The 135,521-nt window shown below is 43.8% G+C and overlaps 6 protein-coding genes across 12 annotated transcripts; 4 read left to right on the forward strand and 2 right to left on the reverse strand.

The window, feature by feature from the left end:
• Nucleotides 1–4,433: 4,433 nt before the first annotated feature.
• Nucleotides 4,434–41,385, forward strand: LMNB2 (lamin B2). The gene is made up of 12 exons (XM_053999648.1): nt 4,434–5,190; nt 13,632–13,768; nt 24,056–24,212; nt 24,904–25,029; nt 27,405–27,575; nt 30,674–30,799; nt 30,997–31,217; nt 31,787–32,078; nt 32,572–32,679; nt 33,484–33,603; nt 34,999–35,100; nt 36,214–41,385. The coding sequence occupies exons 1-12, from the start codon at nt 4,954–4,956 to the stop codon at nt 36,253–36,255; spliced, it is 1,839 nt and encodes a 612-aa protein (XP_053855623.1). The 5' UTR covers nt 4,434–4,953; the 3' UTR covers nt 36,256–41,385.
• Nucleotides 41,386–42,680: 1,295 nt separating this feature from the next.
• TIMM13 (translocase of inner mitochondrial membrane 13) lies at nt 42,681–43,484 on the forward strand. The gene is made up of 3 exons (XM_053999670.1): nt 42,681–42,955; nt 43,107–43,175; nt 43,251–43,484. The coding sequence occupies exons 1-3, from the start codon at nt 42,830–42,832 to the stop codon at nt 43,347–43,349; spliced, it is 294 nt and encodes a 97-aa protein (XP_053855645.1). The 5' UTR covers nt 42,681–42,829; the 3' UTR covers nt 43,350–43,484.
• A 1,950-nt stretch (nt 43,485–45,434) lies between these two features.
• On the reverse strand, nt 45,435–68,196 carry TMPRSS9 (transmembrane serine protease 9). Of its 3 annotated transcripts, none has more exons than XM_053999646.1 (19): nt 68,077–68,196; nt 60,222–60,373; nt 58,709–58,836; nt 58,236–58,303; nt 57,627–57,802; nt 56,452–56,493; nt 55,295–55,466; nt 54,804–55,078; nt 54,491–54,627; nt 52,969–53,284; nt 51,982–52,153; nt 50,299–50,570; nt 49,467–49,603; nt 48,617–48,974; nt 48,412–48,528; nt 47,598–47,769; nt 47,021–47,169; nt 46,346–46,482; nt 45,435–45,861 (listed from the first exon to the last, which is right to left on the reverse strand). In XM_053999646.1, the coding sequence occupies exons 2-19, from the start codon at nt 60,343–60,345 to the stop codon at nt 45,700–45,702; spliced, it is 3,114 nt and encodes a 1,037-aa protein (XP_053855621.1). In that variant the 5' UTR covers nt 60,346–60,373; nt 68,077–68,196; the 3' UTR covers nt 45,435–45,699. The 3 variants fall into 3 exon arrangements, with proteins under 3 accessions (XP_053855621.1, XP_053855620.1, XP_053855622.1); XM_053999645.1 differs by having other exon boundaries at nt 47,021–47,286; XM_053999647.1 differs by lacking the exon at nt 47,021–47,169 and having other exon boundaries at nt 45,773–45,861.
• A 5,112-nt stretch (nt 68,197–73,308) lies between these two features.
• On the reverse strand, nt 73,309–105,550 carry SPPL2B (signal peptide peptidase like 2B). Of its 5 annotated transcripts, none has more exons than XM_053999650.1 (15): nt 105,421–105,550; nt 96,446–96,565; nt 94,214–94,396; nt 93,426–93,515; nt 92,931–93,070; nt 91,983–92,125; nt 91,060–91,156; nt 90,787–90,903; nt 89,222–89,303; nt 88,323–88,397; nt 88,126–88,188; nt 86,664–86,763; nt 85,634–85,711; nt 83,249–83,409; nt 73,309–82,261 (listed from the first exon to the last, which is right to left on the reverse strand). In XM_053999650.1, the coding sequence occupies exons 1-15, from the start codon at nt 105,475–105,477 to the stop codon at nt 81,974–81,976; spliced, it is 1,794 nt and encodes a 597-aa protein (XP_053855625.1). In that variant the 5' UTR covers nt 105,478–105,550; the 3' UTR covers nt 73,309–81,973. The 5 variants fall into 5 exon arrangements, with proteins under 5 accessions (XP_053855625.1, XP_053855624.1, XP_053855626.1 ...); XM_053999649.1 differs by having other exon boundaries at nt 86,664–86,784; XM_053999653.1 differs by having other exon boundaries at nt 82,173–82,261; nt 83,181–83,409.
• Nucleotides 105,551–105,564: 14 nt separating this feature from the next.
• Nucleotides 105,565–111,336, forward strand: LSM7 (LSM7 homolog, U6 small nuclear RNA and mRNA degradation associated). The gene is made up of 4 exons (XM_053999668.1): nt 105,565–105,680; nt 105,846–105,936; nt 107,206–107,277; nt 110,277–111,336. Exons 1-4 carry the CDS (start codon nt 105,639–105,641, stop codon nt 110,417–110,419), a joined length of 348 nt encoding a protein of 115 aa, XP_053855643.1. The 5' UTR covers nt 105,565–105,638; the 3' UTR covers nt 110,420–111,336.
• A 1,845-nt stretch (nt 111,337–113,181) lies between these two features.
• Nucleotides 113,182–119,317, forward strand: LOC128819472 (kelch-like protein 24). Its single transcript, XM_053999655.1, has 3 exons — nt 113,182–114,103; nt 114,844–115,255; nt 115,478–119,317. Exons 1-3 carry the CDS (start codon nt 113,182–113,184, stop codon nt 115,788–115,790), a joined length of 1,647 nt encoding a protein of 548 aa, XP_053855630.1. The 3' UTR covers nt 115,791–119,317.
• The last annotated feature ends 16,204 nt before the right edge of the window (nt 119,318–135,521 follow it).

Genomic DNA, 135,521 nt, shown 5'->3' on the forward strand with positions numbered 1-135,521 from the left:
GCTGAGCAGTGGCCGCTCAGCTCCCGAACACTGCTGGGAGAGGCTCCCTGGGAGGGGGAGGGGGCTTGGGGATCCTGGGGTTTCCCCTGAGGCACCCGAGTTGATGGTGAGGGTCCTTTCTGGTGAGGGAGGGTGTTAATAAGGTCCCAGTTCAATGCTGTCACAAGCAAAAGCCTCACCCCATGGCAGAAGAAGCAGGACCGAGATGGGCTCCTGCAGTGGCAGCGAATTTCCTCCCCCAAGCAGCAGCTCCAGCCCTCTTCCTCCGTAGCCAAGAGAGTAAGCGAGCTTGCAGCTGCCCCAGCCCTTTCTTTCACCAGCCCAATTCCCGCAGTATCTGCCCCTCTGAGAGAAACCCTCTGATTTCAGAAACCCTCAGAGAAGTGCAGCCAGATGCCCTCTGTCTCCACTGAGCTTGGCAATTTATTTTGCCCCTCTTAAGTACCCAATCGTTATTGTTTCTTACCAAAAGAAAGGGGGTGGGAGGCAATTCCCTAAGAGATAAGAAAAACAAAAGGAAAAACCCTAACCTCCAACATGCTATTATAAACAAATCACTCTGTAGAAAAATGACAATGTGGGATTGTGGAAAGTCGGGAGGCCCTGAGCACTGACCCCTCAGCATCTTTTTTAGCCCTTTTCTGTTGAAATGCTGGGAAATATGTAGTGTTTTTAAATTAAATTATAATTTCTTTCTGATCACATGAGACCAAGGTCTGGTTCCAGTATAAGAGTCTAAAGGGCCATGCTTAGAAGTTACTCGCCTTCCTGCGAGAGAGGGAACAATTCCAAGCACAGACCAGAATTCTCTCTGTTCAGACTTGGTTGACACTTCCTCCAGTGTGATATGGTTTGAATTTTGCCTCAGTAAGGAGGTAAATGCTGTAGCAAAAGAATATTATTTTTCAAAACTCCTGTCAAACAGTAGATGCTGGATTCAGAAAAAAACACACCCTTTACACATTACAGCGTGATGTCTTGTCTTGAAAAAAACCCTTGTCCTACAGGCAGTCTGCTATGGGCTTTAAGCCCACAATTGTGTGTCATGTTCCTCTTTGCTCTTTTTTACATCTCAGCAAACTTTCTCGTAGTGCATGAAGAAGCTTTCATCCATGACTCATGGTATACCATTAATTTTCTCTACTTGCTTTAGTGCTTTCTGTCCTGACACTGCTGGAAACAGTGTTATTCAATGAAAGATGAAATTCAGGAGCAGAACTCTGTGGTGAGGTATGAGTACTTCTTCCAGACTTGGACTCATTGCTAGCAATTTTTTGAGCACTAATGCTGAGGCCAGATTGAATTTGGACTGATAGGAAAATGTTATGTCATATATGTTCAATCGTTTCTCCTTCCTGAAATTAATGGCAATATCTGAGACAATCAATGAAACATTGTCTGGCTGTTTGAGCAAGGTGAAGAACATGAGGCAGAGGGGGAGTTAGGTGACTACAGGAAAGCTAGAAATAATCCTATTCAAGACATACAAATACAAGAGTATAAAATGAGAAACAGGAGACCATGGCAGCAACTGCTGAGAAACCAAAGTACTTTAGAAATAGCATTGGAAATCCTGTATCTCCAGATTTATGAAAATGTCAGTCATTATGAAATCCCAGATAGCATCAGAAAATTTGTTACACCCAAATGTACAGGAAACTGGTCAAAGAATGAGAAGATGCTCTGCATCAAAGGGTACACAAGGTTTTCCTTTGTCTTTATTACCTACTGGAAGCAATTCCATTATTTATCTAGTGGAAGAAACACTCCAGACCTAAACAGATCCAATCTCTACTGTCTGTGTCTGACATCCCAAAATTTATTCTTATCCTATGCACACAGTCAGATATGTTGCAAGTGTCTTTGAGCTAGAGCTTCAATACTGAGCCCAGGGCTCTTCCAAGCTCCTGACTTTATATCACGGTGGGACGTGTACCTGCAGCAGCTTCCTCCTCTGCTCCACTTTCCACAAAGGGAAAGCCTGGGAGAGTGGGCAAAGCAGGAGCTGCACTGTACTCAGAACAGGTTTCCAATCTGAATGCCCAGGAATGCAGCCCTGGGGATTGCCATGATCTTCTGTTTTCCCAGCTAGGTGATGCTGACACAGCCCTATACCATCCCTTGGTCAAACACTAAATTATTTTGTCTTGGGGTAACAAATCCATTCTACCTGCTCAAACCAGAAGGAGTTTATTGTAAAATTGTTTTGGGTAGCAGAGACCTGTCAAGGTCTCTAATGAAAAACTAATTGCTAAATATTAAGAGATGAGTCACCATATTGACTATGGTTCAATACTAAATCCCTGTCATAGGAGGGATCCAAGAGGACCAGTAATTAAACAGATGCCAAAACCACAACTGAAACATATGTTGCACTGAAACACAGCTGGTGAGTGGCCACTCAGCTTTTCCACTTCCCTTTCTTCCTTGATGCTTCCTCTCCCCATCTCACCCCCAAACCATTCTCTTCATTTTAGAAGAGATAGGAAAAGTGAACATACATATTCTGTTAACAAGTGGAGATTGGTGTCAAGGATGAAATTGTGCAAGTGTCCAGGTTACTGCTAAAGAAAGGGACTTTCTAAAAAAATGTAGAAAATATCAGGTGTAATTATCAATGCATATTTCAGGAAGTATATTTTGAAAAAAATCCTTATTGCAATACTGTTGATAGCAACACTATGAAAATACCCAGTAATACTAGAAGGAAAAAAAAAAAAAACCAAACAAACAGAAAAAACCAAAACAAACAAAAAACACACACAAAAACCCCCAGCCCAAAACCAAACAAACCACAAAAAAACAACCAAACAACAACAACAACAAAAACCCAAACCAAACAAACAAAAAAAAAACAAAACCAAACAAAAAACCCCAACAAATTCCAAAGCGCACAAACTCTTGTAACAAAGTTTCTAAGCCATTTTCTCAACTTCATGAACAAAGGCGATTTACATCTGGTTTACATTATCAATCAAAATTAGGCAAAAAGCTTAAAATAATTTCTAAAATATGAAAGATGCACAGATGATCACATCAAATAAGAAGAGAAATTAACTAACCCAAAAATGCTTATACAGAGGTTTTCAGCATTCTTAAAATATTTTTTCCTGTCTTAACACAAACAGAGTTTATAGCTGGTATTCCACAAATTTGGTAGTGTTGGAAACTGAATGTTAAAGAGAGAAAAAGGTCACTCTAAGTGCAGGGCTCGATGCTCAGGGGTCTGTTTTAGGTTTGCTCGGGGGAAGACAGTGGGGTTAGAGATGACCGTGAGGCAGGAGGAGGGGCCGGGGCTGGGGCTGGGGCTGGAGTCGGTCCAGCAGCAGTTCGGTCACAGTTTGCAGACAGGCGCCAAAATTCAAAACACGCACGGTACTGTACTGCAACTCCCAAGTGAGGCCGGAACAAGGCGCAGGAGGCGGATGGGGCAGGATCCGACCTCCCTGCGAGTAGCAACCACAGCATCCTGGGATTTGTAGTCTCTGCTCTCTGCTTCCTTTCCCGATTCAGGCAGAAAGCTGAATTTCACGCTAACTCGCTCATCATATCATCAGATCTCACTGGCAGCGCCCTGCCGGCAGTGACCTTCATGTAGAGAGGTTGTGCCTTTCAGAAAGTACATGGGGAATGGTCTTGCTTCCATTTTAGCTGTCACTCATAAACACCCTCCGGGGAACCCACTGATACCCACAACTCCACAGACTGGTGTGGAAATTCCCACCCTTGGCTCTCGGTAGGAGACAGAGGTGAGCTCAGCGCTGTCCCAGGAGAGGTGATGCCTGAGCTGGTGGGACAGGCACTCTGCTGTCTCACACAGCCAAGACAGCCAGTTTTTTATCACATGCACATTTTGAGGCAAATGCATTCAGGCGAAAAACTGTGATTTATGTAGTGATTGCTAGAGAGACTTACAGCTATTTGCCCACATGGATATTAAGCGTCCAGAATTCCTGTTTTTATTCCAAAGTTTTCCAGTTTGAGGTGTACTTGATACCAGGATTTCACATGAGGATAGTTTTAGTTCTATTTTGAGACCAAATAACTATTACCTACTTTTTCACCCTGGGTCCCTAAGTTTTCACATTGTATGTTGTATTTTCTTGCTGTCTTTTCTGTTTCTTTATCCAGACCTATACTCCCATCTTTGTATAATGCTCTTGCTACTTTTTCTCTTTGCTCTTCATACAGATGACAGTCTATCTTTTCAATCTGTTTTTTCAACTTCTTTTTCTCAGCCCTCCCTTTTAGCTGAAAGACACAAGACCAGGAACAGCTTTTGGGAATGGTAATCCAGTTTATACTAGTTAATGCACAAGAACTGACAGAATTTGGGGTTTTGGGGAAGAATACAACTCCAAATATTCAAGAACAGAAAACTTCTCAGTGAATTTTAGTTTGTACAAAGTTTGACTACGTAGCCAAAAACCATCACTCTTTAGGCACTCCTAAAAACATCAACCTTGGGGACGTCCAATCCATGTTTTCTCCATTTCAGCAAAGAGCTGGACCCTCTCCTGTGCAGAGCCGACAGCAGAGAAGAGCAAAATCACACAGCGCACAGGCGGCTGTGGACGATATTTTAGGGAACTACAGTGAAAACACACAAATACACCGTTTCAGGGAACCCGTCAGCCCACGGGCCTGAGCCCCGTGAGGGATCCAGGCTGCTGCTCCACCAGGAGCGGGTGAGGGTCAGTCCTGTTGGTCGCTCCGGCCCCTTCCGCAGTTGCCACCAAAACCTCTTCGCTTCAGAGCCGACCCCACGCTCGGTTTTGTCCTTGACGCGCAGTCCAAACGGCAACCGCGAGCCTTCATCGGGCGCAGAACGGTAGGCAGCGCTGCACTCGCGGCCATCTTGGCGCCGGGACTGCATGTCCCAGGCGGCACCGCGGCGCGAGGGGCCGCCCGCCCGCCATCTTAGCGCTCCCTCCCCCGGTTCGGCGGGATTGAATGAGTTGCTGCCCGCCCGCCTGCCAGCCCAGCGCCATGTCAGGCACTCCGAGCCGCGGCACCCCCGGCGGGACCCCGCTGTCGCCGACCCGCATCTCCCGGCTGCAGGAGAAGGAGGAACTGCGGCAGCTCAATGACCGCCTGGCCGTTTACATTGACCGTGTGCGGGCGCTGGAGCTGGAGAACGACCGTCTGCTGCTGAAGATATCGGAGAAGGAGGAGGTCACCACCCGGGAGGTACGGCCGCAGTTGGGGGCCAGCAGCGACTGCTCGTGGGGCGCTTCCCGCCTCCGTCCCGGGGCAGGTCCGCGGCCCAGGTCTCGCCCGGCCAGTTCCCGCCCGTTCTCTGCGCGGCGCGGGGTGCGCTGTGGCGGCTCCGTGTGGCCGCCGCGCCATGCCCGTCCGCCGCGCGGGGAGCGGGGGCTATGGAGACCCAGCCCCTACCCGCGCGGCCCCTCGGGCCGGCCAGGGGCTCTCTGGCTGCGGTGTCGCGCTGAGGGGCCACTGGCGACACATTCAAGGTAGCTCAGGCCGGGATTCGGCACGGGGAGGAGCCCGTGCAGGTGGCGGGAGTGGAGCGGGGCGGACGCGGCGCTGCGGGCGGTATTGGCGGCTCCCGCGCCGGCCGGGCTGCAGCGCGGAGCCGCTGCGGGTCCCTTGGCCACGGGCGGGGCTCGGCCGGGGTCGCGGGCCGTCCGAGCCCTCCAATGTCCTGCGCCCACAGCACACGCGTACTCTGGTACTGGTGTGTCGGGTGTCCCCTACGGCCCCTGTCTTGATGGCTGATGCAATGGGATGGGAGATTTGAAAGGGTTTAAACTGGCTTCGCCTCTGACAGTAGGAAATCTTTTACAGACTCCCTAAATACTCGGAATCAGGTCCGTGTAAGCGACTCTGATTTTTCCTCGAATTTTGGAAGCAAAACTGCGTGATTTTTTTTTCTCTAAACCTTGCCTTTTCCTATTCTGTGGTGTCTGTTTTCCGCGGTACTCTCGTTCCCTTATGGCGGAAGGATGTAGTCGGTGACACATTGGGGACAGTCCCGTCCTGTGCAAGCCCAAAGCGTCTCAGCAAGGTGCGGCTTCCCACCACTGAGATCATGTTAAGATGCTGTGGAAAGCCTATCAATAAACAGCCTGGACTGTAACTTCTGGGATGTGATGGATCGCTGTGCCACTGTGTAGCTTTTAATTTTTTTTTTCCTTTTTTCACCCCTTGAGATGCTGATTTAATGGTGCTCGGGGTGTTGGGAGGAGGGTTTGATTTAATTTAGTTTAAGCAGAGCAGGTACTATAGTGTCTTACTTGGAGATGGTTTGGAGTACCTCCAATCAGCACATATATGCCCAAAACCGAAGTACCTTTAAAGTCCTTTTGTATCACTTAATGATATATTGCAACTTCCATGCTTTCAAAATCGCTAAGCATGAAACTTCACTTGCCGTGTGAAATCATACTATAAACAAAATAAACGTATCTAATTTAGGGAACTTCTAAGCTGTACATCGCTGGAGGCTAGAAGGTGTATCCCTTTGAAATGCGAGAGGCAGACTGTAATTCTACTGACAGCACACATGTAGCAAGAGTAAGAGGACAAGCAGACAATGTAGATATAATTTCATTTGACTTTTAACATGAGTGTAACCCAGCTTGTAACAGAGTTCTGTGTGAGCAATTCTGAAAAGTATTCTGATGCGGTAATCAGAAAGTAAACTGGAGAATATTTGGTTAGTTTTTAACCTTTTGGTTACTTTGAGCTTTCTGTCTCCGATTTTTTCATCCAGACTTCAAAAAGGTCTTAATCCTTAGACATAATAAACTTCTTCAGGAATCATCAGGCTCTTCTTTTGCACTAATGCTTTGGCTTTTTTCTGGACCACCTTTGTTAAATACTTTCCTCATCCCTTTAGGAAGTTCTATTTATTCTTTGTATATGTGCACAAAAGGAAACTTTATAGTTTTATTGTTTTAGTACTGGGTAGTGGACATTGGTTTAGGACTGTGGAAGCAGTAAGCCTTCACATAGTTGTCAGATTTTCAATTTATTGGATTGGAAGAATCCTGTCCTTTCACTTTTGGGACTAACCTAGTAAATTGGATTTTCTGCTGACAATTCAGCAAATTCTAACAATTATTAACTGTTGGAATTTGCATTCATAAAATGATTAGGCTTAGTGTGTGAAATAAGATATTAATAAAAATAAACCCTCCAAATCCCACACCCCCCCCAAACAAACCCCAAAGCAGCTCTTAACTTCTGTGTAGAAGCACAGTGAAACGTAGTCCAGTGAAATTTGCATACTGTTCTCTCTGCATTATTAAATCTTTATATATGTAAGCATCTACACTCTGCATGCTTATAGGAGACTATTTTCTTTTTCCACGGTGTTCAAAATGAAAGTTCGTGTTTGTTGTCCTCAACTGTGTGTAAATTTGAGTCTGATCTTATTTATTTTTTACAAAACCTAATTGAATATTCTATTATTTTTGGCTTTTCTTTGGTAATGGCAGAAATCACCTGCCACTGTCGTAGGTGGTATCCTGCACATTGTGGGAGGCAGACAGGTAGAACTGGTCACCAGTGGGCTATTGGTTACTACCTGAGACTTTTGCCTAGAGAGCAGATGATGGGGTCCATGATCAAAGGTGGATTTCTCAAGGTTAAGGATAGCTATGGCAAGCAGTATACAGAACCATGGTTATCATGAGAGAGATGTTTGTTCTTTGCTTGTCACTCCAGTGTCCCACAGGGACCATACCTGAGCTGGGTGAGACTTATTTACTGACATGACATGTCCTTGGTAATGGGTGACCGTTCCTGACACCCCCTGCCCCCACCCTGCATGTGTGGGAATAGTTTTTGATCTGTGCTCAAAGTTCTGGTTTAGGGTAGTGTCTTCTGGATGAGAGAAGTTCTACTAACGCTGATCAGGCAAGGACTGTAGTCATTCTTCTGCCAGAGATTCTTTAATCATCAGCTGATCAGGATGTTCTTCTTCCTCATTGTTTCAATCACCAATTTGAACAAGATTGCAGAAAGCAGCTGTTTGTGTGGCAGTCTCAGCATGGTCGTAGAAAAATTTCATTCCTGTTCTTTTTGATGAACACAGGGCTGCCATCTTTTAACAGCAGAGAAAAGGAGCTTTGCAGTTGATTCATCTTTAGTTCTTTATTAATTATAGCCTTTTTCCTAACCTTGTCCAATGCTGCTTTACTTGTATGCAGTAGGCATCTAGACAGATAAAAAGTATATGCTGTAAGCCCTCAGACAAATGTAGATGTTGTGGCTGAGGGAACCTCTGTCCTCATTCCTTCTCTGCTTTCCTCCATCACTGTCCTTGTGTAAGTTAGCCTGTGACAGAAGAGAAATTGAGCTTATCCCCTTGTTTTTCTACATCCTTAGTACATGACTGATGCTGTTGTCACTGTGTTGGGGTCACTGTTGCAATAACATAAGTTGTGAGGCTGGGAGGGGACATACTGGAAGAAGTAAGAGAACAGTCCTGGAGCTCTCCTCAATTCCCTTTTACTAACTCCGTGCCCTCTCCTGCAGTGCTTATGGTTGTAGCCTTCTTGAACAGATGTTTTGATGGGGACAGGAGGGATTACTGCACTGTTCTGAGGACACACCACTGTGCTCACCCCCTTAAAGGAGAATTAGAAAAATAAGATCCTTGGGAACCTCAGCTGCTGATGGTGATTGCCCTTGTAACAAAAGCAGGATCTATGGGGTTCCCTCTTCATCCATGTCTTTCCATCTCTGTGGGTGTGAGTGCAGATGGTTGCAATCTCACATGGTTTCCTCTTACCTGCCAGTGTTGGAGCTACCATGCCCTCTGTGTGCATCATGTGTGGTGACCAGAGCTACTGTCATGACCAGGATATGAGGTCCTGGTGTTGCCTAGTCGTCACCTGCAAAATACATGCTTAGATGCTGCTGTGGACATTGGGTCGCTCAAGTTGCATCCTCTGAAATATTGAGTTAAATGGTTTTCTGGCACTGTAGATGTCATCTGTGAGGTGACGTAATGCACATCTTCATTGTTCTTGAGAACTTGACTGATGTTCTTGGTGGCCTGAGCCATAGCTGACTGGCAGTCCTTTGTCAATCTATAACTGGCTAAATAAGAACAAACTAAGCTACACCTGGTGGGAATACACTTGTGTTTTGCACATTAATGTATTCTTATGAGATTAATGTTTCATCACCAAATTTGTCTGGAGTCACTTGTGGTTGGCTGGAAAATATTTCTTGCCTAGCATGTTGGTTCAGTGCCTTCTTGACGCGTTTCAAGTCTTCACTGAGTGACATCTTGCAGCTTGTTTCGAGTGGGGTTGCTTTGAGAGGGTCTGTGTTGGTGTGTCTGCCCTTGACCCACTGCCTGCTGAGCTTTGAATGCTCCCAGCAGAGGTAGGTGAGAGCATCCAGCAGTTGTATCTTTCAGAGACTGCTATGGAAGCATCTCTGTTTTCTTTTTCTATTTCCTTGTTCCTGTGTTGCCCAATTACAAACTCACAGGGTCTTTTGCCGGCAAAAGAAGGGGTAAAAAAATGAAAGCACATTTGTAGTGCAATAAGGGTGTCTAGGTTTGCCTCTATGCAGGAAGATTTACGCTTGGGCGCACATGGACATGAAGTGGATTGGGCTGCAGGATGTCCTTTTGTTTTCTGCTGAACATTTTGGGTTTTTTTCCATTGCCTTCAGATGGGGTTTCCATTTTCTCAGTTGAGGGACCCATTTGCTGGCCTAACCTGTCATCTGGGAATGTTCATTGCTGCTTCCCAGGGTTTGTATTCTGGGCATTGTAGAGTCTGCTGAAGCTCACGTGGCCATGAGTTTATCCCTTCTGCTCTTCAACAAAGGGACCAGTGCTAGTGACAAGAGGGACCTGAAGAGTATCAGACACAATTGCATGGCTCCGGATGATTGTTGGAGGTTAGGGGTGGGTTTTGTTTGGGTTTTTTTTGGTTTTTTTTTTTTGTTTTTTTTTTTTTTTTGTTTTTTTTTTTTTTTTTTTTTGTTTTTGTTTTTTTTTTTTTGTTTGTTTGTTTGTTTTTGGTTTTTTTTTTATTTTGCTGTTGTTGGTTTTTTTTGCTTGTTTGGTTTTTTTGGAGGTTTTTTTTTTTGTTTGGTTTGGTTTTGGATTTTGTTGTTGTTGGGTTTTTTCCCTTTTCTTTCTCTTATGGAATTTTTCTCCCATTTGTTACCTAAGAGACTGGAACTATAGATACTTGAGAAAGACAAGGGTCAAGATGTGCAGAAGAGCTGCAGCTCGCTGCAGTACCTAAGGTGGAGGGCTTTCTCTTGAGAAGTGCAGAGACATTATGAGATTTTGGCTGGAGGTTCAGGGGCTGGGCTCAGCTCCTCACTCGCTCTCGGGGTCAGAAGGCAGGCAGTTGGGCTGCTGCTACTGCATGGGGAATTTGCTGCCACCGTGGAGTTCTGTCCTGTACTGCTTCTGCTGCCATGTATAAGCCTTTGCTTATAAGAGCAGCCATTGAACTGTGACCTTTTTCAACACTAACCTCACTGGGAAGGACCCTCATCTACTCGGGTGCCCCAGGGGAAAACCTGGAACCCTGAGCTCCTGGGAAGGAGCGTCTCCCAGCTGCCACTGCCCAGCCTCGCTGTTTTCGGGGTCTGCTTCAGGCTTTTTGCTACACTCCCTGGGTCTCCCTGACCCCGGCCTCTCCTGGCACAGCTCCTGAGTTTTTGCTACACTGTGTTTGCCACCCTGGGTGGCAACTGCTGTTCCAGCCTGCCACTGTTGTTCCAGCTTGCTGCCCTGAGGTCCCTGCTGCAGGCCATTCAGCTTCCCAAGTGGCGCTGAGACCGGCTGCCCACTGAGGGCTTGCAAACGAAGCCCCTTCTCCCTCTCTCGCCAGCCATTGCCGTGTGGAGAGGCGGCTGAGCCCGCGCCACAGCGCCCCCTGCGGCCGCGGGGGAATCATCGCACCTGCCCCGCCCGACCGGGAGCCACCGGCGCCCCTGCCGGCTGTGCCCGGAACTGCACCAAAGGAGAAAGTGCCTGTGGCCGGGAGAGGCCGGCACTGGGTCTGTGCTTCGGGCCGGGACTGGGTCTGTGCTTCAGGCTGGGATTGGGTCTGTGCTTCGGGCCGGCACTGGGTCTGTGCTTCAGGCTGGGACTGGGTCTGTGCTTCGGGCCGGGACTGGGTCTGTGCTTCAGGCTGGCACTGGGTCTGTTTGTTGTTGCTGCTGCTGCTGTTGTTTGTTTGCCTTGTTATAGATACACATACTAGTAAAGAGCTGTTATTCATTTTCCCATCTTTGCCTGAAAGTCCCATAATTTCAAAGTTATAATAATTTGGGGAGAATGGGGTCACATTTTCCATCCCTAGGGAGGTTTCTGCCTTCCTTGGCAGACACCTGTCTTTCAGATCAAGACAGTGATTGTCAGTGGCATCAGAGCCAAGGTGGTGTGGGGAGAGTGAAGGGCTTGAGGATAGCCAAGCAGATCCTGCAGAGCAACTCTGGATTACACAACTGCTGTTGGCAGCAGAGTTTTGGATTCTACAAAAACCCCAAGTGCAAATTTAGGCTGGGTGGAGAATGGATTGAGAGTCAAATCTGGGAAGGACTTGGGGGTGTTGGTGGGTGAGAGGCTCAACCTGCCCTGACCATGGGCACTAGCCCCTACAAACCCCCTCTGTGATGGGCTGAGCCCCTAGTGTGGGCAGCAGGGGAGGGGGATTCTGCACCTCTCCTCTGTTCAGAGAAGCTGTGCCTGCCCCATCCCTGGAAGTGTGCAGGCCAGATTGAGGCTTGGAACAACTGGGGATAGTGACCCTGCACATCACAGGGGATGGAGTGAAATGGTTTTTAAGGTCTTTTCCAACCCAACTCGTTCTTTGATTCTTTGACTGTGGAACTGTCTTTCAGGATTCACAACTGCTTCAGAGAGACAGGATCCACCTGACTAAATGTTCAGCGTACAGCTGGATAACCCTGTCACATGCTGGGTGAGGACCTGGCTCGTGAGTTGGGCACAATGGGTTATAGTGATGGAGGGACATCAGGCTGACATTGATCACAAGTGGAGTTCCATGCGTCTCCAACCTTAGCCCATCTACATCTTCATCAGTGATCCTTGGATGCAGGACTCAGAGGGATTCTATGAAAGTTTGGCAGTGACACTAAATTGGGAGGAGCTGTCAACACCTGCAAGGGCAGAGAGGCCCTCCAGAGAAATGCTGACCAGTCAGAGAGATGGGAAATCACCAACCATGGGAAGTTTACAAGGGCAAGTGCTAGATGCTGCCCCTAGGATGGGGCAGCCATGGTTGTGTGGATGGACTGGGGAACAAGAAGCCAAAGAGGGGCTACAGAAAGGGGCCTCACGGTTCTGGTTGATGGCAACTTGGATCTGAGTCAGCAGTGCCCTGGAGCCAGGAGGGCCAACCATGTCCTTAGGGGCATCAGGCCAACTGGGTGAGGGAGGGGATTTTGTCTCTCTGCTCTGCATAGGAGCAGCCTCACCTTGAGTTCTGGGGGCAGTTTTGGGTACCACAGTATAAAAAAGACATTAAGCTAATAGAGAAGTGTCCAAAGAAGGGCCACAAGGATGGGGAAGGGTCTAGAGGGGAAGTTGTATGAGGAGCTGCTGAGGGCACTTGGTTTGTTCAGTCTGGAGGAGACTGAGGGGAGATCTCAATGCAGTCTTCAGCCTGCTCATGAGAGGCAGGTACCAGTCTGTACACTTTCATGACCAATGAGAGAGCTTGAGGAAACAGCATGGAGCTGAGTCAGGGGAGGTTTAGCTTGGATATCAGAAGGTTTTTTCCCAGGAGGTGGTTGGGCACTGGACAGGCTCCCTGGGAAAGTGCTCAGAGCACCAAGGCTGCCAGAGCTCAAGGAGCATTTGGGCAACACTCTCAGTCACAGTGTAGGATTGTTGGGGTACCCTATGCAGTGCCAGGAGTAGGACTCGATGCTCCTGACAGGTCTAACTCAGCATATTTTATGATTCTATGAAAGTTGTTCTGGTATCCTTTCACAGAAGCAAAAGTAGCAATCTTACATGGTCTGTACATTTTAACTGTCTGGTATAACTTTGAAATAATCATGCCTTATAAAAAATATAAAGGTATAGAAGATTTCGTGGTGCCTCATGCAGTCTGTATTGCTGATTATATGATAGATTATTTTGGGACAGGGAGAAGTCTGTAGTTCTTTACCCTCTGAGATAGAGAACAAGAGTGGAAGCTCATTTCCGAACAGTTCACATTTCTGTAGTTCATCTGGTTTCAGACCTTTTATAGCTTTGTAGTGGAAGAACAGCAGAGTAAAAATGGGACCTTGGGCTTTTATTCCACAAAATGTCTTCACGTGTTTAAAAAAAAATCTCCCAAAGCAGCAGTATTGGGAATAAGGGCAAGTAATTGAAGTTAAGATTGTAAGGTGCACTGATCTAGTTCAGTTTATCTCTTGGGAAGGTTTGCACATTTCAAACATAGTATGCTTTGTTGCAGTGGTAATAAAAACTAAATCTTTGGGTTGCTCGTTAATGGAAAATGTTCAATATAGAATGTTCTTAAATGGCAGAAATCATATCATGCACCCTTTTTCAAAGAAACTTGTGTGTAACCTGGTCCTATGTTTCAGTTCTTTGGTAGTTGTTGTGATGTTCTCATACCCAAATACTTTTTTTTTCGCCTTAGGTGAGTGGAATCAAGAGTCTCTATGAGTCTGAACTGGCTGATGCTCGAAGAGTTCTGGATGAAACTGCCAAAGAGAGGGCTAGATTACAAATTGAAATAGGAAAACTGAGAGCAGAACTTGAGGAGTTCAATAAAAGGTAAGGAGAGTATTCAATTTCTTTTCTTTCAATTAGAGTGGGCAATATTTGCTGTGGAAATTATATTAATGATGCTTCTTAAAACACCTTTTGGAAGCAGATCCATGAGAAGATACAGGTTTGTCAGAGGGAAAATCTTTCAGCTTGTTGGTACAACTGGTCAGAACACGTAATTCCAGCAGTATATACACAAGTGTATTTGTAAATGTATGATGAATGTCATGTGATATGAGACTCGAGCAAATGGCTGTGCCTGCTTTGTCCTGTCCTCCCCTTATGTGAACGTGCATGTGTGCAGCTGCTTGGTAAACTGGATTGAGAAAGAGGTCTAGATTAAAATTGCTCCATCCAAGGAGGGTTAATGATTTTTATTGTCTGGTTCACTGTATGACTGATGGGAGAAGTGGAAGAAAAGGGAAAAGGTTGGCCCTGAGCAGTTTGGGAATATGGAAGCAGGGTTGCCTTGAAAAGACATGAAGCTACAATGTAAATGTGCTGGGAGAAGACCTTGTACTGACTAAATTTTTTTAAACTGCTGTTCAGTTTGCATCACAGAGTATTGGCATAATAAACTAGTTCCTGAAGCCAAGTAGAATCCATTATTTCAATTCCCATGGGAATTATTTGTAATCAAATATTGTTTAGCAGTAGAAACTTCATTTAAAAGTTAATATATGTAGTGGAAAAATCAATTTTTGCTTCTAATTAAATTTTGCTACCTATTTTAATATATAAGATTTGTGAATTACAAATTTTTTCCTGAGCAGGTCATTATGTACATCACCTGTTTATCAATGTTGTCAGCCATAAAATAGGTTTTAATCTGGCAGTGCCATTAAGGCCTACTTTAAGTTTCTCGTCTCTCTTCATTTGCAGCTAAGTGGTTATAAAAGGACTTAAGTGTTTCCCTCTCCTGTCTTTTATTTTTTTTTCTGACTAGCTAGTTGATTTATGATAAAGTATTTCATGTTTTCTCTGTAAATTTTGCTGTATCACTGGATACTCATTTTCTCTGCTGGGCCCTCTTTTTAAAGTCAGCCATTGGAGATATTTTTGGAATTTGTCCTAAAACAACTGTCCAAACATGAAATAGCAATAGTGTAAGCATCTGCAGTTGAGTGAGTCGGTGTAAAGTCTGTTGAAGCATGGCTAATATCATAGGCCTGCACGTGGTCAGGCAAGCTGTGTGCTGGTATTTGTGGACTTGGTTAACTGGCTTTTGTTAACCATGAAAAGCCCCTTCGGTAACTAGGTCAGCTGTAAAACACCTGAAGTGCAGTGAGGTGAATCCCATCTGGCCATACTGGGATGTTCCTGTTGGGACTGTTTTTCCTCTTCAAAGCCTCAGGCCAGCAGTCTTGGCATTTATTTTGGCTAGTATATTTTGCATGGCAGTTGGCATCACATGGACTTTAAGGTTGTCTCTCTTGTCTTCTGACAGCAGGTACTCTTCTTGCTTGGCTTTTAAAGCAAACTCTATAAGAGAGCAACAGTAGTAACTGGGAATTTGGTTTACCTCTCGTGTTCTGCAAGATGGTATTTCTCTGTTTTGATTAAGGTATCCTTAGAAGTATCTTCACTTGGCAGGTAGTGAGAATCCAGTTGATTCCTGTTCTTTAGACTTTTGATAACCCTAAGAGATTTTACAAATACCTTGTTGTGGAAAATTGTGCATGTAAAGTGATGGAGATGGTGTTTTCCCTTGGATCACTCCCTCATCCATTGTCTGGACAACTGAGTTGCCCCTTACCAGTCACTTCACTGATCAATTCTACCAAACTAATTTAATCTTTTTGTTTGCTTGTCTTCTGCGATAGATGAGGGAAAAAATACCTGGTTTTCTGGGTTTCTCTCTGTGTTTATAGTTCATAGCAGTAGAATTGAATTCCTCAGCTTCAGAGTTTCTTCTACTTAATTCCTTCTAGTCCATTGAGATGCTTGTAATGTTCTTGGAGTGTTCGTGGAGTGTCTAGCTTGTGATGTGGCCAGATTTTAAATATGATTCTTGTAAGTGCAACTTTCAATTTTTACTCTGGTTTGCAGTGTTCACTTGACATCTAGCTCATTACTGAAGCTTCCCTGTCTATGCTGACAGTCAGATGATGCTTCTCTCAGACCAAACTTGCTTTGAGAACTGTGTAACGGAAGAGTACCTTACTGCATAAGTTTATATTCACTACTATTGCCTCTATCTTTCAAGCTCAGAGGAGAGATTTAAGGATGCCAGAAAAGTCTGGCCAGGAGTGATCCCAAACGCTGCCATTCTGTTGTTTGCTTGGAATAGGTTGGGTTGCTGGGACAGGAGATAATAGACTTCCCTCGCAACATAGGATCACAGTCAACCTCCTGGTTTATTAGCAGATTCCCCATTTTTTTTTTTCTCCCAAAGCCTGGGTTTGTGAGCCTGGAAAGCCCTGAAGGCATTGAAGATACTCCAGGGAAGCCACAGGGTATGGTTGGAGGTGGTAACATCAGGCCTAGTTTGTGCCCAAAGGAGCCTGAGGCTTACCCTGCTTTTTAGTTCCTTCCTGGGCTGTCTACTTGCACAATTTCAACTTGCGAAGCAGCTGACCAACCTGCATCAAGAACCTTGGAATAGGCCACAAGGATTTGGGACAGGGCCTGTGGTCTAGGAAAGAACAAGGTTTTTCTGTAGATAGAATGGACTTCAGAGGAAGAACTTCTGCATGTCTTTCTGTGTCTTGTTCAGATACTGACTGGTAACACTACCCCAGGGTTCCGCATGAGTACAACTTCAACTCACAGGATTTGGATTCTGGGGCACATATTTGTTTAGTTTAGATTTTTTTCCTCTTACCGTGTTACCAATGTTGTAACATTTTCTGGGGGATTTTTAGTGTTTGAGATAATTGGATGTAATTTTCCCTACTAAGTCAACAAGAAGCATCTGAAGGCTTTTTCTAGAGTAGTTTGTATTGAATTGACCAAAGGTCTACTTAGCCCATTAATTGATCTCTGTTAAAAGCTATTTGTCTAGAGAAGAGAGGAATGTAATATGCAAAGCAGCAGTTCTCTGGAATACTCTTCCAGTCTTCAACAATTCCCTTCAGCTAAGAGACTTCTGATGTCCGGCTGAATTCTGTGTAATAGCCATCATGAGTTTGCATTTCATAGTGTGACCAGTATTCTGAGACCAGCTGTTTGTGGAGTTCTTAGACATAGCAAGGGGATTCTGAGTTTACCTACGTATTGTATAAACATGTTATTCAATCTGCATGCCCAGTTTCATTTGTTCATTTATCCCTTTATTTTTGTGTTCTCCTTCATATCTCCTAAGATTCTCTCTTTAATGATCTCTTTTTTTCAAGTGGAAACATCTTACTCCTTAGTTGCTTCTACTTCTGAAGCTGCTTTGTGCTTTCAATCAACATTTTATCCTCTCTGTCATTTTTACTGTTTTACTGTATCCTCTTGGGAAGGAAAGCTGCAGGCTTGGAACTTCAGCCAGTATTCGAGATGCTGTTGTACCATAACAATGTTCTATGTCTTGTACTGTATTTTATTTATGAGTAGTTTCTCAAACACAGTTGCATTTTGAGTGCTTCTGAGCTGCTGATGTACGAAGAAGGGTAAGCTCCAGGTAGTATTTTACATCAGACTCAGAGATGTCTCCCAAGACCCCAGTGAGTGGCAGGAATGCTACAGAACTCAGAAGTGTTTTGGGGTAACCAGATTTGCTATGGCCTCTTTAGGCAGAGGTGAAGTAAGGCCCTCTCAGAGACCTTCTGTGCAGGGTTTCTACCCCTGCTTATGCTCCTTGCCTTCCTTTACCAAAGCCAAATTAGCTCTGAATTTTCAAATTCTTTTATGTTTATACATGTACCCACTACTGTTCTTCATTGATGCCTTTTTCTAATTTTAGCTGTGCAATTATCAGAGGATTTTGTGGGGGGACTTTATCAAAGGCCTTACAGAAGTTCAGACAGACAATATTCATAGCCCTTCCATGATGACGTGACTCCGTCAGTGGGCAAGGGAAGGCCACTAGGCTGGTCAACAAGAACTCGGAGAAGCTGTACTGGATGTCTTGAATTACTTCCCTGTGCTCTGTATGCCTTTGCAGAGCTTCTGGGAGGATCTGTTCCATGATGTTCCCAGGTATGGAGGTGTGGCTGGCAGGTCAGTAACTCCTGAAGTCCTCCTCCCCATCCTTTTGAAAAATGTGTGCAATGTTTCCCTTTTACCTGGGCTTTCATCTCACTGCTGTGAGTTTTCAAATGTCATGGAGGGTGGCTTGGCAGCTACATTAGCCAATTCCTCAGGACTCTGGGGTGCATCTTGTCAGGTCCCATAGACTGGGACTCAGGTTTCTCAGGTGGTCACAGACCTAACCTTCTCTTATAGTTTGAGCTATTTTGCCTTCCCAGTTCCTGTTTTGTGGTCCATCTAGTGGAGAGGTTGCCATTGAAGACTGAGGCAAAACAGTTGTTGAGTACATCAGCCTTCTTCTCGTCTGTTATTACCACTTTGCCAGTCTTGTTCATCAAAGAAGTAACTTGCTTTGACCTTCCTTTTCTGACTAACATACCTGTAGAAGATCTTCTTGTTATTCTTGGTGTCCCTTGCCAAGTTCAGCTGCATCTTGGCCTTACCAACCCTATCCCTACACAACTAGGCAATGTCTCCATACTCTTGCCAGGATACCAGCCCGTACTAATACTGCCTCTTCATTATCTTCTTGCCTTTTAGTTTCACCTGCTGGTCTCAACTCATCCATGCTGTTCTCTTACCTTCCAGTCCTGAGGATCAAGAGCTCTTGTGATCTAGAAAATTTCCTAAAAGATCTTCTCCCTTGTCCCTGAGGGCAGTTTCCCAGGGGGTGCTATTGACCAACTCCTTCAACAGTAGGCAGTTTGCTTTCCTCAAATTAATTCTTCATTACTCTTTACTTGACCCATGTCTCTGAGGACTGCAGACTCCTGGACTGCATGATCACTGCAACCCAGGCTGCCTCCTGTCTTGACATAACTGATTGGCTCATTTGTGTTGGTGACCATCAGGTCCAGTATCTCATCCCATCTGGTAGAGCTGTTTATTACCTGGCTTGACAAGCTATCCTCAGTGCTCTCCAGCAGCCTCCTCGATTGCCTACAGCTTGCCCTGCTACTTTTCCAGCAGATGCTGGGATGATTGAGGTCCCACAGTAGGATGAGTCTATGAGTGCAATGCCTCCTGTAGCTGGAGCAAAAAGGCTCCAGTTGATCAGTCAGCCAGGAGTAGATGCCAACCACAAGGGTTCCCATTGTTGCCCCAGTCTCTGATTCTTACCCATAGGCTTTCAAATGCTTATGGCTGTTCTTTAGAGATAGCCCTTCACATTCAGTCCACTTCCTGGGGAGTGTAACCCCTCCACCCCTCCTTCCTCACCTGTCCCTTCTTGATAGCCTGTAGCTGTTGATAGTTGAAGTCCAGTCATGTGATTCATCCCACCAAGTTTCGCCAGCAACTAGTTTGCAGCTTTCCAGCAGCACAGTGGCTTCCAGCTCCTCTTAATTTATTGTCCACCCTGCATACATTGGTATAGAGAAACAGCTGGACTGTTGGCTGTATCGTCTTCTTAGATGAATGCCCCTTAATTTCTTGGCGGTATTTCACATGTGTTTCCCTGTTGGCTCCTATTATCTCAGGAGCCACCAGCTTATCATCTCTAAGACTTCCAGAGTACCCTGAAACTGAATGTGAAACTAGGGCATGAGGGGGGAAAGAGGCCGGAAGCACTTCCTTCTAACGAGAAAGAGCAGCCAACTAAAACATGTGTGGTGCAGTTGATGCACTGAAGGGAAGGGATGCCATCTAAAGAGATGAGAACAGGCTGGAGAAGTGGGCCTGTGTGAACATTATGAATTTCACCAAGGCCAAGTGTAAGGTCTTGCATATGTGTTTGGTCATTCCCATCACAGACACAGGCTGGGTGGAGAATGGATCAAGAGCAGCCCTGAGGAGATAACAAGTATCAATGGATGAAAGACTGAATTTGAGCTAACAATGTGCACTTGCAGCCCTGAAAGCTGATCAAACCCTGTACTGCATCAAAAGAAGTGTGGTCAGCAGGTCAAGGGAGGTGATTTGCCCCTTCAAGCCCACCTGGAGTACTGCATTCTGTTCTGGGGACCCAACATCAGAACAATGTGAAGCTACTGGAGTGAGTCCAGAGGAGGCTACATGTTCTGCTGTTTTAAGGGCTGAAGCCCCACTGCACTGGAGCCAGGCTGGGAGAGCTGGGGGTGTTCACCTGGAGAAGAGAAGGCTCCAGAGAAACCTCAGAGTCCCTTCCAATGCCTAAAGGGGCTCCAAGAGAGGGAGAGGGACTTAGGACAAGGCAGTAGTGATAGGACAAGGGTGAATGGCTTAATACTGACACAGAGTAGCATTAGAGGGGATGCTGGAAAGAAATTCTTCCATGTGGGGGTGGTGAGGCACTCAGTCATAGGATCATGGAATATCCTGAGCTGGAATAGACCCACAAAAAAAAAAAACATCAAATGAACTCCTGGCTGTGCACAGACCCCCAAAAACCCTACCCTGTGCCTGAGAGTCTTGTCCAAACTCTCCTTGAGCTCTGGAAGCCTTGGGGTGTGATCATTCCCTGGGGAGCCTGTTCAATGCCCCAGCACCCTCTGGGGGAAGAACATAATATCCAACCTGCTATGGCTGCCCTATCTGTGTGGAAGTTTTCAAGGCCAGGCTGCATGGGGCTGTGAGCCAGCCCGGTCAATGGAAGGTGTCCCTGCCCATGGGAGGGGTGAAACTAGATGAGATTTAAGGTCCTTTCCATCCATTCTGTGATTCTGTGTATTTTACAACATCTACCATACATATATGAATGTACTATTTGTACTTGAATTCAACTCATGAATGTAATTTTTTTTCTTTTGAACCAAGTTCATAAAGCAGTTGGCTAGTTTCACTTTATAGAAAGTTAAATATCTTTAGGATATTCAAACACCATTTATATGATGTAAGGAACAGCTTAACTTTTAGTTTAAAGATGTTTGTATCAGGAGTAGGGACATATTTTTAAATCTAGAATTAAAATATTGTTGTAAAAATAGCCAGTCTCATATCATTCTGTAGTGTGTATGGTTCTATCCTATATGCTGTGTAATGGCTTCCAGTGTTTTTGTTTTCATCTTCAGCTGTTTGACAAAACTTTTGACTACTGGAGGGAGGGGATAAGTGGCGGAGGTATGGATGGGAATAATTAATTTACTGCTGAGGTGCACAAGACTTCTGCTTGGGTAGAACACCAGCCTCCCACAAGACTGTTGAACCAGACCTGGTGAAGTGAATAAGGTCCATTCATTGATAGCAGAGGTAACTCTGATGGCATGGTTAAAGAAAGTCTCCTGTCCTGTTGTTCATGAAGTGTTGGGTCATATCTTTACCGGCGTCACTTTTGCCCAGGTCAAGCCAGATCTGAAGCTCAGTATCTGTCAGGTTCCATCATTCTGCTTGTTTTAGCAGTCCTGCTGGAGCTGCATGCTCCTGGCTTTGAGAGGGGTGAATGTCATGCTGTGGCTTCCTCTGCCTGCTACTTACCCCACAAGTAGGGACAGAACAACTGGGCGTGGCTTCAGACTGAAACACACTAGGTTTAGATTTGCTATTAGGAACAAATTCTTCCCTGTGAGGGGGATGAAGGCCTGGAATGGGTTGCCCAGAGCAGTTGTGGCTGCCCCATCCTGGAAGTGTTCAAGGCCAAGTTGGACAGGGCTTGGAGCATGACAGGATTGGAATGAGATGGGCTTTAAGGTCCCTTCCAACCCAAACAATGCTGTGATTCTGTGGTCACTGAAACATTTCCCTGGAGCAAACTTGGCTCTTTCTGGGAAAAAAGAGCTCTCAAAAGTTACCCTAACTTGGTGTTCCTTGAAGCATTGACACATCTCACCAGGTGGATTGACTACTTGGGGGAACTTTTTAAAATCTCAGAGACCCCCCCAAAAGCAGTTGTACCTTTGTAAAACCTCTGTTGCGTTTTTGCATGAAGGCAATAAACCAGACTGAAATTATAAGTGAAAATAAAAGTTAAAATGGCTTGCTGTGTTGTCAGTGTCCTTGAGGGGGCCAAAGTTACTTACCACTGTCAAGAATTCTCTATGGTTCAAGCTGTACATTAAACACTTCTATTCATTCCCATCCCTGGAAGCACTCGCTTGCTGCCTGGCTTCTGCAGGTGGGAGGAAGCAGGAGGCTGTGTGAGCACATACTGCTGTTCATGATCAGAGTGAAGTGACATTTGCTCTGTGAGTCCTGCACAGGCAGAAGGCTCCCAGGTCTGATTGGTTGTGACACAGGCACAGTGGCTTGTTTTACAACACATGTGTAACATAGTGCTTGTAACTTTCTGACTACTGCTAAATAACAGTCTTTTAAATAGAAGCCATGTTTTGTCTGTGCCTCCAGCAAGCTGCTGAGTGTGAAGACACTGCACATATGTTGCAGAACAGAATTCACAGTGACAGATTGGACTGATGATAAGAAAAATTGGTTACAGTTAAATAAAAACAAATTCCAAGATCTATACCATGAAATGTAGAGAGAAAACACAAGCTGAATGCATCACAAAATAAAGATGTCAGCTTAGAAAAAGCTGCACATCATGCTGAACCATGTAAACCATTGGTAAACCACTGTATGAGCCAAAGGTAAAGCATTGTGTGTAGGGCACATCAATACCCAATAATGGAGGATTTTTGTAAAGTAGTTCTGGCCAGTTCAGGCGAATCAGAAATTCAAGAAGACAGTACAAGTGATGAGGATTTTAGGAACCAAGCTTCAGGATCTGGGCTGGGCAGCAAGGTTTGTATTAATCTAGAACAGTGGTTTTCAGCTTTTTTTTTTTTTTTTTTTTTCCTCTTTGCAAACATAAAACATAATAGTTTTTTTCCATGTTTGGAGTTGCAGATTGAATACAGAGCTTTTAAAAGCCTGTATGTAGTAGGAATTCTCTTCAAAGTTATTTCTGTGGTCCCTTAAAGCAGCTTATGGACCACAGGTGCAAACTACAGATCTATAGATTAGAAGTGTGAAGAAAGGAAAGGAGAAAAAGTGTCTACGATGACTAAAGAGAAAAAAATAAATTGTTCCCTCCATCCCATGTGGTGTGAGACTAGAACAGCGAGCTTAAGCAGCAACAAGGAAGGATTATAGCACATAACAGATCCATTTTTTAATAACATTAATGATACATGCTGAGAAAAGCTGCAGAAAGCACTATGTTAGATGAAAAGAGTGAAAATTACTTGGTGGGCAGAAGGAAGATTATCTTGAGCATATCTGCAAGTTGGATATAGCTCAAATAATGATATTTAAAGCAGTTGGACATGCTTTGCCTGTAATGAATACTGCTGAAGAAATACTGGTTTGTTCCTGAAAGGTGACCACATTTCCATAGTGGATTATTGTATTTTACTACTTCTTGTGGGAATACATCATAAGGAATACGCTTGACCACATGAGATGCAAACCCTTGGGGATGTTCAGGCCTCTTTGGCCATTGCGTGTTGCGGTGCATTTGTGGTCCCCGGGGGACCCCCCCCAAGCTGTGAGTTCACTGGTAGCAGCAGGCAGGCAAGGAGACTCCACACGGCTTCTGAGGGTGCTCATTAGATGAGGGTTTACTGGGGGTCCTGCCCCCGGGAGGCAGCATGGTTTCTGAGGGAGGGAGGGGGAGAGAGGGAGAAGCTAGGGAGCAAAGGGCCAAAGAGAGAGCCTGGTCTCCCCGGCACACTTAACAGGGAGATTCAAAGTGGGCACAGAATAAGATTTGGGCCAATGAGAATACAGGTACAGGATGCTTTAGGGGAGCATTACAGGCTTGGAATAAACCGTACATTTTCGAGGGCTGAGACAGAGCATACCATTTAACTAAAATGTAACACCACAATTGCATGCTCTTTGCTTTGTGGGCTGTCCTCCAAAGTAAAAGATATCAGCTGTGTAGCTGCCAGATGAAAAAGTACTGTTTACACTTTGTGTGTGTTGCCATCTCTTAGCTGCCAGAGTTGCCTTCTCGTTTTTCTGTCTGTCCATGACGTGTTTTTTACTGTGCCATGCATTTACAGAACATGGTACCACCTCCACGTTTTGCGGGTGTTTCAGGTCAATGACCAGCAGCATTTGCATGTTACTGCAGGAGCCATATAGTGGTGAGCTGGGCTTGATAAAAGGTGTCTGATAACAAGATACCTGTGGCTGTAACCAGGACATGCTCAGGGTGGGTGTGCACCTATATATAAGTATAATGTACTTTTGCTTTTCCAGCTACAAGAAGAAAGATGCAGATTTGTCTGTGGCTCAGGGTCGTATCAAGGATCTGGAAGTTCTCTTCCATAGAAGTGAAGCAGAACTCAATACTGTCCTGAATGAGAAACGCAGTCTGGAAGCAGAGGTGGCTGACCTGCGTGCCCAGCTTGCTAAGGTATGGTAGGGAATGCTCTCTTGCTTCAGCACAGGACAGGCTGTGTAAGATAAATTCCCTTTTTTCTTTGTAGTTAGTTTATAGTCTGAACATCAGTAATGCACCTTGCTTACTGGTGAATCTTTGGCTGCCCCTCTTGGATAAAAAACTAAATTCTAAAAAAATCTATGTAAAACAACCAAAGCAAGACAGTGTTTTAGACATTTTGGTTGTCAGAAGCTTTTGCTTTAAAATTCCTAATGTTTCTATACCTTGAGTCATTAAATGTTGTCCTTTGTAAGGTCCTGCATAATTTTACACTTGTGCTGGAGTACCCAGTGGGACCATGCTAGCAAGAAAAAGAAAGTGCAGTGTATTGTGCTTGAGGAATTAATAATCGTCGGCCCCTGTATCAGAATGTATTGAACTAATCCTACATTTTAAATAGTTGGTATGCAAACATATAAGCTTGGTTTAAATACCAATTAACACACATGAACACGCTTGTTCTTTTTTTTTTTTTCTGGGGCTTTTATTTATTTATTGTGTTTATTTCTGGCAGTGGTGTGGATTGGTTTTCTTTAAATCAGTGGCTTGACATTAGTTTTGTTGTTGTGAGTAACTCCTCCAAAAACATCAGATGAAGACCATAAAAGGTTTATGGATGGAAGATAGGAATCTAGACAAAATTATCTTTAAAATTCTTTACAAGGCTGAAGATGGTCATGCTGTGGCAAAGAAGCAGTTGGAGAAGGAGACACTCATGCGTGTGGACCTGGAAAATCGGTGCCAGAGTTTGCAAGAGGATCTGGATTTCAGGAAGAACGTATTTGAGGAGGTATTATCAATCTAGTAATCTTGCCACTGTCCAAATGTAGCTTTTAATCAAATTGACTATGAGCAACTACTAACTAGTCCAGGTAGAGAAAATCAGTATTATCCTTCCTATAAATGGGTTGAGTAATAAAATAGGTGAAGGTTTTATATCTTTTTACATGGTAAATCAGTGGTGGAATCAGTATGAGAACCAGGTGACAAGAGCATGAGCAGGTGAACTGGAGCCAGCTAACTGCTGTGGGAAAGGGAAAATCTTTTTCCCTCTCTCTGGACCTGGTTGCATGACCCTGCTCTTTACTTACACCAGCTTTGGTTACTGGACCTGATTATAACCTGTTTTTATTGACTAGAATAGTATGCAACTGCCTTGCTTATTGCAGAGGTAGTTTTCCACCTGTTAAGTGAATGGTTCTAGTAAAGACCAAAATTTTTGTAATAGTGGGAGTTGGGAGAGGAAAGCATGACTTTCTCTCTGTACCCAATGCAAACCCTTATGTCTGTTTATTCCATCTCTGGTGGTTCTGCTAGCTCATTCAATGACTGGCTGCTGAGCAGTCGTCACCTGCTTCCACTGTTCATTTCACCTGCTCTAGGTGTGATGCTTGGCTCACCGTTCACCTAACCATTTCAACCAGATTAACTAGAAACATACTAAAGTTTTCTTGGTTGAGTTTAATTTTTGACTGCTTACTGGCTGAGTTGATTTACCACAGAATCCAAATGAGTGCTCTGACTGGTTTAAGGGATGGGACAGAACTGTGTGGCTAAGGACAGGAGACAGGGGCTGGAGCAGGGCAAACAAACCAACCAGGGAGATCAGCCTGAGATGTACTGACCATTGTCTCACTTCCTTGCCCTGGAGTGGTTGGATTGGTACACTGACTGCAGTGACAGATCCTTATTTGGTTGTAGGACCTTAAAATAACTTTTCTTCTTGGGAAGAATGTGTTGCTATTGACTGAAGGTGAAACTAAATGAGACAGCAAAAGCTAATCCTAAAGCTTGCTGTGCTCAAGGGTATGTTCTTTAGCCATCCCTGAAGCTCTTTGATTCTTGTATGCACCAATTCAACACATGAAGCAATAAATTGATTTCCTTTACGTTAGTGAATTTATTTGGTTTACTGAAGGGTCCAAATCTCCATTAGAATTGAGTCATCGTGACTGGGAGTGTGGCAAGTGAGGCCTGATTATTCTAGTGGTGTTGAACTGCTGGATCAGCTCAGCCCTTCACCTGATCCTTTGTAGTCCCCCACGACATTCCTTTAGCTTCTGAGCTGTCATTGCCTACAGTTACTGAGAGACTGCTGCTTGCTAGTTTTCTTGGTGTAAAAATTTACCACAGAAAGTAAAGTTTATTCCAAATCACCTCAGAGCACATTGCTGCTAGTAAAAAGACACGTTTCTGGGGATCTATTTTAGATGTAGAGCATTTCTGCAAAACAACTAGTAAAGTTGTTTTGAGTATGTGTTAGCCTGCTATGACTCCAGTCTAGCAGAATTAAGCCTTGCTTCACTTGCTATTGTTCCTCATGGCCCTGCTGCTAACTTCAGGCCTCCTCCCAGTACCCAGAACCACTCCTTGGTTGTTTGTCATGCCCTGAAGGAAGAAATTATTTTTCTCATACCACACATTCAGACTTGGCCAGGTCTCTGCATGAATAAGTGCATGAGTAAGTCTTACCTTACTAGCTTGCAACCAGTGTTCTTAAGCACAGAAAACTCATACAATTCTAAAAATGAGAATTTCTTAGTGCAAACTCTGATCATAAAAAATTATGTCTTCAGGATTGCTTAGATTGCTGCTTTATTAACACTGTAATCAAAATCTAGTAAGAAAGTGTCATCAAGTATATAGAACATGGATGAGACCCACATATGCTCAAGAGTGAAATTTGAAGATGCCGTTCTTCCTCTATAATTTTTTTAATATATGTGATGTTCACAAATGGTGTTCATTTTCATTTGATTCCTTGTAGACTGCTGTTGTAATGTCAGGATGCTTATTGAGAAGCACAGGGTTTGTAGTGAAGCATATGGAATCTCTTTGCTATGTAAAAATTGATGGTGTTTTCACCTCCCTTCCCCCCATGTTGACTTTTGCAGCATAAACCAGCCCCTTACTTAGACAGTATATGGTTGTTTTTGAAGCTGGTGTTAAGTTGGATCACTTTGAAGAATTACATCCTGACAAATGAGAACAGTAACTTGAATCTGTTAGTGCAAGCAGCAATTCCCAGGCTTAAATGCCTGTAATACTGTAGCTCCATTCTGCTAAATAGTTAGTACTGCAGTAGTTAATTGTTGTCTGAATGTAACTGCTTGTACTGTTTACCTTAGTGTGGGAATTTGTCCCTCTTCTTTTGTGTGTATGTAGGAAATAAGGGAAACAAGAAAACGACATGAACATCGTTTGATTGAGGTGGACACAAGCCGCCAACAGGAGTATGAATCCAAAATGACTCAGGCTCTGGAGGATCTGCGAAATCAACATGATGAACAAGTCAAACTGTATAAGATGGAGCTGGAGCAGACATATCAGGCTAAGGTAACAACTGCTGTCCACAGCACTGTCAGACTGGAAGCCCAGTTTTTGAGATAGAAACCATTTTTACCAGCTCTACTGGTCTTAAGGAGACAAGTAACTATAATTTGAGGAAGTTTGTCTCAGTGTTCAAATGCTTTTCGTGGGACTTGTGTGAAGGTGCATTTCCAGGGAGGTTATAACCAGCAAGCAATAGCTTTAGCCAAGAGAGGTCAGTTAGTGAGAAAACATGTGGAGCTGTTGTTGGTCTCTGCAGAAGACACAGTGGGAATAGTGGATGTCACACAGTAGCTGATTAGACAATGTCTTCTGCTATAAGGGTTCTTTTCTTACATCAGTAGATCCAGTTTTTCTTCACAAATGGAGGGGGTTGGGAAAACTTGCAATATGTGCAATATGTTGTGCATAAGAAGCTGGAGGGGGGGATTGGAGAGCTTGGAAGTGGATGTGTCTCAGTATGGGCTTTTGCTTGGATGCAGTGAGCTGCAAACTAATACAGACACACTGGAAAGGGGCTTCTTATCTAAGGGTGCATTGTCACTTTGCTCTTACTGTGGCTGTTGCAGTGTTCTTAATCATGCCAATACACTTTTAAAAATGTCTAAGCCTTGCAACATTTCAATGGTCTAAGATAGTTCTGAACTGGAAAATTACTAGATGCAGCTGTGAATTCTTTGGTGACAGGGAAACTTCAGGCAAGATATCAGATCTTTCTTGACCAGCTTTGATGAAAACCATGGTATGTAATTTGGAAATCACAGAATTGTAGAGTGGTTTGAGCTAGAAGGGACCTTTAAAAGCCATCTAGTCCAGCCCCTTGCCTTGAACAGGAATGTCTTTAAACTAGACCAGGTTGCTCAGAGCCCCATCCTGGCAATTCTTGTTGTTGAAAGTACTTGTCAATAGTTACAGTCACTTCTTGTTCTCTTTTGCTGGAAGAATGATGGTACTGCTTACATTGTTCTCTCCCAGCCTTCCCTGAGACTCCCTTTGAATTCTTTGGGTTGATGATTTGGTTTGAGAAATACTGATCTACAAATATTTAACTATTACTTACAGCAGCAACCCTATAGATAATAGATACTAAAACCCCAAAATTAAAATTAAAACACCCAACACAGTTGACAGGGTTGGAATTATTCACAGAACTCTGGAACATGTAATACTTAATACAAGGAGCTATTTGGATTGACTTGTCACAGTCTGAAGGAGGTCCAGGATAGAAGATGCTTAGTAGAAAAAAAAAAAAAAATAAAAGGATGCAATATACAGACTTATAGAATGAAAAAGTGCTAAGCTTTGAACAGGGGAATGAACAAATTAAGCTGCTTTTTCCCTGCATAGAGGTGGTTGTTATCAGTGAAGTTGGAGTATGGAGGGTAAGGGGTTTAGCTGTGAACTTAATTCTGTGATTTCTGAACAAAGACGTGTCCATGTTAGAGAGCCAGAGCTGGGGAGGATTATTATGTCAAAGCAAATCATTAGGTTTAGCTACTGAGCAACTAGAGGATGAGATGGTCTTGGGTAAAAGCTCACTTCTTGCACAGGGCGGTTTTGGAGTGGCTGGAGAAAGTCCAAACGAGATCACAAAAGTCATCCTGAGTACTGGAGCACCTCTTATGGAGAAAGCTGGGGTGTTCAGCTTGAACAAGAGAATTCTCCAGGGAGACCTTATTGTGACTTTTCAATACTTAAAAACGGCTTCTAAGAAAGATCATTATGGTCTGTGATATTAAGCAATAGAAATCCTAAGTATGCGTATTTGGCAGTATGCCAGCATGACTGTAAGGTAGTGAATGGTTGTCAGACTTCAAATATTTTTTTAGTTTTAAACTTTACAAGAAGTAATGGAGTGTGTAGTTGAAGTTCCTTCAAAATCTGTAGCCTAAAGAAGGCTCTGTGTGTGCTGCTCAGAACCTAGTGAACAGCAGAGCTAGTGAAGATTGATTTTGTAAACCTTTGTGCTGTGTGGCTAAAGAACATCTTCTGCCTGTAACTGTTCTTAGAATTAGATCCGTTTAGTTTTTGAATGGATTCCATGGTGTGGCAAAATTGTTGAAATCCAGCTCTGAGGCATGCAAAGGATGGCTTTTCTAGCTCTCTGCTTTCATGAAACTTACCATGTAAGAGTTCTGGTTTTGCTCTGCTTTGGTTAAAATTAACCACTAGAAATTAAGCTTGTTCACTAGGTGAATTTAACAAAAAATTAAAACCAAATAGTTTATTGGCAACTATTACGAAAAGAGAATAAAACCAAACCCATTGTTTTGCCTCTGGGACAGGATGTCACCTGGAGTGCCATGAGTAGTTTTATTTGCAAAGGTACTACAGAGTTGACAGAGACAATTTAGAGTGGGAAACAAGTCATGCATGAGAAAATTTTAAGTAAAACTTCACCTAGAAAAGAGATACATTGAGAGAAGTGAAAGATACAGTGGATGTCTGTAAAGGGATAAATAGCATGGGGGAAGGTGAATGAGGAGTGGTTGTTATTTTTCCAGTGGGAGCAGGGGCAGTGAATGTCCAGTGAGAATGTCCAGATAGAGAAGAAACAGAAAGTATTGTTCTTTAATATAGACCTAAACTCATTGCCCCAAAAATTCAAAAAGCAGAGACAAATTCCTGCCTGAGAAATCCACTGAGAGATAGTAAGCAGTAAAATATTGTCCCTGACTCAGAAAGTCCCTGAGTTGCACATAGCCAGCAGAGACATAATACCCGTGAAATATTTTATTGAGTTTGTCTCTGGGCCTCCAGGGAACTGTTGGACCAGGACATGAATTAGGTAGGCAGCCTTTGCTGTCACCCAGTGTGATTTGCCTTAGGACAAACAAGCAGAGCACATGGTCAGTTTTTTTGGAAAGTAAGGTTGCTTGTATAATGGGAGGGCTAATAGAGTATTTTTTTAATAGCATAAGTGAATCCTGAAATACATTTTCCTTCAGTCCTTAGGGCATTCCTTAATGTTATGCAGTTCTTATCCTAAACTTACCAGACCATTTAAAATTTTCTAAAATTAAATAGATGCTATTTTTTTACCAAAAGGATATTTCAGGATTTCTAACTCAGTACATGTGAGCTATATAAAACTTTCATTCCAGCTGGAGAATGCCAAATTGTCCTCTGACCAAAATGACAAAGCTGCTGGTGCAGCTCGAGAGGAGCTGAAGGAGGCTCGCATGAGGATAGAAGCTCTCAGCTACCAGCTTTCCGGTCTTCAGAAACAGGTAAAGGGACTAAACTGGCTTTCATCTCAAACACACAGCTGTTTTGTGTGAATATATTAACATTTCTGACCCTTCATATTTTCTGAATTTTGCACAGAGAAATCTTTGTTAAGTTCATTTGGGAGGGAGAAGGGTTTTAACTTTTTGAGTGGACCTGCATGGATGCCAGGTGGCCTTTTCTTGTGCTGTGTGCCCAGGCCAGTGCAGCAGAAGATCGCATTCGGGAACTGGAGGAAATGATGGCTGGCGAGCGGGAGAAGTTTAGGAAGATGCTGGATGCAAAGGAGAGGGAAATGACAGACATGAGGGACCAGATGCAGCTTCAGCTTACGGAGTACCAAGAGCTGCTTGATGTTAAATTAGCCCTGGACATGGAGATCAGTGCTTACCGAAAACTCCTGGAAGGAGAAGAGGAAAGGTGTGTAAAGATTCCACTTTCTTTTCTAAGGACTCTTAAGTGTTACTTTCATTTCTTGCCCTTATTTTTTTACCACTTGAACAGGAATGCCCAGATTATGTTTCACTGAAATTATATTGGTTTCACACCACAATGCTGTTGCATGGAACACTTGTTCTCAACTGAACACTGTCGTTATTTTGGGTTTTTTGTAAAGGTCTTGGAGTACAGTGAAATATATCATTCTGTGCTTGATCTTCATATCATCTTTTTACTTAAATGCTTGTACTTCTATGGTTTTAAATTATGAGGCTCAAGAATAGTGTCTTCAGTAGTAGCTGTACCGGAGGGAAGGGTTAAGGGTTCTGTGTTGCTCTCAGTAGCACTGCTTTCCATGTCACATGGACATACTGCCAGAACATTCCTCAGGATTGTTTTAGCCCCCTCCTCCTCATGTATGCAGTCCTCTTGACATACAGAGTGAGAATGCTGTCAGCCTTGGAGTGCATTACAGTCTGGTTACTTGAGGATATTGTAGGTTTTTGGTTCTCTGGGTGAGTTAATTCAAATGCTTTCTTGGTTGTGTTAAGGTTGAAGCTCTCTCCAAGTCCCTCCTCCCGTGTCACAGTCTCTCGGGCTACCTCCAGCAGCAGCAGCAGCAGCACTTCACTTGTTCGCTCTTCCCGAGGCAAGAGAAAACGCATAGAAGCAGAGGAGCTTTCCGGCAGTGGAACTAGTGGGATCGGCACTGGAAGTATCAGTGGCAGCAGCAGTAGCAGTAGCTTTCAAATGTCCCAGCAAGCTTCAGCTACAGGAAGTATCAGCATAGAAGAGATAGACCTGGAGGGCAAGTATGTTCAGCTTAAGAACAACTCAGAGAAGGTGAGCATCAGCAGAACTCATAGAAAACAAGCAGGAACTAAATTGAGATGATACACAGCCCTTTGCAGCATGAGTCGGTTTGGCCACATGGAGAGCAGGAGCAGCATCTCAAGGTGCAGCATCCTGCAGGAATTAATGTGGGCTTTGAAAAGTTGAACATAATGGTGGGCTAACATGCTGCAGGAAGATAATACAATTTGTATCCCAGATGTGTAAATGTGTGCTGGGACATTTCTCACAGAAACAGCCTGTTGTCTAGCAGAACTTTGTTGTGTGAAATGGCTGTCTTTTAAAATCTTGCTGAGTGATCGTACGGATTTACACTTTAGACTCTGACTGGATATAGGCAAATACTTTCAAGGTAGACTGCAAATGTCTAACAACCATATAGATAAATTTATATTCCCATTATTTTAATAACAAAGACCTAGATTCTGATGCCTATTTGTTCTGTTTTCTTCACTCTGAATAACTTTCTGACTCTCTCCATTAGGATCAGTCTTTGGGTAACTGGAGACTGAAAAGACAAATTGGAGATGGAGACGAAATTGCTTACAAATTTACTCCTAAGTATGTCCTCAGAGCTGGGCAGACTGTTACAGTAAGTTGCATTTACAGTATGTCAACAACATATTCTTCTGTTGATGATGTGGCAGTTGGAAATCTTGAACTCTGGTACAGCTTGATTTGATTTCATGGGTCTCACTCTAGAGGAGCAGGATTTCAGTTATAAAAACACAAAACAAAAAAATGAATTTCTATATTAGTACTTCAGTATTTAAGACTATTTTTTGGGCACATAGAAAGTAGAAGAAAAAGGTATTTTGGGGGATTAGTCAAGAACTATTTGTTGCTAAACACCTTTGCCCAGGTTTAGAACCCTAATCCTGCTCAACCTCTTAAAGAATTGAGAACAGTTCAGAGCGTTCATCCAAACTGCAGGTAAGACTGGACATTCTTAGCATTAACTGTAGTTAATGCTGTAGAACAGCTGCTTTTCAATAATTTTGCATTTTATTTTCAGTCTGCAACAGAAGTTCATTAGGAAGAAACAAATGTATCTTTTAATCACTTGCAGCTATTTCTACTTAAGTATCAATTGTTCAGATAGGGATAAAAGATTAAGTTGATGCACTACATGCTGCTTTTGGCCTTGCCTCCATACAGTGTGGTTATTGAGACAGTGGTAGGAGAAGTTTGTTCAGAAAAGAATTCATGACTGCAATATTAGATTTTTTTAATACCTTACTACAAGTAATAGTGTAGTTAAAATTAGGGTAAAACTGCCATTGGAATTCAGAAAAGAAACCTAGTATGTAGAGAGAAGTAGGAGAATTAGGGGGATATATATATTTAAAAGAAAAAATTGGATAAACAGCTAATTGCAGATTGTCATCCTCTCTAGATCTGGGGTGCAGATGCAGGTGTATCTCATAGTCCCCCTTCTGTTCTCGTGTGGAAGAATCAAGGCAGCTGGGGCACTGGTGGAAATATACGCACTTACCTCGTCAACTCTGAAGGAGAGGTAGGCTGTGTCCATGGGTTGGGTTATCTCCCAAACTCTTAATTTGAGGGTGGGGTGACATGACACAATGACAAAATCCCAATTGTAAGATCTCTGCTGTTGTCTTCTAATATGACAGTTTATAACACTGAAATAATTACATATTATTTATGTACATATCTCTGGCATTTTTGGGATATTTTTGAAAACTGTGATCATCATGATTATGCCCATAGACACTTATTTCCTGTTTTAGAAGAATACCCTGCTAGTATAGAATTTGTTTGGAATTTGAGTAGAAGAATAATCTTTCAGAAGAATAAAAGAAAAGAACCATTTCTGACAATTCACAGTTCCATTATATAGTCCCTATGATGTTCTGAGGTGCAATGTAAATATTAATGTAAGAAGATAATTGTCCTATCCATGTTAGAAATATATCATAAGTTCTCATTTGGCAGAGGTTCCTGAGCATTCTGCATTGTCCTACATCTGCCCACAGTTAATTTTTTTAAAACCATCTCTGCAGATGACTTTTGCAAGGGAGAATCATGCCTTGACTGTTACTCATAACCATACCATTATCCCAACAATCTGATAACAGTAGGAAAAGGAAACAGACCACAGTTGTATCAGTTTTTGTGTTGCCTTTCTCGCAGTTTTCAGGAAGAACTTTGTGAGCAGGATGAGGTAGAAGGGGGGTAATTTGTACAAATAGAAAGCTAATGCTTTCCATGTTCAAACTGTGTGGTCAAACCAGTATCTGAAAAAGTTTCAAATCCATGTCTGTTTTCACTCCGTGCTTAGGAGTGTATGTTGAGGGCAACTTTTTCCACAATTAGAGATTTTCACCTGTGATTTCTATGGTGCAAGTAGGCAGAAGAATTTTTTACTATTTAGAAGTGTTAAAAATAATTTAGTAATAAAGGAAGCTTCCTGGAGTTTCTTTAGTGCCTGACTTGTAAAACCATGCTGATAACCAATGTATGCAATTAACACTGGATATTTATTAGAAACTGGGAATATTCTTTTATGTTGTGTAATCATACTGAGAAAGTTTCGTTTCTCACATTACACTGTATCTCAGACAGCTCCTACCTGTGTCTGCTGTGACCTTGTGTAAAATTGACTACAATCACCTGAAACATGTCTGCTTCCTCTTAAATCCCAGGGTAATGAAAAAAAATCAAGCGACTGAATTACATTACCATGCCTTTTAGTGCACAGAAATAGGAATGATGTTGTTGTGGTTTGCAGGATATTGCTGGTATTTGCTTGCATAGCTAGTGGTTAAATCTAGGCCGAGTTGCTTTAAACTCTTCAAAATTTAATAAGGATATTATATTGATGATATAGCAAAAACTTAACAGATAGATAAAGACTCCTGGCCATCTCCTCATCTGTCATTTTGTGTAGGAAGTTGCAGTGAGAAGCGTTACTAAATCAGTAGTCGTGCGAGAGAATGAAGAGGAAGAAGACGAAGCAGAATATGGAGAGGAAGACCTTTTCAACCAACAGGTAATAAGATACAAACCAGATGTTTAACTTGTGCCTCATTAGTTGGATCAATCAGGCATAAGATTTAGTGGGGGGATCCCCCTTCAACTTTTGTCAACTCTGAGCTTCCTAGTCCTTTCTTCCTTTCTTCCAGTGGTTGCTTGCAACATTGCAGTGCACCAAGAGAGGACAATGTGAGCTGTGCTGCCAGGAATTACTGCTGGGATCCATCCTGGTACAGCTCAGGCAGTGGCTGATGCCAGCTCAGGGTATCTGTGCTTCAGATCACACAGTTTCAGCATTAGCAGGCAGTGTTCCTCCCAGTATCTGCTGCCTTGTGCAACAGAGCTGGGGCACTCTTACTGGAAGCAGGATATTACCAGATAACCACTGAAAACCCGGGATGGGGGTGCTTCTCTTGCTGCAAGCTTCAGTTTATTGGTTTATTTTCTGACGCTATATAGCTTCTACATCTGAAAAAAACTTGTTTTTTCTTAATAATATCACATTTATATTTTGATAACCTTTGGTTTAATAATGTTAAATAAGCGACCAGCAGTTGACAGAGCAAAAAAAGGAGAAAGATATATAGGTGATACCAGAAAATATTTTAAATTTGAAACTTAAGGGATTTGTTCTTCTGATCAATGGCCATTAGTAGGTCTTCTCACAAATAACCCATTCTGTGCAGGTTTGCAGGTGAGTTCTCAAAGTTTTTTTGGTCCCGAAGATTAAGCAGCATATTTGTAGTATAAAACAACTGATTTTTCTTACCCCAAAAAAACCAGCTATACAGCAGAGATCGCTCTCAAACAAAATCAGCATTTGAAATACAGAAACTTGCTGGTCTCTAGCTAATGACATCACAATTTTCATTTGTCATCTGTATCATTGTTGGAAATATGGAGACTAACCAGTCAACCCGTTGCAGGAAACCACAACCAGACGAGCAATGTGTCAGTCCTGGCAGCAGACTGGGGCATGTACTCTACTTCCTCTTATGGAGTGATGTTCCCTTAATGTAACTAAACTACTAAAAAAGTGCTTTTGGCAACTGAGATGATAACCAGAGTTTAGGCTTGCAATCTGAATAGCTGGTAAGAACTGAATTCAACTCTGTCTATCTTATTTTAGGGTGATCCCAGAACAACCTCTAGAGGATGCTCAGTGATGTGAAGAAAGAAGAAAGAAACTATTATTTACGCTTTTCCCCCTTCATTTATTTCCTTTTATTTTTGCTATTTTTTCCTTCCAGAGCCACTGAAAACTATTTTTATATGCATCACCTGATTTCTTTGACGTTTACTCCTTGGTACATTTTTATAAAAAAATTCAAAAAAACTTTACTGAACAAAACTGCCAGGATTTTTAATAGATTTCTTTATTTTTCCCTCTTTGTTGAAACACTGTATTGGAATACAATTTTTTTTCCCCATACAGAATTTAAAGTCTTACATAGAAACCTAAAGCAGAAAAGAGATTTTTAGCTAAAATGAGATGAGACTCCTTGAGTGCACGGTAAATCTAGAATTACATATATAACCAGTATAATACCCCCAGAAAAAAAGTTTAATGAAGTGTGTTCATTTACAGGGCCCTGGGAAAGATTCACAGAGTGTTTCCTCAGCAGTTGTAGAAAAGCTAGTATTTTGCCTGGTATCCTCAGCAATTCCCAGCTTAGGAAAATTAGACCACAGATTCATTCAAAGTGCTGCTCCACAACTGCAATGGCACAGGGAAGCTTCATTTTAGGCATTTTTGACTCAGGACCATGCCATTGTGTCTTTCTCGAACATTTGACAGCCTAATGGTAAAACATCTGGGTCTGTCACACCTGAGCTCCATGTCATCATTTCAGAAGTTGAATGGTGGGTTCTGCTTCCTGAATATACACACCATCGTAAGTTGGAAGTGTCAAACCCAGAGGTTGAACTGTTTGATTTTTAGGGGATTTTGCCATTGTCACAAGTTAAATCATGGACACAGATTGTGGTATTCAGTATTTATAATTTAATCCTTTTGACATATTCAACTTTTTAAATGTTTGATTAAGATTTTAGAAGTAAAACATATTTATACTTTTGGCAGTGATAAAGGTTAACCAATGTAAATGTTGACCTTTTTAATCAGAGCTAGATATAGCTTGTTCATACTTCTCTTAGTTTCAAAGGGGCATTATCAGGTATCCCAAGGAGCAATATTTGCAAAATAGAGCAGAAATAGTTGAATGATTTTTAAACAGTTCAAAGGAACTGCCTCTGTAAAGGATGTAAGCAACGCAGCGTTCAAGTGCTCAAAGCAAAGTCTAACAAGGAGTGAAGGGAGAATGATGTTTTTTATAAAAAATGCATTGTATGGGTAGCAGGTGATTTTTATTTTAATAGGATGCATTTTTTATCTGATAGTGTCCATTTAGCTTAAGGTTTCTGCCACTGCATTTCTCTGGAGATAACTCTGAATCCCATAAGGGCTAGTGTTCATCTCTAAGCACGAGGAAAAATACTTGACTGTTCCAAAGAATGCAAATGTTTTTTCAACTACTAGCTGAAAAACAAACTTAGTAGTTTGGATACAAAATTTGGACACCATTTGATTCCAGCGTAGAATCCTGTTTTTACCTGCACTCTTGAATTCTGATCGTGTCATTCAAAATGTTAAAACTCATCAGACAAGTGACAAGGTGTGGATGTTTTTGGTGGCTTTTGGACATTATGTTCTCTGAACAGTATCGTGACTGACAGATATAACCTAGAAAGTTGGTTTAGTGGCTCGGATTGATGGCTTTGTTATGCAAGCAGAGTGGGAACAAAAGGGGCTTTAACCTTCAGGATTTATTTTGTCATTTAAAAATAAAGATGCTACTTTTCTCTCCTTGAGTGAGATAACTGAGTTGCTGAAGTTAAGCTAATAGACATTTAGAATTACATTTTAATCCATTATCAGAAGACCCATTACAAAAAAACGGGATAAGTATTGGGCTGTTTGGGCTGATGGGATAACTGCATTAATGTACTTGGCCATCTTTCTAATGTAATTTTCCCACTCTGCTTGTGTAGAAGGTTAAATATGTAGTAAATCATGTCTCTCTCTCTCTCTCTCTCTCTGTAAGATGTATCTAGTGAAATTATGTTTCTCAGACATACTGTTACAATTACCTTTTCTAAATTCATTGTTATGCAAATGAATGCAATCAATGTAAAGTTATTTTTGCAACACACCTTCCAACCACTGGACACCATCTCCCTTTTTTGACCCACAGCTTCTATAAGATACTGACATAGTGTTTGAGGGCTTTTTTGTTTTTCCCTAAATATATTTCCTATATATATTTTTTTTTACATGGGCTAGTTTTCAGACTGCTTATTCCTTTAAGATTGTCCTGTAAATTTAAGATTATTTTGTAATCTTAAATACTAAAGTAATGAATATGTAGTTAATTTACTTTTTTTTTCTGTGGTTTTTGGTTTGTTTGTTTCCCGTAAAGAATGGCCTCAGAAAGGCAGCTCAAATGAAGAAAAACCTCTTGCTACCTGAGCCATAGTTTTCCTAACAGCTACTGTATGAGGAATGTGTCTTCTTGTAGTCTTAAGAACTGGTGCTTGCAGATCTCTTGTAATGAGCACTGTGCCCTTGAGTAACAGTCTGCAGAATTTGTCCTTAGAATTGGAACTGTGTCCTTTAACTTTGGAAACAGCTTATTTGATTCTTTGGGACCATGCTTAGGTGTATACAGGTCAAATAAACCTGTGTTGACGCTGTGGGAAAAGCCAAGTCTGAATGTGGATGATTCTGTTACCACAGTGCTTTTTAATAGGCTACTACAAATATGATAAATAACTCCTGGCTGTAAATTACAAGACACAGAAGAACTACTGTATTCTATGTACTTTGTTTTTTGTGTTGCCTTCTCCAGACACCATCCCGGCTTCTTGCTTTTGATGCTGAGCTTCAGTCTAACAGTGCCGTTCCAGCCAGACTGGAAGGCAGTTTTGTGGGTTTACCGCTCCAAAAAGCATAGGGGGTTTTGTTTGTTTGTTTGTTTGTTTTTTCTGTCTTTCCAAGATTTCTTTCCATTTTCAGGATATTTAAAGGTTTTGGGTTTTTTTTTTTCAAATAAAATCCAGTGTCTCCGTGCCCCCTTTTTCTCTTTGATCCTGTATATGAACCAGTCTTGACGAAATTAGAACGTGGACAGCAGTTCTACTTCAGTGCTGGTACCTGGCATAAAGCTTGAAGGAGAAATAGATTTTACTTGTCTGGAGAAAAATGATTAAACAAAGCTTTTGTCAGAGTAGTTACTTGAGCATAACTATCCATATGGATGTTCTTATTCCAGAAATATAACCTTACTCTGAATGAAATAGTAAATAGTTTTTCCTATGTGTAGCTCATAACAGAATATCATATAAAATGCAATAAGCACATCCTGCCACATGAAAATGATTGTCTCAGAACAAGTCCATCCATCTGCAGGCCTGTCAGGAATGTGGTGCCTTCTGGAGTGAGGTGTGGTCTCAGAGTCCCTGGCATTTCATGCCATTTTCTTTCCCTTGCTTCTCATTTGTTGCTTTAACTGTTGCATTGCAGTGATGTACTCCAAGGAGTGGAGTGGCTGGGATTCCCTTTTTCCTGAACATCTGGATTTCCTGTGATTCCTTTGCTGCCACAGGTGTATTTCCTGTTGCCTTTATTGCTTCACAGCTCTGTTTCCAAGCAGGTCTCTTTATGCCTACACGGGGCTTCAGCTTGGCTCTGACAGAACCCATCATTTGCACTGACATGTTGCTCACTTATCTTCAGCTCTGTGTTACCCTTAGAAGAGCAGTTGGCTGCATAGTCTGTGTTTGTAGCAGGAATCAAAAGTCTCAGGAAGAATATAAATATCTGCTTCCTGTGATGTAAAAGCCAGCTGAGTATGTGTGCAAGCTGACAGCAGTGTGGGAATTGTACTGCAGTGTGAAAGGAGATCACTGTGTGGTGTCCTTGAGCAATGGGACACTTCATGTTCAGTTCAGGGATCTTACTGGGTTTTATACATCCTTTTTCTTTTTTATGCTCATTCTGTATAAAGGCCCTTTAACTGCAATCTTAACATAGGTTGCAGGTTAGAAGAGACCTGTAAAAATCCTCTCTACACCCCAGGACCTTGGAGAATCTGTTACCTTTATGCACATCAGAAAGGTTTTGATGCTGCAGGAAAATATGTGTGCTGTATGTTCTAGATCTCTTGTAGCCACTTCTCTCATGTCTTCACTGTTAAAACCATTTTATCTCTTCTTTCTGTATCTTCTTTTGAAAGTTTTATCTCTAAACAAAGGCATATCCATATTTTATCCTGCATTTTACTGACACTGTTGGGTCTAAACTCTGTGTGAGCAAAACCTTGTGAACCAGTGAGCGGAAGGTGAGATAGTGATTGCATTTTTCAAAGCACTGTTTTAGCTGAGTGTCGGGACAAATTATATTGGAGAGATTGTTTTCTCATTATATTGGCCTGGGAAACAGAATTTTTATTTTCCCTTCAATATGCTTAGCTTTAAACCAGTTTAAAATTATTTAAAGGTGTTTGTTGTTTTTTTTATACAACACCATATTTACATGCAATTATTATTTGTAAACAAATGCTTTTCTTGAAATGCTAAGGTCTAGAGTGAAAAAGATGCAAAAGCCTCCATTCAGAATAGCACAAGTAGTGAATTGACTTGGAGTTCCAGAAAAGATGTTGTTTATTGAACTTCCAGATTTTCTAGTTAGCTATTACTGAAGTGCCAAGTCCATCTTGGTAAGGCAGATGTTACTATATATTCAGCTACCCAGATCATTACACTAAAATTACAAGCAATAATCTATTTTGAGCAAGTTTAAGCCGAAATGCTTTCCATTTGGGCACAAAATACAGTTGATCTCTTTATTTTCATAGAGTGATGCCTTGTGACTTGAATTGTGATTTTTATTTTTAAATTTTTTTTAACAAAATTTTGATTTAGACAGATCTGGCTTGAGAGCACTGCAGTAACCGCCTCCAGTCAGCTCCTGCAGACAGGTTTTTGGAAGGTTCAAGTTTTTTAAATAGGGAATTATGAAAAAGGCTGTTAACAGAAACACAAAGACAAAACAATGAAAGTGTTCACTTGAAACTTAGAAAAACTACATCATGACCTAGACTTTATCATTTCAAAGTGGTTTGTTTTTTTTCTTTTTAGAATATGCATGCCAAATGTCTTGTCTTTTTCAATGATTTGTAATATACATTTTATGACTGGAAACTTTTTGTACAACACACTCGAATAAATGTTTTGCATTTTATTGGTTTCCTTCTGTCTATTACCCAACACACAGGTAGCATGGGCTATTTTAGATGATTCATCCAAGGAGGCCTTTAAGTGTGGAGAGAGGACACAAAGAGCTGCTGTCTGTGCTCCTAACAGTGATCAGCTGAATTGTGGCCCAGCAGGGATCTCAGGATGCGCTCCAGAAGCAAACGAACGTTTTCCTTAAACATGACGGAGTGCTGGTGGAACCTGCTGTCCCCTCTGATCAGTACCAACAAAAGCAGGGGGAAGAATATCTGGGGCTGGAGCAGATAAACCTTCCCTTGCTTTCTCATCACCACTGCACTGAAGGGGTTTTTCGATTTAACCTACTTGACGCTAAAAAAGAATGAGAGTAGAAACCAGTCCCTGGCAGGGATGGATTCTTAGGGATGGACAGAAGCATTGCCACGGGCTGATGCATTTGTCAGCCTGGCTCAGCTTCCAGCCCACTTTTGAGGATGGACTCAAAGGTTGGCTGGAAGCTGAACCAGACTGGCAAATTCATTTTAAAATTGCATTTTAAATTAATTTTAAACTTGTAACTTAAACTAATTTCATTTTAAACTTGTACGTTAAACTCATTTCATTTTAAACTTGTACCTTAGGCGGCTGCCCCATTGTTAGCACTAGCTGCTGATGCTTCTTGCAGAGTGGTAGGATTGCCTTCTGTTTGAAGTGGGTAGATCCAAAGACAGGATGATACGGTTTGCAATACTCTTGAGTGTGGGCCCGGGCTACTGACGATGAGCACAGTTTTGGCTTCAGCTTTGCTGTGGTACTCAGTGCCCTCCTCTCATGCCATCTCCTACCTGCACATCACATCTCACCCATGAGAAAGAGCTCCGTAGCGTGGTCCTCTCCCATTCGCTTCTACTTCGACCCACAGCATTCTTATTTAATGGAAGGAAGTGTAATGAAGCTGACTTTAAGGGCATGGGCCTCTCGCCCGAGTCACCTAAAGCAGAGGAAAGCCTCGAAGAACAGAAGGATGAATTCCAGAGAGAACCCATAGGGGAGTTTCTCTCTGCAGGGATCTCAGCAGAGCTGGTGTTTCACCACGGGGTGCAGCTGGGCAGAGTTTGTGTCTCTGGTGATACCGGTTTAAATCCCCTTCCTGTTGCCCTCAGTTCGTGGGGCTGCGCTGACCCCTGGTACTCGAACCCTGCTGTCTGACCCGGGCCCAGCTCGGTCCCGGGGAGTCCCCTGGGAGCTCGCTCGGGGCCGCCTCCTCCGCGGCCGGCGGTGACAGCAGCGCTCGGGGACACGGGCCACGAGCGGCGGCGGGACAGGCGGCCCCGGGCCGCAGAGGCAGCCGGAGCGCTCAGTCCCGCCCGGCGGGAGGCGGAGGAAGCGCGGGGCCCGCCGGGAACCGCAGTCCGGGCGCCGCCATTTCTCCCGCCGGCAGCGCAGGGGCCTCGGCCGCGGTGACTCTGGGCATGGAGAGCGGCTTCGGCTCCAACTTCGGCTCCGGAGGAGGCGGCGGGGGCAAGCTAGACCCGGGACTCATCATGGAGCAGGTGAAGGTGCAGATCGCCGTGGCCAACGCACAGGAGCTCTTGCAGGTCAGAAGGGGCGGCGGGGCCGGGCGGGGGCTGGCTCGGTCCCGGTGCAGGTCGCGGGGGACGGCCAGGCCGCCCGCTCCCCTCGCAGCAGGGGCGGCGGCTGCAGCCGGAGCCCCTGGACCGCGCTGCCACTCACGGGCTCTCTCCGCAGCGGATGACGGACAAGTGCTTTCGGAAGTGCATCGGGAAGCCCGGCGGCGCCTTGGACAACTCCGAGCAGGTGAGGACGGGCGGGAGAACTGGGCACCCGCGGCCCCTTAGCTCGGGGCTGCTGCTGAGGCTCTGTGTCCCGCAGAAGTGCATCGCAATGTGCATGGACCGGTACATGGACTCCTGGAACACAGTTTCGCGAGCCTACAATTCTCGGCTGCAGCGGGAGAGAGCCAACATGTGACGCCTGCCGGCCTGCGGGCCGAGAGGGACCATGTGGGGAAGGGACAGCGGCCAGTCCAGGTGGTTAGGGGTGAATCCTGCTGCCTTCCCAGCCCCTGCCATGGCAGAGCAATAAAACCTCGCTGAACCTTTTGCATCCATTGGCTTTTATTAGTACCAGCTGCAGGAGAGAGTGATTTTTTTTTTTTTTCTCCATGAGCTGCTTGGTTTACTTCTTGACCTTTCTAAGTGTCCAGACTGGCCCAAGGCATTGTATCAATTGATAAATCCCTGCTGAAAGGGCTGTGACAGGCAAGGAGCCTTCTGTGGAAAACAGGGGCCAGGCCAAGCCAGCAACACAGTACCCTTGCTTGGGATTCCAGCATGGACCCATCCATAAGGTTGTTACTCTGTCCCTTTTCATAAGTGGAAAAACTGACAGAAGATGGTCCACATGCCACCTTGGCTCTTTCATCGCTTAGATGTGTATAGCGCTTTGTGGGGCTGTCTTTGGGCTCATAGGCTTTGACTCAGCTCAAGCACAAGTGTTGGGGAGCAGGACAGCCTCACAAATAGTTGTATGAGCACAGCTAGGGATGCAGGGTTGGGAAGTACTTAGATTCTTTTCTTTATAGAATAAAGTGTGTTGTGTGGCTGTGATACTCTGTGGTTTCTGGTTTGGCTCTGGCACAGATATTCCATCTTGGAGCCTATATCCTAAGCATAATTTTTTTGATGGAGGAGCATGTCTGCAACAGAGAATGTCGGTCTGCTTTGGAGCACAAATCTATTTTTGTGCTTCCACAGTGCTCCTGAAAAGGTGGGTTCTTGCTGTCTGGTCAGCAGTGCTTACAACAGCTGGAAGAGGAGAGTGTTGGAGATCAACAGCGCCCATGAAGTGAGGTTTTTTTGTTTTTTTTTTTAATCCTTTCTTTTGAAGCTCTTTTGTATTTTATAAAAGATTTCATGGTTTGCTGGACACAGAGACAGACTGGAAGAATGACATCTCTGTACCTGCTAGGACATTCACAGGGATATCATAGAACCTAAAGTGTTCTCACACCAGGTATAATATGAGGATATATTTGAGTATTTGGACTTACTGAAACTGGAGTTTCCTTTCTACACTTAAGAATGACTACTTGAAAAAAAAAGTGCTTTCAGATATGTTTGCTTAGGGAGCTTTTTACTTTTCTTTAAGGCTGTATGAATTCTGTGGTACTGGCTGTGCAGCAGTCCCATTTCATTCATGGGAGCATCCCACAGGTGTTCTAGCCATGAATCTGAACCCATCTGGAGCTGAGCCATGCCTGGAAGCCAGGTCTCCCACCTAGCTGCTGCTCTGTCTCAGAAATTTGCAGATCTTGCTGTCAGTGGGCTTGGGATGGAGGAAACCTCTTGTTATGCCCAGATGCAGAACTTGGCGCGCCAAAAATGAGGAAGGGGTTTGGGGTACAAGCAGCTGTTCAGTTTTGGTGGCTGAATCGATGGGGATGTGTCTAAGTCTGCTTTGCCCAAGACTCGGCACATGAACTCTGCTGCAGTTCTTTGCTTGTGAACAAATTTGTCTATGTGTCTTATCCTGGCTGGTAGGACCTGACAAGTGTACTTTGCATTGCTATCTCAGCAATTTAAATTTTTCCCACCTAGCTTAGACAGACAGTGGTCTGTGTGGCCATTCCTTAATCTTTGCCAGTTTAATCACCTGTTACCTAATGCAGAAGGAGGTGCGGGGGGGTGTGTGAAAAGCCCCTCCTCATACTCTAGTGCAGGTCAGCGTTTGTGCAGTCTGAACTCCCAAGTGTTCTAGTCCTGCATTCTCTTAGGATCAAATGGTGAGCCAGGAGGTCATCACTGAGCTCTCCAGTACCACACACTAATTGGAAACAGCATCACACCCTTGCCAAAAGCCACTGCACAGCACAACAGCTCCATCAAATCAGTGAGGTCTGAAGCTTCTGCAAGGGCATAACTTTGGGCTGGGGCAAAGGTCACAAGTCTGTTGCTGGGATGACAGCTCATAGGCAGAGGTCAGCCAAACTCCATGAATCTTTGGCAGATGTTTCCAGCACCCATCCAACTAGGAAGGTCACGTTTAAATGCGCAGTGTGTTTGGCCAGGTCTTAAGATGGGACAGGCTTCATTTATTTATAGAAAAGGTTTAGAATTTGTACCCTTCTATGCAAAGCAGTTATCAAATGCCTTGGTGTAACAACCAGCAGGTCACACAACACTGGCATTTGCTCAATACCTGCAAGGCAGTCTTCACCCCTTTGCAACATCAGAAATATGTACAGTAGCTGCGGGGTTAGTGCATCCTCTGGCAGTTATTCCTCAGCTTCATCGCCTTCCCTGAGTGGTGAAATGCAGTTTCAGAGCTTGAGGTTCTGCACAATCCAGCCTTGGACAGCTGTGACTTTGGTGTAGACACCAGGGAAGTATGGTCTGGCACAGCCATAGCCCCAGCTTGTGATTCCTGCTAGAAACCACTTCCCTGAAGGTTCTTTACATGCCAGGGGCCCACCTGCATCACCCTGCAGAGAGAGGAAAAGGATCCAGTATCAAACCACAAGCAGTGCAGCTCCCCCAGCTGTGAAAGAAGTCTTCTTTCTCTCTGGGGTATGGGCATTTGCTCTCCTATTCCCCACTTCCCCAGGAGCCCCATTCCAAGCTGGAGGACTGCTCAGTGATGTACCTGCATGAACAATCTGAACCTGGGGTTCTGGAACATAGAAGAATGTGTTCAGAGGTACAGTAGGGTCATGGAACAGGCTCCATGTGGTCTCTTGCTTAGCATTACCTCTCTGTGTATTTCCCTGACCTGTCACAGGTTGGTGGGGCATGCACAGCACGAGGTGTATGCAGGATGGACGTGGATAAAAGCAGCAGCCAGTTGATGAATGGACAGACATCTGAGCTAGGGGAGGCAGGGCAAGGCCCTCCTGAGAGAATATAGTCTACAGATTTGTCATGAGTTTGCTCTGTCCCAGCCACAGCATTTGCTGCTCTTGCACTCACTGAGCAGCTGTCGACGGTGCCCTGTGGGAAACCAGCACACAGCATCCTGCTGCTGATCTGGACAGGGTAGAACTTTTTGCAGGCCTGGTCTCCGATCATGTTCACTGCTGCTTTTTGCAGGTGCTTTGACATGAGACCTGAGGAGACAAGTATTGCTGTTAGCTGGGTAAAGAGCACATGAGAAACAGCAGCATGTGAAGTGGGGTCTCTGCAGCCTTACTTGCTTGCCTGAGGGAGAGACCTGTTCTGGGAAAGTGAGTCACCTGGTTCAGCAGAGCAAACTCTGGAAGGTCCCTTGGGTATATCGTTTGTCAGGCAGCTTGGCTGACCAGACACAAATGATACTGGGTTGGTCCTTGTACTGCAGGAGCACAGCTGGAGCAGCTGCTGTGGGGGTGGAGAGCACAGTGGCTGGCATGTAGAAAGCTTGGGAAAGCTTCAGGAGGGAAGAGGTGTGATAAAATGGAGGAGTAGTGTGCATGGTAGCTGGGGAGGAGATGATGGTGACACCAGGCCTTGCCCAGCTTGGTATCCTCTGAAGCATATGGCCTAGGATGGGAGTGCTTGGGATAGTGGTGTGGGAACTTAGATGTTTGGGGTTGCAGTGTTGCAGTGTAGGTGGCCAAGCATTGAGCTTGGCCATCATGGTTGTGGGAGGGCCCTCTTAGCCAGTACCTCCTTCCTTTGTGGAGCCCCAGCCTGTGATGAAGCATCTGGCCCCTTCATGGAAGATGTGAGAATTGTCTGGGAGACATATAGGTCTGATGGTGCTGCTGAACGTGACAGGTGTGTTCAGTTCCAGTAGTGCCACATCATAGTCTAGGCTGTAGATGTTGTAAAAAGGGTGTTTGTAGATACGAAATATTTTCTCCATTTTGCCATCGATGCCACTCAGGAAGGGTGTTCCTAGAAAGGCCACCCACATTTTGGGGTCACTGTAACTGCAGAAAGACAGCAAACCTGGCTGTTAGGAGCATAGCCTCACAAGGAGGGCCATACCTCCACTTGCAGGGTTGGCCACACCTTGGGAGGTCAGGACCCCTGTCTCCAGAACAGTGGGTGTACTCAGGCTTTGTTCCACCCATTCCTTTCCACACTTACCTATAGGGGCATTTCTCTGATAGGGGGTGTGTGCTTCCTGTGGGGCACAGCATGCCAGCCAGGTGCTGGACCACAAGGGACGGGAAGGGCAGGTTGGCTGATGGGACTGAGGCAAGAACCAGCTGACTTAACTAGCTTATCTCAGACTTACATGTCAAAGCAATGAGCTGCAGAGAGCAGCCACCGATCAGCAATGAGGACAGCCCCACACTTGTGCTCCTTCCGCCGAAGCCAGAGACTGACTTGCCAGGGCCATTCTCCTCGAGCCGCACTGCTGCCACCCACAATCTTGCTAAAGGCCAGAGCGGTTGTTGAGCCACAGTCTGGAACACAGGAAGAAGCACCATGGTTTTAAGTAACTATAAATGAAAGGAATGGCTTCCTGCCTTCCCTAACCTGTGCTGTGTGACAGTCTTCTGGGGGAGCATGTACAGGACAGTAGGATCTGATTAATTAGTTCATCCAGCTGAGGCAAGGCTTGACAGACAGGGTATATTTTGCAGACTTGTTATCACAGATCACACCTTCCAGAGATGTGGTATGCAAGGAGTGGGTGTTTGGATGGACTGGCTCAGCTATCAAATGGCAAAAAATGTGCAGCCCGAAGTGCAGTCCCAGGGATGCCAAGACACTTTCTGGGCTGCCCTGTTGTGCAGAGCTGTCTTGCCACCTTGTGCTACCAGACTGACTGGCCAAAAGGCCTGTGTGCTGGGAAATAGGTTCTAATGTCTGTAGCAGAGTAGAAGAGGCTGTACTTTCTGGCAGTAAATTTGGATCCAGCTCATCCAGCTTTATCTTGGTTTAGGGTCTGGCAGAGCAAGTACGATCTGGACCACAGTGGGCTGACCTAGGCCCCCAGTGTGTGGGCCCAAGACAGCCAGTGTGAATACGGTGGGTACCACTGTGGAGTCCGGGTCATGTAGAGCATAGCTGGCAGCAGCCACAGGCTACAGAGGAGAACTCACCACAGTTGTGCTCATCGAAGCCGTTGCTGCAGTCCACAACACCATCACATTCAGGATTTTCTTTTCCAATACACACCTTGCTGGAGCACTTGAAAGTGAGGCTGGTACAAGGCACCACTGGAAGGCAATAACCCATGACCTGCTCAGTACCCTTTATGCTGGAGGCCTCCTGCTAACACGTCAATGCATCAGTTATCAGTTTTACCTGGGGTTTGGGTAGACTTGGCAGTCTCAGTCGTTCTCAGAGCTGTGGAGGTTTCACTCATGGTAGTAGTCAGCTTTGTTCCCAGGGTGGTTCTGCTGGCTGGACCTGCAGCCACTGTGCTGGGCCAGATAAAAATGGCTGTGGTGGAAGTTCTAGGAATGGCTGAACTGGGAGGGATGCTTGTGCCACCACTGGGCAACTGGGAGATGGTGTCCAGGATCCAGTCTGTGAGTTTGGTAATTCTGGAATACACACCAGGTCTCATAGCCTGGGCACAACCAAATCCCCAGCTCACGATGCCAGCAAGATAAAACACTCCCGGGGTCACCTCACAGGCCAAGGGCCCACCTGAATCTCCCTGCAGAAGAAGCAAGGCAATGGCTGCTCAGTCCAATCAGGTCTGCCCCTCAGACACACCAGAAGGACTTAACTACCCCCAACTCTTCTTTCTTCAGCCTTGTGGGCCTGTCTGCTGTCATGCAGTGTGTATGCAGGGCATGAGTGTGGAGAAATTGAAGTTAGGGTCAGTGGCTCAACCTGGCTCCTGTCAGCACCTTTCCACAGCTGCCACCAACTGCCACTGACTCACTGCCACAGGAGGAGACCTACTTCATCCAGGATTTGTCAGAGTGGTGGGATGTTGGGTTTAAGTCATTCTCAACTTGGTGGAGCTTTTTTTACTTGTCTAAATCTCCAAAGTAGTGGGCTGGGGATTTTTGTGCTCAAGTACATGTGAATTACACAGCCAGATTACAGCAGCTCAGTAAATATTTCACAAGGATCTGCTGAAGGCAGAGTTAGCCCAGCTTTATAGAACAATCTACAGAGTAGAGAAATCCCACACTTTTACCTGGCATGAGTCTACCATCCCCTCCATGAAGCCAGCACAGATCATTCGGTCAGTGAGGGAGAAGTTGTAGAGGAAGTTGCAGGTGTTCTGTTCTATGATGCCCACAGATGCTTTCTGCAGGATCTCGGGCTTAGTGTCTGCATGAAAACCACAGAATTAGTGACTGCAGCAGAGAGAAGGAGCTAGCTAATGGCTTTTAGATTGACTCAACACATATTTTTGGAAAACAGGCTCTAATCCTACATGGGAATTGAGTCCTATATAACGCGTTTCTCTGCAGCTCTGAAGCTTGTGGCTCCCCCCAGGGTGCAGTTTCGTGTCTGTGCTAAGGATTCTGCACACAGTTTGTGTCCCATGCTCCTGAGAGTTTGTGGGCTTCTTGTCAGCTGGATTTCTTTGGTATCACATGTGCCACTCTCAGGCCTTCTCACTATAGTGGGATCTTTGCTTATCTCATCTCTGTGACTGAGAGTGGCTGCTGTGGCTGACATACCATCCTGCCAGAGCTGCAGCAGGCTCTGAGGCAAGCACCTGGCCCTTGCTTAGCACGGTAGAGCTACTGAGGGCAGTCCAGCAGGTTTCTTCTGGTTCCCACCAAGCTGCTCTCTCCATTTTCTTCTTTGCTGGTGATTCCTAGGTAACTGTGGCTTAAGGTAGTGCTCTGTGTGCCTTTATTCTTGCTTATTCTTGTGTTTCTGTCAGTTCCTGACTGTCCCTGTTACTGACCCCTGTTCTGTACATTCCCAGGACTGTGGGTCACAGTGACACAGGCTTTGCTGCTCAGGGTATCACTGCTCTAAGGCAAATCAGCAGGTAATGCATTACTGCTTACCATTCCCTTCCTGGAGGTCACCCCATCCAGAAATGAGGCATTTCTTGCCAACAGGAAACTTCTGCATGGCAAGTGGGAGGCACACAGGCTGTATGTATTTGTTGAAGACAAGAGGTCTTGCCAGTTCAAGTACTGCAATATCAAAGTCCAGAATCATGGGGTTGAAGAGGGGATGTGGGATCACTCTTGTTACATTGACTTTCACTGCATTCTCGTCTGTTCCATTTATTGATGTTGTTCCCACATAGGCTTCAATCTCTTCTGGCATTGTCCTGCAAATACATAAACCTAAATGTGCATACTCACACACTTATCCCTGGCATGAATTCTGATATTGAAATTACAGACAGCTTTACATGATCAGCATGCAGCAGAGCAGTCCTGCTAAGTCAGGCCCAAAGAACTGTTTCCAGCAGTGGCACCTGTTGGATATTACCTGAAGATCAAATAAACATATAATAATAATAATCGTCTCTTCACCTCCAGAAATTTGTGATTTCAGGAGTGTTCTAGCACACAGGTGGTGTCTCTGTATTCAGTAGGTCTTGCTGGATTTTTTTTGTTTTATTTGGATTTTCCTAAAGTTGTGTTTTATTCTTTATTTTTTTACCCCTGGTGAATTTTTAATATTCAGCTTAATGACATTTGTTTTAAAAACTGCTTTCTTTTGATTGTTTTCCACCTACTTTTGGTGATCTGATCTTAAAAATACAGTCAGAAGACATTCCCTAAACACTTTGTACCCTTCATTATTGTACAGTCCCATCAAACACTGCCTTCCCATTAGTTGTTTTTTTTTTTTTCCCATGTCTAGTCTGATCTATTTTGTTGTGCTTGTTATGATGCTGCTCCACACCCTGCTCACCCCTGAGCCTTGTGTACACATTCACACAGTGTTACTCTTGCCCTCCCTGTGATGTTGGAGCAATTGGTGTGCTGTGCATTACCAGCAACATCCCGCTCATCTCCCTTGTTTTTTACTGCATTCCTGTGCTCATTCACTGCCCCTGCCACAGGACCACTGCTGTCAGGGCAATATCCACATGTTTCTGACCTCTTGTTTTTAATTGCAACAGCTGATGGAGACATCCTCATTCACAGACAGCACTGCTGGTTTTGCAGTGTACCTCATTTCACACTTGCCTACCTTGCATTTCACTTGCTCCTTTATTACCCAGCTGTTTAATGCATGAGGTTGTCTTAAAATCCTTCAGAGTTAGTAAGCCACCTTTTCTGCTTTCACGAATCTATTCTGGACAAGCATTATCTTCTTGCTACTCACTACTTTAGGCTACCTATAAACCTAGGCTTGGGTTATTGCAGGTTATTGCAGGATTGAACTGAGCATTTTCCCTTTACCAACTGACCATGTGTCTCTATTTCACATATTACAGACAATTTCTTAAGGTTAAGTTTATTAAAGAAACTCTCTTGTGGCACTTTCTTCCACTCCTCTTTCTTCCACTCCTCTTTCTCCCTGATCAGGCTGTTTTAACCTTTCTCTGCCTCATTCCAACCTCCCCACAAACTTATTTTTGCTATGAATGTCTGGTTATAGCAAAAATTAATGTCCAACATGTGTTCTTGATTTCCATTTCTTGACTCCAGTGCCACACTGGATTTGGTTGCACAGCTCTGCCAGTGGGCAGGTGAGCTGGAGCAGGGACAGGGATGGGCTCTTACTCATTGAAGCAGTGAGCTGCTGACAGCAGCCAGCGGTCCCCAATGATGGTGGCTCCACAAAAATGTCTGGAGTCTTCTTTCAGGCTGACTTGCCAAGGGATCTCTCCTCTGGAAGCATCTGTTCCTCCCACAATCCTACTGGGTTTAGAGAACCCCGGTCGTCCTCCACACTCTGAACAAAAGTCAAAGCATGACTTGTGAGTATTCCTAGCAGAAGACAAGCAAGGAAAGACTTTGCTCTCTCTAACCAGTAAGCCTTAGCAGGGACAGGCTAGGCCTGAGTGTAAGACATCTACCCACGCCCTGATGGCTGATAGTGGCAGTGCCTGATGGTGGCCATATACAGCCGGACTTTCACACAAACTGCTGTTCTGCATCTTGCTCTTGGCAAGTCGTGAATCCTGGGCCTTTCTCGAAGGCAGAGTAATCAGTAGCTCCATGCCTCTTAGCCTTGCCATTCCAGATAAAAAGTTTATTCTAGACTTAGAAAAATACCCTTCATTTGCATCTCCTTGCAAAGCTGCTGGGAGCGCTCCTTGGAGTGGAAAGGTCATCCTGCAGACACTTGCCCTCCTTCCCTTCAGGAAGCATGGCTGCTGTGAAGGGGCAGCCATCAGTGCTGAACTGCTGGGAGCTCCTTAGATGGCCAACAAAAGTAAGTGATCAACAGGTTAAATACTGTCAGATGCTGCTGTGCTTTAGTGACCTGTTCTGGGCCTGCCAGAGCAGACCAGTTACACAGCAAGATTACACAGTCACAAAAGCAAAGGAGCGCATGGAACTGCAGAGGTACTGAGTGACTTTGCCAGGTTGCTCTGGACTGAGCCAGGGCAGCCATATAGTGTCATTTGTGCCTTAGCACTTCGGCAAAGTTGTGTGGCTCACCCTACAAAAGGTCAGCTTAGGTCAGCAGAGGAATGAACCTGATGTTTAGACCAGTACCTGCCAGTCTGCCTGCCAAGGTGCACCCGCTGTGGGTGCTCATACCTTGTGGTCCTGCTGCAGGCACTGGCCTGCTGCCAGCTGGGGCTGCTAAGGTGGTCGGAGTTGCTCTGGTGGTGGTGTTGACCTCTTCAGCACTGATCATGTTACTGCTAGTCCTGAAGTGCATTGGAGGAACAGTACGGGCTATGGAGGTAGGGAAGGCTGAAATAGCATCCAAGATCCAGTCTCTGAGTTTGGTAACACGTGTGTAAACCCCAGGCCGCCTGGCTTCAGCACATCCAATACCCCAACTCACAATTCCCGCCAGAAAAAACCTGCCAGATGGTTCTTGGCAAACCAGAGGCCCACCAGAGTCACCCTGCAAGAGAAAACAGATGATGAGCTCTCCTTGGGGATGCACTGAGCTTGCTCTGGCCACCCTCAGCATCCCTCTAACAGCTGGGGTCTCTCTGTCCCTGTGTATCCTAACTCACTTCATATTTGCTCCAGCCTAGTGATGAGTGGAGCACCTTTGTGCTGGCCTTTGGGTGTTTCTCCATGTGGGCACGCTGTCCTGCTATTACACAGAAGCCTTGTGCCCTTTATATGCCAGAAGAACAAAGGACACAATCTGTAAAATCTAGGATTAAGCATTTCTACTGCTTTAATAATTTGTTAAACCTCATAAAGGTTAATCCTAGAAGCCTGTACACAGCCAGATGATGAGTGTTCATTGCCTGATACACAACCCAGGGAGACCACATTAATGTTTGCATCAGGTTTTCTTGATTTGGCCTATGGTTCCCTGGTCAGTTCTTGGTTCTTGTGGGGCCCTGTGACTATCATGATAGACATGTGGTGTCTGTGAAGCTGGTAATGCCTTCTGGGGATGAGATTGCTCTAGATCAGTAATCAATAACCAGATGGGTCACGGTCATCACCCAACCTTGAATCTTCAATTCGTGGCCTCTTCTCTGGTGTTTGTGCTGTATTTGGTGCAGAAATACGAAGCACTACCACCAGAAAAGTGCAGATTTGTTTAGCTGGTTTCTTTTGGTTTGAATGTTCCTGCCAAACCACAGAGACAGACCTGGAAATCACAGTCCTCCTCCAGCATCACAGTTCTCCTCTCTCCATACTATCAAAGGCAGGTCTGCTTCCAGCTGACCACTTGCAGTTCCAGGATGGATAAAGGCTAACTAAAAAACCACTCTGTTGTTCACCAAAAACTGTTGTGTATGTTTTAGTTTCCACTGCTGCCCTTTGCCCATCTGGATTTTTATCTGAAGACCTGTGTGGAATATTGGTAGGTCCAGAACTAATGACAGCTCAGGAAGATGAGAAAAGTAGTTAGCTGAAAGAGCCCCTTAAACAATAGTGCCCTGCTCTAAGCAGTAGAGAACATATCCTCATTTGTGTCTTCTGCAGTCACAGATCCGTGCTTGGGTCCAAGGCAGGGCCTCAAACCTCAATGGGAAACAGTGACGATAGTGTCAGTTCTGCTTCTTGAAGTGTCACTTGGTGCATACTGGGAGGGAAAAGCCTTATGCGGGCAGGTGTGCCATCTTCTCTGGGCAAAGCTTACCTGGCAGGAGTCAACTTTCCCCTCCAGGTAGCCAGCACACATCATCCTGTCTGTGAGGACATGGCTGTAGAGACTGGAACATAGGTTCTGGTCTAAGAGCTCCACTGTTGCTTTCTGCAGGAACTCAGGCTTCACCACTGAATGAGAAAGAGACAATTGTGAGCTCAGTGCAGGAAGCCCTGCACAGGATCAGCAGCTCAGGGTACAACCCACCTCAGCTGGCCAGAGCAAGGTCCGAGTTCCCTTCCCTGATGCCTTCTGCCCCACTCACACCCCACCATGTCTCCTCTGCTGCCTGCCATGCTTTGCTTACAGAAATCCTCCTTGAGGTAGCCCCAGCCAGAGATAAGGCACTTCTTGCTGGTGGGGAAGTGATGGCCAGCATCTGGCAGGCACACAGGCTGGATGTACTTAGTGAAGGTCACAGGTCTCTTCAGCTCCAGCACAGCCACATCATAGTCAGCTGTGTCAGCATTGTAAGAGGGGTGTGGGATGATCTGTGAAATGTCCATTTTCACTGCACTGCCATCAGAGCCTCTGAGGGAAGTGGTCCCTGTGTAAGCTGCCCACATGGCTGGGTCCTGAAACCTAGAGGAGAGACAGTGGGGTCCACGTGAGCCTGCAGCCACAACATTGTCCTGCAAACCCAAGCTGCCTACTGCCCATCCTGCCATCCACTCCGGGAGTGATGGAAACTCCTCATCCTCCCTGTGGTGGGGCAGAGAGGTGCAATGGGAGCTTGAGCAGATACAGCAGCTTTTGGAACAGGGATGGAGGGTGGAAAGTGGTGTGACTGAAACTTACTCAGTAAAGCAGTGAGCGGCAGACACCAGCCACTTCTCTGTGAGGATTGCAGCACCACAAAAGTGCTCATTGTTCTCTCGAAGGCTGACTTGCCATGGGAACTCCCCTCTGGATGCCTCTGAGCCTCCGACTATCCTGCTGGCAGTCTGCATGGCAGGGCGACTCCCACAGTCTGAAAGGGAGGAGAAAGTCAGTGCATCAGGATCCTGCTACTGCACCCCAGCAACATGCTCTTGGGGGCAAGTGGGAAAAGCTGCTTCAGCTTTGTGTGTGCTGTTGGCATATGCTCAAGCAGCAGGGTGGTACTTGGGATGTCACAGAACAGCCTTTAACCTGCAGGCTTGGGAAGAGCACTGCAAAGCACTGGGCCATCACAGCATCCTCCCTGAAACTTTTCTAGAGCAAGAAACTGCAGAGCAGCATCCTGACTAGTTTGATGAGCTTAGCTACTGCCTTGTGATAAGCTTCCAGCAGCTCATGGACATGTGGCTCTTGTCCATTGTGCCAGCCCACCAGGAAGGTAGACCTTGTCACGACCCATCACAGTTGATGGGACCAAGGTGTTTCCAGGGCACAGTGTCCCTCATCCCAATGCAGCCATTTACTATTGGCTTGAAAAGTCATGTCATATCCTTGGCTGTCTTCAGTGCCTGAAAGCCACTGGTGTCCCGTCTGTCAAGGTGTCCAACAGTGGGTTGTGGCTGGCCTCTATGTCCAGGAGACCTGCTGTGGGAGATTCAGCACAGCCCCTTCCATCAGAGGCATCAGCACAGCCTGTTTGGCTCTCACATTCACGGCTTTCTTTTCACATACTGGATGTTGGAGCAAGTGATTGCCTGTGTCCCAAGGGCAGCTCCCTGGGGACAGCGAGGCTTGAGTCACTCATGTCTTCTGCAGTCCACACAACAACCCTCCCCTGGCTTCCCCAGGGGCAACCACCACTGTATCCTTGTCCTTCTGCTCCCTGGCTGCCCCAGAGTCCCTGCAGGATTGCGCTGGGAGCAGAGCTGCAGCTTGTTTTGAGCTTGCCGGCCCCTGGGCCACCAGGCTATGAACAAGATGGGGCCCAAGCCTGTATCTGTATCTAGGCTGCTGGTGAGAAAGAAGAGAAGGAGGTTGCAGAGTGCAGGTGATTATTCCTGCTGCCTGGCTCTTACCTGATTTCAGTCCAGGTCTGTGGGAAGAAACTTTGTTGGGACCTGGGACAAAGAGGAAGGAATCAGGATCAGCAAGGGCAGGGCAGCCCAGCCTCAGGTCCTGGAGCTGTGTTCCTGGGCTGGGGCTGCCACAGGCACTGCTGCATCTTCCTTTCCTGCCTGGTGATCTCTTTGCCCACCCGTGGCCAGTGTGAGGCAGGGTCCAGGTCCCTGTTGGGGACCCCTGCTCTGCCACGAGGCAGGGGAGAAGCAGCACCCTACTGCCCTGCAGGCTTTGGAGTGACTCCACGTGCAGAGAGAAATTCCCAAAAGCTGTGGCAGTGAGCTGCCTCTCAGGAGTAGACTGGGGCTGAACCTATGGAATGCTGTTTGCCTAAAGCCAAGGGGACTCTCAGCACCTTCCATTTGGGCAGCACAAGGCTCCCAAAGATTCAGGGATCCTGCCCACTCTGGCAGAGGGTGCAGAGGGAGCTGCAGAGGAGCCCACACCTTCTTGTTTCCCAGGCTTATGGGTTTTTGTTAATTGGCTGGATCTGGAGTCCTATGGTCACATGCAACTCCACAGTCACAGAAGGAAAGGAGAATTTCTTGTCAGGTGGTTTCAGAGAGTAATTCAACTAAGAGAAATAGCAACCTGAGCTGTAGTTATTGCTACAGCTCTGAGGTCTGCCTAAGGGCTGCTGTGCACAGGTAGGTACAGATAACCCAGCCATTAACCTCCTGGAGCTTCATTCCCTGTCCCTCAGACTGTTTCCAGGTGCTGCAAGAAAAGCCAAAGCAGTTGCAATTTATGCTTTAGGTTCTGTCGTTGCTGTGGGTCCCTCAACCTGCTCTTGCAGTGCAGAGCAGCTGGACAGCAATAGTGTTGGAGGGGTATCTGGGGACCCCACAAATGTCCCTTAAGCTGACAAGATCTAGGCTGGTTTCTGCTGCTGTCTGGTGAAGCTGGAGCAGCTGGGAGCCAGGCAGATCATTTTATCAGTTTGCTGGGTGCCTGCCAGCACTCCAATTTCTAACACTGCTGCTGGGCACAAAGCCTTGACTGGATATCCAGAGCTAAAACCCCGCAGCACTTTGGCTGAACCTAACGGTGGCTTAGCTGTGGCAGCAGGGTGGCAGAAACCCCAGCAGAGGGCACCCTGCTCTGCCTGGCCGCAGTGGCAGGAGGGCCATACCTGCGAGAGAAGCTGAGGAGATGGTCCCGTAGGCGGCCAGGGAGAAACCCTGCTTGTGCAGGGCAGCCGCCAGCCCATGTCTGAAAGCTTCCTCCTCCAAGGTAGAGTTCAGGGGTTGGGAATCCTGGGGGGTGAAGAGGAGGCGGAAATGGACGATCACACTGGAGTTTCCATTCCTATTGGGAGACAGAGAATTAAGGGGGACCTTGGCTTCATGATCAGTACAAGGGTCAGGTTCCTGTGCTAGCTGTCTACGGGGAACTCAAAGGAAACAAATCTTATTCTTAATATTTTGATTCTTAATAATTTAAGGTTTCCCTGGAGATGGGCTCTGGGTTGAAGTGGTCATTTGAATTTTTTTTCCCTTTGGCCCAAAGCTGTGGTTGAACAAAATTGGTTTCCTCTGCCTTTCTGAACTGCATTTTGAAATTAAAAAATCCAGAACATTGTTGCAATCCCAGATGAAAATACAGCCTTGACCAAAAACCAGTTTCTCTTTGTATTAGCTTTGAACAAGAGCACAGGTGTGAATTCACTTTCATGGTGAGGCTTGTCAGAATGCTCTGAAACATGAGCTGCAGGGTCTGCAGAGGATCTGCCTACACTCACCTGTAGCCCAGGATGGTGCAACCAGTGCAACTCCAGTTTAGCTGGGAGTCTTGGAGACTGGACAGAAACTGCAAAACAAAGAGCGATGGTCACACACTTACTGGACCCCAAGGAGGTGGGAATAGATGATGCCTGGGATTTTGCTGGAATGTGGAGCTGTTGATGCATGGTCTCTTGTCTCTGTAAGCAGAAGCACCCATGTCCAGCTCATATGTAAACTTTTTCCCACCCTGGCTTTTAGGGCATGAGGTAGTACATCTTTTTTTTATGCAAGGAATAGGCCACATTTCCCACTCCGTGAATGTCTCTCAGGGCCCTGACAGGGCCTCTCAAAGTGCAGTTCAGCCCCACAGTGTACCCTGCTGATGTTTAAGAATTCCTAGTTTTCCTCCTGCCCTTGGCATAGAGATTCTGCTGGTGCTACCACTGGAGTATTTCACAAGCGTTTTTCCAGAAGGCCCAGATCAACTCACCAGCCTCTCAAGAGCAGGTGTCAGCACCCTGTAGTAGTCTGAGTTCTCAGTCTGTAAGCTGCTATTGAACGTGATTCCTTGCAGCTCCACTGTGTGCTCAAAGCTGGCCTCTTCCACAGAACGGCAGGCTGCCAGAAAGGGAAGGTGTCTGTCAGAGGCAGCTTTCCTCACAGCTTTGCAACATTAATATCGTCATGTCCTTCAAACCCCCTGTTTTCAGCAGCTTGACTGTCCCTGAGCATCCCAGCTGCCTCAGGGGTGCCCCATAATGGGATGGGGGTACCCTGCGCATGTGCAGTAACAGCATTTTGTACTGAACTTGTTTGAATTCGAAAACAGTGGACTTTTGTCAAGCCTGAGATGGAAATTCATGAACAGATGGTTATAGCCTGGCAACCTGAGACTGGCCCTTTCCTTGCAGAAACAGCTTTCTGCTGGGTACTGAAGCCACCTCAGAAAATGTAACTGTACAGGTGGCATGTGTCATGTCATGCTGGGGTCCTCATGGGGGTGCTGGCCTGAGGTGGCATCTGGCCATAGGGCAGCAGAAGCAGCAGGAGGGAGGTGGAAGAGGGAGGGAGATGGTGGCCATGCTCTGGAGTGGGACAGTAAAACAGGCAGTGCTCAGTGGCTGCAAGTGGTCGTGATAGGAAATGGCAGAAGCAGCAAGGTACAGTGCAAAAAAATTCAAAGTCACTGAGAGAGATTACAGGACAGAATCATAGAATCATGGAATTGTTTAGGTTGGAAAAGACCTCTGAGATCATTGAGTCCAATCATTTCACCAGCACTGCCAAGGCCACCATTAACCCTTGTCCCCTAATGCCACATCTACATGTTTCTTAAATTGCTTAAATTGCAGGGATGGGGATTCCACCACTGCTCTGGGCAACCTGTGCCTGATCCTGATGGCCACACTATTGCTTCAGCAGATCAACATCCCACCCAGCTTGGGTTGTCTGTGAACTGACTGAGGGTGCCCTTGATCCCCACTGAAAAAGGTATTTCACAGAGCTGGCTTCAAAGTGGCCCTGAGGAATACCACTGGTCACCAGTCTCCAGCTGGATGTGACTCCATTCACTACCACTCTCTGGGCCTGGTCGTCCTGCTAGTTTTTACCCATTAAAGAGCACACCCATCCAAGCCATAAGCAGCCAGTTTCTCCAAGAAAATGTTTATGGGAAATGGTGTCAAAGGCTTTACTGAAGTTGAGGTAGACCAGATTCAGACCCTTTCCCTCATCTACTAGGCAGGTCATGTTGTGATAGAAAGACATCAGATTGGTCAAGCAGGAAAGGAATAGAGCACATGTGTCATGAGACACTGAAGATAAAGTGCTCCAAAGTCACATATTGAGAACATGAGCTGACTACAGCCCTTGTAGTTTTTGTGCATTGTGCAGAAAGCTGTCTGCATTTTGTCCTCAGTAGGAGGATTTTTGCTATAAGCAGTGCAGACCACTTCTCTTTTGGAGCTGATAAACTGAAGGAATGTACCTGGCTGCACACTCACCCAGCAGGATCCCCAGGCAGAGGGCTGTTGCGCTGCCTGCCACGGCAGCAGCAGCAGTTACCTTCCAGCAGCAGGCCCCCAGTCTCCTCCTCTGGGTGCCTTGCCCTGGCTTTATCTGGTCCATGCTTTCTGAGCAGCTCTACAGATGGGTTCTGTGATTAAAAAGAAGAGAAGGAAAATGACAAGACTGGGATGAAATCTGTCATGCCACTTAAGGTTACCCCAGAAGCATCATTGTCTGCTCCTGCTGGACCATTCCGACCTGGCTGTGGAAGTCTAGGCATTAGACTACTTATATCCCCAAGGTGCATGTTATATGGATTAAAAGTCTTTAAGTAATAAACCTCACCCTGCAGTTGTTCATAAGGCAGATTCCAGGGTGAGGTTTCATATAGCCCAATGCTATTCCACATTTTTTGCAGGAATTCTGGAGGAATTATAAAATCACAGTGGGCGATTCCCCCACCACCACCACTTTACAGCATTTAGCTGAGAGCTCCCAATGCCTAGTAATGTGGCACGATTAATATGTCCTTTGCTTACAGCTTTGCTGCTACCCTGATGAGCAGATTCTCCTTCCCTGTGGCCAGCATTAGCACAGGTGCTTCCAGTATTTTGCCCCAAGTGGTCCTGCACCAGAAGCAAAGCCCCTTCATGTCACCTTTTCTACCTCCACATTTTCCTTTGCTTGACTGGTTTCAGTATGTCAATGTTTTTCATGCACTGAAGATGCTCAGATGGGATATGGTGTTCCAAGTGTGAATTCAAAAATGCCAAAAATAGCAATAATATCTCTCTTGGGGTTTTTTTTCCCTCTGCAGTCTTGCTAGTACAAGCCAGACTATATCTGGCCTTTATTTGCACATCATCAACAATTGGGTATCACTAGGAATGAAAACAGCCTGTAACATACATAGTTATAACATCATTCAGACAGGTTAGTATCTGCAACAAGCCTGATGAGACAAGGAGGGACACTGATTTCCTGTGGTCTTAAAATGTATTAAATTACTGTATTAATATTTCTCCCTCATAGGCATGAAGAAGACGCATAATGCTGCTGTTCAAACTGGCAGGTTGAAGTAGTCTCACACAATTTGTGTGGTCAGAGTGGAAATCCACAGAAGTCCATCCCTCTTGGCCAAGGGTCCAGAGCTCTCAGCTGCAGAGTGAGTTTTTTGAGGACTTAGCCTCTAACTGCTGGGAAACTCAGATTTACAGGGGACACCAGAAAAGCCTAGGCAAGGCACAATCACCTCTCAAACTTATTCTGTCTCGGTATCGACAGTGTCAAGAGTACAAAACCCACACAGCTCTTCCCTCTTCAGTTCCAAAGTCTGTCCTGCTGAGGGACATCTCGCGTAGTCACTTCCTATCCTCTCTGTGCTGTGAGAGGTCGGGCAGCCACAGCAACAATTCCCTTCCACTGTAAATCAGACTGTGACTTCAGAGAAGCTGCAGAGGAACAGCCTTTTCTAATGTAAATGCATCCAGCAATGAAAGGAAGAGGGGAGGAAAGGGACACCGGGAGAAGCAGCTCCCTGTTTCAGAAGAGCTTTTCAGTGTTTTCCAAGAGGCGTCAGCAGCTCTTTAAACCGAAGCTTCTAGATAAGAGATTTTAGAAGGTCACTTCTTTGTGAGGCAGCAGACAGAGAGAAAGGAGAGAGGAAGGGAGAGTCTGTCCAAGATGCCTCTTTTTTTCTAGCAGACATCCAAATATTCTTTTTCAGCTGTAACTGAGCCTGGCACAGATCAGCACTGTGGCCGCCAGGTTCTGCTAACAGAATCTCTGTTTGACAATTCAGCTCTGGCTAAGGGGAGACAAGTAGGGAACCTTTTTTTCCAGTGGTCCTTGTGGCCTGAATACACTGAATACATACAGATGAGGAATCTCTCCTTCCCTCTCTCGGTAGGTTTTGGAGTCACTGTCCCTTTTGCAGTGTGATGAATGTGGGCACTCAGAAATCTAGTTCAGGTGTGCTGACTAGTGCAACAGTGGACTTCAGTGGACCTCAAAGGTAGGACAGACACATCTGAGGGAAAAAATAAAGATTGCAGACAAAACTGGCTCTGGCTTATTGGGGTTTTTTTGATAATACAATCTTAGTTGCATGTAAAAGTCATACTACAATAAAAATACTTGGAACCCTAGAAAAAAGTTTGTATTAGTGATTGCAGAGGCATTTTAACTAGAAAATAGACTATTTAGAGAAACTTTCCACTTCTCAAAACAGTCAAAACTTGTTTTTGCTCTCCCTTTTAGCATAAGTAAAGTTTATTTTCTTTTAGTGTCAGTGCTGTGAGTTTAAAAAGAATTAAAAGGACATGTAAATGGAAAGCCCATTTTGCAGTAGCAAAATAGAGATTGCAATTTTTTTTTCCTGAAAGATAAAAAGGATCATCTATAAATGCATAGTGGAGATCTGTGGCAAGAAGCTGTATGCAGTGAAAAATATTGTGACATAAAATGAGATGAGTGAAAAGTAGATTTCGTTAGTGGGGCAGAAATTGGGAGAGTATTAACTGTCATGAGTTTTGAATCGGAATACTGAGAAGTAAAAGGACATTTATGGGTTTTTTGTCAGCTTATAAATTCTGAGTGGTTATAAAATATGATGCCCTTGTCAGCAGGGCTAAGAAAGTCCCCACACCAGTGGGGTGTCTCTTCACTGCTACATTTTAGCAGAGAAGGCATGTCTGATGTGCAGCAGAGTCAACAAGAGCTGTCCTGCAGACTGTCACCATCTCTGGTTGTCCCTGAGGATCTGCCACGGTGCAGGGAGTTGGTTACCACCCCTGTTCTGCTGCTGCTCAGCAGCCCAGGGTTTGTTTTCTCCACAGAAGTCTGAATTTTTCTCTAGGGCAGCCTTGAGTCATTACATAGGATTTCCTTGGAAGATGGCTTTTATTTCTTAGCTAGTTCAAGTAGGGAAATTGTAAAATATAAAGCAATATCGTAAAAATATTCCTTTACCCAATTAGCTAAACTGTCACCAACACCTACTCTTCTCGTCAAAGAGGACAAGTAGCACATGTGTGTGAGTGTGAACATGTGAGTGTGTGTGTGAGTGTGAGTGTGAACAGTGTGTGTGTGAACCTGTGAGTGTGTGTGTGTGTGAGTGTGAGTGTGAACATGTGTGTTAGTGTGTGAGTGTGAGTGTGAACATGTGAGTGTGAGTGTGAACATGTGTTTAGTGTGTGTGTGTGAGTGTGAACATGTGTTAGTGTGTGTGTGAGTGTGAACATGTGAGTGTGAGTGTGAACATGTGTGTTGGTGTGTGTGTGTAAGTGTGAACATGTGTGTGAGTGTGTGTGAACTCATGTGTGTGTGAGCTCTCGTGTGTCTCTGTGCATGCACAGTGTGTGTGAGAACACGCATGGTCAGGCTGGGGGAATATCACCTGCAGGAGCAGCAGAGGGACAGGGCAGGGCCCCAGGAGAGGCCCTGTGGTTGTTTGCTCGTGCGCTGGCCACAGTCCCAGCCTCCCTGTGCCAGGTGTCCCTCCAGCTCAGGGGATCCCACACACACCTGCAGGACTGGCCCAGTCTCCAGCACAAATGGTGCTGGTTCCTGTTTTCAGGTACAAACTGTCTTCCTGCAAAATGCCACAGCTCCTGAGTCTAAAGCACAGTGGTGACCTCCCAGTACTGTGCTGGTGAATGGTTTTCTTCATTCACCTCCACACACCCTGACCTTCTTTCTTCCACTGCTTGGTACATCTCTTCCTTCACCTCAGCATGTCTTCGCCTTCATGTTTTCACCTCCTGAGACATTTTCTTCTGCCTTCCCAGCCTTCTCCAGTCTCTCTCCCATCAGGCGTGTTTACACTCCTGTCTTGCACTGCACTGCCCCAGGCTTCCTCCTGCTCTTCTCCAGCTTCTCCCATTCCCAGTCTGCCAGCCCCTACCAGCAGCCCTTGACCATGGGGACACAAGCTGAGGTGCCCTGCTCTGAACTGTTGGCCAGAGGAAAGAAAGACAGGAAAGAAATAGTGGTACTCATGTTTTCAAAAGTCAGCTTCACTTAGACATAACAGATGCAAGGAAACCCTGATGTCCCTCAAGGGACGATGCAAGAAAACCACTCCCCCATCCCCACACAACCCCCTGATGGTGACTCTGGGCTACTCTGGGGTCTTTGTGCTGCATTTCTGTATTCTAGCATGGTTGGTTTCTCCCACACTGTGTTGATAAAGGGCAGCCAATATGCTGCAACCATTTGAATAACCAAATGTTAATGGAATATTTGCTTCATCCCATAATGGGGTAGTGTGGCTTTTAACACAGCAATATGGTGTCTACTGAGCTTTCAGACACAGGGGTTGTAAAACTGTCTCATTGTGACCTGTAAACCCTCACCCAGACAGAGCCTTTCAAAATGATGGCACAGGTATGAAAAACAAGCCACTTACTCAAGGCAGACCACAAACTCAGCAGCAGATCTGCCTGCAGCCTCAGCAAGTAATGAGTCTGTGGCCAAAGGCCACAGGACTATTGATTTTATCACCAAGATAAGACTTGTGGCACTTCAGAGGGGGAATACAGCAGAAGCAGGATATTTCTCCAGAAGGAGGTACCCCAAAATCAGAAAGCAGACTCCAATATGCCTCACTTAGTAGGTTCACCATCCAAAAATCACAGCTGCCAAAACAATAAACCTTTGGTGACATATATATGACACCAAACCCTGAGCCTGAGCAGGAGAGAAGACACTCATTTGCTGTAAGTGAAATGAGAAGCATGACCACAGGAGATAAGAGATGTGGGTGTGCAAACAGGTCTGCTGGCAGAGCAAGGTGGTGGGAACAGCCAGCCTCAAATATCTCTGTTAAAATGGGTCAAGCCTAGTGATTTTATCCTTACAGCTGGGAATTTCGTTGTATTGAAATGAAGCTCAGAACTTGTGTCAGCAGGTACTGAGAACGGTAGAATACTTTAGTGGGGGAGTGGATTTATAACCAGTGGTATCTATTGGGTGGTGGTGCAGTGTGAGGTCACGTTGGTCTGGAGAAGCCAAAAACTGTGTGCCAGTTCCTCCTTATGGCTCACTCTCTGAGTGGGGCTCCAGAGAAGGGAGTGTTTGCATTTATCTCAACACTGTTGCTTCCCGGTGAGCCCATATATTTCCCCTTAAACCTTCTGATGAGATGATCTTATGCCATGAAAAAAAAAAGCCTATGCAGAGACAGCAGCAACTGGTCAAACAGATAAGAGGACAGAGCTCTCAGCATCAAAGTCAAACCTTCCCATGACCAGCAGACACAGGCTTGGCCACGTGGTCTTTTGTTTTGTGTGACATGAGCTTCACCTACCACAGCACTGGTAGGTGCCAACAGGGCATTTCTCTAATCATTTTACTTTAACTCATCTCCAGTTTCTGTAATTGAGGTATTGAGCATATCCATGTTCCATCTCTCTGCAGGTTAACATTTAGAAGCAGGTGTGCTGCATTTAAAAGGCTAAACCCTACTTTCAAGCAGAAAGAAACTCTTGTCACTTAAGAGAGTGCAGATTGAGCTGAGGACACCTCTTATTATTAAGGTGAATGAAAAGCCCTGACACTGCAAGCTCCCAGATCATGCAAGTGAGCAAATCTGAAAGCCCCTGCCACTCAGAGCAGTGAGGATCCTGTATCCCTGCTCACCTGCACCACTCATGAGATGCATCTGGTTCAGGTGTAGTCCTGCTCCCAGAAAGCCAAATGACACTGTGCTGGCCTTGTTTATTGTCCCTCTTGGTCTACAAATGTCTCTCAATTTACAAGTAAGAAGATCCTCTCCCTGCCTGCCAGCCCAGCAGTCTCAGCTGGGGCATGACAGACAAGCTGAGCTCCCCAGTGCTCGTATTATCACGGGTAACAAAGGCTCTAACATCACTTCCACCTTGGAGACACTCAGTCCTGAGCTCTCTCTCTGGTAACAAAGTACTGGGCAGATTTGTACCTGCAATTACTTCTTAAACTTGTAGCCATGGATTACACAATAAAATAAAGGCAGCCTTGCCCCCTTACCCCCCCCCCCCCGCAATTGTGCTGGCTTGCAAACTCAGTACAGATAGTAAATACTGAATACACATAGGGAGTATCCAGTAAGCCAGGAAGTCCATGTTTGTCTGTTACTTTCCACAATAGGAGCACTACATAATTTGATACTTTTCAGCTCATGAATGGCCAAGAAAAACTCACATGCTTAACTCATGGCATTTCCTTCACTGACATTCACTCACCTCCCTTGAACACTGCCTGGCCCAGTGCAGAGGGTGTGGGAGAAATCTTGGTGCCAATGAAGCTGATGGACATACTGGGACCAGAGGCTCTTGGAGGAACAGGGGCTAAAGCAGAGGTCTTCATTTTGCAAATAATCACATTTTATTCTTTCTTACCAGCTTACATACATAAGAAGAAATGTGTAAAATACATTTTTACCTAGCTTCAGCTGTTATTACTGATTGTCAGGTAGGCATTAATGTTCATAGATATGAAACCCCCAAGCTACCCTGAAATCAGTTACCTGCAATGCATGCTCCCTCAAAGGAAGAATTCACACAGAGAAACCAGTAAGTGATGAACGCTATCAGTCAAGCAGTGCACTCACAGCACCTGAGTCAATTAGAGGCCGCAGAGTGAAACTCTCCGTGTATCGATACGGGACAGTGCCACACGCTGACCTCCAGCGCCGAAGCTGTGTGCCCATGCACAGCTTTGGCCAGACCTCCTGCCTGGGGCGGCATCCGCGGGCAGAGGCCGCAGGACGCTGGCACAGAGCGGCTGCTCAAGCCCCGCACTGGGCGGTGTCCCCGCATGGACACCTCGCTTATAGGGACCTCCCTCGAGCAGGATCAGGCAGGATCGGGGGCTGTGCCGGAGCTCTTTGCAGGGCAGTAAGACAAGGGGATGTGAAGCAGCGACTCTCAAGGCCTTCCCTTCAACCATGGGGAAAAAAGAACCATCCGGCTACAGAAACATTTATTTAAGCTCAAATGATGGTGCTATTATAAGCCCATAGAGGTTGTTTATAAGAGTTTGTCCCATGCCTAGGTCGAAGCTGCTCGCTGCCACGGCTGTTTCACGCTTATATTTCCTACACTGATAATATTGATTTTTTCCAGCATTTAGGTCAAAATTGCACTTTTTGTTTCCCATGAAGTACCCTGAGTTTTCTTTCTAGGATATTTCCTAATTTGTTATAGCTTTCAAATAATATAGACCATTCTCTGCATTTGTTTTCCAAAGTGTTTAAGTAACTAAGATATTTCTCTTAACCAGTACTTTCAGAGAAGAGGATCTAGAGGTCACTGAATCATGTTAGAGTTACATGGAATCGAAAAGCACTAAAAAGCAATCCAGCATTACATAAGGAAAACTACTTAGCCATAAGCGACTAAAAGGAAGAAGTTTTTTTCATCTTTCAATCTTTTTTTTCCACTTTCAGTAAAAGGTGAGTTGAGCTGTTTTCCCCACAGGCATTAAATTCAGAAACAGGCTGTTTCCTCAGAGCCAGCAAAGCACGAGGGATTTCCCCAAGCATGGGGGAAGATCCAGCGTGGAGAAGCAAACTCCAGCTTGACTGAAAATCTGCGGGTGCAGGCAGCAAACCTGTCTGACCCTGATGGAGAAGCAATGAGGAAGAACAGAAGGAGGAGGAGGTGAAAAAAAGAGCAGGAGGAGAGGAGGGCTGCCTGAGCCCCAGCCAGGCAGGAGGTATCGCGCTGGGCGGTGGGACCGCGGGGCGAGGAGCGTCCAGGGGTGGGTGCAGCTGTAGGGAAAGGTGCAGGTTTTTGTCTTCCCATCCGAGCCAAGAAAGCCCGGCACCTTGAAGGAAGTAAAAAGGGCTCCTAAGAAGGAGCAGGTACTCACCTGCTTTGCTTTTCCCGTTGCCGCCAGGTGCCTTCCCCGGCAGTTCACCCGCCCCGGCCTGCGGGGCGCCGGCGGGGGCGGTGGGAGGCACTGGGGGAATTCGCGGCGGAGCTTAAAGGGACAGGCTGAGCGACAGGAACGGGTCAGCCTGAAGAGCTGGTTTGTTGCTTTCACTGAACTTTGGAATTAAGCAATTTCCACCCCCAGCTCCGCTCGCTCTCCAGCTGCCTGCGTTGGGAACGGGACCAGTGATGCCCCAGCTCCTGCCTCTCCCAGCCACGAGACATTCCTGCAGTTCGCTGTACAGCTCCCACCCTCTCCAGCAGCAGGACCTAAAGGAAAAGAGCTGCCTGAAGTGGGGTGGTTCATACCTGCAGCACTGACTTTCCCCCCATCACCAGAACTCGGCAGCCTCCACACTGGGGATGATCTCTTAACCAGCACTGGCCCACGCACACAGAAACCATAAAGGGAGCTGTATTCCCAAAAAAACTCTACTAATTTCCTCAGTCAGACATCCATAGCCCTTCCAGTTCATACTGTATTTATCATCCTTATCATCCTATATATCATCATTTATGTGTTAGAACAGCCTAACTGCTGCATAGGAATGGGCAGAGATTATCCAACATCACACACATACACAGCAGAGGCCAAAACTGGACAGAGTTCCTTGTGCTGAAGTTTATTTAAGCCCACAAGTGACCCTTCTGCCATCTTGAAAAGACAAAAAATAGATGAAAAACTGAGAACTTGTTTTGCTTTAGTCTGAGTTTTGGCCTGCTGCTTGACACAGTCATCTCTCATCCAATTGCCAATTCTGTCCCTAAGTATTTTCAACATTAACAGCAGACTTGAGCAGTTCATGTGTTTGATGGCAAAGCAATGAAATAACATAGTATCCTAAAATGATAAAATTATCATAAAGATTTCTCTAAAGTTGATTTTGGTTAGAGTGTATCCTTTCATTCCTAACATCTGCTGTCCCATAGATCTCTCCAGACTGAGCAACAATGACTGAAATCTGTTTTAGGTTTCCTGTGGAGCATCAATAATGAAGACTTGGCTGGTTACAGAATTACAGACTGGTCTGTGCTGAAAGGGACGCAGAAGAATATTCGACTCCAGGTCTTAAGTGAATGGCCCATATGAGGATCAAACCCAGAACCTTGGTCTTATTAGCACCAAGCCAATAACCAGAAAAAGCTGCAATCTCTGAATCTGAACGTGTTTGTCTATGAGCCTGTGAACACCACAAGCAGTTCTTGTCCTTTCAGACAGATTGTACATCCCTATGAAAGAGCTGGGTGAGGGATTGGCATCCTTCTAATAGTTCATCAGATAAAGAGGATCTGCACGTATCTTTGTGTGCATGGAGACGAAAAACTGCACAATCGAAGCCCAGAAGTAGTAAGGGGAGGAGGACTGCAGTAGGACTGCAATAAAAGAAGAAACCAACAAAGTCTATCAGTGGTTAAATAAGTAAGAAATTAGGAGCAGCAGTTTCTGCACTCCTGCTGAAGGAGCTGGGAACAAACACATCAAAGTTAAGTGCAAAGACAAGACACTATGGATGTGATCTCTGGCAACCAAACTCCACAGGGGCAGTTGGGACCACCCTTGTCTCTTATGTTTGTTGCACAAATGGTCACAGTGTGCAGATAAAATGAACACTGCACTAAAGCAATATAATGCTCAAAATTTAATAGAACAATCAGGAAAACATTGTGGTACACTAGAAGGATTTAAATGTCTTTAGTATATTTAGCTGTTTTGGTACATTTCATGTTGGAATGCTGGAAAATGCTGTGCATAAGATATGGAATTATTTCCATGGTCAAGAAAATTTCTAGATGCAAAAAACACAGTAAGGAGACATTTGAGAATTTTTTTTTCATATAATTAAATTCTGCACTTTTAATTTTAATAAATAGACAAAACTGATGGTTATGTGGCTTTCTTCTGCTAGAGTTTCCCCCTTTCTTTTTTTCCCCTATGGAAATATCACAGAAATATTGAGTGACTCACAAACTTCTTATTAATGACAGTTGTTTGAATTTTGATGGAATTGTTTGGAGACCATTGAGCAGCTCTGTGATGACCACAGAATTGTGCCATTTCTCTATCCCCATCCAGGGGGTAAAAAGACACAGAATAAATACGCTATTCATTTGGACTTTTGCAGGTCATTTGGAATTAATTTCTCACTTGAAATACCTCAACTGGAGCACACCTACCTGTGGGGTCCTCAGCATTAGGAAGGACATAGATCTGTTCAGAGGAGATGCTCCCAGGGCTGGAGCCCCTCTCCTCTGGAGCCAGGCTGGGAGAGCTGGGGGTGCTCCCCTGGAGAGGAGAAGGCTCCAGGGAGAGCTCAGAGCCCCTGGCAGGGCCTGAAGGGGCTCCAGGAGAGCTGGAGAGGGACTGGGGACAAGGCCTGGAGGGACAGGACACAGGGAATGGCTCCCACTGCCAGAAGACAGGGATGGATGGGATATTGGGCAGGAATTGTTCCCTGGGAGGGTGGGCAGGCCCTGGCCCAGGGTGCCCAGAGCAGCTGTGGCTGCCCCTGGATCCCTGGCAGTGCCCAAGGCCACGTTGGACAGGGCTTGGAGCAGCCTGGGATAGTGAAATGTGTCCCCCTCTATGGCAGGGGCTGGCTTTAAGGTTCCTCCCAACCCAAACAATTATGGGATTCTGTGAATAGGACTATTGCCGTCATCACTGTATAGTAGGTGTTGTGGATATTTTTTGCCAGCTTTAAAAAGCTCCTGACTGTAGCTGACAAGACTGTAGCAATGTAACAGAGTACAGCAGACAGGGCAAAAGAAACCTCCTCAAGTTCAACAAGACTGAAAGATTCCTCCCCTGGAATCCCCATGCCACAGAGTCCATGAAGCCCTTAATGTTCTCTGTCTATTTTAGTGCAACCCCGTGCTGCAGAGCAGACTGATCTAGGAAGGGGCAGCAGGCCAACTCTTGCTGCTCAGGTAGTGTTTCCTTGTAGTCTTCCACATAAAAGAGAACTTTCCCTGCCCCACACAGAGGAAAACATGAAACATTTGAATGGCTGGGCTAGATGGCTGTGCATTGCAGAGGATGCAGACATACCTGACTATAACATAACCTGCTCAGGAGCATCTGTTGGGAACAGGGTGACTCCTAGGAACCACTGGAGACATATAGAACACTCTTCTGAAAGCTGCATCTCTTTCCAAGGATCCAAAGAACTCTTCTAACAGAGAGCAGTATGCAGAGGTGATCTAGAGAGTCAAATCTATCTTGGACGTGAGACTGAGAAACTGTGAACATGGGAATTGTACTCAAACAGAAAAAACAGAGATCACAATACTGTATATGCCTCATTAAAGCTCCCACAAGAAGAAAAATAGGACAGATTTAGCCAAGTCCTAGGGTCCCCAGGTGGTCCAAGAACTCCCCAGTTAATCATTGCCTGCAGAAGTGAGGCAATGAACTAATTTGAAATTTGGTAATTGACTGAATACATTCGCAAAAATGTATTTCAGCAGTTGACACAGGAGCTCTCCAGGTGGGAATTTCAGTGTGCCCTGAAACCGACTTTCAGGCAGCCCCTGTGCATAGAGCAATCCCTGTACTTAACTGAGCCATCATCCTGGGTGGAGAATGTGGAGAATTCAGCCCCTCCTTCCAGAGATGCCTGAGGGGGTTTTGCTGCAAAACTGAGCAAGGTGTATAGAGATAAGATGCCTATGAATAGTCCACACAAACTGTCCCTGCAGACACAGAAATGGTCACGTAGGACAGATCTTTAGCAAATGCACAGTCAGGAGGGGCTCAGAATGTCAAGATCTTCACTAGTGATGGATCTGCACTTGTGGCACTTTGGTGAGAACTGTGGGCTCCACCACAAGTGTTCAGCAAACCAGCAGTTCAGTCAACAGCTCCTGTTGGATTGGTGCCATTCTCCATTACTTTGTATCGAGACCTATACTATGGGTTAAAAAAAAAAAAAAACAAAAACAAATAACCCCCTGGGAAAAAAAAAAAAAAAAAAAAAAAAAAAAAAAAAAAAAAAAAAGCAAAAACCTGCTCCCCAAACCAACCCAAACCCACAAAAGCCCAAACAACAAATGCTCTGTCCTTGTCCTTGTCTATTCTATTCAACAGATACAGGAATAACCAAGTACAAGAATATAAGGGTCGCACAATTTCACAGATGTACATCTAAATCTAAAACACCACGCACTGTTTCAGATAATATCAGTTGAGGTTGACAATACTTTAGGATGAGCTTTGTGGCCAGATTGTATCTTAATATTTACTACCTTCTATTTAAAATTAACCCAGTCTTTCTGGTTTTGAACCTGCCTTTTCTGAATGGAAGCAGCTCTCTCTTGGTTCCCAGTGACAGTCCAGGTAAAAAGGTTGTCTTGCTGCAGCTGGTTTTTTTTCAGTGGATTGGATTTTTTTGGGTGTGTGTAGTTTTCTTTTTATTTGTTTGATTTTGTTGTTGTTTTTTAGAGTCAGATATCACAAGAAATGTCTCAATTTCCCTCTTCTCAGGTGTATTGTGTATTTAAAAGTGAAATGCAGGACATACTAAGCAGAAACACAGGGTGGAATCGTACCTGGTGTCAGTTTGTACCATTCCTGGATACACCCGTGACTTGCCTTGTAATTCAGTAGATATTCAACGTTTTTTTAGATAAAGGGACTGTTAGTAAACACCTCCCTTCCCAAGCAATAGTACTTCAACATGCAACAGAGTAGTTAAAACAAACCAAATTAATTGGTACAAGTGATCACACAACTTTAAATGGCTGGAGAGGCCCTGGCACAGGGTGCCCAGAGCAGCTGTGGCTGCCCCTGGATCCCTGGCAGTGTCCAAGGCCAGGCTGGACAGGGCTTGGAGCAGCCTGGGACAGTGGAAGGTGTCCCTGCCATGGCAGGGGGTGGGGTGGGATGGGATGGGATGGGCTTTAAGGACCTTCCAACCCAAACTGTTCTGGAATTCTGTCAGGGTTTCAAAAGCCTGGGAAAGAGATTAGTTGTGTGGACTGTGTGGGGATGTCAAATACTGTTTCTGGTATTAAGCAAGTTTTAAGAATTTTGCATGGAATCCAGCCCATGGCGGGAGCTGTACACAGTGAACTTTAAATTCCAAACCACATTTTATCACATCCCAGAACAAACAAACAAACAAACAAAGCTGTTTCAAACTTAAGGATTATATAAAATAGCAAAACTCAGTTCAAAAATTAGATAACTTTATTTGACACTTTTAGAAATTTTTTACAGTTTTAAACTAAAACAGACTAAAGGAAACTCCAGTGTTTATTAAAAGCAAAACAGAAGGAAAAAACTAAACGCCTGCAATTTGATTAGCCGATCAGTCAATTTCAAGTTTGCTTTCTTTCATTGTATCTGTATATGCCTGAAACAACCTTCCTTATTCCATAGAAAATTCACTCTGGGATATTTCTCATCTCTCTGTCTTAAGATTCTGCCATCCCCGTTAATTTTGAAATAGGTTTTTTCCCCATCTGTGTTACATCACAGAACGAAAGCTAATCTACATCTGGTCACTGGAAATCCTATGTATTACAATGTATTTACATATTAAAAAAAAATATATATATAATGATATGCTGTGCAATTGGATAGAAGGCTGTAATTCAGCCAGAGGGAGGGCTGGTATCAAAACCATAAAGATCCACACAGACATAGGGTGGGAAAAGGCCACCCAGACTGAACTGAAAATCTGATGCATGTACTATGGTAAGACCTACAGTTTTGGAAAACCAGAAATGTTTGCTAAAAATGTTTTTACTACTCAGGAACAAACTTGCTTTGTCCCTTGGTTTTCACGATGGCTCTCTCCTAGTGTCAGCACAGGAAGGGATCCATAACGTGACAGTAGTACTTCATACTACTTGCAAACAATAACACCAGAAAAAAATATTTTGTACCACAGATAGAAGATACTTGTATCATAGACAAAAGACACAGAATTACTGCTTTATCTCTCCTTGCAGATATCATGCAATATGCACAATTTTGCAAGTCATCAAGTAGTAGCCTGAGTGAGGGGAGAGGGACCCTCTTCCCATGGGGAATCAACAACCCCACAATCAGCTACAACTGTGGGACTGATCCACGTGGTGTATGCCATTGACAGACTGACTGTTGAGGTAAAGGAAATACAAGATAGGAACCAGGGACTTGGGGAAGGACATTCATTGTATCAGCATCACTGACTACATCCTTACAGAGAACTAAATTCCTCATTCTTTATGTCCCATCTGCACTTCATTTCCATAGCTCATTTGTTTGAAATCTTTCTTGCAGGAAAAATATTCCAAGTAAGTTTTCATACCAATCTCCTATATTGGCCATCTTTCTTAGCCATTCTTTTTATGGGGGGAGGGTTTTTTTTTTAGTGTGGGTTTTTTTTCTGATTTTACAAAAAAATTTATTAAGGGGCCAAGCTGCATAGAAGATCTTACAACAGCAAAAACATGTAACACATTGGATCAAGAGAAAACCTTTCCTTCAGTACCTGAAATGAGCTTAAGGTTTATTCTTCATGCGTACATATATAGAGGTAAACTGATGCATTTGCAAATTTTTGCAAAACTGCTAAAATTAACAATCTTTTAGGTTGCACTCTTCATATACTAACCTACATACTACTATTTGAACATCATTACAAAGTCCTTCCACAAAGACACCAGACATTTAAGACTGATCATTTTATCTCCAAGAATCATCTTCCTCTCTAAAAGCAGCTACTGTCAAGCATCCAAACAGGTCTTAGTTTGTAAATCATCTTTATACTGCTTGAAATTTTTGCTTCCAGCCTCCCAACAATCCACACCCAAAGCATTTCTGATTCAGTTTTAGTAAAGTAACACTAGCAGGGGTCACAGGGCGCTCGTGGCTTGCTGGCAGGCTATTAGACCCCAGCTCCTCCAGCCTTGAAGGAATATGGTCAGGAGTGAACAGAACATCCATGGGCAGGGTTGTAAATTCAGATTTATTTTAGGTTTTCCTTTCCTGTGTTGCTAGGCTGAAAGTACCAGAGTTCACAGCTCCTGTCAGTGGCTTTAGGATCCAGGTTTCATGTGTTCAGCCCCGTGAGGAATGCAGCATGTGGCCCAGGCCCCAGGCTAAGAACAGTGGTAAATTCCCTTTCATGCCTTTCATACAGCACCAGGAGTGCTCTGTGACACAGAGATTCCTTCTTGCTCTCCCACAACCAGTGCTGGCTGTGGGACTCTCTACGAGAGTTTGACAGTCAAAAGGTCGCTGGAAGAGACAAGTGGCAAAGTCTGAGTTGAAGACAAACTGGTGACATGCTCACCCCAGCACAGACAGAGCATGGCACTAAATGGCCATCAGAGCAGTCAGCCTGATTCCCACAAGGGCTTGCTGCCATCTTAGGGTCTGCTGTAACATCTCTGATACACATTTTTTGCAGTCTCCACTACTGATTATGAAAAAAGTAGATTATGACCCAAACCAAATTAAACTATGCCACTGTGGGTTGTATTTTATTTTGTCAAACTAAACCTGAACCACTATTTTGAAGTTTTTGTTCAACATCAATCAGAACAACTTCAGTCTGAGCAGAACAATAAAATTCTCTGCTGGTTCCTTGATGGGGAACGCACGTGAAGGACTGTGCTCCTCCTCAAACAGTACCAGCTTCCCACCATCCCAGTGTTCAAGGCTTGGATCCACAGTGGAGAAGTGACAGGTTTGTGGCAATTTCCTGACTATAGACACATATTTCAGAAGAAAAGAGCTATTTCTATCCATTCCAAACCTCTGGCTCAAGGAAGAAGTTAGTGTTGGAAACATCAGATAGGACTCGTGTGCAACTCTACCCCAGGGTTGGGCTCTGGGAAACCTCGCTGCACCGACTGAAAGGGTGTTGCTGCTCATGCCAAGTGCCACATTCTCAGGGCTCGAGATATTCCAGCAGCACTTGCTATGAGGCATTGGCTGTCTGCTACTGCAGGCCTCCTACCAGCCCAAGCCACTGATTTTTTTAGGAGTGATGACAGAATCTTAGAATCACAAAATGGTTTGTGTTGGAAGGGACCTTTAAGATCATCTCATTCCAGCCCCTGTCATGGGCAGGGATGCCATCCACTAGATTCAGGTTGCTCAGGGCTACATCCAGCTTAGCCTTGAACTTTCAGGGATGGGGCATGAGCTGGTGATGAGCTGGTTTACTTTGAAACCATGTCTCTGCATATTTTCAGCTGACCAATATTTACATGAAACACTCAAAGTCAGTTCACAACATACAGTGCATGTCTGTCAGCAGGAAGCAGTTCTCAAGCAAAAAAAATCTAGCTAGCATATCATCTCAGAATTTCTCAAACACCTGGATGAAGTTTGCCATCTGGAGCTAAACTTGCATGCTGACATGCAGAAAATTATTATGAGAAAACTGTAACACAACCTCCACCTACGGAAGGTAGCTCCAAATAATCATAGCAGCCTGTGCACCCGTAACCCCTGGCTGCTGGACTCACCAACAGCTTCTGGGAAACAGAACCAAGCCTGAGCCCCTGCATCACATGAAGTTAAGTCCTCTGCTAGTTCCTGAACTTTTAGATTATTGTGTACAGTACACTAGTTCCCAATTCAAGAAAATCCAATTTAAACACATTATTCATCACCTATCACTAATCTACAGGTGGCAAAATGACATCTTTACTCCACATAATCTGAATATTTAACTGCAAAACTGGAAAAGGTGGAACCCTCACAGAAGAACACATAATTGATAAATAAAGATGATAGAGAGGATCAGTGAAAAGAAAGTTTTTTTTATGCCACTGGCCAAAGGAAGCAAAGGTAGAACACAAAGCTATCTTGTTCTGAAAATGTTCCAGGCTGCCAGAAGCAATTCAACAAATTAAACATAGACAAAAAAAGACTAAAATTGATGTGGTTTCTTTCCAGAAGATTTATCACTTTTAAGTAGCAGAAAACACAGTCTTTGTCTCACAAGAGCTGAACTTTCCATCACAGTTGTTACAGAACACCCTGACAGCATTCATGATATAGAAACTGAGTACTCTGGGATGAAGTTCATGCTATAACATCATTAAACCCAGGAATCCTAACCCTCAGACTTTATCTGGACAGGCAGGCCAGGGCTGGCTGGCTGGCCCCAACTGCCAGTGGCATGAAATTACTCTGGTTGGTGTGGTTCTTTCCTCACAGAACCAAAGGAGCTCATGCACGAGGCACTGCCCTGTCCCACTGAGCCCTTCACCTGTCAGCCACTCCTAGATTTTTCCTACCACCAGTGCCAAAATTTCCTTATTGAATCTATTAAGTCTAATGTCATCCCTACTTGAAAATGACAAATTTTTTCCCAATTTGCAGCAGCATTTCAGATTTTTGGATATTTATCATGCCCTTAGATCTTCTCTCCAGAGTAAACTCTTCCACTGCCTTTCTTGCTCAGTGTCTCCTCACGCTTTCTGAGTCATCTTCAGTTTTTTTTTAAATCTTCCCTCCCTCCACCCTACCCAGCACCACTGGCAAAAACCTAAACTGAAAAGCTGTTAGTGCAGCTCTGTTCTTCATGTCCCACCCCCATTAGGAAACCACATGCAAGATTAAAATACCTAAAGATTAATTGTTCCTTGTTGATGATGTTTTCTGCACCTCTGAAAATAGTTCCCGTCCTCATTCACCTAAAGACACAGCCCTACATTCTTCTTAAAATATCAGAGATCATACTTGTCATGGAAAAAAGCATCATCTCTGCAGGCTTTGGATGAGTATTTGGATCAACTGGTATGTCTGTATTTTACATTTGTGTCAATGTGCTATGTGCACATTGATAATCATTAGTTGTATACACTGCTGCTTGGCCAGCATATTCAGTTTTCAGTACACTACAAATAACACACCAAATGATAAAAGCATGTACAAAATACTCTGGTTTGTTCACGGACAGTCAATGAAGCTGCTGTTAAAAAGGAGTATCATGGGCTTTACATCCTATACAGCCTGTGTAGTGCAACAAACCAGAAACACATACACAGCCATGGGGCCAAAGACCAGAACAAAACCACTGGATCTTGCACTAAAACAGCGCATGCGAGCTTCAACTTCAAGGCAACACTGTTCTCAAACATCCAATACTGGCTTTTTTAAAGAGCTGCAGGTAAATTCACAGCATCTCCCCAAGGCAATTAATTCATTAATGACTGCAGCCACAGTCAGCACCAGTTTCCAGCATATGCAGAAGTCAACAGGCACTACCATGGTAGTCATGATCTGTTCCCAGTTGGAACAATGCAGCAGGAATGCAAAAACCAAAGCTGAAACACAGAAATGTACATGGCTGAAAAATACTCTCAAGACATTCTTAACAACAGCCATACCGAGGGGTACTGTAAGGAAAGAGCATCATACTCTGAAGGAAAAGCTTGACCAATTATCCAAGACCATGGAAAATGTTCAAGAAATATGGAAACAAACAGTTTTCTAAATGAAGTTTTCTATGAAACATGTTAATAAACCTTTTGGAAAATAGGCTATGCTGCAGATTTTCTATTGTCTGGTATCTGTCCAAGTTTAGAGAAAACATTTAATATTTTTGCAAGTGTAATTCTTACACATGTGGATGCACTTTTATTAGTGCCACGGGTAAACACAGAATATATTTTCAAATCTATTCTTTTGTGTTTCTTTTTTATATATTCAATTTAAAATGCTCTTCATTTCTGACAAGAAAAATAAAATCCACAAAATTTAAAGAGGGTTTGGGATACTTTTCTCTTCACCCTCAGTAAAGTCCTTTATATTCCATTCTACCTTCAGCTGCATTTGGGCAATCCTTCAGTAGGGGACAGACCAAAGCAAACACTTGAGGAAGGAATCTGACCCTCATTATTGTGATGCAAAGAGTCAGATTTTCTCAAATGGATTTTTGTTTTAGTGGTGTTGGTTGTTGTGGCGGTTTTTGTGTTTGTTTGGGTTTTTTTTTGACTAAAAGAAATGCTTCCCTTGAACACATACAAGTTCTCAGGAACAGAACCCTTGTTGAATTTCTAGACAGATAAGGCTTAGCATGTGAAAGACATAAACAAGAAGCCTATCAACATTATTTTTAACATTAATGTTACTTTTATTACTTTAAATATTAAAGCTCAAGTTTTAATATTTAAAGTAATGGTGTGGAATGTGTATCTGAAATCATCAAATAAAATCAGAGTCAGTCACATTGAACTGATAGGCATATTTTCCTATACAACATTAAGTTTTAAATTAAGCTGATCAGGAAGTTTTTTTTAAAGATAAAAAAATACAATCTTGGTGTTTGATGGAAGGGATTGATCTGCCCAGGATCAGGGTCTGAACAGTCACAGCCAAACTGGAGCACCATGGTCACCTGATTTGCACAGTACTGAGATAGCCAAAATCTGTAAATTGTTGCCACTTCACATGCTTTAACTGGAGGTACTGCACTAAGAAGCAATCAGGATTTTTTTTTCCTGCATTCTTTGTTGTTCAGGGGAGAAAAAATTACACGTAAAAATAGATGGAAATTCCCCAAAACCTGAAGCAAAATGACCAGAATGCAACTATGAAATGCCTAATTCAGTGTAACCAATTCTTCTGTTTTAATTGAGCTATGAACAATCTGAAATAAACTGTTTCCTAACCACACAGGAGAACAAATGCAAAAGTACACTTTCAAGTAGATGATAATACCTAATACTTCATCATCAGAAAGCTATTGGTTTTTAAATATGTAGAAAGCTACTCCAAACAACATTCTGACTAAGAGATGATCAAGGCAAAAACCAATAGAACTTTGAGTCAGTCTCCAACTTACCTTGCTATTTAAACACAAGACTGCTTTCTTAATTTAATAGCCATACTTACACAATGACTTAAATTAAGGCATAATCCAGCTAATTGAAGTTTTCAGTAAAATGTTTCTGTTGCTTTTTATTAGTAATAATTGGTTCAGGTTACTGCTGGCCAAAGTAACAGTCCATTAAAGAGAAGACTGAAAACCAGATTGCTTTAGTACTATTCCATTAGGGCAATTTGTAAATTACATGTAGTGTTGGCCATTGGACCCAGGGAGCCTTCCGAAAAACTTCATAAATCATCCTATCAGACAAGGTTCAAGGCTTTAAGCAGAAGCTGGTAAACCTCTGAAGCCAGAACGTGGTTTTAGAGAAAGCAGCTCACATTCTAGAGAAAGAATGCTACCATTGCCCACAAAAGCTTTTGTCCAAAAAGCACAGTGCAAAATTTTGGAAGATCTAGCCAAAAAGACAATGGCTGATATTTAACTGACATTCTTGAAAAGAGAGCCCTTCAACTCCACTTCAACATGCCAACTGGAGACTCTCAATTTAACAGCAGTGCCTCTGACTGCATCACTGTGACAATACTTTTGTAAATGACATTTTGGGCTCCCAAATACTCGAGAGTATTTCTTCCATGCAATCTGGAATCATATCCAAGGATCCTATAATACTTCAATTTTCTATTTCAGTTTTTGTGTAAAGTGTTTGAGGCTTTCTGGAATTGCAACGTAAGTGCAGAACAGACTCCTCTGATAAAGACAAATGTTCTTAGATGGAACAAGTAATACCCAAATCCTATTGTCTTTCTACATATAAAAGCTGATGCATAAAAGACTCAATCATGTTATACAGGAAAACAATTTCATGAATATGAAGTAAGACCAGCTGCACTCCAAAATTTTTAAATTCATAAATTCCTTCACAATGTGGCAAGAGATACAAAATAGTAAGTGAGCTCCAGGTTCATTCTTGAACCTGACAGACTATGCTTTGGCTACTCTTGGGACAAAGACAAAGCATGACAGGCAGTTGGTAAGTTACTGAGCAGCAAGTAGCTTTTAAATCACAATTGTCTCTAGCACCATACGTGCTCCGTTGGGAATGAAAAATCAGACTATTTTCTTCAGAATTAGAAATCACAATTATATTCCTTGAATGAAGAACAAATAGAAGCTCAAAGCCCCAAACGTAAGAACATTTGCACGTTAACATTTTTCCAATGAAAATACTGCCTGTTAAGCTTTGTATAGTGCTACTACCTAATTTTTTCACCTATTTGGCTTATATTTTATTTTTAAACATTCCTAATATGCATTTGCTTCCACGGATTATTCTGTGACCAACCCTGTTTATTACCAGAGCACTTAGAGTTCACATGAATGCCTAGAAAGCTTCCCAGCGCTCTACTCACCCTGCCTTTTAAACTAGACTAGTAGCTCAGGTACCTAGAAGTAAAAACAAAGACAAAAAAGTTAGGAGATGCATGCAATGCACCATGGTAGCATAAAGCCTTCTGGAGTAATGGTAATTTAACCACTCTCTTAATTTCCTGAATGTCAGCTTGTAACAATGTATTCCCTTATATCAATGGGTTTGACAAGTCAATAGAAGTAAAGTAAATGGTGACAACAGGGAAAGTGCCAAAAAAAAGAGATCATGTTTCTCTCAAGTAAGCATTGTAGCAGACTCATTCAATGCTTTTCCTCCATGTTAACCTACATCATGGTAAAGCAGTGAAACAGCCACACAAGCACAGAATACTGAGTAAATAAAGACTTTTGATGCTACCCTGCTATAATGCAAATGGAACAAATGGTCAAAGGCATTCACTAACAGTGATCATTGAAACCCACACATCAGAACTCCTGGAGAGCACCATATTTCAGAAAGATGTTTTAAGTATATAGCTGGAGACAGAACATTCCTTGCTGGATTTGATGATCAGACTCCTAGTGAGGTTCCTCAATGAATGCAAACCCTACTAAACCAGTCCTACATACATACTGGTTTTATGTATGTTTGTGAGGGAAAGAAAGGAGTTCATATCACATCACTTATTCCAGCTGGTTTTGTTCTGCACTTAGGCATTTGCTTTCAAGGTCATCCTTATTCTGAGCAGTTGGTTCCTCACTGTGGACCAAAGAGATTTCTGACTGGTCTGTCTTTGTGCTGGTATCAGCCAACTCTTCTTCAGCTGAGGCGGAGCTGTGCAGCTCCTTCACGTGGAGGGTGGGGTTGGTCATTTGCTCTGCATCTTCTTGAGAGGCTGGCACACTGCTGTCTTTGGGAGGCTGAGGGCAGTTGACAGGAGCTATCACCACAGGAGGCTGAGGTAGGTCTTTCTGTAAATGGAAGATCACAGTCAAAATTATGGAAAACAAGAACTATTGTGTCCAGTTGTCCAAGGTAGTGGTCATACAAGATGAAGATTAAAGGCCCATCAACTCTGTTATCATTCTCCAGCAGTGGACAGATGCATACAGTTATCCTTTCTTTGTGTTTTATAGGACACCAGGGGAATTTTTCCTTCCAGAAAAGTGCTTGCTTTTGAGTGATTGTTCCTCACCAGTTTCAGAAGTGCTCCACTGATAAGGCAGCAACAGGCACTTGGTCCTTGGCCACTGTCCAGTTCTGCCCACCTTTACTATCACTGTACAAGAACTGGTAACTTTTACATAACATTTCAGATGACCTCAAATATTTCTCTAACAATTAAATTCATTTCTCGAGTGGAAGCTTGTGCAAGTTACCACAAATAGTTGAATAATAAAATAAACCTCACTGGGGGAACCTTCAGCTTCATAGATTTGGCCTTCTAGTAAGTATTCAAAAACTAAAATCATGCATGATAGAAATTATTACTTTTTGAATCAAGTTAATTTCACTTGCAGCACAGTGAAAAAGTGGTAATTTACAATACTGAACTACATTTCCACCTTCATAAACAATATACTATGAAAAAGTATGAAGAAAGTATTTTAAGGGTATATTTTATATAGTACTAAACCCCACATTTTATATAATATTGTAACCTTTTAGTACTTACTGATATTTTCAAGAGAGATCAAACAACTAACATTTTGGCAGAATCTAGGATAGAAAAGGTCTACTTTACTTTTCACTACTCTGATTTAAGTGGCCATACACATTGCAAAAACCAGAAAACCTTACTGAGGCAAAAAAAGTACGTAAAAAAGCAAACAATCAAGCAAAACCAAAATCTTTGTGTTTGTGTGATAATACTGCAATGTTTTACTCAACTTTAATTCTAGTTAGGTTTTTATAATATTAGTATTTCCTGAAGACACTCATATCAAACTGGTATTCACCGCAAAGCCGCTGCCCGTCCAGAACATGGCAAGCTCCCTTCTCCAAAGGGCCACCACAAAGCTGGTGAGGAGAGTACAGGGCACCAGGTAGAGGAGAGCAGGCTGGCCCATCTGCATCAGTGCCAAGGCAACAAAGGTCACAAGAAGGCCTATGCCGTATGCTGGAAGAAAACAAACCCAGCAAAACACAGTTATTCAGATAAAGCTTTGCTAAAGCACAACTAAATAATTGGCTAAAAGAGCATTCTCACTGGAACTTTTCTCAAGCAATATGTAAAACATCTCCAGAAGTTTTTCAGGCCTCTTTAGCATTATTTACACCATGTAAACATGGAATACTACAGTTTTGTTATTGATAACATGTGAAAGTAGTGTGATTGGCCTAGTCCATACTGTGCAATTAAATAATTACCTTAAGCAAAATAAATACATGAAATATTGTGCATCATATTTATATTTATGAACTCAGCAGATACAGACAAATATTTGGACCATTATAATGTGCTTCTTGTTTGGGTTGGCTTTAGCTGTTTCTTCCTATCCTGCCACACAGCTAAAAAAAAAGCCAGCTTGCTCTAGGTTATATGTTTTTATTACTTTCTATTTAATTTCTGCATAAATGTGGCAAAATTTATTTAGTAGAACACAAGTAGCTTGGATCTTATAATGTAATTATTTTCAATTATATTTTCAAGACAATGAAGTTAATCCAACTTTTTCTTCTGATCCAGATTCCATATTTTTCTTCAGAAGGTCAAGAAAGACATTGAGGGGCTGTCCAGAGAAGGGAACAGAGCTGGGAAAGGACCTCAGCCTGGAGAAAAGAGGCTCAGGGGGGACCTCCCCACTCTCCACAACTCCCTGACAGGAGGGTACAGCCAGGTGGGCTCCCAGGGAACAAGGGACAGGATGAGAGGAAATGGTTTCAAGTTCTGCCAGGGGAGGTTTAGATTGGATATTAGGCAGAGCTTCCTCCCCAGAAAGTTTTTCCAGTCCTGGCACAGCTGCCCAGAGCAGAGATGGAGTACCTATCTCTGCAGGGATTTAAACTATGTATGGATTTGGCATCTGGGGATACGGTTAGAAGTGGGCTTGGCAGTTCTGGAGACTGGCTGGACTTGATGATCTCAGACGGCTGTGATTAGAATAATCAATAACTCCTTACAGCTCCTGAAAATGCTTTTTGGGCAGGGGCATATTCTGTTATTATTGAGAGATCTTTATACCTAGCTAAAATGTTTCTTATTACGATTTAAGTCCATTGCCTCACATCTTATGTGCACACCTGTAAGAAAAGTCTCTCTGTCCTCTCTGCAGTCTCCCATTAGGTAGCTGTGGGCAGCAACAGAATCTCCTCTTTGCCTTCTCTTCTTTTTACAACCCTGTGCTCCGGTCTTTGTCCATCCTGACAGTCTCCACTGGATTTACTCCAATATGTCAATGTCTGTCTGGCACCAGGGATCCTGGTTAACTCAGTCTTAAGTGACAAATTGAGAGGAATAATCGCTCCTCTCGTAACTGCTGACTCCATCTTGCTAACTCAGCCCTGTATGTGGCTCATTCTCAGTGCTGCAATAGCACACTGCTGACTCTTTAGCAATGCAACATTTTCCTATTTCTGCAAACACATTTTTAAAGTACCAGATAAGACAACAACTTTGTTTTACTATATATGAGAGACAATTATTTGGAACATCAATAAAAGCATCTCTCTACCCCTGCCAGAAGTGTAAATGAACCTAGGTATTTTTTCAAAAGAAGTTGTTAATGACAATTTCTCATGAAATTCACTGCAAGCATTAGAATTCTTTACTAGAAGTACATTGAAAGAAAAAGACAACAGGAATCTGTCAGATCCTATTCATCAGTAGTATTTAAGTTCATGGCACATAACTCTGTAGATTTTACAAACTAAAGAAAAAAACTTACCTAGAGGTGTTATAGTCATCATAATAAAATTCCCTGCATCACAGGTTATGGATTTTTAGAATACACAAGAAATTAAGAACAAAGTCAAAGGATGATATCCCTGAACCTGAATTCTCATGCACAATCAACTCAAAGATTCATGAATCAAGAAACTACAATGAGTAGCTGAGCATATGTAAAGATAGTGTAATTACAAGGGCTTGACTGAGACCCTTGGCAGCCATGGTAACAAGAGCTCCCCTTACGTAAAGCAGGCAAAACAGCTCAGAAAAGCAACATCAGCTAGTTTGGTGATGGAAGATCTAGCCTTGAAAGCACTTTGGTAAATATTTCTGTTTAATAATAAAGGGAAGAACAGGATAAAACCCCCAAACTATGCCATGCAAGACTGACGACATGCTTTTAGAGGGAGCCACTCCTGTAGGTCTTGTGTTCAGGTGACACTGTGGTACATACCTATTGTGCAGGCTACAAAATAGACTCTGGATGACTGCACCTGAATATCAAATCTATGGCAATAGGCTACCAGTAAGCCTAGGAAAAGAAAGAACAGTTACAATATGCTTTCAATCTAGTCACACACTTCATGATAAAAACAAAACCATCAAAACAGCTACAAACTTGCAAGAATTTTTTTTCCCCAAAAATTTCCTTAGCACCCTGTGTTTAAGCACTATGACAACATATCCAGGAGGCTGCACAATTTACAAACCAGTTATCTGATGGTATAAGCCCCATGTATTGGAAGCACTCCAAAAGTAAAATACACAGCTACAAACATGCAGATCATAGATAAAAATGTCATCCTATCCCTACTAACTAAACATTTGTAAAAATACAGTGCTCACAACAAGAGCAAGAATAAGTTCAGCCCTTCGAGATGGTACTGAAGACAGTAGAATTTTATGGCTAATGACTATGCCTGTTTCAGGTTGGGGGGGAGGAGGGGAGACTAATGGGGATGACAGAGTTCATATTTCCCAAAATACAAGAAATTAAACAAATGATTTTGCAGAAGAAATCTGAAAGCCAGAAGGTGTGTAATTTTTTCACCTGCAGTGATGCCAGGGATAGTTCTACATACTATCTAAAATCATACTTGAGAGAAAGTGTGGCAGAAATACCGGATGTAGTGTGACTAACAGTTAGGAAGTTTTGAGTGGTCAGGCATCTGTACTTAAACCACGTGCAAACAGACAATTAATTTCCTCTATCACCACACTACCAAAGATGCTTTATTAGTATAGAATCAGTTGCTAAATCTACTCCTGCAATTTCTCCACATTTCTTGACATCACTACATGTGAAACTGAACCATAAGATTAATGTGCATTTTTCTTGTTGAAAAGGTGAATAGTGCACAAAAAAAACTATACTTGAAAATTTATCAGGTTTATAGTAGTCAACTCACTTGAAGCAGGAGTACAAGAGGAGTAAACTAATACGACAATGCAACATGTAAAATTCTTAACATGCTAAACAATACCTGGAACTAAAATGTCTCCAAATCCTAGAAGAGAAAAAGGCCTGTCACATAGAGCCAATGGTGAGGAATTCAGTCGTGGGACCTTCAGGACCATTGGGAGCTTGGAATGAGAGACACATGTCTGATGAAAAGCATAGTGACACTACCTACCAGAACTTGTTCCTGTTGTACTCGAAGTGCAAGTTTCAAATACATCAAATGTATCTTTGTATACATTCATTAAATACAATATTACTGACAACTAACAAAATGCATTTAAGATGGGAGTGATAAAATACTTTCTAAATACTATATTAACTTCAAAGTCTTCACATACAATTGGGTATCAATTCTGCTTTAGCTGCAGGTATGTACAAAACTTAGGTAAGCTGCTACATGCATAAGAAATAACAATTTATGCAATTCATTCACCAATAAAAGTCTCAAAAGACCAAGACATGAATAATTTTAAAAAGTCATTTTTCAAATCACTTTAGAGACTCTTCCCTGCCCCCTGTGTTCCTATTTATTACATAAATTGCAGTGTGAGGCACAGCATGCCACAGTCCATTGCAAACCTGTATTTTCTTTATTATAGTACATTAAAGAAACTTTATTTTCTTTTTTCTTTTCTTATATTAGTGCTAAAATAATTTTATATACTTATACTTTCATTACTGTTTTATACAATTAATTCTGTGCATAAAGTTGAATTCAAAGGGGTAATAAAGGGGTACAGGAGAGAAGAACAAAAGAAGTCAAAGAAATTAGTATTGACTGTATGGATTGATCCACATCCTGCAAACAACTACTTTCTTTGCTATTTTCCCACATGACACTATTACATTCACTGCTGAAATAGATCAAATTAATCCTTAAACTAACATACCCAGGTTTTCCTGCAGATTAGTTTTTTTGTTTTGTTCACTATATCTCACTGTCTCCTACATCTCACATACTTTCCTCCCTGAGTCACCCACATCTTGTAAGGTGTTCATGCAATTGGCTGCTGTTCAACGGTGAAAACCCACTGAACACTGACTTCTGTTTTCTTCCGTCTCCAATTTGTGTTTCTCTCCTTTCCCTATAGCCTCAGCTTTTCATAAAGCAAATGTCAAAAAAGGAAAGGAGGAGGAAGAGACAGACTTGATTATATGTTTTACCTCTTTAGGAAAAGATGCTCATGCTTAATTAGCAGCAAGTTAATATTTACAGATGTGGTCATGTTTTTGTGAAGCTGAGCTAACCAGCTTTCTTATATTGAAACCCTGTCAGAAAAAGATAAAGGAAAACCAAAGCTGGTGTGATGAACCACTACAAGTCTGCTTTGCCCCTCCAGAATAAACATTCAGGAGCATTTATTCCCACATTACGTTCTTTTCAGAACGGCATCTTCCTTTCAGCTTTGTGGTTTTCAATTTTAGAGAAGTTAAAAGTGTAATAGTTGACAGCTAGTGCCGGATTTTCCGACAACATGCAGTACCTTTTCATGAGTGGCAGAATCAGATGGGCCTGCAGCCACCTCCACCATTATACTCTCCCCAGTCTAAAGAAAAAAATGGGAAAATTGTAAATCAGCATTTCCCTCAGCAGCTCTGGGATGATTTAGGAATATACAGAGAAGCAAGTCATTACACTTTGCTCTGTGGGCAGCAGGGAATAGAGAAGCACCTTACTTACCTTTGTTATAAAAGGTGTGATAAATACAAAGAATATATCATACACAAAAAGAACCAGGAGGAGTAAGGTACAACCCTGAAGGAAGAGACAAGATATTTGGTATTTACACACAATGCATTAGCAAACAGCAAAGAATTAATAATTAGAAGACTATTCAAAGAAAAAGTTTGCAAAGACTAAAACAAGTCATTCATGTATTTTTCTTAATTCCTAAATATTTTAGATAGAGGAAGGGTCTTGCATGCATCATATGAAATAAAGTAATTCTTAAACACAAAATTACATGTTATTACCCAAAATTCTTTATCATGTAAAATCTGGAAATGGTGCTACTTCAGTTTGCTGGGAAGTATGAAGAAGCTCTGCACTGGAAGATGCCAGGCACAGCTTGAAATACTGTACACCCATTTACTGTCAGTCTATACAAACTTATAGGTGAAGGTAATTTGAAACAAGAGTTTGAAGAGCTCCTTAAGGGGCAACTAAATAACTAATAATGATTTTTGTCTTAGGATACTGACTAAGGTCAGAAAGATTTGAAAAAAACACTAGACTGATGCATTAGTTGTATGTCAATCTGAAAAACAAAATCGAAACAATCAAAACAAAACAAATAAAACTCCTCCCAACAACAAAATACTCAAATACCAAATACATAAATAAAGGGGTGGTGTGTGATTTACTAGTCAACACTCTACAGAATCTACAGAACAATCACATGTCACTTCTGGGTCTTCATTATACTCATTGCATCCCTTTTTTCCACACTACATATGAATGGAAGTACATTTCCAAGACAATATACTCCATTATAAGTGACTCCTCTGTTCAAACACATTCATGCAAACTTCTCTTTAACTTTCTTCTGAAAATCTATAACTTCTGTTTAACTTTCATACCTTAAATGTAGGCAGGCGTATCGTTTTCAACATGTAAAGACAGAAAGCAATTCCTAAAGCATCTTGCAGAACCCAGGCCCACCTTAAAAACAGGAAAGTAACATTTTTGCAGGAAAGAGCAGGAAAAACAGACTAAGCCTTGTCCTCACTAAGGACTTTCTTGGGTCAAATAAAAAAACCCTTTTATTCAAAGTACTTGCTTGAAATTGACATTGTTGTCAGCAGGAGTTTGCAAATGGCAAGCTGCTTTTCATCAACCTGATAACCTTTCACAAAGAAGTGCCTGGGAGATGAGGAAAGACTTGGTGATACTGTCTATCTAGACTTCAGTAAGGCTTTCCACTGACAACCTTCCCTAAAATCCTCACAGAGACACTGATGAAGTACAAGCTGAATGAGCAGTGAGGTAGACTGAAAACTAGCTGAATGAGGTCAGTGGATACCAAAATGGGAAGTCCTGGGGTCCTTTGTCCTGTGTATAGGGGTGAATCCTTGTGTGCTGAGGCAAATTTACAGCTGGGCCTGTTTTTCAATTGTGTTTTGCAAGTTGAGTATAGAAGTGTTCTTTGCTTTACTCTCAGCTGCTAGGGTCAAAGAGAAGTAGGATGTGAGATAAACAACACTAAGTTTCCCAAAAATTGCTATGGTCTAGGTACAATGAGAGACAGTGCTGTTGGATCAATACACGTGTACTTGCTGATGGAGCTCTGTGCAGGAGACACTCAGGTTCACTTCAGCTCTGAGGGAGAAAATGGATTTCCTAGTCCTAAATATTTTGGAACATCTCTATAGTACTGCTGCACTCCTCAGTCTGACATTTATCTCTCTAAAGGGTCTTTCAGAGTTGATGATTCCTGGATTTGAGTTCTGTCACTGAATGATCCACACAGATCACAGATCCCACAAAAGCACTGACATGCATTCAAAGCACAAGTCAGACATCTTTGATATCATCAGAAGAAACACAACCCAGCATTTCAGTTCCAATACTGAACCCTCAATAGAGGAACCAAGAAGATGAACACAACCTGTACACAGGGGAAAACTAAAATATCTGAGAGTGAGGTAAGAGGTAAAAAATCCCAAAGAAAAACAAAAACACAACACTCTGTAAAAGATCCACCTCTAACAGAAGTGGCAAGAACCTGCTACAATTAGGCACTACAGCAACACTGGATGTAGAGAATTACTGACATGTACAAGAAAGCTGAGAGAAACTAAAGATCTGACAATCTTACCAGTTGTTATTCTCATGAAAAAATGAGTTAGACAACTTGCGTCCAACTCTCCGTATCACTTCTGAAAAGCTGTCTTAAAGAGATCAGAATACTGACTGGGACTCAGAGAAATTCAAGCTTAACAAGAGACAGTTTTCTGTAATTTAAATGAACAAGAAAAAGACAAAGTACATAAGGAACAACTAAGAATTTCTGCACGTCTCTATTTTTTTTTCCTGTCATTCCTAATTTCTGGATACATCTAGACTTCTGTGGATGTCAGTTACTTACATGATAAAGCATATTACAATTTTTAGCACAGAAAAATTTTGAGCACAGATCACTTACTGATCTTCATTTCTGAAGATTCCCCAGACTACGCTGACAGAGATACAAAATACTGCCAAGAGCAACATCCGGACCTGGGGACGCTTGTGAAAATACGGCAAGTTGTTGTCTGGGATTCTGAAAAAGAATCACACCAAAGCTACAGTTGTCTATGTATATAGCCTCTTCCTTTATCAACATTTTGAAGCATGAAACCACCTTTTAAACCCCACACCTACCCAACAGTATAAAAAACTAAGTTTCCCTATTAAAATTTTGAAAGTTGCCACATACCTACACTTTCCCAAGGGGAATCTTCTTACAAAGGGAGACAGACAGCTGTAAAGACCAATGGAGGCAGCCAGGCAGAATATTCCTATTATAACATAGACTGAGGGGGAAAACAGTATTAAGTCCAAGTAGGATAAGGCAAGAAATGCTTTTTTCATATCCTGGCTGAATAAAGAACAGACAGTCAGTAAGACTAAATGAGAAATAAGGTTTGCATTTCAACAGTGAAAGGTAAATTCAGAGACTTCAAATGATTGATTAGACTTGTGCTCTTTAAGTATCTAATTCTAGCTCTTTTACTCAAATGTAGTTTAGACAATACCTACTTAAACAAATCAAAACCTCTATCCTAATCTTCTTAAAGTAAGTCATAAGCCTCAAAGGCAACCTATGGTGAAGCATTTATCTTCTCTTTATGAGTATACAGGAGCATTATAAGGGACTATTAAAGTCACTAAGTAGCAAAATGAATCAATACAGATGCAAAGCATGTTTCACTACCTCCTCAAAAATACAAAGAAGCATTAGGCTCTCATGTTTTGTCAATCTGATGAGTACTCAGTAGAAAATTATATTCTTTATAAAGATAAAAAATTATCCTTGATCTTGACTTCAAATTGAAGAATAATAGAGAGAAAGAACAGGTCTGAGAACACCTTTAACAAAAACAAAAGTTGGAAAATACTAAATCTGTATCTACTTAATAGGCTTTAATGTTTGAAAGAAACTTTATGATGAACCTCACAAAAAGAAGGATTAGAAATCTACTCAGTGAGTTTTCTTACAGTATTTTAAAACATATTGGGATGAAGACACATGACAGACGAGAGATGTTTCATTATTATTTTCACAATTAAGTGTTCTTTGAACAATGTCAGCCTTGTGATATTAAAGATGTATCAATACAAATACAACCTTAAGAGTACCTAAGTGGTCATAGAAGAAATAAAGGAGGATGAGCATTGAGCAGCACATCACTACAAACACACAGATCATTATGGGAGTCACATCCACTGTTTCATCATCATGTTTCTCCGCCCCATCATCACGCTTGTGCTTCATGTACCTCCTGAAAGAGTAACATGGCTACCATCAGTTCATTCCTTCTGCAACAAAATACACAAGGATGCTGAATCTTCAGCAAAAAAACCACAAGGGCTTGAAACAACACCAATGCCTGCTTTGATTCCCACTCAAGTCAGTGGGACACCATTTTTCCATGGAGGTATGAACATCAGTTGTAACGCAATGCATAAATCTGTAACTGCTGTGTTAACTGATCTAGAGGACTATTTCATTTGGTAAGAACTCGAATGAATCCTGAAAACTAACACAGAATAATTTGTTAACTTCAGAAGAAATCCTCGAATCAGGTTGTGTATACAAAAAAAATGTTAGAAATTAGTGTGGCACAATGACCTCCTTCTCCCAATCCCTCCTGCTAGCAAAAAGTAACCATAAAATTTCATTTAAAAATTGGTAACAAACATAGCATATGTTAACCATCTAATCAATTTGGTTTGCCCTATACCAGTAAAAGCAAATTTTTTTTTTTTTACAAAGTATTTTTCTGGTGATTTTTTGCAAAAGGGATGTCTATTACTTAATAATTTTCTATCTGAGCTTTTCAAATGTTTGGCCCTTTAACATGGCAAAATCCTAAAAAAATCTACATGCAATTTATACTCTAATGATTTCCTACATTGACTAAACCAATGCAAGGCTCAGGGCCTTTCAAACATCACATCAGCATTTTCCCTAGAGTCTCCTAATGTCACTAGCAGAGCTGCCAGGTGATGCTTTACATAAATACCATCTATTTTTTGTTCTGTGAAAAATACAGGAAAACTGGTATACTGCATTTAGTGACTCACTTTTTCACATCTCTGCTTCCTGCCCAGTAGCCTCCAATTGCAACAGTCCCCACAGCCATGACAAAGATAATCACCATGTTGTAGTCCAGCACAGGTTCATTTGGTGCGTACATTGCTCCTTTCACTGAGCTGCCAAAACTCTGTGGAGGTAAATACAAGTTAGGAAAGACATCCAAAAAGCCACCTTAGCAAAGATTCACTTACTTAATTTTCACTACGTAACCTCAGAATCAGGCTTTATTATAAACACATAAGAGCTATCTATTGGCTCTTCTATTAGTGATATTTATTTCCAGCACCAGGCTGTATATTTTGATTTTATTCCAAAGATGAGAAATAACCTCCCAAGAGACTTTTTTTTCCAAAACACAATAATGCAATCTTTGTGAATACACTCTCTACATATTCAAAGCTCTTAAGGTAGACTTAATACTGTTGAGCAGTGACTCATTTACATGAGATAATATAAATGAGAGCTTTTAGTATCGAGTTTACCTTGCCAATATCTAACATATCAGTATAGCTAAGCAGAGCCACAGGAATATCAATCTCTTCATACTGACTCCTATTACCTCCAGGAGGAACCTGAAAGACATTTCAGACCAGGTAAGAATATGTTTATTTTTGCAAATACTTCAAAAGGGTTAAAGGTGCAAATTCTGTTCCGGCTAATTTGAAAAATATTCTAGAAGGGAACTTAAATGAAAGCAAATACTCAAAAGTAAAAATATATGCCTGTTCCCAGTAAAACAGAAGTAATATAAGACTGTAACAGCAAAATGAAGCAACCAAATTTCAAGCAGTATCTTTTGCACAGCAGGGTCATGGGTTTATAACTGATGTGTGCCTCTAGTATAGACCAGGACTCAAGCCTACTAATTTTATTTTTAAAACTACTATTTTTACAAAATACATGCTGTTGCTGCTCCAGCTGTATCTAAAGCACTAGATGCAGTGTGGTAGCATGATGGAGACACAAACCAACCATATCCTTTGGCTCCAGTATTTCATTTGGAACAAGGTTAATCCTGAGCCCTTGACCTGAATTTCAAATGAACTCTGTGCCAACCCTTCCTACTGAAATGAGGGCCTCTTGTTTAATTCATTCTTCTGTCACATGTATGGTTTCCACACATAACTATGCAATGTATGTACATGCAGGAACACACATGCATTATTTACATTAAAGAGGAACATCAAATACCAGCAATGTGCACCGAAGACAATACAATATCTAGTACCAGAGGAGTATCAGCAGCATAGGAAGATAAAAAGCAACTTACCAGTCTCTCTCTACTAACAATCAGCAGCCCACGGGCCCCATTTATCTGAGCAAGCCTCACTTTCTCATAGAAGGTGCAATTTCCTCGCATCACCATGGGGATTTGATTATTAAATCCCCCATGAGGTACATCCGAAGGAGAACACAAAACAGATGCTGTCTGATCCTGCAGTTGTAGGAGTGACTGAAAAAAGAAATTAGTTAAATACATATATATAGCATAAAATAATATAAGAAGTCAAGAGCAGAAGCCACAGCTTCTAAGGAGTAATTTAAAACCTTTCAGTAATGGCGTGGTAGACTATTCTCAGAGCAAAATGAAAGCTGAAACAGTGCTGCCTTCTCTATTATGTAGGGACCTGCCTTGTTTCACCTTTATTGTACAGAATTCAGCTGGTAATAAAATTTGGGATACATATATATATATACACCTTCACTTGCATTTATTTTCTTCAGCATTGTTGCTGTTCTGATGCACACAGCCAGGATGTGGGAGGAGACAGCAAGGTTTTATCTTTGCTGGGGTAGCAGAGTGGCAGGCTGGGATGATGGAGGGTATGAACAGCTAGAAACCAAAACACAGGCTGGAGAAAAGTACAGAAGCATAGGCAATAAACTTCTATCTTGAAACCTACTGTATTCAGTGACCTGAGATTTTTGCATCCCAAGTACTTGAATACTGGATTCTAAGCTACTTCTCTCACCACTTGTGCTCCAGAGACATTGCAAGTCTGTCCAAATTCCTTAGTTTTGGCCCTCCTCAGACCCAAAGGCATCTAGTCTGGTGTGTTTCAACAAGAACACCCTGAAGACACTTCAAGGTTTTAGAAATAACACTGGCAGGAATTGTTCCTTGCAAAATCTAAACAACCACCAGCATCTTTGCCCAATTCTATTTGTGAGTTACCTGAAAACTGCAATTATCTACCAAACAACCAAGCTGTGCTAAGAGAAGCAGGTCTCAGCCCTTGCTGAAGTGAGCTGTCAGATTTGAGAAGAGTCAAGGTAAAATTTTAACCTGAAAAAATGGAAGTTTGTATTAGAAATCCACAGGTACACAACATACAATACCTGTGTAATGGACTTTACGGTTTTAGGAGGGAAAGGGAAGTGTCAGGTTGTCAGTAGCTTCCACCTTATTCAGAAAACTGCTGTCTCCAGCCTGACCTCTAGAGACAGTGAAATGCTCCAACCCACACTTCTTGGTTGCCCAAGTTTCACAGTACAACACAAATGCAGAGTGAGCTCAGGGTGGTGCACTGCATCACCTCAGTTAATGAACTGTACTGCTGGAGTACTGAAGGAGGAGGAGCAAGAATGTGAAAGAAGGGAAAAGCAGGAAAGAACCAAGGAAAGAGACAGGGACCAGCAAGGGATATAGCATACACTACCCAAGTGCCTGTGCAAGCTATTCTGGACTGTATTGGCTCCTGCAGAGCTACTGAGATATTACTTTAGTGAATTTTTATGAGACTGATTTAAACAAGGTATCTACGGTACAGTCCCCAACTCTCACAAGTACCAGTCAGTCATGCATGTGCTGATTCACATTACACAGTCAGGGCAAGTGCAAGAGTTTATCAGCTGAGTCTATACAAGGCAAAGACAAATATTGATGCACCTAGGGACTAATCTGCAGGTGCAATAAACCCATCAGAAGTAACTGAGACTTACCTATACATTGGTAAGGAACTCTAATAATTCTGTGGGCCTCATTCAAAATGCATTTGCTGATTTCATCATTCAGTACCAGTAACTTTGTCTCACAGAAAAGACTGAAAAATTTACTCCATTTTCAGCTCATACAAATTTGGATAATGCAGCAAAAGCTTGACACAGTTTTTGACTACCTAATCTTACACTTGACACTGAGAAAGCACTAAAGGCCACAGTTCACTATATAAGAAAAGCCACATGGTATCTTCTTGTACCATGCTGATGTACAAAAACTCCTTTGCAAGCCCAGGTATGTGCCATTTTAATTTCATTGATCACACCATTGAAAAGGAGTATTTTTGTTTTGAACAGCAATAGTCATTATCTCTGCACAATGCCTGGAAATTAACACTGTGATCCTAGCACCGCCTAGTGATCTTAAGAGATAAAATATTTTCTAAGCAGAGCAAACAAAGCAGTTGCTTCAAATTCTACTAATCCAACTAAGAGATCAGAATTTTCCTTGTAACAAAGGCATTTTTATACATTTTTTGTCACCAGTTAGCTAGGTACTTACAGCTTTACCCAGATCATGTGGCAAATGGGCCCACTGAGAGTTGAAGAGAATACAGTAGTCTTTTCCTTTGCTGCTCCCCTTCTCTGAAAGGACATGTACCATCCCATACTCACAGTACACCTGAAAATATAACAAAAATTTCACAAGAATTTTAGGTTACATAAAATATCAGAAGTGAAGGGATTAACTTGCTCTTGACTGGCCTGCTTTGTATTTTTAAAGAAAACCAAAAGAGTTTACAAAATTTCCATATCTGTGCTGGAAGTACAGTGGAATTTGTTATTTTTTCCATCATGCTTCAAAGAACGACTTCAGATATATTAGGCAGATTCTCTCCTACACAGCAATTGGCCAAAGAATCAAATGAAACAATATTGGTGCGTTTAAAGAAAAAAGACCAAACCCAACAAACCAAAAAGCCAACCTCAAACAACACTGGTACACATATGTGTATAACCACAGCAAGGGAAAGAAGCTGCACGAATGCAGAACACATTTGAGACTTGGAGTACTCTTTTCAGCTCTGGGGTTCCCAACATCAGGAGGACATGCAGCTGCTGGAGCCAGGCCAGAGGAGCCACAGAGATGCTGCAAGGGCTGGAGCCCCTCTGCTCTGGAGCCAGGCTGGGAGAGCTGGGGGTGCTCACCTGGAGAGGAGAAGGCTCCAGGGAGAACTCAGAGCCCCTGGCAGGGCCTAAAGGGGCTCCAGGAGAGCTGGAGAGGGACTGGGGACAAGGCCTGGAGGGACAGGACCCAGGGAATGGCTCCCACTGCCAGAGGGCAGGGCTGGATGGGATATTGGGCAGGAATTGTTCCCTGGGAGGGTGGGGAGGTCCTTGCACATGGTGCCCAGACCAGTGGCTTGCCCCATCTCTGGAAGTGTTCAAGACCAGGCTGGATGTGGCTTTGAACAGCCTGGCCTAGCCCACCCCGTGTCAGGGGCCTGGACTAGATGACCTCTAAGGTCCCTTCCAGTCAAACCATTTCATGATTTTATGAATAAGACACCAACTCCTGAAAGTGCAGCCTGAAATAATGATCAATCCTAGATTTGCATTCACTCCAAAGCTCAACCTTGGACACCTTGGCCGAAGATGTGGCAAGACCCCAATGCAGTAGCAGCTCTTTTTCTGTCCTAGGTAGAACATGTAGACTCTCAAGTCTACCTACTGCATTTACCTATCACTGCTTAAATGACCAGTTGTCACTGTTGTCAAAACTCCAAGAACATCTGCAACAATGTAAGTAGTGAAGATTACATATCTAATATTTATAATTAAAGGCCTGTCCTGGGTCTGGATGGGATGGAGTTAGTTTTCTTTATAGCAGCTGATGGTGCAGTGGTTTAGTTTTGTGCCCAAAACAATGCTGATAACAAACTAATGTTTTAGCTATTTCTGAACAGTGCGTAGAATGTCAAGGTGTTCTCTGTTTCTCATCCTGTTCACCCCATGAATAAATGCCCAAGAGGTTTGGAAGGGGTCACAATCAGGCAGATGATTCAACAAAGAGATATTCCATACCCGTAGCGCATCACGTTCATTTTTATAAGGTTAGCTATCTTTTGCATCATGTACATGTTAGAATTCTCCCGAAGAACTCATGGAAACTGCGATAACAGAACCCAGATCCCTTAGTAACACAGAGAAAGAGAACAAGAACTACAGCAAAAAATAAAAATAGTAATATGCAGCAAATCTACCAGTTTTAGATGTCTCAGTTGTGATACACAGAATGTAACTTGCTTATTCAGAGAACTGCTCACACTACATCTAACTGCAAGATGTGGTGATTTTAGCACAAATATTTTCAGCTTCCCATCCCTGAAAAAAAAACCAAACAAAAAAGAAAAAAAACAACCAAACAAAAACAAAACAAACAACAACAACAAAAAAACAAAACACCCTCATTTCCTCATTATTTTGGTTAGGTCAGATTGTACCAGGTCATTTTCCATCAAAACTGGAAGATCACAAGTAGGTACTGGCAAACACTTCCTTAACACAGACATTTTCACAAATCTTATTCCTCATGATGAGGTCTGCTCTTTTAAACATCTACTCCTATCTCTCCCTTCCCTGTGTATAGTGACACAATTTTGTGAGTACTAGGTATATTCCTCATCTTCCACCCAAAACCAAAATCACCTACAAGAGTATATATATACACACACACATATATACACACACACACATACATATGTATGTATATACATAACCTGCAAAATAAAGTACTTCTGTGGAGTTGATGCAGTTGTCTGTTTGTACCCCAAGTCCTAGTAGATATTTACCCAGGGAATCAGAAAGTAGGAAGACAAACAAAACAACAGTGGAAGTACATACAACTCCCCTATCACTAGTGGTGATTTCTTTTAATTAGTGGTGACTTCATTCTCATATTAACTGAGTCAAAATAATTGTAAATCCTCCCTGATCTTGGAAATGGTTGAAGAAACACAAAGTATATAATGAGGTCTGTTTGTACTGTTCTAAGGACGCTGAAATAATCCTCCTGGCCATTTCTAAATGGCAAAGAGGTCCCTTGCAATGCTTCTCTCTCTGACAAGAGGCTCTTGTCCTTGCTTGAACAAGAAGGCATCTGAGCATCATCACTTTAACAATCAGCCATCAAATTCTACAGGACACTTGCTCCTCAGGGCAGCAACACAGGGATTGCAGGCTCTGTCTTGGGAGGACTGTCAGGCACCATCTCCACTCACTGAAAAAGTGTAAGTTAAGAAGTCTTTCCTTTACACAAAATATTGAACATCAGCTCCTCAGCGTGAAGTTTATTCATATACATTCTGTGACCATCTGGTCAGGTTTGAACATCAACACATTAATAATTCAATTCCAGACTAAGATCTGACCAGCTGCTGCAAAAAGATTTTAATGCTTCACATAAAAATATATTAAGATACAAATGTAGTGCTCAGAAAGCAGGACAAAATCTAACTTTTAAAATGTAATTCAATTATACAAATCCAGATCAATGCTTCTTTTTGAAGAGAGTCTTGCTGATCTTCAGTTGCTGCTTTAGAGCCTCACAATGCTCTTACAGAGCAATTTCAATGTTCAAGTAGTGCTGTCTGGTAATAGATTATAAAAGGATGATGCTGACATCAAATGCAAATCATATCTGTATTTTAGCTTCATACAAGCTATTAGATAGTCAGGAAAAAGTTGACCGCATATTAAATGTAGCAGTCTCAAAATACTATTTCACCCCACTGAATTGGAAATACAGTCCTTGGGAATACCAAACACTGTTAATGTGACTGGATTCTTCCTATTATCATTTTTTCCCAGAGCATTTGTTTCCTATTGTAATGGGAAGTTTCTCCATTTTATTGAGGACATTTGCTAATCATTACTAGCACTTGGAAGTTGCAAAAAAACCAAACCCCACCAACCAACCAACCAAAATCACCTCACACCAAACAAACAAGCCCCCTCCCCTTGCAACCATCTTACCTTTCTGCCATCCCCCTTTGTGTCATACTCCTCTCTACCCACACATCCAACTCCTTCCTTCTCTCTTTCTCTTGTCCAGCACTCAAGCAAAACTGAAGTCATTGACTGAAGAGATGTTTAACTGGTCTACTGCTCTGCTTTAGCTTTCCCCAAGAAAATTACTTTGTGCCTACCAGAACTGATTAAGCTTTGTTCTGGAGAGAAATATAACATCATATCCCTAACCACTGCTGCTACTAATTAGAAAGTTGTGACAGACTAATTTGTCAACATCTAGTTTAATATTCATAACCTGAACACACCAATGATTTGATAATTATGCAGTTACACTCTCATAAATACACCTTATACATCTGTTTCTTCATGCAGCAGCTAAGGAACAAGATGCTAAAGATGACTGGAGTCAGCAACAATGTTATATCTTATGCTTGTTCAAAAATCCATTAAAATAATTAATCACACTTCTTTCTCCCTGTTTATTTCAAACCCTACTACACAGAAGTTACCATGCACCCCTAGGAGACACTCAGGGTAAAAGATGTTTTTAGAAAAACTTCTGAGAATCACAGACTGGTTTAGGTTGGAAGGGACCTTTAAAGGTACCTTGTCCAAACCCCTGGAAATAGGCTGGGAAATCTTCAAGTATACCAAACCCTGTTCAACCTGGCCTTGAACATTTTCAGGGATGGGGCACCCACCTCCTCTCTGGACACAGTGAATTCTGTGTTTTACCAGTGTTTTACCCTGCACCAGTGTTTTACCACCTGCATTGTAAAATCAGTCTTTAACACACACAGTGTGCCCAGAGGCAATGATGGCATTCTGCTGCAAGATGTCAGCAAAGCAGTAAAGAAATGTCATTGTAAAAATATACAGGAGGTAGAGATTTTTATATTTAGCTCTTCTGCATATAAATGGTCTTTGTTAACACATGCAGCAACTTTTTCCCTCTTTTATAACATTAGTGTTAACTAAGTCCTTTAGAACCAATGACATTTGTCCTGAAGCATGCTGATATGGGAGGTCACACTGATAGGTTCAGTGCAGATTAAAGCCACTTGAGCACAGTGCAAGTTTCCAAGATATCTGTGGAGAAAGAGAGAGACTTCTGTGCATGTGCTGTGAGGAAACAAGAACTCCAACTCCCTGCTATAGCAGACTTGTTAAGTCACGTCTGAGGTATCCAACCATAGCACCTAAACTACTTTCAACAGAAACAAGTAATTTAGAAAAGTAACCTGTACTTATTATCTTGAATTTGATTTTAAAGAGTAACAAGCAACAGAGGTGCAAATACAGTCACACACAAAAGACAAGAACAAAAGAATGTTCCCTGCTTATTGTACATGGTCTAACTGGGCATAGATAAACAAACGAAACATGGAGTATTTTAGTTTTGAATATTACATGTACAACTCTCTCCAAAATCTTCAGGCAGTTTTGCAGGAGCTAACATCTGTAATTGAACAGCTTTATCCATATGGAAACAATCAACCTGTACAGTTAAAAGTTTTACATCTATGAGATATATGGCACACATCTTTAAAATGAGAGTAAGTATAGGGTGTGTTGCTACATTTCTGTGGAGATAACCATTACTGGAACTCAGGAATAATTCCTAAAAGGCACCCAGGAGACAGTTATACACAGTTCTGTTTTCTGAGCTATTTAATGGATGTTCTTCAAAGAAATATTAAGGGAGTAAAAGGTTCCTAATGTGAAGGGCTCAAAACATTTTAGAAGCTATTTGGATTTGTGTGCCAAAGCTAAATGAAAGTCAAGCATGAGAGGAATTAAAGGCAATATGAGCAGGGCTAAAAGCAGAAGGGAGAACACAGAGCTTTAGAAACTCTGTGGAGAACACAATCTGTGGATAATGTGGATTAAAAGACATCTTTATAAAGCTATTATCACTTACAAGCAAAGCATATTCTGAAGTTTGTTCTTATCCACTTTGATGCATCCAGTTTTGTTTTTATTCATGTCAGCAGGTATAACACAACAAAAGTTCAAGCGGTGCTGCTGTTGCACTGGCATAGTGACAACATTTATGATGATTCCTTATTCCTAGAGACCACTTTGTATCCTAGATTAACCCAGGAGAAAATGTCAGCTCCTGTGCAGATCCTATACAATGTGCCTACAAGACCAAAGGCTCTCTTCCAAGTGTTTGGATATCAAGTCCAGCCTTTTTCAAATACAGAAAAACAACAGCTGCTGTGACAATAAGGTATATTATAATTCTTGCATCTTATTGATCCTGTGGCTTAAAAAGCACACAATAGTGTATAATTAACACAAAAGGAAGTCTTTTCTATAAAGCTGCAAAACTGGAAAAGGGTTTCACACAGCAGAAATGTAAAATCTGAGGGCAGAATTTAACAGACAAATGAGCTAATCTAATGTTTGTGGTAATAGAAGGGCATACTTGTTAGCTCTAAATCTCATCAGGGCCTTCCACAGATCAATGCATAAAAGAGAAGAATGCTCCCCAGTTTTTTTGCTGTGCAAGTTTTTTTAGGTGAATTAATGCAGTTCAGAGGCAAGCACTGGACTTGCAAGCTAAATGATAGAAGAAGGCAGAGAGGAAGAATTCAGCTCACCAGTATTTCAAGAAACTTCAGTGTGAGTGACTGAGCCAACCCAGTATCTGTCTTGTTTGTTCCTCCCTGCCTCTGGCCCCACACTCACCTGGATGTCCTGTACACCTTTTCTGCCTTCAGTAGCTCTATTAACTGACCTGGCCACTCATATCTCAGACACTGGGAGCTGTGTTCCTTGAAGAAGGAATGAATGAGCTATCCTACTCTTACAGTAGATACCATGTCAGAGTTCCCAGGAGCTGGAGTCATTCTGTCCCATTAACTACACTGATCCATCTGGAGACCAGCAACAGCAGGCAGCAAAGCTGCACACAAATAGAACACTCCTTCAACAAACACTGTACAGTGCAGAGAGCTACATATTCATAATGCACTAATACCAGGAGACTAAATTATCAGCCACCACCTTAATGCAGAATTTCAGACAGACTTTCAAATTCTCTGGACCCATATCAGAGTGCCCTAATTTAAAATACAAACCCATCACCTCAATTCAACATATTCTGCTGAAAGCTGCTATAGTGAAGGCCAGCTAGATCCAACACACTTGCTGCAGATCATGTTACTGTGTTCATCACTAGCCAAAGGCTCACATATCTGCTGTTGTTACAGGAAACTGAGGGGTAACAATGCCTGGAAAGAATGGGAACTTAAATGAAATGTGAGAACACAAATACCAAAGCAAGATCTAAGTGTAGACTGTACTTGGATCTATAAGATTACACCACTCTTAAAGTGTTCCCAGATGAGGACCCAGATTTGGAAGAGCCATGCTTCAGTAGCCAAGCTGATCCTTCTCCCAATAGAAGAAGATAGAAGCAAATGTGGACATTACCTCCTCTTGCCCCAGGGAAAACAAATAAACAAAACATTTCTATTATCCTGTTTCAAGGAGGGAGACAAAGGTATATGCTCACTAAGGCAAGAGTAAGGCACTGAGAATGAGTACAGCTGGTACACAGCAAATGCACACAACAGCTCCTGACAACAGCCGTCAGCTCTGTCCCCCAGAATAACTTCAGCCATCAGTCACAGGAGTACCAAACCAGGACTAGTGCAGCAGAGCACTCTGCCTCACACTAAGGAGGATGTACCACTCAAACCATTCCAACAAGTGCAAGCACAAGAGATGCAGAAGTTATGCCCAATACGAGGTATTCAAGCAAATTTTTAAAACACTAGCTTGGCTAACAGAAACATATTGGCAGCACACAGTACATCCACTTCTCACTGCAGCAGCAGGACTGTTTCAGCACCCTGGCCAGTCTGCCCAAGCTTATTCAAGTACATGAACACGTCCACTGCACAAATATACCAAATGTTTGCAGACAGGAACGTGCTGCAATGCATGGAGCTGAACGCAAGACCTCCAAGTACCGACCGGTGGACTATCTCACCACTGTCCTTCTGCACTGCTATATGCTCACCTTCCCCAAACTGATGGATCAAACTGACTCCATGCCAGTCTTTGACTCGTTCTTGTTAATTCATTAATTAAATTAATCTTGCTAATTAAATCTTATTAATTTGTCAGGCCTAAGTAACCACTGAAAGTATAGACACGCCTCTGAGAACACAGAGGGTTAAAAGCAAGAACTTTTGAACATACAAAAATAGCAAGAACAAAAAAAAACTGAGGAGGGAATGGTAATGCCCTCTGTCTTCAAGAAGAAAATTATCTCTGTTCTTAAACCCTCAGCCCCAAGGGAAAACAGGGGGGACCATAGTCCCAAGATGAGAAACTGAACTGTTATCTCTTTTAGTCCATAACAAAGCATCCTTAAAAAAGCCCTATAAACAGTCTGTCCATACATAGTAGTAAGAACACTGTAACATAAAAAAAAAAAGTGTCATACTAGCAGATTTTCTCTGAGCAGTTACCATAACACACTGCCACTACTAATCCCTGCGAAGCATCAGTGGAGATGACAAAAAGTATGGGGCATGCAAGAGCATAATGAACACATAATGAAGATAAACATAATGGATGAAAAAAGGGCACGATACAGAAATAAAGAAGTTAGCAGACAAGCAGACCACTCTGTAACTAAAGATTATTGGCAAGGAAACAGTAAGGAGACAGAGGGAGAAGAAGAAAAAAATAGAGTTTCATGTTACAATGTTACACCAATAATATTCAAGAAGCCATAGTATGCTCCAAATTACCTAATAAACAGTCAAAAAGTTTAAATGACATTTCAAAATTTTCAGAACACAAATCACCGAACTTAAAAGACAAAAGCTCTGTACCATGCAATGCAATTGCTACAAATCCACTCTCTCCTGTATCAGGATTACATGCCTAGTTCTCACACCCTTAGAAATGTATCCACAATACTAATTAATATTTTAGTAATGACAATACAAGACTCAAGAGAGACTACAAAGTCAGGGTCAGCAGAAATCCCTTCTTTTCTGCTGAAAGCTTCCTCACAGGGAGTCTGTCAGTCAGGATAAACCCAGAGTCGTCACTGCGAGGATCCGGCCCAGGGGCTCGGCTGCGCTCCCCTCCCTGGGGCTGCTTGGCGAGGATGCTGGGCTTTGCCCACGGGGGCCCCGAAGTTTTGGGAACTACGAGGAAAACGCTAGTTAATACGGAAAGAATAAAAAAGTCTCAGAGATGCCCAGACCCACAGATATATCAATACTGCCAAATCGCAGAGGGCAGGGCCGCAGCCCCATGCGCTCCGCTGCCTTCCTGCGGCCACGGCTCGGCCCCGGCCCGCTGCGGGGCGGCTGCGGCACCTCTGAGAGCCCACGGCAGGCGACTCCGGGCGCGGACACACCGCACAGCCCGCTCGGGCCCGGCCGCACCCGGGGCCGCTCCCCGCCCTCAGCCGGCTGCCCGCGCGTGGCTCGGGGAGCGCACAGCCCGGCAGAGCCCGGCACAGCCACTGACCTGCGGCAGCAGTTGCAGGAGCAGCCACAGGCGGAGCCGGGCCGGCTGCGCCGCCATGCCGGGCCTGCCGCGCCGCCGCCGCTTTGTTCCGACCTGCGCCGGGCCGGACCCTTCCGCCCCGGGCACCCAGAGCCCGCCCCGGACGTCCCGCCCCAGCGCCCCGAGCCGCCAACGGGCTCCGGCGGGGCGCGACGTCACTTCTGGCGGTGCCGAATGAAATGGCGAGTGGCGGCGGCGGTAGCGGCGCGGGGAAGATGGCGGTGAGGAGCGGAGCAGAGCGGAGCGGGCTCGGCGGCGGTGCCGCCGGTGCCGCCGCCGGTTTACTCGCGTCCCCGTCCCGCCGCCGCGGGATCCCGCGGCAGCGTTCCGGGTCTGTGTCTCCGCGAATGGCGCGTTTTAATTGGACTGCCTATGCTCTGCCGTAGGATAAGGAGAAGAAGAAGAAGGAGAGCATCTTGGATCTCTCCAAGTACATCGACAAGACCATCCGGGTGAAGTTCCAGGGCGGGCGGGAAGGTGAGCCCGGCGCGTGGCTGCAGCACGAAGCTCTTTCGCCTTTTGGCGTTTTCCCTCAGCCGATGCCTGTCGGCTCTGCTCTCCTGCTTGCGCTGCTTTCCCATCAAGGGAAGCGGAGGAGTAGCGGGTGCTTTTACTTATTAGTGTTTGCGGTTACCGGTGTGAAGCTTCTCTCGTTAACTGTTCCACTCATCTCCTGGGTGCACTTTTATCTTTATAGCTCATCTGTGCATCTTCTCTTTTATTGGTTGTTTTGAACAGCCTTGTTTTGGCTGGGTTTTTTTTTGTTTGTTTGTTTGGTTTTTTGTTTTTGTTGGGTGGGTTTTTTTGTTGTTTTTGGTTTTTTTTGTGGGTTTTTTTTTTTTTTTTTGCATTGCAAGGATGCACTTAAAGGAACAAAGAAGCATTTATGGATGTAACAATTAATACAACTGTCGTGCCTTTCATCTCTTGACATGGTAAGCATGCCCGGAGTTCGTGGTTCAATATATGCCACCGTGCCTTTGCGTTCCCGTCCCTTCCCAGCTGGGCAGGTACATCCCAGTGCAGTTGGGGATGTTGGTGCCACCCGCAGGCACTTGTTTGTCTGAGTGTACCATGTGCTGCATTTTAAAACTCCACTGGGACCTTATGCTTATAAGGGTTTGGAAGTTACTTGAACTCCTTACTGCGAAGTGTATTTGTCAAACTGAGAAATTGCTCTGTGTAATTTTGTGATATATTTAGTGACTAGTCTTGTGAAATCATGTTCTCCATTAGGACAAAGTGTGGTCTATCTGCAGTGCCTTCCTGTGAGGCAGTGCTTATGCTAAAGACATGATGTGCCAGGAGAGGACCTGGAAGATGGGGTTTCTGAGGAAAGAACTTAAAATATAGTCTTATTTCATTTCTAACCATAACCTTTCATTAAAGATATTTATTTTGTTTTGGAGTTGTCTTTTTTTTCTTTGTGTGACTTGTACTGATTTGTTATACAGTATCCTTAAAATGCCCTTGAAATTGGCTGAAAGCAAAAATGTTAGTGTCTTGAAGAACATTTGGAAGAATGGATTGAAAAGTCTGTAAGTTTTAATTGGTGCAATGCAGAGCAGCTTTTGTGTACTTGCCATTGATAAAGAGGACACTGTTTAATACCTCTGACCTCATTTGTTTGGTCTTGCCTGAAAGAGGGAACAGGGCTGGAGAGCTCAATGTACCTTTCATGAAGTCTTGTGTTGCGGTATACTTTGTTTTGGTCCTAATCATTGTTTTCTGTGTGGTCTTCAATAGCAAGTGGTGTCTTGAAAGGGTTTGACCCTCTTCTGAACCTTGTGCTGGATGGTACCATTGAGTATATGCGAGGTAAGTAATATGCAATCTTTGGAAAGCTTCCCTTCCCTGAGTGTTTTTCTTGACAGAAATCTTACAGCTCTGTGAGTGAATAAGCAGAAACTGCAGATTAACATCATCCAAACTGCAGCATGCTTGGGATAGATGTCTTGTAAAGGAAGACGTAAGGTGACGGGTCTATGGGACCTGATTACATGCACTGTGGTGCATGGACAGGTCTGTGGGACCTGAAAACATGTTCCTGAGGGAATTGGCTGTTACAGTTCCCAAGCTAGTATAAAACATCTAAAAAGTGGTGGCAGTCAGGTGATGGGAAAAAGGGAAACATGGAACCCATTTTTCAAAAGGGTAGAATGGAACCTGGGAACTACTGTTCTGTCAGCCTGACCTCTTGTGCCTGGGACAATCATGGAACAGATCCTCCTTGGAGCTCTGCTAAGATATTTGGAGGACAGGAAGGTGATTTTAGACATCCACCATGGCTTTACCAAGGGAAAATCCTGCCTGAACAACCCAGTGGCCTTCTGTGACTCCATCAGTGGCCAAGGGAAGGGCTTGCAGATGTCTTTTATCTGTACTTCTGTAAAGCCTTTAACACAGTCCCCCACTGTCCCAGCAGCGGGCCCCCGGCCAGGTAATAATTAGCATTGACTCCATGATTCAGAAGGCTGATCAATCTCTTTATATATATAATTATTAAGAAACCCATTGCTTTTATAGACAGTTATGATACGCCGAGGCCTAATTGGTCCTCCAATCCAAACACCATCACCATTGGCTAATTAAGAAACCACCCTTTGGTAAACACATCTCCATAACACATTCCACATGTTCACAATAACAGGTGCAGCAGGCCAAGATAAGAGTTGTTTCTCATTCTTTTCTCTGATCTTATCACAGCCTTTTCCCAGAAAGGCCTGGGAAAGTTGTCTGTTGCTCTCTGTGGCCAGAGACCTGCTGCCACACCCCACAACATCCTTCTCCCTAAATTGAAGGAAATGGATTTGATGGGTGGACTGTTTGGTGAATGTGGAATCGGTTGGATGGTCATATCCAGAGGGCAGTAGTCAATAGCTTAATGTCCTCGTGAACATCAGTGACCCTCAGGGGTCTCTGTGGGGACCAGGACTGGTTAGTGTCCATCAGTGACATAGGCAGTGGGATCAAGTTCACCCTCAGTCTGCAGGTGACACACCTGAAGGACAAAGGCCATGCAGGGGGACCTGGACAAGTTTTTGAAGAGGGCCCACAGGAACTTCATGAGGTTCAGCAAGACTCAGACTGGGGGATGAATAGACTGGGAGCAGCCCTGCTGAGAGTGACTTAGACATGCTGGTGGATGAGAGGCTGGACAGTATGTGCTTGCAGCTCACAAAGCCAGCTGTATCCTGGGCTGCATCCCTACCAGGGATGGGGGATTCTGCTCCTCTAGCCACTCAGGTGAGACCCCACCTGCAGAGCTGCCCCAGCCCTGGGGAACAGCAGCAGGAGGACGTGGAGCTGCTGGAGCCAGGCCAGAGGAGGCCCCAGAGATGCTGCAAGGGCTGGGGCCCCTCTGCTCTGGAGCCAGGCTGGGAGAGCTGGGGTGTTTACCTGAAGAAGAGAGGAAATGGTATTGTGGCCTTTCAGTTTTAAAGGGATATAAAAGGAGATGCCGGGGGGGGGGGGGATGCTTCAGCAGGCCCTGTTGTGGCAGGGAAAGACATAATGGGTTTAAACTAAAGGAGGGTCAATGTAGATAAAACAGAAGATACAGCTATAAGGAAGATGTAGTGTCGCTCTGTTCTTTTGAGAGTTTTAAAGTTCTTCTAAAAGTTTCTTAGGCCTTCTGATGTTTACATATTTCTACCGATTTTTCTCACACTGTTCATATAAACAGTAATTGTTTTGCATTCTTTGTTGTGGATGGAGAGAATTGATGGACTGGTAGTTTGATCAGTGTGGTTGGAGAGGTGGCAGTTTCACCCTCCAATCCACTGTCACTTTTACTCCACTTACATAGTGGAGTCAGAAAATAAAATTTGCTCTTTGGGTTCTTTTCTTTTCCCTTTTGCATTTAGCGTCCATGTGTGAGTTATTTTGTGTTGTAGTGTGACAATGTAGATATAAGGAAGAGGGTTTTTTTAATCATGAGTGTGATAAAAGCACTGGGACAGGTTACTTGGAGAGGTAGTAGGTACCCTGTCCTTGGGAGCATTCAAAGATGGGACTCCAAGCAACTGGGTCTAGTTAAAGATGTCCCTGCTTGTTACAGGGGGGCTCTACTAGATGACCTTTAAAGGTGATTCTACAGCAGAAGTTGGGTTAAGCACATTCCCTGTGATAGAACATCCCTGGTAGTCCTTACTTGAGCTCCTCTATAGTTATCTCATTGGCAGCCCTTTTCTCCTCTCTGATACAAAACCTATCATTTGATAAGACAGTGTTTTTGAAGAGTATTCTCATGCCTGTTTAAAATGGAACACCTGAAGCTTCGAATTTCATCTTTAAAAGAGAGTTTTGAAATGTGTTGTTCATTTCTATTGAATATAGAGATATCTCTATATGGAAGATAGAAATGTTTGGTTTGTGTTTATTTGTCCCAATCCAGCCCTGTTTGGCCTGGTCTGAGAATGGGCTGGTGCTTTCTTCCCTAGTGCATTAGAAGTCAGGGTCTTTTTCTGATTTGCATTAATCACCAAGTGTTTGTCTATAATGGCATTTGAAATGGGATCAAGAGCTTTTTTTTAATCACTTGCATGTATACTATTAGTTAGATGCATGAAAAGGCCTTTGAATTCTTTAATAAATGTGTTCTGCTTTTTGTTGCATACAAAGCAGATTTCCTTATTGCTCACTGTAAGTAAGGTCTTGAAAACATCATATGTCACTGCTGCATCACCTGTATGGCCCATGTGTTCAATAAAACAAAGCAGTTATGTCAGGAAAAAACATGCATGTCTGTGTCTTTTGAAGTTGATGGAATTTGGTTTCTTATTTTCCTGTTCTAACCATGGATCTCTGCTTTTTAGATCCAGATGATCAATTTAAATTAACAGAAGACACACGTCAGCTGGGACTTGTGGTTTGCAGAGGGACTTCTGTGGTTCTGATTTGTCCACAGGATGGAATGGAAGCTATTCCAAACCCTTTCATTCAGCAGCAAGATGGCTAATGCTTTCTTTGGATTGTCTCTGAAAACTTCAGGGGTGCAAGTCATTGGAGAAAACTATCCATGTGTGAGAAGCTTCCTGTTTTTTGACGGGGGGGGGGGGGGGGGAAGTTTGAATGTATTTTTGTTAGTGTGAAAAAAGTCAACTTTTATTTTTGTGGCTTTTACAAATGATGAGAGGATGTTGAATGTAAGAAGCATGTTCTTGTTTTCCTCCCAGCCCCAAATCAGTGTGTAACTATGTTGTTTAGAGATGACAGAAGAGAACATATTGTTATGAATTGTCTGAGACCTTCTTGATCTTGTGTGTTTTGAAACAACCCCATAAAATTAGTTATGAATGCCCTGAATATTGGTTATATTCTTTCCATTTTTAAATACATTAAAATGCCTTTAATCTAAATTAAAAGCCTAAACACAGTAGAACATATTTTTCTTCCTCTTAGATATCAGTACTCAGCTGGGTAAGCATTATGTTGTAGTCTTCTGCTGAATTCAGTCTCTTTTGTGCAGGAAAATTACTTCTTGTATAGTGTCATCACCTTTACAAGGGATGTAGCCAAGAAGGTTTTTTCAGCACTTGTTCCAGAACTTGTGGGCTGTGATCTGTGTATCAGCAGGCTCACACATTTCTACAGAGGACTGATCTAACTTGTGGGATAATTCTTGGTTGAGTGACCTAAACCTTATGGAGGTAGCTATTTGTTATTTGGAATTTTAGGGGAAGAATAATTAATATCCTAACATTTGTTCAATTGTAGGTAGTGTCTGGAAGCGCTGCATATTTTTATATTGTAGCTATCCACTTGTGGTTTTGCTTGTTATAACTTGATTTGTAAGTAAACATTTTTATTTCTTTTATACTGCGAAAAATGCAAGATTTGAGGAGTTCTGAGTGAATAAAGACAAATTAATCTGTTCCTAAATGTCTGGTTTTCAGTCTGTAAAAGTGCACTACAACTGACATTACAGTTCTCTAGCCATAAATCTAAATTAAATTAGTTCAGGAGGTGCATAAGCACTACAGGATCGGAAGGACCAGAGCAAAAACCGTATTTCAAACAGGGAATTGATGGGAAAGGCCTGAGAGCATCTCGTCCCCCTTCTGAGGCGTTTTAAAGACTGCCTGGTTGAAGTATGTGCCTGGAGCCTGTAACCTGCTTCTTCCACCTGCTCTTGCCTTTATAGAGGACCCTTTATGTGGAGATTGTGGCAGAGTGAATTGTTCTGCTAGCAGCAGCAGTTTTGTTCTGAAGGTTGTCAAGAACCCATGGCAAGTACAGGTTGTATTGGTTATTTTGGCCACAGCATCGTTCTCGCATGCATAACCTTTCCTGTGTCAGCTCCAAAATGGGTGGGAGCTTACAGTAAATTTCATTTTAGTGAATCTGACTTCCAGGAGGCTCTAAAACTAGGGACCAGGTGTTGTGTGTAATGTATTGCCTGTGTGAACTTGGGTGCGTCTGGATTTTAATCTGGGGGCTCACAGACCTGTCTATAAAGTTGTGCTCCTCACAACCTAGTTTCTTTCTAATGCTACAAAACTTGCTTGTGAACCTGCACAATTCAAAAGAGAATCTTTATTTAGAGTGTGAGGAATAGAATTTGTTTGCCATCAGCCTGAGTATAGTCTTGAACTGTCCTTTAGGTGGGAGAAAGATTGCTGTTGTTGATACCGGTAATGTGCTGCACTATTTTTGCACTCTTTAAGTATAGCATCAGAAACAGACCTGCTGGGGCTCTCTGGGGTGGATTCTGAGCTCTTAAGTGCTGGGAGATCTGCCTGAAGCTGTGGCTCAAGTGTGTAAACTCTGGAGAGGGGCATGTTCCCAATATTTCCTGCTCAGGGGGTTGGTCGGTTGCTTGGTCTTCATTGTGCGCTGCATGGCTCTCCTTTTCTGCAGCACAGACTTTGCGGTTATACTTGGGAGTTAAGTACCTGAAAAGAAGAATATGAAAATGATGCGGGACAGACATTTTAGCAGGGTCTGTTGTGATAGGACAAGGGGTGATGATTTAAGCTAAAAGAAGGGCGATGCAGACTAGAAATAAGGAAGAAAGCTTTTATGGTGGCATGGTGAGACACTGGCACAGCTTCTGTTTGCTGAGCTCTGCCAAGAACTGGGAGCGAGTCTTGCTGGTATGGGCTCTTTGGGTAAGGGACTCTACTTCAAGGTCCCTATGCAAGTCTCTTCACGTAACAGCTTTGGAAAAATTCACTGTGGCATTAGCTGTTCTTTGTCCCACATCTGTGTTTATTTAGTGCTTTCAGATTGAGGATGACTGAACATGTGAAGCCATCTGGGTTTGAATGGGGGCTCACTCCTTCCTCTTCTCTCTTACTAAAGTATAAAGTTAGATATGTAATAAAAAGTGATGTGGTGGTTGCTTTTTTCCAAATAGGTTCAGTATTTTCTACAACTTCTTTGTATTTACTCAGTGCTTAGGAATCTTTTGGTTGTTTCTCCTGCTTTTTCTTTTTAGCCCAGGCTCTTTGCTTGGCTCCCCTTATTTGCTGTGGCCTTACCTGGTAAAAGTAGATGCCAGTCAAATCTGTATTTTTTAGGTTATACTGCTGTTCTGCTATTGCTGTTCAGAAAGCAGCAGAAAAGACAGAAGAGGAAAGCAGGAGAGTAGAAAACATTCTATTTTTAGGACAAGATTGGCTTATCTCATACTTACCCTAGCTAGGGGGATAGTGTTTCCAGAGATGGAAAGGGCTGCATAAGACTGAGTTAAAATTAACTGCCTGGCAGTCTACAAGCATGGAGCCTGCACAAGAGCCACAGGAGCTGGGACCTCAGACAGAAATGATTGCGGACACAATTCTTGAGGTTGGAGAGAGACTCTTCCAGGTCAGCCGTAGGGTGCTTTCAGTACACAGTCGATACTTTGAAGCCATGTTTTTTGGAGGAGCAAGAGAGAGCTCTGAACAGCACATAGTGATCAAAGGGGTTGATGCAGTGCCATTTCAGGCACTACTTGAGTTCACTCGCACAGCCCAAGTGCTCATAGGTCAAGAAAATGTGACCAGCTTACTGGAAACGGCTGATTTTTTTCAGTTTGATAGGGTGAAACTGTTGTGTGAGAAATTTCTGGAGAGAGAACTGCATGTTTCAAACTGCCTTGGCCTGATGACCTACTCACAGCAATTTGCCTTTACAGAGTTGTATGTGTCTGCTATGAATGTGGCTCTCACTCACTGGGGGGATGTGATATGCCAGGAAGAATTTAAGGCATTACCCAAAGAAATGCTGGTGCAGCTCCTGAAGAGTGATGACCTCTTCATTTCAAGAGAGGATGTGGTTTTTGACAGTATTATGATTTGGATAATGGAGGACCCAGCAACAAGAGAGGACGAATTTCTGGATTTGATGGGCGAAGTCAGGGTCACTTTTCTGAGTTTGTCCTTCCTTGATATCTTGGTGAAACGCAGCAAGCGTGCTGGAGAGACAGATATCTTTTCCAGACTAATAAAGAAGTTAGACAGCTGTCCCCCACCCAGCTGGCAAAATCCGAAACTGTGTCCTTATGCTGGCCGGAGCTATGACACCTTATATGTCCTGGGAGGAAAGCATGACAAAGAACAGCAAGAATTATTTCTCTTTCAACCTAAAACAGGGAACTGGCAGGCTTGTTCTCCACTGCAGCGCAGGAACCTCACCCAGTATGCAGTGGCAGCAGTAGGTAATTTACAGAGAAGGGAGACTGAGCAGATGCAAACAGAAGTTGAGACTGAATGCCATATGCAGTTGTCCATATATGCATATGCAGGGAGTCCAACTGTTGCTGTAAAACTGTTGTGCTCAGCACTGCTAAAACCTCATTAATATTGGTGTTCATATTTGTTCAAAGAACGGTTTTGTCTTCCTTAGTCCTGGGAGAATGCTAGACAACGCTATTCTCATATGGCAGAAACTATGCAGTCTACCAAGCTCCTTACCTTGGCTTTATTTGGAATCCGTCTAAGGACTTGGCTTTAAGCAGTGTATTTTTTGGCCTTCTCTTTTGTAGTGATTTAGACCTATGACAGGCGACTTCTGATTTATAGTTGCCATTACATTAAACTATCCATAGGTGTTGGGAAATCTTCATGCTTGGAGACTTTCAAACCAGCTCAATACTATGGCTTCCTGTATTAGTGTTGGTAATAGTCCCATTTCTGGAAGGAGTTTGGAAGTGAGATCTCTGAGGTTCTTTCCAACCAGTGTTTCCATGATTCTATTAAAAAATTGGAGCAGGCTTAGAAAGACTGGCTGCATACTGTAGGCCCAATCTATCTGTGTGGATGAGAAATTAAATACTGCAAACTGATTTTCTCTCATCTTGCACCTTATCAGTACAGCCCAGGGTGAAATGAGAACCCCAGATGTCAGGAGCAATTTTTAGCCTTCATGTGACTAGTATTTTCTTTGCTGTGTTTCCAGGGAGCTTCCTTTTTGTGACAGGAGGATATTTCCGGGATGAGTTTGTGTGGTACAGTGTGGATTGGGTGCTCATCTACAACTGCTTGGACAATTGCTGGCTGGAAGGGCCAGCCATGAAGAAGTCCCGCAATAGCCACTGTGCAGTAGGAGTAGGGCTCTACTTGTATGTTCTCGGAGGGAGCACAGATGAAGGGATAATCCCAGCAGTGGAGCGCATGGCTTTGATGGAGTCAGAGTGGGAAAGCATGAGTCCTATGGTTCAGCCTGTGGAGAGAGGTGACGCGGCCAGTGTGGGAACCAGCATCTATGTGGTCTGTGGCCTGGATGAGAATGGACATGTATATGATGGAGTGCAAAGGCTGAACACGGAGACAGACAGCTGGGATGTCATCTCATTCTCCCCTCTTCCAAGGTAAGAAGTAATATTCTGGGACCTGGCAGAAGACGAAGGATTCTAGTGTTGGTCCTGCTCCAAGAAGAGGTTATAGTGTAGAAATCCCTAAGTCCTGTCCCTGCAACACTTCTGTGATTCTCTGATTAAACAGGACTACTGATTTGAGGACCAAGGTCATCCTGAATATTTCAGGGGCCAAATCTTTCTGTTGATTCTGATCAAGGGTTTCTTCTCTCTCAGGTATGACCTCTGCATCACATCCCTGAATGGGGCTCTGTACACTGTAGGAGGGGAAGCTTTTCGATTTGATGTGGAGACAGATGAATGGACCCAGGTGAATGAGGAATGCTTGACCCAGAAGTTCTTCATGGGATGCAGCACTGTGAATGGACAAATTTATCTCCTTGGACAGAGGAAGGGAAACAGCACCCTCCCCATTGTAGTCCTCTTTGATCCCTACACTGATGTGTGCCAGGTCATAGATAACAAACTCCCTTGCCCCCTTCCTATTCATGGCTGTGTCTCTGTGCGAAGATTTGATACGTGGGCATAAGAGTGGAAGATCGTGTGCTTTACAGCTGAAGGGAGTTAGATTGCATCAACTTTGGCCTGTGACATTTTAAAATTTTGTTCCTTTGTAATTTTACCTTTTTTTTCCTACTTGACAAATGAACTTGAAGCAAAAGCCAGTGCAATCTTTGTCTACACAAAGGTTACAGGTCATTATTGAAAATTACCTGATGATGGTATTGACCTGGTGATTGGTATTGTTATGGTATATAAACTCCTTAGGGTTGATGCTCAATAATGGGCTGTTCTGACCTTTAACCTTTGTGTCTCTCTGTCCTTTGAACAACTGGAAAATCACTGCCTCATTGTTAGAAAATATCATAGGATTTGAATAATCAAATGGGTGTCAAGGGAATCTTCAGCAGGATTATAAGCCCATAGTGCTGTAGGACAGAGCAAAAAAAAGAAAAAAAAAAACAACCCAAACAGCAATTGCTGTCAAGCCATACTTAATATCAGTACCATTTTAGCCTGAAAAAAGCAAGTTTCACAGGTTAATTATGGCTAAAATTACCTTTATTCAAGGCTGAAGAGCACCACAGAAGGAGGGAGACTGTTCTGGATTTATGGATTCAGGTATGTGATGACAAACATTTGCACACTGAGTCTTAAGAATCTGGTTTCAGTTTCCTTTGTCCTCTTTGGGTTCACAGCTGCAGAGACTCAGAATAAAAATGCCCATCCCAAAGCACTAAAATGAGGGTGCAAGGAGCAGGGTCCTGCACATAGCTGTAATTAAAGACTATGTATGAGAAAGAGCATTTCCTGGGCAGAACTATGGCCTTAGGGCGGTAGGGATTGATCTCCAAGGGCACTCAGGCCTCCCAAATGTGGAGAGAGAGTGACTGCCCCACTGCTGCAACAGAAGCGAGCTGGGAGGCTGCACTGCAAGCACTGCTGTCTTCCTGTGCTGTCAGAGTCTGTTCTTTGATGTGACACAACAAGAGAGCTCCTGAACTGAATGATTAATCTCTCCAGAGAAGGGGAGAGGCCTTAAAAACTGAGAGATGTTGGTGAAAAGCAGCCCTGCTGATTTATTAAAGAAATATGGATATTGATCTAGTACCGATATCCAGCTGTGACGGACAAAAACTCTCTAACAGTTTAAAGTTAGAAAGTGTATGTTCATTGCGATGCCAGGCAGCGTGTGGGATAGCTCCCAAATACACACTGCGCCTTTCAAATGATTAGAGAGTCCTTTAATCCACACAAGAATTGAATACCCAAAATACAAATACATATTCATTATTTTGGTACATCCCATTCCTCGCTTCGTATGCTGATTGTTATAAATAGAGGCGAATCATTTGTTCAGCCTTTCAAGAGTCAATCAGAAATTTATTGATTACAGCAAGCGATGGCAAGCAAACAGCACTGGGTGCAGCCGGGGAGTCCCCGCTCCGCCTACGGCTCACCCCGTTTCCCCCTTCCTGCAGTCTTTTTATACTCTCTTTCTTCCGTGTCTGTGGTATCTCTGGGTGTACTCTGCGCTTGTGCCCTCTGTTGCTAGGGGGTCGTCTTCTACTCTTTGGTGGTCGTTTGAGGAAGGCTCCTCTCTTCTTCCTTGGTGAAAGTCCACGGCCCTGTAATGGTCTTTTCCACCTAAGTTCTAATTACACAACTAGCTTAAGTAATCAACATATTAGCTAGTTTGTCTGGCAGTTTTCTGTTATCTACACAAGGCTTCTCCTTTGGCTCTCTGTTATCTTACACAAGGCTTCTCATTTGATTTTCTGTTATCTACACAAGGCTTCTCCTTTCTGTCTTGATGAACAAAGAGTCTTCTCTAACTTATCACACTAATCATTCCAAAAGCTATTAAGCATGCGTAGTTTGTTCCTTGAAATGGGTCAGTGGTCCCTTTCATGGGGAGGGGTCCCAAAATGAGGAAGTAAATGAAGTCTTCCTCATTCTGACCTTTCTACCTTTTCAATGCAAATATGACAAATGAACCTTGGTAGAACTTCCATTCCTTGTCTTGGTTGGTTGGTTTCAGAACAGAGGAGGCCCACAATTGTCTTATGTTCCTAAAAGCTATTTGTCAGTTTCTATATTCTTCATTACAAACCCAACTAACTAAACATTGTGCTGACAAGCAATCAGTTATTAGTTAACTACTAACTCTTAAGTTCATCAAGGCCTACTAATTTATTTTAATTAACTCTAGTAAGGCTTATCTCTAACTAAAATCTTAGCTCCTCTAAAATCTCTAAATCCCTTAAAGTTTATGTTTCACTGCCACTGTGACAGCTCTGTCAGGACAGCAGGCCTGCAGACATGGAGCCCTCTAGGTCTGGTTTGGCTTCCTCTCCTTGCCAGCTCCCTGCCAAGAGCTGGGGGTCCCATGATGTGGCTGCAGCAGCCAAGGCTGGGCCTGTTCTCTGGGCCCAGAGGCCAGTTGTGCCCTGGAGACTGTATGGGTCTTTTGAATTATGACTGAAGTGATACGTGGAATAAATAAATAGACTCCACAACCTGGGGTAGTTATGAAGTGGGTATGTATGTCAGCGCCCGGCACAAGTGAGATAGCTCTCTGAAAACAGAATGTCGGAGTGGGTGGGGGAGGCAGGTTATCTCCAGGCAGTTTAGAGAAAACAAACAGAGCCATTAGCTAATTAACATTTCAATATCGCTGCTCAGCTAGAGCCAGCAGCCGTTCCAGTGTTGCCATGGGAACTAGGAAGGCCCTGCCCGCCTGGAGTATCTGCGTCCCAGGGAACTTTGTTCATTACATACTGACAAGGTCAGTCCAAAGCCAGGACTAGCCCTGGTCTGTCTGAAACGGAACTGGGAGCAGCTGGAGTCTCCCCTCTTCAGAGGTTCAGACACCTCATCTCTGAAACAGAGATTTTTAGGGTTAAGTTAACAAAATAAATTAAGCATTTATAATTGTGAAAAATGCATATTTTATGATTGGCTTTACGCAATAGTTACAATGAATATTATATGTGTAATGTTGGAAAGTTATGCTGTATTAATTCTCTCAAGTAGTGTGTTGAATGTATTTTTAGGTTATAACACAATGTTAAAATAGAAACTATACTATGTAAGATGCTTTGTAAGTAGCTCAAGAAAGAGATGAGATAATCAATGAATTCTTCGCACAAGGATAACAATTACAGAAACCCCTAAATCTTCCAGAGGAGAGGAATTTATGGCTTTCCTTATCAACAGAAACGAACTTCTTCAAGCCTGACTTAGACTCAAAGGCGCCTGGGAATTAACAGAAACTTTTTGACAAGTACCAGACAAAGTTCTTGTTTTAAATAAAATATATGCATAATCATGAAGTGTTTTGTATATGCAACAGGCTGTTGCTTTTAAGGTGATTCCTTTGTTCACAAGGCATGCTTGTCGTGGCTTAAGTGCCCGAGAGCATCCGGACGTCCGTAATTCTTTGCTTTTTATTGTCTTGTAATTGTCCTAACTCTAAATTTTTATTACTCTAATTGTATTACTATTTTTATAACAATTTTATTATTATTAAACTTTAAAACTTGTAAAAACCAAGTGATTGGCGTTTTTCACAATTATGGTAGCAGAGGATGGTTCTTAACACCTCTCTGCCGGTGCCTTAGGAGAGTCAGAGTGAGGGAGACGCGTCCTGCCCTGTTAAGCAGCCTCACTGTTCTCCCCTGGTGTGACCGACAGACACAGGTTCCGATCCGATGGACAAAAGAAGATAATAAAACAAAGAAAAGGGAAGAGATTCCCTAAAAATCGCGGTAATTAGCCACTAAGACTAAAGTGTACACGAAGAACAAAGACCAGGGACAAAGGATAAGTAAGTATTTGTTGGGACGGGGGTGGATAAAGGGGGGATGAATGTGTGTGAATGAGAGGTGGGCTGGTTACCCCAGACCTGCTAAGCGAGAGCGGCAGTCTCCCATGCTGCGTTTCCGTCTTTTTCGCGAGAAAAGCGGCCAGTAAAGAGACGAAGCGAGTGGTAAAGAGTGAGAGAAACCCCCACGGGAAATTGGGACTGGTCTCAGGGAAAGAATGGGACCCCTTGGTGGGGGAGGAAAATAAAAAAGGTAATTAATTGGGAAAAAAATTAATTAATAAAAGGTAAAAAGAGGGTTTTCTTGGCATAATCTATTGGGGAAAGATAAAAGGTATTGGGGAAAATTCGAGAGTACTCAGGATGGAATAAAAATTTTGCCGGTTTGAGGATAAGCCCAAGAGGATCTGGCGTTGGAAAACAGCTGGATTGAGGGATATCCAAGAGCTCTGCGACTGGCCAGAGAAAGGTACCTTTTTGTCTTGTTGTGTACGCGAGGGTGGGTCCCGCACCAACAAGTCCCCGCGGGTGGGAGCTTAGGCAAAACACCGCAAACCTAGCCTCGTTCCCCCGGGCGTGAGGGGGAAGCTGTGACTCGCACCAGGTGTGAGTCGCATGCAGCCAGCCTCAAAGGTGAATTGACACCAGAGGCAACCAAACTCAGGGCACTTCCCAGAGGCCTAGCGGTACTGAAGCCCAGAGAGGCTGCCCCCAAAGCAAGGATGGCTCAGTATCGTAGGACCTTTTAGCACCGCGGCTGCGTAAAGTAGTCGTCTAACCCATTCCCCCGGGGGAGGGGGGTGGGGAGTCCAGATCGGGCAAGGTGCGGAGGTCTGAACCCCTGACTCTGAGGCTATCTCTAGGGAAGAGGGGTAGCCAAACCTCGGGGAGGTGGAAGGGGTCAGGGTGGGGCTTACACGATCCGCGATTCTCGGGTAACAGAAATCCCTTCGTGTAACTCTAAGAGGTTTGCTGACGTTTCCTTCCTCTGTGCAATAAAATAAAGGGAAATGTAGAAGTGTGAATGTGTGTGTGAGAGTGAGTGGAAAATAAAGGTGAGTAAATGGAAATGAGTGGAAGACAAAAATTTTGCCGGTTTGAGGATAAGCCTGAGAGTATCCGGGGTTGGGAACAACACAGCTAGATTGAGGGGTATCCAAGAACACCAGGACTGGCCAGGGACACCTAAAGGTGTAAAGGTACCTTGTTATAGTTGTTTTGTTAGCACCCAGACTCAAGCTTACTGGGTTGAGATATTAATATTCGAGAGCACCCAGAATTAAGGTTGCTGGGTTGAGATATTAATATTCAAAAGCACCCAGAATTGAGTATAAGCCTGAGAGGATCTGGGGTTGGGAACAACACGGCTAGATTGAAGGGTATCCAAGAACACCGGGACTGGCCAGAGAAAGGTGTAAAGGTACCTTGTTGTTGTGGTTGTTTTACAACACAGCTGGATTGAGGGGTATCCAAGAACACCGGGACTGCCCAGTGACCTTGTTGTCGTGGTTGTTTTGTGGTGTATGAGAGTAAGCGACAAATAATGTTGAGCAAATGTGGACAAATGAAAGTATATGTAATGTAGATTGTTCATGTTAAGCTTTATTATAGTTCCTCGGAGGAAAGTGAAAAACAGAGGCGGGGGGTGAATAGATAAAAACTTGAAAGATGGGACAGAAATCCAGCAAAGAGAATACAGGAAAGAAATCCAGGAGTAAGAAGTTATCAACCGAGATACCCCAAGATAGTCCCCTGGGAGTTATGTTAGCCAACTGGGAGAATAACCCTTGTACAAGAAAAAAGGACAAAGTAAAGATGATACAATTTTGTACGCTTGAATGGCCAACAAAGGAAATAAGATCGGACCACGTTTATTGGCCTAGATATGGTTCTTTTGAAAGATGGATTTGTCAGGCTCTAAATGTATTTGTAAACTCAAAGGAACCGTCTAATCCAGAAGAAAGAGAGTATGCCACATGTTGGACAGGGGATTTTAGGAAAATAAAAAATCTTTAAGGTATCAGAAATCCCAGAAACAAAACAAGAAAAGAAAAAAGGGGAGGAGAAGGGAGGGGAGCAAGAGGAAAAAAGAGGAACTTTACAAGTTCTACCCCCTCCCTTCCCATTCCCGCCTGCACCACCTGCGGCCCCAGCGCCGGTTTCAAGTCCCAGCGAGCTGCTCCCTTCAGCTCCGCCGGCCCCGGTGTCGGTGCCTGTCCCGGTCCCAGCGCCTACCCCAGGTCCTGGCTTGCCGCGTGTTCAAGCCCCAGTTTCTGTCCCAGGCGCGAGTTCGCTGCCCGCGGCGGCGGCTCTGCAGGCTCCCGCCCCGCTGCCCGCAGCAGCCCCCCCGCTCTCTCTTTCGCCGCCCGCCTCTTCGGTGCCGGCCCCCGCCTCGCTGCTCGCGGCTGCCCGACCGGCCCGAAGGGGCAGCACCTCGAGGAAAAAGGCTTTTGAGGCACAGCAAGAGAAAGAAGAGACCCCAACCGAATGGTTAGACAGACTTAGGAGAAATATAAAACAATATTCCGGAATAGATCCTAAAACTGATGTGGAAAAAGCTTTGTTAAGAATTAAGGGATGTCTTATTAGTCCCAGGGGAGGGTAGCAACTTATTAAGATGAGATTTACAAGTGAAATTAAGAATAAGGGTTATCCCAAAAGATGGGAAGATGACAGCCAGAGTTTTAAAATTAAGTCAAGAAGATAAAGAAAAATTAACAAGGAAGTTTGGGCTGGAGAAAGAAATAGGGGAGGATGCTTCATATGGAGCAGATGTCTTCATGGAGCTGTTGATTCAGCTAATTCTTTTCCCTTTGCTGTATACAAGTAGTTTACACTATTTATTCCAATTTGCATTGTGATTTTTCATCTTCAAATACGTAACTTGCTGTACTCTAAGACTGAAAAACTAGTTTACAGCTGTGACATAGCAAAACCTAGTCTTAATTTATTTTAAGTCGAGGCCAGGTTATTCAATCAAGTGGTTCTCAATGTGTAAAGTTGAACTAACAGTAACACCAGCTGATTAGTAGGTCAATGAGAAACATTTTTCCTTCCAGCCATCCTTTTTCAGGTACCCAAAGGTGTTTTTGCTTTTTTAGTTTTTGTTTTGTTTGTTTGTTAGTTTTTCTAGAAGTACTAATTACTTGCAGTGCACCTGGAACAGCGGCTAGAGTTGTGCATGCATAGCCCTTCTGAAAAATAAGGCTCATTTTTTTTCCCAGAATTGGAGGTGACTACATATATAAAAGGGAACTACAAAGCTAGACGAAGAAAAGGTTTCAGTATCTTCTAATGTAACCTGTTAATTTGTTACTTTCAACATTACTGTAGGTGTGTGACACACACATAACAAAAAAATAGTGGGGAGAGATCTCTGCTTGCTGTAGTTTTATTTCTTAAGTGAGTTAGAGAGCTGTGAAGTAGTTGTGGGTTCCTTGTGTGGTTTATCCAGGTCTACAAGGAGGGCTTGGCCATAATTCCCTCTGTGCTGCAGGTAGCCCTGCAGCGTGGCAGCAGTCGCTTGCCCCTGGTGAGTTTGCAGGCAAGGTGCTTCACCACTGCAGTGCTCAGGTGCTGTTTCCTATTATGAAATTCAAGAGTGCCTCTTCCCATCCAGTTATTGTTTGTACCACAGAAGCCTCTTTGGACAGTGTTTCCTAGCAGTCAAAGGGAGGGTACTGCAGAGACAAATTCCTTACTTGCTGTCCCCCCACTCTACTCATATTTTGTCCATTCCCTCTTCAAAATATGGATTTGTAAAACTCATGCTCTGTGTCCTCAGATGCCCTTCCCAAATCAAACCTTAGCTTTATTACTCCACTCTATGCCTTATGGAGGGATGTTTTCAATCCATTGAATTTGGTGCCACAATACCTTTTTTACCTCAGAGGACCTAGGATGTTAATACAAGGGTGTCATCAGAACTAATGTTTCTGCCCAGGGGTGAGTTCATAGTGTCCTGAGCAATTGGTGATGGAAGAAGTGCTTGTTCTGATGTTTGACCATTTCTTTTGCCTTTTAGTGACAGAGTTCCTTAAATTCCTCTGTTTCAGTAAAATGGAGGTAGTGAGGTATTTCTTGAGAGCTGTGGCTAGAAATCTGTGAATAGAAAAACTCTGGTTGTGAATTGCATTGCACTAACTAACATTGCCTCAAATTTTTTGGTGCAGGCAAGGTCACTTTGGAAGTAAGTTGTAGTTTACCTTGTTCCTGCCACCGTTTCAAGCTTGTGAATAAAAATTATGGTGATAGCAAAGCAAGTCTTTAGTTTTGGCACTGTGTCAGCTGTGAGTGGCTAGTAGCCTTGGTGGAGGGTGCTGTGAATTGCATGCTTGCAGAAGAAGTTGAAAAAGGGGGAGGGGTGATTGGCAGACTCACCTCTCCGAGATGTTAGAATGTAGAGTGATGATGTCTTAGTGCTAGAAGAAGAAGTGTTTGGCTGCTCTCAGGGGCTGCGGCAGGAGCTGATTCATGGGGGCTACCTAGCGCAGCAATTCCCAGTGTTTAGCCCACCCGGTAGAAGTGGCACAGCACGAGGTGCCACTGGGGTTTAGGGCTGGCTGGGTTGTGCCAAGGTCCCAGAGAAGTGAGGAGCTGCCAGAGGCGCTCGCCAGCCCAGTAACGGGGCTGGGCGTGGGTTGTGCGGGTTTGCTGCCCAGGAGTGGGCTGGCTCAGTGGCGGAGCTGCCAGGGGCAGCTGCCAGCCTGCCAGGGTCCCGAGTCCAAGATAGCAGCCTCTGCCCCAGCATGTAAGTCAAGAAAGAGAGAGAAAGGGAGAGAAAGGGAGAGAAAGGGAGAGAAAGGGAGAGAAAGAGATAGTGAAATAAGCCCCCAAAGTCACCATGCCCGTGGCTGTCTTTAAGTTCTCCCCCGCTAGATAGAGTGACAACAAGGTAAGGGGAGAGGCCAAGAACACAGTTAAACGCAAAGCTGTGAAAAAGAAGAGATAAGGATTAAAGCAAAAATAGTTGGCACTCCAAAACCTCACAAAGTAGGGGTTTTTTTTGACAAGATTTTTTTCTAGGTTTTTGTTGTTGTTAAGAAGAGGAGGCTTTTGTTCTAAAGAATGGGTCTGTAAGGCTAAAACAGTTAAATGTCACCCAAAAAGTAAAAAGCAAGAGATGTGATACATCTCGTGTTAGAATTGGCCTAGTGTTTAATTGGCCTCTGCAGCTATTAACACAGCTGGATACAAGAAGCAGCTGTAGAAAAACAGTTTTAGTTAAACCCAAGAAGTTTTGAAGAAAACTAATGGTAATAGTTAATGCAGTACTGTCTTTCTTTTAACATTGTGTTATTAAGAAGTCCTTTCCAGGTACTACTAAAGCAGCAATCCAAATCACAGAAAGAGGGTGAATTCATGCCAGCAAAATCAAAGAACTTGTGAAGAAACTTGAAGAATGGACTATCACATCTAAACCTGGTGATACCAAATTGACTTTCAACTGGGACTGGGTGGTAACAGTTTGGGAAGACCCAAATGATCCAAAGAAGGTACAAAGAATAACACCTAACTGAGAAATAAGGCAAAGCTTACATCACTAGTTTTAAGAACTGCCTGAATAAGCCCTGAGACGTCTCCGACACCTCCTTGGGAGAGGAATACTGCCACTTCAAACAGGAAAATCAGGACTATTTTAATCAAAGAGTTCTTATATTCCGGCCTTAGCCTGGGACTTGTACAAGGAAGAAGGGAAATTGCGATTAGTACTATATTGCATACTTTATTTGATTCATCCCAATACTGGACACGCTAACTGGGTTATAAGTAAATGTTCAAATTATGGGAATAATTGGTATTAGAGCTCACAAAATCTATGTTCTCGTTGCAAGAGGTATCGAGTACTGAATCTATCCCCTATACAGATAGAACTCAAAACAACTGAAGTAAAAAAAAAAAAAAAAACAACTTTGATTTGTGTATGGGAATTATCCGTGTCTGTTGACTGAGAGAAACCTGAGGAACGGTGGGAAACCACAGTTAAGGAGTGTCAAAAAGGACTTGCCAAAAAAAAAAAATTATTAGTAAAAAGGAGTGACAAGGGAAACAGAGGGCAAGCCTGGATTGACCACTGTACTCGCCACTGAGAAGATCACACATACCTGCTATGGGAAGCAACTCCATAGGCAGGGAAGGTGGGGGTATAAGCCATAGCAGACCTCTGTTATTCCCGTTTCTGTCTCTCATTTGTTGTCTTTTACATAGAAAAAAAAAAAACAACCAAACTTCCTTTTTGTTACACACACCCATGTCAACAGCCACTGTTACAACCCATCCAAATTAAATACCTGCAGGCAAAATGGGGAAAAATACAAGATTACATTCCTGTGCTGGTGGTTGCCGAAGCAGGTCTCCTTGGGTCACCACTGCATCCCCTTAAAATGCAGTCTCTATTGCAGGAGAATTTGGTTCAGTCTATGGCTAACAAGAAAAGTCCAGCTAAAAGCTACTTCATCATCTCCTCCCACCTAAATATTTCTTCTTCTAACATCTCAGGTCCCGGACTGTCTCTCTTCCACTATAAATCAAGGAGGAGTAATATTTTACAAAGCCCTCATTTCCCAGGAAAGGGTTAAAAGTTCAGACTCCCTGGATGGCTGAAATCTCTGCCCAGCACTCTGGACTCCCACACTGGGCATCATCCCCCCCCTTTCTCCTTCTCCTCTGCCGGCAAATTTCCAGGTGCCATCAGGCTCTCTGTCTTTTTCCCTCTGGTGGGGGGAACAAAGGCATCTCCACTTCTCTCCACCCTTCTGTCTGCAGGGGGCCCGCCTGGTTCCAGTCCCTTCAGCCCCCTGGTCCTACCTGGACAAGGCCGCATGGCTTCCCCTCCTGCACCCAGCCTGAGGCCGGGCAGGGGAGAGTCTGCACTGCACTCTGACCAGAACCAACGAGAGAGCTCCCCTGGGAGTTCTTGCTTTTAACCCCCTGTGTGCTTAGAGGCGTGTCCATGCCTTCAGTGGTCACTCCAGGTGCCAATATCCAAACCTGACCACTGATTGGTTTGACCCAACTTCCCAAAAAAATTCACTTCCATGTCAAAGCAGGACACTATGACCAAACACAACAGTAAGACTGCCAAGATCCCTCTCCCCGTCTCCTTTTGTTGTATGGATATTTGTAGATCAGCTATCAAATGCTTATACACCCCAGACAGTGGAAGGCACCCAATTTTTCTCAGTGATGGCACAAGAATACTGGGGGATTTATTATTTCTTCAGAAGTGCTGCAGTAGGAAGTGAAATGAACAGGGCTAATGCCTTTATTAATGTTCAACTCTTTATTAAAAAGATCAGCTGGCCAGGGGACCCAAACAGAGCTCATCCCCACGGTTGTACTTTTCCCAGGTGGCCCAAAGGAAGGAGGCATGCAGAGTCTGTCACTGAAGTCCAGAGCAGCAACTGTCCCTTCTTTCCTTGTGGCACATCAGTGGCCAGAGGGTAAGGAGGCGTGGCGTGCAGAGTCTGTTGCTGAAGTCCAGAACAACAGCTGTCCCTGCTCCTTCCCTGGTGGCAGCACCAGGGCTCTCCATCTTTCTGTCTCCTGCTTCCCCCAGCCTACTCTACTCTAGTTTTTTTGTAGGTGATGGTGATGGGCAAAAGTCGATCAAGGGATGTTTTCCCTCTTCCTCAGCTAGGGCATTTGTCTAGCCCGCTCTATTGTGTTTAGTTCTTTATTTAGAGGTGTCTTTATCCCCTAAAAATACTCCCATGATCCCAAGGGTTTTTTTTAATTTGCATTTTAGTCCCAGAATGGCAGCATGGGGGGTGGGAGGCTGGTTATCTCCAGGTAGTTTAGAGAAAACAAACAGAGCAATTAGCTAATTAACATTTCAATATCGGTACTCAGCTAGAGTTAGTAGTTGTTCCAGTGTTGCCATGGGAACTAGGAAGGCCCTGCCTGGGAGTATCAGGAACTTTGTTCATTACAGGAAGCACTGCACAAGCTTTCAGGTGGAGAATATATTTTTTAAAAACATAATTACATTCAAGCATTGAATAGTTTCTTTTTCAGAGGGGGAAGAGGAGTAGATCTCTTACCTGATGGGTGTCTTTATGTACATATAGCATTAAACCTCAAGGTGAGAACCAGAGATAACTTGATTCTCTTGATCAAGACACTTGGTGACTCCTGTCTCCACCCTGACTCCATGTATTACTAAGATGTGCAGGAGATTTAATATAAGAGAGCAAACAACTTAGGGAAAAGGAAAGCTGTGAAGATTTTGGTGCTTTCTTTTGTTGTTCGGTTTAAATCTCCCACTTTCACGGCTTGCACTGCCTCCTAACTCCACTTCATGGATTCATTTTCTGCCCAACCATCCATGCTGACAGTATCTTAAAATTTCAATTTTGTATCAAGATCATCTTTGAAAATAAATTTAATGCATTTTAAGTGGCTTTGGTATTCAAAATCCCTCTGAGCATCTGAGATGTAAACCTATTCCCCATCACAGCCAGTAGACTCTGTTGAGGCAAATTTAACTTTTCAAAGGTAAAAATGGGAAGGGAGAGAGGGAGAGAGGGAGGGAGCTGGCAGTGCTGCAGCGTGGCTCTGTGTGCAGTAAGGGGACCTTGCCTCGTGGGACAGAGGCTCTGCTTGCAGCCACAGCAGCTCCCTGGGAGTGTGTTTGGGGTAAGGACATGGCAGAGAGTATTGACAATGTGCAGACTTGTTGGAGGTCTCCATCACCAAAAGCTAACCCAACTGCTGGGCCTCAGAGAACTTCTTCATCAGCCTGGGGTGGTCCTGGGCTCGCCAGTGCCTGAACCAGGTCTCCACCTTTCTGATAGGCAGGTCACTTTGCTTGGCTAATGCAACCAGCTCCTTCTGGAAAACAGAGCAGGGAGGAAGGACTGAGCCTTTTGGAGGTTGCCATTCCCTGTGAGGGAGGAGGAGCTCTGGTCCCAGGGCCCGCTTCTGCCTGTCTACCTTTGCCCAAAGTACACCTGTCTTTGAAAAAAAAAAAAATTGTATCAACTCTCTTTGCATTTGTGAACTCCCAGATTGTTTTGGCCATTTTAAAACTCCAATTCAGACATATCTAAACGCAGGTTCAGAAGTAAGCACAGCCTCTCCCTGGTTAAGTTTTGCCTGCTGTACACAATGGGATGTAATGTCTGGCCGTAAAAGTCTAAATACATTCTTTTTAATCTCTGATACAGTTTTGGCTTATAATTATCAGCTACCGATGGAAAACCTGCAGATGAAAGAAGTTTCAACTTGTAAAGATAAAGAAACAGACACATGGTTCACTCCATAATGTCAGTAAACCATTCAGCTGTTGAAGTGGCAGTCACAGGCTCGAAGGCATCAATTCCATTATTCTCATTTTCTGCATGAATTCCAAATAACATGACAAGAGTTAAGGTTTATAAACTGTGATTAAAATTAATGTAAAGATGAGCTCATGAGCATTTTATAATTAATCTGACAAAGCTTCATAGTGATTAAAGTAAATTATTTTTTAAAATCCATGCATCAGTGTGAGTTATGATCCAGGCCCAGAGACTGGTGGTGGATGGAGCTAAATCCAGCTGGAGACTGGTGACCAATAATTTCCCCCAGGGCTCAGTTTTGGGGCCAGTCACGTTTAGTATTTTCATCAATGATCTGGACGAGGGGATCAAGGACACCCTCAGTCATTTCACAGAGAACACCAAGCTGGGTGGGATGTTGATTTGCTGGAGGGCAGGAATGCTCTGCAGAGGCAATTTGACAGGTTGGATCAGTGGGCCAAGGCCAACAAGGCAAAGGGCCGGGCCCTGCCCTTGGATCACAAGAACCCCATGGGACAATCCAGGTTTGGAGCAGAGTGGCTGGAAAGCTGCCAGCGGTGAAGGGCCTGGGGGTGCTGGTCAACAGTGGTTGAACATGAGCCTAGGTGTGCCCAGGTGGCCAAGAAGGCCAATGGCACCTGGCCTGTACAAGCCACAGCGTGGCCAGCAGGACCGGGGCAGTGACTGTCCCCTGTGCTGGGCATCGCTGAGGCATTTCAAATCCTGGGTTCAGTTTTAGGCCCCTCATGACAAGAAAGTCACTGAAGGGCTGGAGCCTATCCAGAGAAGGGAACAGAGCTGGGGAAGGATCTGGAGCACAAATTTGATGAGGAACAGCTGAGGGAGCTGGCAGCGGCTCAGCCTGGAGAAAAGGAGGCTCAGGGGTGACCTTCTTGCTCTCTACAACTCACTGGCAGAAGTAGAACAAGATGAAATGGCCTCTAGTTGTGCACGGGGAGGTTTAGATTGGAAAAACTTCAAGCCCTGGCACAGGCTGCCCAGGACAGTGGTAGAGTCCTCATTCTTGAAGAGGTTTAAAAGATGTGTAGATGTGGTGCATGGGGACATGCTGTGGTCTTGGCAGTGCTGGGAGAATGGTTGGACTTCATGATCTCAGAGAGTTTTTCCAACTTAAATGATTCTGTGATTCTGAAGGACTTGGAGTTCTGCCAAAAATAAGCAGCCTTAATAGACTCTACCCAAAGGGGTGGTGGCTGCCTTCCTGCCAGAGCCAGCAGCTCTCACAGCAGCTGCTGTGTTTGACATGCAGCAGGTCAGGAGGTGCTGGGATTGCAGCTGTTGAACATGTTGGAAGCTGCTGTAACATCTGCTTATACATCTCTTCCGTGGAAGGGTAGCAAACAGTAGTAACTGGTTGGCCTGGCCTGGGGACAGAGAGAAGGTGTTGCGCCTGGGCTTTTGGGACAATGGGACACAGGGGACACTCACCTTCTTTGGGGTTCTGCCCAGCAGAATGTAGAAGCCTTCTAGTGTGGCGCTGGTCTGAACTTTGGGCCTTCGCTTGTTGCTCACTCCCAGTGCCCTTGCCCAAGGGCAGAGCCAGGGCTCTGTAAGAGGAAGGAGCTCTGGCAGGAGAGGACGTGTGTGCCCACACTGACAGCCAGGGTCAGCCAACAGGAAGATGCTGCCAGTGCCGTCTTCTGTGCTGGATGTAGAGCCCCTGCACCGGCAGAGTGCTTCCACATCTGGCCCAGGTCACAGCCCAAGGCTCCCAGTGCTGCTCCAGCGCACACTCAAGGCTTGGTGCCTCTGCTGGGTCAGTGCTCTTTCTTCATAAACACAATGGCACCAAAGCAAAGATGGGGTGGAGACAACAGTAATGATGGCTAAATAAGCAATAATTAATTTTGCTGAGGCAACAGGACACAGAGTATGCCTCTGTGTTGGAGTGTATGCTGATCCTCCTTACTGTGCTCCTGAGCAGTCCAGAGGTGTCAATTCCTCAGGGTTCTGAAGGTCAGGGTGACCCCGAGATTGTAAAGAGTCTTTGCTTCCCTTAGCCCGTGCAGCCAAAGAAGGAGCCTGGAACGTGTCCGATTGTGTTTTCAAGGTTGTTTATTTTTCCTTATCTATAACATTCTTTCTCTGACCTGCCAAGCTCTGTCTAGCAAGGAGGCCATGGCACTCTGCCCTCGAGCAGCTCCCACCTTATATACTCAAAACTACGTGTGTATGTTTACAATTTATTACCAATTCCCATAATCTATGTTAGACTGTGAATTTCTGCCTTAAACCAATAGAAAAGTGTCCATCACACCAAGACATGGAGGATGAGAAGAAGGTCAGGACACACCCAAATTCCTCCATCTTGTACCCCCTTGAACCCCATTCTAAAAATCCCAAATTTCTACTTTTCCATCCTGTGTTAATTCAAATATCACACTACTCAAACCCTTGTGGCTTGTAATTCCTCATACGAAATTGTCAGCTTTTTCCACAGGCTAAAATTGAAGCCATAGGTGTTTTTGACTTCTTGCCAAGGTCCCCGAGCCCCCTGCCAGGGTCTCGAGACAGCCAGGGCAGCCAGAGGGATGTCCTGGACTCCGACACAGAGGATGCCACAAAACCAGTCTGCAAGTGTCTGAGTGTCCCATGGCTCTGTGTCCAGGGTACCTGATCGTTGTCTGCAGCAGGAGCCAAGGACAGAACACATGGGAATATGCTGTTTCCTGCAGGAAACCCCAGCAAAGCTCTAGTGGGAGGCATTGTGTCCTAAATCATGTTGTTTCTAGGAAGACAGGCAGGTACAACTTGCCTTTCCTTCTTTGAGGGAAGACCTGATGACCCTGGAATTAACTCTGGCTCTTCCTACAGCCCTCATCTGCCACATCTTATTACATGGCTGTGCACTGCAGGCAGGAGCCAGCACTCAGGGCAGATGGGCCAATGCTCCCCTGGCTCCTCCAGGAGAGACCCTCTGTCCCAGCTTAGGGCAGGTTTGCTGACCACAGTTTTGATACTTCATGTCCTCCCCTTTTCCCCTCTGGAATCCCGCTCTGCCTGGTGGAAAGCACGCTGGCAATTCTGCCCACGTGGGCACACAGCCCTACTTTAACTGACCAGTTTCCAATTTTCCGAGCGCGAGGGCTGATCTACACCTCCCCATGTGTCAGTCCTTGTTCCTGGAAAAGGGGCTCAAAGCCCTGTCTGAATCCATCTCATGGGATGAGCAATGTGTATCTGCCTCATTTCCACACACAAGTTCTGGGGAGATGCTAGCCAGTCCTCAGGCTCCCTGCGGGTGCCATGCTGCAGCTGGGACATTGGAGTGTATCATCACCCCTGACAGAACTGGGGTCCTCTGGTGTCAGGAGGAGAAAGTGAGGCAGAGCTGGGCAAAGAGTGGTGTGAGCAAAGAGGTCCCACAGCAGCTCTAGGAGCTCTGGGGTAGGGACCTCAGATAGCACCTTCAGGAGCATCCTCTAGGATCAGGCTGAACCCTGGGTCAGCTAGGGGCTCCCAGCACTGACATACCTAGTAAATCCCTTATCTGTGCTGCAAGCTGCCTTATCTGTCTTGGACTGTCTCCAGAGGGACCCACCCACAGCTAAGGTAGGACTTGTCTTTTCACACCTACAGGTACAGGAGAGAGGGAGGGCAGGGGAAAGAGCTGCCATACCATACAAATACCATGGGGTATGAAAAGCAGAGAGATTCATTATTCTTGGGGACAATCCCATGTACACTTTGTAGTGGTCAGGAGGCAGGTAAGGATTATGCTGGAGCAGCCCTACAAAACACTGGTGGCAATCAGCACAGGAGAAACCAGAGGTGCTGCACTCACCTTCCAAAGATGCATCGGACAAAGATCAATAACAGGGGCACCAGGGATGCAGAGCAGGAGGTGCTGAGGCTGTGGGTACTCTATGTCTGCAGTCTCCTTCAAGTCTTCCCAAATAGTTCCAGGTGGCAGCCAGTATTCATGGTGCCAGAATCTCTCTGACACTCCCATTCTAGTCAAGACGGTGGCAAAGAAACCAGAGGCTGCCTGCAGCAAGTAGGTATTAGTAAGGCATAAATCTCACTGCTAAATCAGGATTCCCAATTCAACAGCTCATCACTCACTGTCCTCACCTCTTGTTCAATCCCATGAGTATGTCAGACTAGTTGAAATATCATCACTTGTTTTGACCTGCCTGTGAGCTTGGAGGTGGGGTAAGAATGTCCTAGTACACGAGAGTAATTTAGAGAGTGTCAAGGAGGTGGCTGATTTCAATTTCACGCTGTTTCACAGATGACATGTACCCGGTGACACTATCAGCAGGGTCATCTCTCTTGCACCCGCTTTCTATCAGGCTTTTCCTTCTCAGGCTGCACAGCCCTTATCTCTGAATCAGCTCTGACACCCGGCAGAGGGTGTGGATGGAGGTCCCAGGGGAGACCGTCTACATCCATTAAAATCTTCTGGCATCTTCAAGGCCCCAGCAGTCCTAGTTTTGGTTCCTTCATCTTGGCTAGCGACATCCCATATCCTGTTTGCATTTTGAATCATCATGTACTGAGCACAAAGCTGAGGCACTGCTCCCCAGAGCGGTTCTGGAGTGCTCACACACAGACCAGCACTTCAGGACACTCTCTCCTGCACCACCTTCCTCTGCTCCACTCAGCTTCACCTGTGTTCTGTCAGTCCCTCCGTGCTGTGAACTGCAGCAGACAACCTGCAACACCATCATGAAGAACCTTCATTATCAGATGATTTTGCTCTCTGCCTTTCCCTCCTCCTTTTTGGGGGCACCTGCAACAAGCTGCAAACAATCAGTGTTGGTCTCTCATAGTCAGCTCAGGTGGGTTTCCTCAGGCTGCTGAGGGACCTTTCTGAATGCCTTTGCAAAGCTGAACAGGGTGCAGGTTCTCTCCACTACATGTGCTCACCAATTCTTTAGAGTAACTCCAGCAGAGTGAGACAACTTCCCCACAGACGCCCCACATGGCAACTCTTTCCTATTATGTTCATATCTGTTTCCAAAATTTCTATCACATATAATACTTTCTACTGCTCTGACCAGTCTGCATGTCAGACTACAAAAGGCTGTAGTTTCTTACATTCCCACTTGGAACCTTAAATTTTTCTGATAACAAGATGATTTGAAACAAAGAATGGCATTCCACAGTTGGTAGGTGAACTCCTCTAAGAACAAATTACCTCCTGCCAGTGGGTTTGAAGGTTTGCTGTTACTCAGTTAATCTGTGTGCTAGGTAACATTTTCTCACATATTGTTTTGAAGTAGATCCTCTTGGAATATGCTCTCAGTGAAATGTCGGGTATTGGACCCTCTCTCCCTCAGCTGGGGAGCCACACAGGGCAGCTCACTGCATTTCTTGGCTCTAGCCTGACCTATCCCAGTGTTCCTGCTGTCTGTCACCATCGTTTCTGAATCCAGCCATCTTGCCAATGTTTCAGAGACTGGTATTGCCTTTCAAGTTGTTTCTCGGGATATTTCTTGGCCTGCTTTATCTCATGCTTACATTCATCTGACAAAGTTATAGGTCCCTTCCCTTGTTTAGATGTGACTTCAGCTTTTTGAACAAGGCCTTGCCTTTATTTGCAGGCACTGTGTCTGCTGTACCTGTAAGAATGAGAAAAGCAATGTTGTTCCAAGTACAGGCATCCAAGAAGAGGTTCCCTTGGGCATACATTTCTGAATAAAATAATGTTAAATAAGGTGAAACAATGTGATAATGGAGATCTTTGAAATTTACTCTGTGCAGGAAGAAGGAAACAACAGTGCCAAATTATTCTTAAAACAAGATCCAAAACAGCACCAGATGTCCACATCTACTGGAGTCAGCAGATTCATGTCAGCCATAATTTTGGGCTAGGGCAGGCTGGAGGCCACACTGTGCCAGCCTTGACTCACCCACCTCACAGCAACCTGGAAGCATTTATATATGCTCTTTTTCTCATGGCTCACCTGGAGCTGCATGCCTCATCTCCCACAGTTGCTCACTAACATTATGTGGGCACACACTGTGTGATGCACATCTCGTCTGTGCATATGGGGGGATAAAAGTATGGGGAAAAGAGAGCACCTGCTGCGGTGCCCGGTGCTCCATCTGGAGACAGAACTCTCCATTAGAGAGTAAGTCCTATGAGGAGAAGCTGAGGGAGCTGGGGGAGGGCTCAGCCTGGAGAAAAGGAGGGACAGGGTGATCTCACTCTCTACAACTCCCGAACAGGAGGGTGCAGCCAGGTGGGAGTTGGGCTCTGCTCCCAAGTAACAAGTGACAGGAACAGAGGAAATGAACTCAAGCCATGCCAGGGGACGTATGGGTTGGACATCAAGAAGAATTTTTTCATGGAAGGGATTGTTAAACATTGGAATGGGTTGCCCAGGGAGGTGGTGGAATCACCATCCCTGGAGGTAGTTAAGAAGTGACTGGACTCTGCTCTGACTGACAAAGTGGTGACTGGTCACAGGCTGTACTTGATGATCTCAGCGGCCTTCCCCAATCTAATGGATTTGGTGGTTCCATGATATGCTCTGCTGGGTTTCTCAGCACACAAGTGGCAGACTTGCTGCAAGTTTTCTACAACATCTGTCCTGTGGGTGGAGCTGTGATGCCCCATGTGTGAAGAGAGCAGGCGATAGATACAGTAAATTCTTAAACTATCACACTACTCTGAAGCTTC

Source organism: Vidua macroura, chromosome 26 (genome assembly GCF_024509145.1).
Source record: "Vidua macroura isolate BioBank_ID:100142 chromosome 26, ASM2450914v1, whole genome shotgun sequence".
Classification (NCBI taxonomy): Eukaryota; Metazoa; Chordata; class Aves; order Passeriformes; family Viduidae; genus Vidua; species Vidua macroura.

What these genes read in the sequence shown, in the direction of transcription:
- TMPRSS9 (XM_053999645.1), bottom strand. Translation starts at nt 60,345, where the DNA reads ATGGACCAGATAAAGCCAGGGCAAGGCACCCAGAGGAGGAGACTGGGG. An exon ending in GCCTGCAGCAGGACCACAAG is followed by an intron (nt 52,154 to 52,968) that starts GTATGAGCACCC and finishes ACTTTTGTTCAG; the next exon opens with AGTGTGGAGGACGACCGGGG. An exon ending in TGACCTCCAGGAAGGGAATG is followed by an intron (nt 49,604 to 50,298) that starts GTAAGCAGTAAT and finishes GTTTTCATGCAG; the next exon opens with ACACTAAGCCCGAGATCCTG.
- LOC128819472 (XM_053999655.1), top strand. Translation starts at nt 113,182, where the DNA reads ATGGAGCCTGCACAAGAGCCACAGGAGCTGGGACCTCAGACAGAAATG. An exon ending in GTATGCAGTGGCAGCAGTAG is followed by an intron (nt 114,104 to 114,843) that starts GTAATTTACAGA and finishes CTGTGTTTCCAG; the next exon opens with GGAGCTTCCTTTTTGTGACA. An exon ending in TCATTCTCCCCTCTTCCAAG is followed by an intron (nt 115,256 to 115,477) that starts GTAAGAAGTAAT and finishes CTTCTCTCTCAG; the next exon opens with GTATGACCTCTGCATCACAT.
- SPPL2B (XM_053999649.1), bottom strand. Translation starts at nt 105,477, where the DNA reads ATGGCGGCGCAGCCGGCCCGGCTCCGCCTGTGGCTGCTCCTGCAACTG. An exon ending in ATATGTTAGATATTGGCAAG is followed by an intron (nt 93,071 to 93,425) that starts GTAAACTCGATA and finishes TTACCTCCACAG; the next exon opens with AGTTTTGGCAGCTCAGTGAA. An exon ending in ATTCTGCCACTCATGAAAAG is followed by an intron (nt 86,785 to 88,125) that starts GTACTGCATGTT and finishes GCTTTTCATCAG; the next exon opens with ACATGTGTCTCTCATTCCAA.
- LSM7 (XM_053999668.1), top strand. Translation starts at nt 105,639, where the DNA reads ATGGCGAGTGGCGGCGGCGGTAGCGGCGCGGGGAAGATGGCG. An exon ending in GTTCCAGGGCGGGCGGGAAG is followed by an intron (nt 105,937 to 107,205) that starts GTGAGCCCGGCG and finishes GGTCTTCAATAG; the next exon opens with CAAGTGGTGTCTTGAAAGGG. An exon ending in TACCATTGAGTATATGCGAG is followed by an intron (nt 107,278 to 110,276) that starts GTAAGTAATATG and finishes TCTGCTTTTTAG; the next exon opens with ATCCAGATGATCAATTTAAA.
- LMNB2 (XM_053999648.1), top strand. Translation starts at nt 4,954, where the DNA reads ATGAGTTGCTGCCCGCCCGCCTGCCAGCCCAGCGCCATGTCAGGCACT. An exon ending in AGGAGGTCACCACCCGGGAG is followed by an intron (nt 5,191 to 13,631) that starts GTACGGCCGCAG and finishes TTTTCGCCTTAG; the next exon opens with GTGAGTGGAATCAAGAGTCT. An exon ending in TTTCCGGTCTTCAGAAACAG is followed by an intron (nt 30,800 to 30,996) that starts GTAAAGGGACTA and finishes CTGTGTGCCCAG; the next exon opens with GCCAGTGCAGCAGAAGATCG.
- TIMM13 (XM_053999670.1), top strand. Translation starts at nt 42,830, where the DNA reads ATGGAGAGCGGCTTCGGCTCCAACTTCGGCTCCGGAGGAGGCGGCGGG. An exon ending in ACGCACAGGAGCTCTTGCAG is followed by an intron (nt 42,956 to 43,106) that starts GTCAGAAGGGGC and finishes CTCTCTCCGCAG; the next exon opens with CGGATGACGGACAAGTGCTT. An exon ending in CCTTGGACAACTCCGAGCAG is followed by an intron (nt 43,176 to 43,250) that starts GTGAGGACGGGC and finishes TGTGTCCCGCAG; the next exon opens with AAGTGCATCGCAATGTGCAT.